Genomic DNA, 118,165 nt, shown 5'->3' with positions numbered 1-118,165 from the left:
GCAGTTTTAGTTTTAATTTTTAACTGATGTGCACTCCTTTTTCTTGATTACTACTTTTGTTGGTAACGCAGCAGTTATTAGTTTTAAGTTTTAACCACTGTGCACTCCTTTTTCTTGGTTACTACTTCTTCTTTATGTTCTTTCTTTGATTGTATAGTTTTTGTGTCTATATAATATGCCTTCTCATATAAATGATTTTCTTCTTTTTTGTTGCAGGCGAGTCACCATCTTCCTCTGCTTCAGACATTGATAATTTGAATAATCATGTAATGTCAGATAAGACTATTTCACTAAAGAGAGTTGGTTCCCCTCAAAGACCAAGCAGCCTTGTGATAAGTGCCCGCAATAGGCGTAGCTTTGACTGGCTACTCAACTTTGTAAGTTGCATCTTGTAGGTTATTTGTCCCAACTCCCATGATGGATAATATTATTATCACTTTTGTGGTTCTCTTTTGTTACTGTAAGTTTTACCTGTAGAAGATCCTAAGCATGACCTTTTCATACGAACAGATGTACAACGCTACTTATCACCTTTTTGGTAGCAGGGACATTCATCTTTTCTTTTTTACGCTGTTTTCTTTTTTCTGAACATTACTTCCTGTCCTCTGGAGTAACTTCGAGTTGATTAGGTTGACAACCATGAAAAGCAGTCTTTTGTGCTTCGTTGACTATTATTGCTTTCTTGAACCATCATCTCCACAATCTTCGTTTCTGAATTGCCTGCCCAAAAAAAAAAAATTATAAGCTGTTTTTGCAAAATCCATTGAATGCTGACTGAAAAGAACTTAATCTTTTGACTGGGTGGTGCAATCAGTGATGCACCCTTAACTTGTTTAATAGCTCCTGATGAAGTTGAATTATTATTGTCATCATCTCATCTTCACTAATGTCGTCTTCATTTTGGAGAAATCATTTCATTTTAAGGCTGGCCATTTTTTTTCTTGGATGACTTTATCTAGAAAACCCTTTTTTTCATGTATCTGCAACCTCTCTCTCTCTCTTTCTCCCCTCCACACACAGCACAGATTGATTCAGATGCTTTTGTGTTCTCTTATCTGAAGCTTCTCACTATTCAATGATATATTGACATATTGAGGTTCGCTTTGATTTGGTAACTGAAGCTTGTATTCTGGTAAAAAATTGGCAACACAAAGTTTCTCGTGAAGAGATGTATAGCTTGAACATAAACATCATAAGTGAATATTTAGTTGGTGAAGATGTTGTTAGCCCCAACAACAAGTTCCAGTAACTTCAACATTCTGTCTTTGTACCTAGTAGCTTTATACATAAAAGCTAGTGGAGTACTACCCATGCAGAGGCAATAAATGCAACGTTGTTAGAAAGGTGTTGTTCTCTTACGTACTAACAGTATTGCTCTTACATTGGACGAAAGCATGTTACTCCTTTTGAGTGAACCGTTCATTCTTATAAGAGAGCCATGAATTTAATAAAAAAAAAAATTCTTACCATGTGTTTCAGTTTTCTCCAGCTTTGTAAAAATCAGCTTGAATTGGTTAGTTTAATCAAATTGGTGGCAATCAGGTCACCATATGTCATAGTTTGTTCATTTTTATTAGATTTGAATATTTTGAAGTATTTCTTATTTCAAGGATGCTTATATGTTCCATTAATTTTTTAAACAAGCACAATAATGTTTTTGTCTGATTCATAACCAAGGCGAATTGAATTGCTGAATCAGCCAATTCACTGAACTGGATGGGAGATTTCTGGCAATTCATTTCAACTTCTGATTTTTAGGACACTGAATTTGCTCCCTAGAATCAATTAATCTTCATATGGTTAACTAATGTAGTCTCAAGTCATTGTTTGATTGGTATTTGATGAAAATGAACTTCCTTATGTTTTTATTTCTCATGGATGTATAGTTTGGTAGTCTAAGAGCTGCTGTAACAGTATTATTTGTTGTCCATATTGTAATATGCCCCCTTTATTTTGTAGGCAAATGATGTACACTTGGCAATGGATGCCTTGAGGAGATCACACAATGCATTATCAATTGCTAATGGAAGTTCAGGATTTGCTCGGTGTGGTCCTGAGGGCATCTCTTCTGCAAGAAAAGTTGTTGATTTTAACTTCCATGATGTGGAGGGGTTCCTGAATTTAGTACGTCATGCAATGGAAGAAATTAGTTGCTAAATGCTGGTGGCACTCATGAATGAATTATTTTGCTGGCTTATTCATCAGATGGGCAAAATTTTGTGAGCACGTGAAGGTCCTTCCACTTGGTTGTTAAATTCATTACCCAGCCTAAATTTTTGCAACTTCTCCCACCTGTATAGCTGTTTGCTGGTTGCGATGAGTTCTTGCAATGTTGATATGGTTTCATGTTGAGAAAATGCACTGGTGAAATTTGGCCAAGTAGAGTTGGGAGCTCTAAGAGGCAGATTGAGGAATACATGCAACACGCAGGAAATATAAAAGTTATTTGAAAGATTTGGGCCATATCTGGTGAAATAGCGTGTTGCCAAAATTTGGAAGTTTGAAAATGAAGCGCAGACTTAGCTGGAAAGTATATACATGATGCAACACTCAAAAGGCACAAAACCTGGTTCGAATTAGTCCAGTGCTGAACCTTTTAAAGATCTAAAAATCTGGAAGTTTTTTCTTTTTCCCACTAGTTATGGTAAAACATTTGGGAAAAGTAATTAGTTCAGAAACTTGCCTGTTCAGGAACATGTACATAAGATCAGATGCATGTTGGACTGGATTTGGTGCATCATTTTGCAAAGTTGGTTCTTGGTTTTACATTTATTAAGACCAGGAATGATGGTTCATCAGAGTAATGCAGGTTTCTGTATGAGATGACATGGTCTGTCTTTCATAAAGAAAACTTCTGTACCCTATATAGGTGGTCTCTCATGTCTTCCTGTTATTAACCTGAGTTTTGCTGTGTTAACTGGTGCAATTTGAGGTTCAGAGGATCAGACGGTTACTGGAGAACGAATATTGTTCATTTACCAAACATGGTACGTGGCTCTTGCTAGTTTTCTTCAGTATGACATATATTTGTGATAAGTTCTGGAGGAGTTGATCTGCTTTTTGAGTTTCAGGACCTGGCTTGTTTATTTGTGTACACTACCAATTGTAGTAGACATGGGACTGCCGTGGGTTGGGTCTTTCCGTATCAAAAAAGATTTCTGCAGGAATGAAAGATCCAACAGGTAAAACTTTTTTTGTTGGATCTGCTTGCAAAGGTACAACAATATATTTAGTTTCCATACAACACAATAAATAATTAAATGTATCAATGTGGCCATGAGTCATATATTTATGTCATACTTGCATAGTGATGGAGGACAGCAAATAAAAGTTGTTATTTTTTTCAGGTCAGACAGCAGGTTTTGGAGGTGACCAATTTCTTGCACATGGCCATTCACCATAATCGAATGTCTGTTGTAGAGAACACCCTAGTATGGAGAATTGACAGCTAATTGTATCATAAAACAACATTTCATTCTTTTCTCAATAAAATTCTTTGCATTGTCCAGTGCCAGTGAATTTGATTCAGTACATTGTAGTTTTTTCATTATGATCTTTTATACAAAGAAAATTCATATTTAGTTGATAGTTGTCTCTTTGGAGACATCCGATAAAATTGGAATGACCCATTTAGTTAATGGTTGTGATGTCCTCTTTGAGTCACGTCAACTGAAATCGAGCTAAGAAAAAATGCATCATTATCAGATCTCCATCTTTCCAAGTTCAAATTCAGTTCAATTCCTTAAAGTTAGTTCAATTCAGTTTTAATTGACTTCCGTTCCAGATCTCTAGCTCGAGCTGCAAATGAACACCATTGCTTGGAGTGAACTAACTTCAAACTGGAGGTGGATCAGACATCAAGTCACGTCAACTCAAATTGAGCTAAGAAAAAATCCATCATTGTCAGATCTACATCTTTTCAAGTTCAAATTCCGTTCAATTTGCTTAAAATTGGTTCAATTCAATTATAATTGACTTCCGTTCCATATCTCTAGCTCGAACTGCAAACGAACTCCATTGAATTGGGGAGAACTAAGTTCAAACTAGAGGTGGATCAAACATCAAGTCACGTCAACTCAAATTGATCTAAGAAAAAATGCATCATTATCAGATCTACATCTTTTTAAGTTCAAATTCAGTTCAATTTCCTTAAAATTTGTTAAATTCAGTTCTAATTGACTTCCGTTCCATATCTCTAGCTCGAACTGCAAATAAACTCCACTGAATTGGAGTGAACAAAGTTCAAACTAGAAGTGGATCAGACATCTTTCCATGTTCAAATTCAATTCAATTCTCTTAAAATTGGTTCAATTCAGTTTTAATTGACTTCCGTTCCAGATCTCTAGCTCGAACTGCAAATGAATTCCATTGAATTGGAGTGAACTAAGTTCAAACTAGAGGTAGATTAGACATCAAGTCAGGTCAACTCAGATTGAGCTAAGAAAAAATGCATCATTATCAGATCTCCATCTTTCCAAGTTCAAATTAAGTTCAATTCTCTTAAAATTGGTTCAATTCAGTTTTAATTGACTTCCGTTCCAAATCTCTAGCTCGAACTGCAAATGAACTCCATTGAATTGGAGTGAACTAAGTTCAAACTAGAGGTAGATCAGACATCAAGTCACGTCAACTCAAATTGAGCTAAGAAAAAATGCATCATTATCAGATCTACATTTTCCAAGTTCAAATTCAGTTCAATTGGCTTAAAATTGGTTCAATTTAGTTCTAATTGACTTTTGTTCCATAACTGCAAATGAACTCCATTGAATTGAGGAGAACTAAGTTCAAACTAGAGGTGGATCAGACATCAAGTTACGTCAACTCAAATTGAGCTAAGAAAAAATGCATCATTATCAGGTCTACATCTTTTCAAGTTCAAATTCAGTTCAATTTTCTTAAAGTTGGTTAAATTCAGTTCTAATTGACTTCCGTTCCATATCTCTAGCTCGAACTACAAATGAACTCCACTGAATTGGAGTGAACTAAGTTCAAACTAGAAGTGAATCAGACATCAAGTCACGTCAACTCAAATTGAGTTAAGAAAAAATGCATCATTATCAGATCGAGAGTTCAATCCGCTTAAAATTGGTTCTATTCAGTTCTAATTGACTTCCATTCCAGATCTCTAGCTCGAACTGCAAATGAACTCCATTGAATTGGAGTGAACTAAGTTCAAACTACAGGTGGATCAGACATGTTTAACTCTACTTTCCTTTAGTAGGGTCTCAGTTCATTTACTTGAGTCCAAGTTGCTTCAGTTCACTGGTATTTCAAACTGCTTCAAATTGGAGCTTCAAAACCTTTTCCTTTTGAACTGATTTGAACTTAAAATCTTGGCATCTAAACCAAGAAATCATGTCCATATTGAACTTGATCACATCTCGGTAATTTTGGATTGCATAAATCATATGTTTGATCAAACCTTTCATCTTTTACCCTCCCATGCATTGCCCTTTAGCAGGAGTAAAATGGCAAATAAACTTAGGTGATATGCCATAAACACTTAAGATCCAAACCATGTTTACCTTGAATATTAACTGGTTGGATCTAGATCCTATGAATTTGGGTACAAGATTTTGGATCTGGATCATATAAACTAAAGGTCAATTTGAATCTTGGGTCTTGATATTAGTGTTCAGATCCTAGATGAGCAGCAATCATGGTCACACTTAATCTCTTGAGCTTGGAATATTGGATATCATACTTAGATTTGGATATCAAAATTACATCTTAATATTGGATCGATGAATTGAGAACATGGATTCATGAAAATCTGGATGTTAAAACCCTAGAAGATATTTGGAAGTAAATCTTTATTTGAACTCAACCTGAATGTTGGATTTGAAAACTAATTTTGGATGAAAATCGTTTTGAATATGACCATATCCAAAACCCTGAACCTTAGAAACCAAGTCTAGATCACATATGCCTCTAGTTACACGCATAATATAGGATAGGTTCACATTTACGTGGACATGTGATGAGCAAAGGAGTAGAACAATTAGTCTATATGAGTTCTCTTGTTTTGTGAACCCTCACATTTACATAGGCTTTAAGTTGAAAACTTTACAAAATCTAGGGCACAATTGCTTTGTTAAATTTAGGATTTAAATGACACTCAAACACTTCGTCTAGTCCTTGGTTTGGTTACCCTTAATAAAAGTGCCAAGAATGGTTAGACCTCCTACCAATAAGACGAGTCTTTTATGTCTAGATGTGATAGTGATTCAATGGAGTTAAATCATTTTCTTCCCATCGTTTATACGTAAGATCCAAGAGATTTTACATCTAAAGAATCGATCATCCTACCTTATATCGAGTCTACTTTCTATTGTGCAGTCCAAATAACGTAGACTCTGTCAATCACAATTCATAATTTTTTCCATCGATAAGACACACGGTCACCCTTAGAAAATGCAAAACATGACTAAGTTAATGGAGTTGCATAGGAAGACTAAATAAACGTATATGTTCTTCGCATGCGTCCGCCAATACCAAGACTGAAATCCGATATATCAAATATGAATGTAATAAAAAAAAATTTATAAGGTAAGGGACTCTTTGGAAATAAGTTAACAGAGGCACCATTTTGTAATTTCTTATACTGGGAAGGCGTAAGACGTAAATTTGTGCATATTCCAGTGTTGTCAGTGTCTGCCGTGTTTCTTTCCCATGGTCGTCTTATTGACCGCAAACCAAAAAAGGTGCTGGCATTTGGTTCACAACTTTTTTTTGTTTTATTAAATGGTTTAAATATTTATTAATTTAATTTTAAAAATGTATAATAACCCGAGACGTATCGATTAGTGGGCGAACCGACACGAACCAAGGCCAGCAACTTATTTATGACAAAGTTTTTGGAAAATATGTCAACCGATGTGAAATATTAAGTTTTGCATGCGGTTAAGTAAACAAATGTGAAATCTAATAACCTCAGATGTAAATATTAGCATAAAGAACATTAAGAATTCGTCTCAAAATTTAGTTCCTTATAAAATTCGTCATCTTATTAAAAAAAATGTTAAGTCTATACATTCCAGTATGTCATTTTAGCTCTCCAAATTAAGAACACCATTTTGCCTTTTAAAATAATAATGTGCCTACTTTAAGGAAAACTAAATTATGTGCTTCAAATAACGTGACTGTTTAATTTAGCGGTATAGATGAATTCAATAGTGATAAACCAAAGTTTGAATAATAATTTTTAAAAATTAAGTTACGATTTCTTGGCTTGTCGATATTAATGCATTGTAAGAAAAGAAAGGGCATCGCTGAATTGGGCACTTTATTTTTCCAACTTTATTAAGAAAAGGCAAGGAAAGGAGAAAAAAAAAAGAAAAAAAAAGGGGCTGAAGCCAAACCATGCCAGCCGACGTTTCGTTTGAGTTCGATAAAAAAAGACAGTGAAACTTATTTTTACATATTCACCCAAGTACTCACTTTTAAATTTCAACTCTGCATTTTTTTTTTGTTCTTTTCTTTTCTTCTTTATACTTTGTATTTTTTTTTTAAAGAACTTTTAACGCATCGTTAGAGGCTTTTAAAGTATTAAAAAATATATTAAGAGTTTCAAAGAAAAGTGCATATCGAACCGTATGTCCGATAAGATGACGGTCGAACCGTAACTTGTTATCAGGAAACCGGGCTTCGACTGCCAATAAGGTCTCTCCGAACCTGTCCCTGTCTGCGGCTCGGCCGGGCATAACCCTTGCCATCTCTTTTGGGTCGTATATCAAGAACCGGTTTGAGCGTCCAGGTGTTCTCTCTCTCTCTCTCTCTCTCTCTCTCTCTCTCCCTCCGGTCGTGGTGTCGTCGTCTTCCTCGCCCAGCTGCATCTCTGCTTCGCGCGCTCTCTTTGGTAGGATTCCTTCTGTTGTCTCTAGCGCCCAAGCCCTTTGGTTTTCTCTTTTATATTCCTTTTTTTGGGATTTCCCCTCTTTTGCGCTGGTTATTGATCTCTTCGTAGTCGTCGGTCTAATCGTTTCATTCGTGTTGGTGAATCCAATCTAGCGTTCACGTTTTCATTCACGGGGTTCGAATATCGAGCTTCGAGGTTTAATTTGCTTGTTTTCTGTGCTAATTTTCTGGCGTTTTTTGTAGCTAGGGTTTTGTGAGGTTGGTGCCAATGTTGGACATTGCCCTCGTGTCATGGTTACGGTTAGGTTTAGGGTTTTGGGCCTCTTTGGTTTTTATTTTTTCCTGAATTTTATACTCAATTTTGTAGTTCAAGGTTGTTGAGTGCGTGTTCTTCTTAAGCAGCAACCACAGTTCTTTTATCAGCTTAAATCATGGCATTCGTCTCTGTGGTTATGGGTGTCTGGTATTTAACTCGTTCTCCTTTTATCCGTTCAAAGCTGGTGTTGTCGTGTTGAAGCCGTGACGAGCAAGAACCTCGCAGTTCGGACTCCGTAATAAATTTGATTAGTGATTTATCATCTAATCCTTGTATGTTGATTAATAATCTAGTCCCTTTTGTTGCTATGGAATTTGATTTTGGTTCATCCTAGGGTCGTGACAGCATGGCGATAAACGAGCGCAAGGTAATCGATCTTGAACATGGATGGGAGTACATGCAGAAAGGGATCACCAAGTTGAGGAATATTTTGGAAGGTCTTCCGGAACCGCAGTTCAGTTCCGAAGACTATATGATGCTTTATACGTATGATCCTCTTTTCTTCTTAAAATTTTCCTTCTCTTGTTTATGGATGCGATGAATTTGCCTTGGTCTTGATGGCTCCAATTTTTGGTACAGTACGATCTACAATATGTGCACCCAGAAACCTCCTCACGACTATTCTCAACAGCTCTACGACAGATACAAGGAGGCTTTTGAAGAATACATTACTTCAAAGGTACACAGGTTCCTGCTGTTTTGAATGTCATCATACCAATGAATTCTTGCTGTGACGTTGTAGTGACAGATTCTAGTACTCTATTTTCATTTAGTCAACCGATGATACGCTTTTCTTTAATCTAGTTCTGTCTCTGTATGTGTTGGCTGTTTTTTCTTCCTTTATCTACAGTTTTACACCGCCTTTCTATATAGACCGTAACGCTGTTTCTCAGCATTCAGCTTAGCAATTTATGTGACGAATGTGGTCAAGCAGGTAATAATAAGTTAATAACACAACTATCGTTATTTCCACTCAGTGTGTGAAAAAACTAAAACTTCCAGCATATGTTAAATGGTAGCCAAGGGAACGAGCTGCAATTGACCTATGTGTTATTCCACAATTATGATTGTTAATAATTTACTATATTTCAGGCATTCTAAATTATCATTCAGAAATCAGAATGTTAAATATTGCCAGTTTCTGTGGAGGTAGCATGTTTGCATTTTCTGAATTTCATCATGCTAATGAATTCGTGCTGTGATTTTGTGATGGTATATTGCTCTAGAATTCAATTGCGTCAGGGATTCAGTTTTGCTATATTTCAGTCTCTCAGAATGTTCATAGCTGTCAGTTTTCTTGGAGGTAGCACACACACACACTCTCTCTCTCTCTCTCTCTTCAATTTTTTATACTCTGTATTTCCATATATTTTATATCCTGTATATTATCCTTCTATCTCTCTCTCAAATGCAAAACTTTATATACTCTACTGTGATCTTAAACATGAAGCTGTAAGCCTGTATACATTAGGTCTATCCACTTATTAGTTTAATCAGTTGATTTGGACTGACTCAAACGAATTAGTCTCAACTAGTCTTTGCATGCCCTTGACCAACCAGAGTCCGACTTGCAACTTTGACAGCTAGGACTACATTCACGTGTGTTGTACGTATGATAATAGTATGCACATAGATGGTTATGCAACCATAAATAATTTATTGTCACAAGGTTTTTGGATTCTTTGAATGCTTTATAATTTAGTCTTGCTGTGCTTCACAATTTGTTGTGAGGCTGGTAAAACAGTCATGGACTGCAGAAAATAAAGCTTCCATTTCCATTGATTGATATCATGTGTATAGAAATTAGAATCTATACCTGTTGTGTGTATTTCTAAGAGTACTTTGCCTTCTAGGAAGAAGAATGACATTTTCTTATGTATAGTCTGTTTTCTAATAAATTGTAGTAGGATATAGTTGGTAACCCTCAAGGAATCCATGATCATTCTTAATTCCTGACATCCCTTGGTATTTGTTGGCCTGTCTTCTTTGGCAAGGTGATGCCATCCCTAAGGGAGAAACATGATGAGTTCATGCTGAGGGAGCTGGTAAAAAGATGGTCAAACCACAAAGTCATGGTCCGATGGCTTTCCAGATTCTTTCATTATCTTGATAGATACTTCATTGCACGAAGGTCACTTCCACCACTTAATGAAGTTGGTCTAACTTGTTTCCGTGAGCTGGTAATTATAGAGCTGAATCTCCTTCTTTGGTTTGCTTGCGAGTTAGATTTTGGTTTTCTGTTACTCTTGCTAGCCAATGGGTTGTTTGTTTTCTGAATTTGCTTGCCTGCATTATGCTCTTGATTGATATCATTTTTTTGCTAGCTTGTCAAGGTTCAGGCATAGCCTGATATGTATATGTGTGTGTGCGCACTTTTAGGGCCTTTAGATTGTGTCAACTAATCCTCAACTATTAGACAGGATGTGGTTGTGATGTCTTCAACTAAAAAAGAAATTATTTTTCTAAAGTAATTTTTGTCCTTAATAAATGTATTTCACGGTTTCACCTGTTGACCTTTTCTTTTCCTAGGGGCATTTGTGGCCTCACATCTATCCCTTTTCACTGGCATGGGGCTGGTTATCACAGTTTAATAGTATCAACTGTGTCAATCAACTCTCAACTGTTAGATAGAATGTGGCTGAGATGTCTTTAATGAAAAAAAATCATCCTTTTATTGTAGTATTGTTGCAAGCATATAAATTATTAGTTTTTTATTTTTTTTATTTTTTGGCTAGGGGCATCTTGGTAATACCTCTTTCTGTCTTTGTGTCTACTGGCTTAGGGACAATTGTCACAGCTGACACTATTAAATGTTAGGTATATACACACAGATATATATATATATATATATATATATATATGTGTGTGTGTGTGTGTGTGTGTTAGTAAAATCCACAAACATACATAGAGTTGCAAACATCTGTGTCCACAAAACACAAAGTATAAGTATTGTTAACCCGATAGTCTGACTTCTTGAGTGATTTGTTGTCAACTGTTATGACATGCTTGACATGTACTTCCATGACTTCTGTCTCTGGTTGGCATTGTTTATCCTTCATTTCTTTAACCTACTCTTTTGGGAGGCCTCTAATTTTGTTAGTAGAGAAAATGCATCTGTTTCCTCTTCTATCTGTTTATGCACATGGCTAGCTATGCAGATTTTGATTTAGTTAGTCTGTTGTCAGGTCTACAAAGAGATGAACACCAAAGTCAGAGATGCAGTAATTGCTTTGGTATGTTTATGTAATACAGTGCACATATGAAACATCATCATGCTTGTGCATGTCCTGAAGCAAATTTTGTTTTTCATGCTTTGGTTTTTCAGATAGACCAAGAGCGTGAAGGAGAACAAATTGATAGGGCCTTGTTGAAAAATGTTCTGGACATTTTCGTGGAAATTGGAATGGGTAGTATGGATTGCTACGTGGCTGATTTCGAAGATGCAATGCTTGCTGATTCTGCTGCCTACTATTCTCGCAAGGCTTCCAACTGGATTCTGGAAGATTCTTGTCCAGATTACATGTTAAAGGTGTTATTTTTATGGGCGTAGACACCTCAGGATGTGTTATTTGAATAGTCAGTTTGGTTATTATCTGTTGAATTTGCAGGCTGAGGAATGCTTGAAAAGAGAAAAAGATAGAGTAGCACATTACTTACATGCAAGCAGTGAGCAGAAGTTGTTGGAGGTATGCTTCCTTGCTTATGGGTGCTTATTCTGGTCATGTTTGTTTCCCAATGCAAGTTCTTCAAGTGCATTTTTAGATCATTGATGCTTTTATCATATTCTCTGGCTTAAACTTCTGGAAGAATTTTGCATGAATATGCTTGTATTGGTTGTTTACGATGCATGCTTGTTGTGTAGATACTTAAACCATCATGGTTAGGTTGATGCCCATTGTATTTGATTTGTTGATAACTTGATACAAAGTTACAAGCCAACTAGTATTAACTTCCCTGTTGGCACGTCTCTTTTGTTTTTGTTAGATTGGTGTCATGCCATGGATTTTGGTTTTGATGGAAGCTGTTTATTCCAGCTTATTGTGTGAATTGAGCCCGAGTTTTTGGGTTCAGTTCCTTGAATTATTAGTTACTTGTTGTCAATAGATGATTTGTATCACCTGATGAAGCGTTTTTTTTTTTTTTGGTTGGGGGTGTGGGGTTTGGTTGCATCAGAAAGTGCAACATGAGCTTTTGTTCGTGTATGCGAATCAGCTTCTCGAGAAGGAGCATTCTGGATGTCATGCTTTGCTGAGAGATGACAAGGTAAACTGAGGTGCCAAATGTATCTAGGTTTCAATTACTTCCTGCTCTGTAGGAAGTGCTGAATTTATTTTAATTTTCATTTCAGAGAGAAGATCTTTCAAGAATGTTTAGGCTTTTTAGCAGAATAAACAAGGGCTTAGACCCAGTCTCTCTGATTTTTAAACAGGTGAGTGTCTCTCCTCTTTCATTTTTGTTAATATATTTGTTTGTTATTGTTTTTTTTAAGATTTTATTGGTATCATTCAGCATGTTACAGCTGAGGGAATGACCTTAGTAAAGCAAGCTGAGGATGCTGCAAGCACCAAGAAGGTATGACATTGAAATTTGAAAGTGCTCCTACTAGATTGTTTACTGGTTTCACATTGACATGGAATAGTAGTTGCTTCTTATATGGTTGATTCTTTTTTTCTTGATATTCCGTTGCCATGCTTCTGTACGTGAAGGGTAGCATCTATCTTTTAAGAAATTACTTTAAATTACTCTTTGTTTAGAAAACCTGTTACTAGCGAGCAGGAAACATAGAGAAGCATGTTTGCTTATGCAATAAAAAGGGCATGCCTAGGTGCTGCACTCCCACATTTTGAATTAGGGCGAGCTATCCATACAACCGAGTTAGTTTGTACATTTCTTTTTGTTCTTCTTTGTTCTTCTTATTCTTCTTCTACTTTTATGTATCTTTCTTTTTTCCTTTTTTCCCCCATTTTTCTTTGTGTTTTTCTTCCTCTTCCTCCCAACTTTTTCTTTCATGGACTGTTTTTGGCTTGCTTAGGCCCTTGCTTCGGCGTCATATAGGCCCTTGCCTTGGTGTTGCCTAGGCTTTTTTGAAGATCCATCGCGTAGGCCCACCTAGCATATATGACCATATAGGTGTTTGCAAGAACCTAACAGAGACACCCCTGTTTTGGGTGGTCATGGCCCAGACATGGTGCTGACCATGTTGGGTGCTGTCAATGCTCCTAGGCCAGTGTCCATTCTTTTTTGAATTCTGTCAAAATTGACCAAGTCCAATTTTGTTTTAAAAATTGGGCTTTTTCTTTTTTTATTCTGTTGTGTTTATACCTATGCCACTGTGGTACATGGAGGAGTCCTGCATACCCATATCGGTACGCCAAAACAGGTATGCAGATACATGGTGGTACGGTTGATCCAAACTGTATTCATTTTTTTTCAACTTACCCGCCCAACGTCTTCCTCTTCCGCCATTTCCTCTTCGACTTCAATGTTCTTCCCTGTTCTTCATCAAGTCCACAGATGGTCGGAAATGGAGAACTTCAGAGGCTGGCGGCAGCCTTCAGCGTTGCCGGCAGCATAATCTTCTTTTCATCTAGCTTGTTTTTAGCGTTTCTGCAATTTCTCCCCCTTTTCTATTTTTCATATGCTCTTTTCCCCTTATTTTTTATCTAATTTTTGTTTTTCGTATGTAGTTTCCTCCTTTCTTTATGTGACATAGGTTTGTACATATGACTGTTGTTTTGCTTATATTTTTTTTGAATTCATAGATATATTAACTTATTAAGTTTATAACAAGGTTCTGCATACAGCCACGTATGCTGAACCTTCTTTGTTACATGAGTTGTGCTGATTCCCCATCATCATCCTATCATTCTATTTCATATTTTGTTCATTAGTTTCTTCTTCGTAATTTATAAGTTATGAATCAATAAAAGTATTGTTTTGTTTGTTTACAAAATTTCTTATATATATATATATATGTATGTATGTATGTATATGTACAGCGGTGTCCCCATGCACATGTTTTTTGAAAATGCTCTGCACTCGTACCTGTACTTATGTGACAGGCTAGAACTTTCTTGCTAAGCAGATAGTTCCTTCTGTTCCTCAATTCTCAAGACTTTAGTATGTGCACTCACTGCATTCTTAAGTAACGTGTCATAACTTTCGATTTTTAAGTGTATGTTATTTGTTCCTGTTCGCGTTTGCTCTTACTTGATGATACAGAGCCATCCTGTTTGTATCTTGCTGTACAATTTTAGAACCCTTGGCACTGTTTCTTTTGGATACTGTCCTGCAACAATATTCCCTGGCATTTTCATGCGTGTATCACGAAACTCTCAGTCCTCATTGAAGTAGTAATCTGAACGGTCTGCCATTGTGAATTTGTCATCTGCATTAATATATTTGAAGAGTCAGCCCTTGTTGCTATGTTCATTTCCTTATTTTCACAGGATATCTTTGGGAGGTACTTGTTATTCTTTGTTAGATAAGGTGGTCTGCCATATCATTGTTTTAGATTGCATTCATCCATTTGTATTTGGAAGAGTCTCAGGTTTGCTTTCGTATTATGTGGTCATAACTGTGAGTTGGTTTGTTGCTTGATATATACAACTGCAGGCAGGGATCTCAGGAATATTTGAAAAATTTTGCGATTTGATTTTGAGATAATGAGAAAAGGATGCAAAAGATAATGTGAGATATTGGAACCAAAGTAAATTTAAACAATTTGCAATAGTACCTCAATAATGTCATGATATTATTCTCAATAATTCAATATTTGCATGATGTATAGTTTTTCGTTATTTTTGTTATTTCTAGATTTTTATTTTCTGAAATTTATTATGTAACTGCTAGTATCATGATATTTATCTTGCTGGTCTATACGCAAGGCTAATGTGTCTGATTTTGTACAAAATTGAATTTTTTGCACACTGATGTTAGTGTTTGTATCTTAAAATGCATTTCTGTCTAGGTATGTTGTATTTTCTTTTCTAGTCCACTTCTAATGGTTGCCATTCCCCTCAGGCTGAAAAGAGAGATGCTGTTGGTTTTCAAGAGCAGGTACTTGTATTTGCCAATGCATGTTTCGTACCATGACTGCTTTTATTTCAGAGGCTGAAGTTTTGCTATCATCTCTAGGTTTTTGTTAGAAAAGTTATTGAGCTTCATGACAAGTACTTGGACTATGTCAACAACTGCTTTCAGAACCACAATCTTTTCCATAAGGTTGGTTTAGTCACTAATTTTTACTTGTGTATTATCAAATCTTCTATCCATTTGTAAACGTTTCTCTTGCTGCCACAGGCACTCAAAGAGGCTTTTGAAATCTTCTGCAACAAGGGTGTTGCAGGCAGCTCTAGTGCAGAGTTACTGGCAAACTTCTGCGACAATATACTCAAGAAAGGAGGCAGTGAGAAACTAAGTGATGAAGCCATCGAAGAGACACTAGAGAAGGTTTGAGTTCTGTGCTACTTTCAAGCTAATTGCATATTCAATTACTTGCTTCCGACCATTTCCTAATTTCTTTGTTTGAAAACTTTAGGTGGTGAAGCTACTTGCATACATCAGCGACAAGGACCTTTTCGCTGAGTTCTACAGGTAAAGTTGGGTGGTCCTTGGTGCAGCTGCCTTGGCTTTGTTGTTCAGCTGTCTGTTTGTTTGGATTATTCTTTGATTATTTTGGCATTATTGTAATTCTTATTTCTGTCCAATATTAGGAAAAAGCTGGCAAGGAGGCTTCTGTTTGATAAAAGTGCAAATGATGATCATGAGAGGAGCATTTTGACAAAGTTAAAGCAGCAGTGTGGTGGGCAGTTCACCTCAAAAATGGAGGGAATGGTACAGAGTCCGTCTTTGGGCTTGTCCTCACTGAGTTCTCTATCTATGGTTTGTTTATTCTCTTCTTCATACAGGTTACAGATTTGACTGTGGCGAGGGACCATCAAAGTCACTTTGAGGAGTATATTAATAACAATCCGCAGGCAAATCCTGGGATAGACCTGACTGTCACTGTGCTTACAACTGGATATTGGCCAAGTTACAAATCCTTTGACCTGAATCTCCCTGCCGAGATGGTAAATAATTTTCTAGTGATGGATTTTGATTGTTTAGCAGGTTGTGCAGATTGCTAACCGGTTGTCCTTCTGCAGATAAAATGTGTTGAGGTTTTCAAAGAGTTTTACCAAACAAAAACAAAGCATAGGAAGCTTACATGGATATACTCATTGGGAACCTGTAATATCAATGGAAAGTTTGAACCAAAGACCATGGAGCTTATTGTCACAACATATCAGGTGATTTGTGAAATTTTTGTCATCAGTATTAAGTCCAGCCGTTGCCTTTGTATTTGGCTGACTCTTAAAATTTCTTTTTCCTGCTGTTATAGGCATCTGCACTGTTGCTTTTCAATACATCAGACAGATTGACCTACCCTGAGATCATGTCTCAGTTGAACCTAACAGACGAGGACGTAGTTAGATTACTTCATTCACTGTCATGTGCAAAGTACAAGATTCTCAACAAGGAGCCAAATACCAGAAGTGTTGCTCAAACAGACACCTTTGAGTTTAATTCAAAGTTCACTGACAAGTTGAAGAGGATAAAGGTTTGGATTGTTTTTTCTCTTTTCTGGATGGCACTTCCGTCGTTTTTTTAAACCTCATTGGGGTGACGTTTTGTTTTTTCAACATAGATTCCTTTACCTCCTGTTGACGAGAAGAAGAAGGTCATTGAGGATGTTGATAAAGATCGGCGTTATGCCATTGATGCATCAATTGTTCGAATAATGAAAAGTCGTAAAGTTCTTGGCCATCAACAGCTAGTTATGGAATGCGTCGAGCAGCTTGGGCGTATGTTCAAGGTATTGTCATGTGACTTTGCCCCATTCTCGTGGATGAGGTTGTTGATAATTTGTAGAGGCCATCATCTGCCAGTCTAAATCTTCTAAGCTGATTTTTTGGTCACTTTCTTCATTTTTCGTCACTATTGAATTGTTAATAGCTTGAGATTCCTTTTACATGTTTACACTGCAACACCAGGTCTACTTGAGCACGATAATCTCTGACCCGAGACTTGTTTTTGTATGAACAGCCTGATTTTAAAGCAATTAAGAAAAGGATTGAAGATTTGATCACCAGAGACTATTTGGAAAGAGACAAGGAGAATCCCAACATGTTCAGATATCTGGCCTGAGCCTGCACGTTGATTGTCTTTCTCATGGAAGAGGGTTATGCTGCGTTTCCTCTTGGGGGCAAGAAACCAGCAGGGCTGCAAATCTGATGGGAGAGGTTGTGGAGGTCCTGTAGATCTGGTAGTGCTTGCAGCCTCAGTCACCCTAGTCCTTGGCGAGTTGGCATAAATGGCATATGTTTTGGCCCACTTTGAGCCACGCCCCCCTAGAGTCCTAAAGTTGATGGTGGTGGGTATTCCCCATGATGTAAAGTATTCTCGTGTGAGTTTATCCGGCCCGCCTCTTTGTCATTTCTTTATCCAGTCTCCTTCGTACCGTTGTCTTGTTGGTCTTGAATGTTTTTAATCCTTCTTTCGTCCTGTATCTATTGTTAGTCTCTCTCTCTGTTGGTTTTGTGGGCCCCGGTTGTGGGGGGAGGGGGTGGTGCTCTATGCGTGCTTCAAACGATTATTTCATCTGCATGATGGATAACGATAAGTTATTTTTTCCTTTGCCTGCTTTTTCTGGTTGGGGGAAGGGAGTTGAGTAGTCCTGGTCTCTAATGTGGTCGCACATTCCTTCAATACTACGGGCTTGAGGGTGTAAAATTTATGATATTGAGGACGAGGTATACTTTTAGTGCCAAGGTGGTCTTCATCTCTGTAAGATCGATCAATCTAAGCATGAAATTGTAGATATATATATTTTTTATTTTAACTATAGATTACTGATGGAATGGTTATTAGTCTTATGTTTGCATTTCGTTTCTCTCTAGTGTGTTGGTACTTGGTATAGGTTGCTCCGTGATGTATCATGGGTTTGCGAGGCTTGGTTAGCTCTGCAAAAATTTCAGTTTGATGTCGAGAGCAGAGGTGCCAACGCATTTCGTTGCCTGTCTAGCTTTTGTTGCTGCGAGGGTGTTGGCCGCGGAGTACTCAAATGGTGCAAAATTTAGTGTTTCAGGATCTTCTTGCTTCTTTCACGGCAAGGGTGTGTAAATTTGCCCAAAAAATTAGACGTTTATTTTCCGCTGCAAAAATGGTGATCACGATTGACGAGGCTATTTGGGGAACTTGTTTACTGTTGTGCCCTAGAAATTTACTTTGGACACAAGGGGGTACGGCCGTCAAGTTTGTTGAGAAAAAGAAGCGTTCGCTGTTCAATAGTCGCAATGCTCAACTTCGCTTTATATGCATGTAAAAGGAGGGAAGAGCATAGAAATAAGGAGTAGAAGCAAGTAAGAAAAGCATTTCCCGCAAACTTTAAATAACCGGTGGAACATATGCAAGGTTCGAGTGAAAATCCATCACCGTTGGATGACCGAGTACGATTGTGGGTGTTGATTGTTGTCGTCGGAGACAAGCCGGACTCGGTTTGGTTCCCGGAAGCTATAGTGGAACATGGCAACGGGGGCCCCCAAGTGCTGATAAATCTTAAGGCGTATGAAGAAAGGAAATCCCCATTCAGATATGCAGCCATCGCTGGTCTGTTTGGGAGAAGTCCCGAGCCAGGGGCGGATTTCTGATTCATTCTCAAGTTGCTGAGATGCGAGTGGGCGGTTCATGGTGAGGGTTTGCTCTAAAGCAGAGCTGGAGACGGCCTAGCGATCCCACAAGGGATAATATACGAATCCAAAAGTCACCTACTGTAGTCGCTGTGGGGCTCTTATGGAAGCCAACTGCAAATTTAAGAGGCCCAGAATGGAGGGATAAAGCAAAATCTCGTTGACTTCGTGTGAAGGATACGGTAACACGCGCTACTTTCAGTCAATAGCTAAGACATGAGAATAGAGTAAGGAAAAAAAAAAAAGATTGAGAAGCCCACGGTTGATGGTACGATGGTGGAGGGTGAGGAGAATGTCAAGGAGGCAACTACCTTTTGTTTTGACAAAATGATGCTGCTAACGGTGATCTTCTTGAGTTTTGGTGCAGGGCAATGTCAAAGAACCAACCCTAGAAGCCCCGGTGACCAAGGTGGACTGGAAATCAACGAGGCTGTCCTTATCCTAGATAGAGATAGTGTTGTGGGACGGGATGTTCTTCAACTACTTCTTTCAAGACATATGGGCAGAACTGGCCCCCCTTATATCTCGACCTCCCTCACTGAAGAAACGTATAGAGGGCTGACGACAAATCTTGCGAGCTGGAACCCGAACTTTATCTCATACAGCCTACTCCTACGCCTACGCCTTATAAAACACAATCTCCTACGCCTTATAAAACATAATCTCAATTATCTCTCTGTCTTCTCGATGGAGTCAAGTCGTCGACCCAAAGCAATCATTGGACAGACGCAAACTAGCTTGTCCCGATTCCTATGGGTACAAAGTGCACACTGATAAGCGACGGCTTAGTTGGAGTGGACCTTAAGCGATTGGAGGAAATGAATGTTTCTATGACTAACCATGGGTTGGATCATGCTTGTGGTAGAGCCCACCACTAAGGTTAAAGAGATCAAACATATAATGCAGAAAGGTCTACAAATCTGGAGAGTGAAATAGTCAGAAAAAGAAGCTGGTGGAGCGCTGTGTTAGCTATGGCTGGGAAGAAGAAGAAGAAGAAGAAGAGAGGTCGGATGCATTGTATATCGTCAGCTTGAAGAGACAGCAGCATACCACAGTTTTCTCGCCAACAAAGTTTCCCTCCACTTCCATCGCGTGGCAAAGGGTTCACACGCGCAATTCCAATCCTGCTGGCTACATCTTCGGGTTGACCAGCGAGCTCCACAGGCAGGCTTGACCCCTCGGATGCCTACACTTCAAGCCAAAGCAATCTTGTATGCATCCAAATTAGTGCCTTATTGTGTTTTGTATTCTTTTTCTGAAATTGGTATTGTTTTATTCTTTCTAATGATCAAAGGCTGGGGGTACACATAGTCCGTGTCGTTTGAATACTATCCAAGCAATTTAAACGAATCGGCGAGCTTCCCAATGCAATATGGTAAGACATCGGATTTCATTGAACGCCAAGTTCCACCTAATTTGTTTGTTAAGATTGTAACACACACACATATGCATATATATATATATATATATATGCGTGAGAGGAAAATAAAAAGATATTTTTGTTATTTGACATTATTTCGTATCATTTTTTTGTATTTTTTTCGTAATCATCATAGTTGGTGGCCGGTGGGTGACTCTAAAAAGATTCCATACAGATTGACTGATTAAAGACTCCAACATGATAGTCATCATTCATTAGCTTTTTATATCATATCATGGCTGACTATTAGATACTGTCGAAATTAAAACTATTATAAACATAAACCCCCGTTAGATAACAGCTTCAAATTTTGGGGGCTAATTTTGATAGTTGATTGACTCAGCAAGTTGGTTCCAAAATCCCTCCACTTACCTCATATCACTAAAAAAAACCGACCACAAGTTAAAGTTGACCTCGTTCGAATCAAGTTATTTTAAAACTCAACCGAGTTTGCAAGAAAACTCACAGAATGGATGAATCAACTCACTCATTCAACATCTGCAAGTTCTAGTCACGAGTTTACCAACTATGTTAGTTTTAATTATATATATATATATATACTAAGGGGCTGTTATTAGGAGACGTCAAAAGCTCCATGTCTTCAACCGCGCCCATGCCCCGCAGTAGCACAGGTGAAGAAGAAAACGATTTGGTCACGCTGTAACAAACTCACCTCCCACACCGTCGGTCAAGGCTGTGGGGAGAGAGAACCAGAGATGAGATCAACACCGACGGCTTGGAGTCGGACCCACATGGCAAGTGGATTCGAACAGCGCGCCGAAACCTGACGTGTACAAAGGGACGTCACTGGAACTCTATTGACGAAATTACCCCTGATTCTGGTTTCCTTCTTCTGAGTGGCGAAATTGTCTCTTCCTTTGGGTGAGATAGAACCCGATCCGATCCCCTGCAGTCGCCTTCGGAACAATCGCAGCTGGGGTTTGGGTGGTTTGGTTTCCAATCCAACCCAAACCCGAAGAGGGCAAAAACGGCAAGCTTGTGAAGAAGACTTTGGCCAAGACTCTCGTGCCGAGGAGTAGACCCGTGCGTTTCCACTAAAAGAAAGATAGTCGTGGAAGCGCCCGAAGGCACCTGGCACTAACCTCCAGATGGCGGTTGGCGAGCAAGGAAGTAATAGGGCTTGTATTTCAAAGGATTCACACGCTTTCTTGCGTTATATAAGGACGAGTATCGAGCTTCCCGTTCTAGTGTTCACTCGCTCTTTCTTCGGCCCTTCTTCTTCTTAGAGGTCCTTTGATCTTCTTCCGGTTTTCCCTTCAGGAAATGCCTGGGAACGCGGTGGTGGAGGCGGGGGAAGAGACGGGGCATGGCCACGAGCTGCGGGGAAAGATGGATTCCTGGGGGAAGCTGAGGAGGTTGGACTCCTTGGCCCTTGAGTCCGGGAAGATTCCCGGACGGAGCGGCCATGCACGCAAGGTGAGGAACTCTCCTTTGGAAAGGAAGCTGAAGAGACTTCGATCTAGGTTTCGCTCTTCTAATTCCATGTTGATTTTCCTCAGCATGTTGCCGTTACATTGCGATAGTTTCCTATTCGATCGTCTCATGGAGTGCTTCTTCCTTTGAATTCCGGTCCATTACGCGACTTCGTTTCAGGTTTATGCGATTCACGTAGTTATTAAGTTTAGTCGATTGAAATTACTTGCATAATTTCTTTGATAAAAAAAAAAATCTTCTTTTTCTTAAATTTTTTTCATGGACTGCTTTTTCCTTCAAGAATTCAACATCCGAGAAGTCAATTAGGCTTTCTCATTAATCAAAGATTTTTGTTATTTTTCTTTTCCTGTCTTCCGCAAAGCAGCTGCTGGAATATTCTTGTCCTGCTGGAGTGCATCGACATTATTATTTTCTGTTAGGTTTTTTTGGCGGTTCTTTTGGAAAGACAAAAGGCCGGGAAACGAAGCCTAACTTGTCTTCTGAAAATTCATCAAAGAATTTTTGTTTTATTTTTTCTAACCGAACAACGGAAAGGTTTCTATTCTTCTACATACCTTTTCTTGTGCAGTTCACCGAGAGAATGATCGTTTTCTAAATTTCTTCTGCAAAGCTCCGCCTAAGAATTTGAAAATATCGTGTCCTTCGCTCCCTTACAATTTTTCTTGTCCAACTGTTGTTTTGCACTATCAGTCCATTGCAATCGTCATATTCAATATATATACATGACTAGGGCTTTGCCCCTCTCTCTTTTAAACAGTTTGCACTAACATAAAAAATCTTGTTCTCAGGAAACTTTTGACAGTCTAAAATATTGTCGTTTTCCTAAAATGTCTGGAACATCAAATATACAAAATAAATCACATATGAAACTATGAAGAAAAGAAAACTCAGAGTATTGCCTTTTATCAGTAAATATCCAGATAGTTGAGTTTTATTTTTTACCTGGCCTATCTGTGGAGATGTGAATGGTCCAAAAGTATTTGAATATTCTATTTGAATCCAAATATAGATAACTGTATTTGATAGGAAAATTCCCGCCTGATTGGCAATCTGATGTAGTTAATGTATAGGTTTTTTTCTCCATAGACATTTGTATTTTATAGACATCCAAATCGAATATCACATACAAAAATTCGAATGTGGTTTTGTATTTTTCAAACCTATCAGTTTCTATCCTTTTCTGGTCGAAGTCAAATGCTTAGTCTATATATGCAGTGTGTGTGCGTTTTAAATTTGAAAGCAAGGAGACAAGACCCCAATTGATATTGTTTAAAGCAAAAGAAATTTTCTTGATTGCTCGATTTTTTGTATGAGACTACTACGATTTTATTTTTTTACTACCCTTCAATTTTAAGATGACTTTCTCATAGGCACCATCTAATGGACTGATCAAAATGATTTTTGCAGGACCCGAGCTGGGAGACGATCCTTAAACTGGCCTTCCAGACCATCGGCGTGGTGTACGGAGACATAGGGACATCGCCACTGTACGTGTACTCAAGCACTTTCACGAACGGGATCAAGGACACCGACGACATCTTGGGAGTTCTTTCCCTCATCATCTATACCTTCACACTTATTACTGTCTGCAAATACGTGTTCATCGTCCTCTGGGCCAACGACAACGGCGATGGTCTGCTCTCTCTCTCTCTCTCTCTCCCGCCCCCTGTGGACGTCATCTTCGTTGAAGAAAGAGTGTCAAACTTCTATAGGCTGATCTTGAATTCTCCCTTTACCATATTCTAACCGCATGGTTATTTGAAAAGTAAATCCTATAACGCACTCTCGTTTATTTTCGAAGAAGATGCGTCCTCAGTCCTTACCCACAAAAACTACGTTTCGTCGTCGACTGCGGGACATAAGAACTTGAAGTTCGTGGGAGGTCAAATCCTCACCGTTTGTCGTCTCTCACGTCATTTGTCTTCTTTTTCGAAAACAGTAAGGTTCTTTCCTGGAAATTGTGTTCTTCGTGGCCAAATGAAAAAAAATTCCACATTCCCTTTGTCTTTCCTTTTGCCAACTCATCCACCTAAAATTTGACACCTCCGACACAAGATAGATCGAATGTTCCCGGTTGAAAGGGTCATATGTGGTGACCTAAAAGCATAGGTCAAAAAAAAAAAGAAGATTGAGATATTTTCAAAAACTTATATGTATAAATGTTTAACGGTCCTTACATACTCTATGCATGGACGAGGTGTGCACATAACCCATTTTCAACGGGTTATAGCTTATGTGCGGGTTATATATGGGCTCGTGATAGAGGGCTTACGTGCACACGATTGTGCATGAAAAATTACGTATAGAGGCATACAATGGCTAAACAAATTTAAACAAAAAAAAAACATTTGAGATGGACAGAAAGAGGTAATAAAAAATTCAAAAGTTTAAAATGAACAATAATTTTTTGAAAGTGGCTCCATCCTCTGTTTGTTTTTTTCCCTCTATGCACAACCCTTTATAGGCAACTCAATCTCTAAGCCGTTTCTCATGCTTAAACCCCCTTATGACACTGGCCAGGCCCTCCAAGTGAGACCAAGAGAGCCATGTGACATGTGTCAATAGGGGGTCTATTTGATTCTGCCTGTGAGAATACACGTAAACATTAAAAATTCTTCAAGACAACAGACAATTTTGATGCCCAGTTCCTATCAAATTAGAAGTGATTATCCGTTTGTAAGATTAAATCTTAACAAGCGAGACAGAAGGGTCCAGCTTTCAACGATCGACTCACTTTTTGAATGGCTGCAAACTTAGGTTTTCTTCTCTTTTCATATTTCTTTTAGGCGGCACGTTTGCGCTGTACTCGTTGATCTGTCGTTACGCGAAGGTGGGGTTCATTCCCACGGAGCAAGCCGAGGACAAGGACGTCTCCAACTTTCGCCTCGAGCTGCCGAGCACGCGGATGAAGAGGGCCTCGAAGCTAAGGTCGAAGCTCGAGGGCAGCACATTCGCCAAATATGCCCTGCTCCTCATCACCATGCTCGGCACCAGCATGGTCATTGGTGACGGCGTCCTCACGCCCTGCATTTCAGGTATATAATATCTCAGAGAGAGAAAACAAGCTCAAGTTAGCACCCAAGTCATATGTAGGAGCTATTCGATTAAGTGTAGCCGTCTGCAGTTCGTTTAACGGTTAGGTTTTCTGTAGTGATTGCTAAACTTGCATCAGATGGTAGAGGATTAACATATTTATAAATATGTTAATTTTCTTGGCAAATGACAAATAGCCTATATGTTCTGAAAGCCTTTGACTATTCTGTCTGATTGAATAAACTGGTGCAGTGCTGTCAGCTGTCGGAGGAATTCAGCAAAAGGCTCCATCCTTGACTCAAGGTGATTGTCTTATGATCTTCTTTAGAACTGAAAGTGCGAGGATTCGAGCTCCATTTCCCTTTTCTTTCTTTTCGTGTGACGATGTTATACGAAAGTATAATAAGAGCTTGTTTAATAGTGCTCAAGACGGCTGTCCGTAGAACGCCATAGTCCCCGTGCTCGACGAAAACGGCATGGACGATATTGGACTTTCTATTCTAGCCCGTTACTCCATTCCGCAGGAACGGGGGACAGGATGCCGTTCTAAGGGTCCACTGGACCACTTCCAGTTGAGCAACTCCAGCCGACTCAATTCAAAAATCAACCAAGTCAAGATGAATCTATCTATCCAAGCTCTTTTCTTAAATGAGTCAAGCCCAGACAACTTCCTCTGAAGTTACTTGTAGGCTTGAATAGGCTCGGATGACTGTAGCATGTGCATGAATTGAACTATGCTATTGCATCCCCCGTATAGGGTTCTAGCGACTACCCACTCTGCTGTTTTGCTCACACTTTTTGAAAAAACGTCGAAATCTTTAGGTAAATCTTGTACTGCTGAATCTCTCTTATGGTTTTGTAGTAGAAACCGCGACCGTTTAACATTTTTGTAACTGATTTCCATGCTTTCCTTGCTTTCTTCGTATCTTGGAATTTCTTTTGCCCACGTTAGAACAAAAGTAATTATTTAGCTGGTGTTATAATTAGAATATCGACTGTTCAATAGTGAGTGACATTTTATTTTAATTGATTTTGCAGAGAAGATAGCATGGATCTCGGCAGTGATTTTAATTATTCTTTTCCTAGTACAAAGGTTTGGAACAGATCGGGTCGGTTATACTTTTGCTCCCATAATCTTTATCTGGTTTCTCTTCATCGGATTGATCGGAATATACAATTTCGTAAAGTTTGACCCGTTGGTCATCAAGGCCGTCAATCCCAAATACATAATAGATTACTTTAGGAGGAACAAGAAGGACGCGTGGATCTCTCTTGGTGGGGTTGTCCTTTGTATTACGGGTAAACGACTCTCTCTCTCGTGTCTAATATATTATTTGATGCCTCCGTTTTATTTTGTTGCTGATCTCGTAGCGATAGTCTCTGTTGATCACCAGGTTCTCTTATGGGCGGTTGGTTCTCTTTGTTTGTTTCTGTTACGGCCCGGTTTTTCCTGACATAGTGGTTGACTTGTATCCCTCCAACAGAGTGTTGGAGGAGTTTTTTTCGTCTTGCAATGTTGAAATGATCATTCTCATCCATCGGGGGTTTTATGTATATCTTTAGTTCGTGAAGGAAGTCGAACTGATATTCTGGTTTGAAAATTCCTTCATTAGTCTTGTGCATCTCTGCGTCTTTTCTGTTTTGAGAAGGTTTTTTCACTTACACACGTAGATACAGCGTATGCACAAAGGGAGGTGAAGTGGGCAAACCTTGAGAGGGTAGTAGTTGCTATCAGATTTATAATTGAAGATTAAATCACATCGCCAATTTCCAAATAGCACGTATTCTGATAATGATGGTAACTGTTATGCAGGCACGGAAGCTATGTTTGCTGATCTCGGTCATTTCACAGTCCGTTCAATACAAATAAGCATGTGTTCTATTGTTTTCCCCTCATTAATGTGTGCGTATACTGGCCAAGCGTCCTACCTACGCAAACATCCATTGGATGTTGCCACGACTTTCTACAAAGCAATACCAGGTTGCTAGATCTTTGTCACTTTCTATTGTATTTCTATAGCTCATTCGTTCTATGCAAACCTTACTATCATCTGCTTGTTTATTCAGGTCCTTTGTACTGGCCAATGTTCATCGTGGCCGTTGCGGCAGCCGTTATTGCCAGCCAAGCAATGATCTCTGGCACTTTCTCTATCATTCAGCAATCAGTCTCACTTGGTTGTTTCCCACGAGTGAAGATCGTGCACACATCCACCAAGTATGAAGGACAGGTGTACATTCCTGAGGTCAACTTCTTACTCATGGTTGCATGTGTGGCCGTCACCTTGGGCTTCAAAAATACCGTCAAGATAGGAAATGCTTATGGTATGCTTCTTGAATCTTTAAAATGCCAGTATAGTGCCTGCTTTTAAATGTGATTAGTGGAATTTCTACATCAATTAGCATGAATCACATTAAAACAGCCGTTTAAATCTGAACGGTGATAGGTTTCATATGTTCCGTAACGTCAGTGGCATTTCTTTTGGATCATGCTATCCAGTTTTTTCAACCTGTTTGACCATAGAACGCGAGATATTCTTCCTAAGTAGATTGATGAACATATTTGCAGAATTGTTTTCAAGTCCATGCAACGCAAACTCTAATGTCAATGTTTTCTGCTGCAAATTTGTCCTTAAATTGGTTATCAAGGATGAAGCATTGTTTATGATCTTATAAGTGTGTGCGTGCATATGCATGCTTTGCTTAACAAGGTAAATGAACTAACATAAGTTTTTGGTCAGGCATTGCTGTGGTGTTCGTGATGCTTCTCACTTCTCTTTTCTTGGTTCTAATAATGATAATGATATGGAAGACAAATATTATTTTGGTCGTCGCCTACATCACAGTATTCGTTTCTGTTGAATTGTTCTACTTGAGTTCGGTACTCTATAAGTTCGACCAAGGTGGTTATCTCCCCTTAGCCTTTGCCGCTGTACTAATGTTTATCATGTACATCTGGAACTCCGTGTATCGTAAAAAGTACCTATACGAGTTTGAGAACAAGGTCGCACCAGAAAAGATTCACGAGGTTGCCGCGGAACCGGGTTTTCGTCGACTTCCCGGCTTAGGCCTCTTTTGTTCAGAGCTAGTTCATGGCATTCCTCCCATCTTTACTCAGTACATCTCCAATGTGCCTGCACTGCACTCAGTTCTCGTTTTCGTATCAATAAAATCCCTTCCCATAAGCAAGGTGTCTGCGGAAGAGAGGTTCCTTTTTCGGCGGATTGGGCAGCGAGAGCTGGCTGTGTTTCGCTGTGTTGTGAGATATGGCTACACTGACTTAAGGGGAGAGCATGGCTCGTTCGAGAAGATGTTGGTGGAGAAGTTGATAGAGTTCATAAAGGATGAAGCTACGTTCTCTGCGAAGGCCAATGGAAGAAGTGCTTCGATGCAGGGCAGCAATAGTGTCGGAGATGAAGGAGAAGTTGCTGAAGACAAGATAGAAGAGGAAGTCGAGAAAGAGCTGCAGCTGGTTCACAACGCATATAGAAGTGGTGTTGTGTACTTACTGGGAGAGAGTGAGGTGGTAGCTGCCAAAGGATCTTCATTAGGAAAGAGGGTGGTGATTGACTATGCATACAACATCTTGAGGAGGAACTTAAGGCAAGGTGCAGGGGTTTTGTCTGTGCCGCATCGACGACTTTTGAAGGTGGGGATGACATACGAGATATAACTTCTTAAACAAGTGGGAGCGATGGTGAAACTCTGGTGGAGCACATCAGTATGAGTTTGTCGTCTTATTCTTTTCCAAATTTTCAGTATTTTCGAGCTTTGAAACTCTTGTGGAGCAGTCTATCGGTTCAAGACATGCAAGCCGTATAACATAAGCTATTTGTAATAATGTTTTCAGTACAAGCATGCTAGCATTGTCAACATTTGAACCGACATAGATGCGCTGGTTTAGTTAAGTTGCTGTACCGACAATTGTCTCCTCGCAATGTAAGCATTTGAGGTAAATGCCCCTTCTGCGGCCTTGATCCCGAGGGACTAAGCTGGGACTGTTGTATAGCCAGAGAACAATCTCCCTAAGCCTGTCAAACGGGACCTGTTCCATGGCTAGCTACTTTTAGTAAGGAAATATTTCCATTAATGGCTTTTCATGGTTGATCGATTAGGCATTTGACTGATGTTGTCACTCAATCATGAACCTCCAATTTACGCTCTAGCAAATGGAAGAGGCAATGCTCAATTTCACGTTATAGCGTGGTAAAATTTGTCCCACGCCCAAAGGTTGGGAAAAAACTACTTTCAAACACCACAAAATTACAGATCAAAGGACAACTTGTCCAAAATAAGTTTCACGCATGACAAGTTATTCAAGATAAACTGTCATCGTAGCACCTATCCCTAGAATCAAAGACTCTCTTATTGCACATGTTCCATATGTTATTCTTATAAAAGAACAAGCACCTTTTTCCCCTTCTCATATGCGCAAATGCATTCTTCGTTCTCCGGTTATTTTCACAGCACACATTATGTAGAGTTTCAGCATGGACATATATTGCCGACCTAAAAGTTGAACTCAGGAGAATAAAAATAACAACCAGGAACATATTTAATTTTTTCATCCTTATTTTCTTTAGCAAGAGTCAAACTGTTAAAAGATAATGCTTAGAGCTTGATTTATCCTTCTAACAACAGATTTTTTCTAATTTAATAAGTCACCAAAGGAAAAATATTTGGAATCTAACAACCTTCGGGACCAACTTGTGGCAAAGGTACAAGCTTTTAGAAAGTGGAGCAGGTGAAACTAGTCAGCACAGAGCTTGCGTTTGTGCTTATTTACAAGACAAGTAAACGAAACTCCTCCTTTGATATGGTTGTACAATCTAGCGTCTTCAAGAAGAGACATTTGCATCGCACAAAGATTACATTCAAAGAATAGCTTAAAAAATATCTAAATTAAATTTTCGCCTCCAAAGGACCAATCACATAGCTTTCAGTAAAGCTGAAAAAGAATTGAAATACTATATGCCATTCCTAATTTCTAACTCATGCTTAATTAGGGCCATATATTCTCTCTTTCTTTCCCATCAGGAAAACTGAAAACTTGTTTTGCTGAGCTAAAAAAGGTTCATTTCATGCTAACCATAGATAGAAAAACTGTTAATCGAAGCAGCGAGAGCCATTTATTCAGTAGGGAAATATAGAATTCCTTTCCTTCCCTCTGAAATTTAAAGGGAAGTTTCTGATTTGAACGCTCATGGGAATATAGTACCCCTGCCCTGAGGTCCTCTTTGACAAAGAAGATATACTACTGTGGCTTGCGAGAGGGAAAGTGACAGTGATATGCACTTGGCCATGACTGCTTGCCGGAAGGCCATGGCTGCTCCACTATACCACCTCTATCCGTGACTTTCTTCAGTCATTAATTACTGTAGGGCACCAAAATCAAAATTTGTACATTGCCGAAAAGCATGTTATCCAGACAAAAACAAAACGCAATGGCTGTCATTAGCAATGAACTAAATCTAAGGCTGTGCACTGACACGAGAACTCAAGGAAAAAATCGCTGAAAAAATGAGGAAGGAGTTGGGTGGATTCTATTATATGGCTTGTGAAAAGGTTGAGAAAATTTTTCTTTAACTGATTCTTTCCCAAGCATGATTCCTTCACTGAGCAACATTTGCCATGGATGGTGCATGCCACTTGAAATTGATCAGTTCCATGGCTAGAGCCTGAAGGAAGAACGTATATCATGGGAGACTATCATCAACACATGAAGGCAATGAAGGAAGGGTTGTATCTAGCGATGGTGGATTAAGGTTAGGTCATCATCTATTTGTGTCATGCAACAACTGAATCATACATCTGGTCTTAACTCTCAAGTTACTAGTATGCCAATAAGATTCCCTGACAACTCGTCCGGTTGAACAATAGTAAGGTGAAATGGGCAATCTGAAAATACTCAGACATCATATTGTCCTGATTGGCTAAATGCATCATCGTTCCTAATCGACCGGATTTACATAGTTGGGATACCGTCCTCTTTTCAAGGCGATTCACCCCCACATTGACATGAGGCACGTTGGACTCCATCCTTTACATATGATATTATACTGTCATATCTCTGTTAAATGAACCCCAGACAAAATACAAGATCCCAATAGCCAATACCAGAAAATAGTTGACCTTCCATATCATATGTATCAAAGGTATGAAGGATACTTGGAGGACGTGAGCAGATGCCAACAGCAGATGTTCAAGGGGAAAGGCAAACTAAGCATGCATTGAAGCAGACAGACAGCAATAGTTAGAGAATCATACCAAGGAGCGAAGGGAGTCGCCATACACACAGACACAACTTCTCATAAGGCGCCTTTGATCCAAACCAAACCTCGCTCAATACGCGAACTACAGGTGAAGAGAGAGAGAGAGAGAGAGAGAGAGAGAGACTCTGTAACGGCTAGAGTTATCTATTTCAGAGGGGTTTTGGTCTTGCAGGATAGGGAAGGCAAGTATTTTACATTCATCTGCAGACATTGAGTCATAAATTAATGGCTGCAAAAGAGGGAGTGAGAGAGAGACATCAGAAAAAGAGAGATCTTACTGGTCGGGCATTTCTTTACCAATTTAAGGGCCGATCTTTATTGCGGTGGAGCGAGGTCACACATGCACCAAACCCCAGAAATGGCTACTTTTGTTTTAAGCCACTGCTGCACACCTTCCCGCCTGTATCCCATGCCCTCTCTCACCGTCTAGTGGTCGACACGTTTGTCCGTACCAATCCACGTGCAATCATGGAGGAAGAATCTTGGGGAAGCAGGTTTGAACCCTCAGAAACCTCAGACAAGTTGCCTCTTTTTGGGCAGCACCTCCCAAGGCCATTCCCAACTGAAATTGGGCCGATTCCCCACCAACCCCAAGAACTCGCCCTTCTTTTTAGATTTTTAACAGTGGTTGAGAGGAAAAAAAATGGGGGGAGGGAAGGGATACCATAAAGGCTCTCGATATGATCTCCTAGATATGGTCATTCCGAAGTATGAGGGAGCCACATGAGCAGTAACAGCAGCAGCAGCAACTCCTGCTTCTGCCTTTTCTGTTGGATGTACTCAAATTGGAAGGATTGATCACGGGTTCTGTTTTGCATACCTTTGCCATCTTTGGAAACTATGAGATGTTGGAAGTTAAGAAGAGAAGCAAGGAATATGAGAATGGAGCATGGTGTGCATTTTATTTCTTGGGTTTTGCTCTTTCAAGTCTTGAATGCAACGTTAACTGTGATTTGTGCTGTAGGGTTTGGCTCCTCTCAAGCTTTGGAAACAACTATGAGCCTAGGGAGTTCAGAATGATGATTTTGGTTCTTCTACTCTCACGCCTTGGAGACCCCAGGGATCTTCCATGCCATGATTTTGGGTCTTGCTCCTATTTAAGCCGTGGAGACTGGCATGCAGAGTGAGGTTAAATGATATATACCTCAAGCAGTTCTGTTTGTGTTAGAAGGTCCCTAATCTTGCTAGGAGGTTATGGAAACAAATTAAAGAAACTCCCTAATCAGATGCAGTACCTCAAGCATAACAAAAAACAAGCAAAAATTAAACTCCCAGATCAGATATGTTTTATCTCAAAGAAAAAGATCATCAATTTTCAGTGCAAATCTTCTGTCGCACACAACCGAGTAATCATACAACTGTGTCTCCCCATGATAGAGAAATCTTGAAACATCAATAGACAAAGTCTAGTTATGAGATCCCCCAACCCCCGAACGAAAACTTTGCACTCCCGAGGGTGCAAATCATGCTATAAATAATCATACAAGCATCACAATGAACAATCACCACTAGCAATAAAGCATGTTAGCAGAAGACATTAATCTTGGAGATATCATATACCTTGGATTAACCACTGTCAGTAGAAGTTGCTGTTTCTCTTAGCCATGTGAGGATTTGAAGGCTGGCCTTCAAATTGGATGCTTTTGCTTCTTGGTGATCCGTCCTTGCTGCTGCTGCCCTTCTGGTTGCCATACCCAGGAGCAGTACTATTAGATTTCTCACCTTCTGTCTCTCTATACCTCTGCAAGTACCGGCGTACCGGCTCAACGTAGTCGTCGAAGCCGAGCGTCCCCATTGCCCAACACAAGTCGTCGCCGTTGATCGTCTTGCGCTTCTCCTTGCGGCACTTTTCTGACGCCTCGCCGGTGACAAAGCTGATAAACTCCGAGACGCATTCCTGCATGGTTTCCTTCGCTTCTTTGGAGACTTTGGCATTCGGAGGCAAGATTTGCTTCATAATTCGGCCGACGTTTGCGATCGGAAGCAGGCGATCTTGCTCCCTGATGCAGCCATCGTCGCCGACTGCCTCTGCGTTGCCGCCAGCAGCCTGAAGGTTGTAATCATCAGAGTCATGGCTACGTCCTAGTGAGTGAGCCATCTCTTAGTGGGCAGTGCTGGAGCTTCCCTGGCCTGTCTTGCTCAGGCATGTTGCTCCCTCATCCCCACTTGCTTATATGTGAAGAGGGGAAGTGTGCTTATGTCTTTCCTTTTCTTTTTCCTTTTCCTTTTTTAATGCATCAAAGTCTCTTCACGAGGAGAGATGAAGCAGAAAATCAAAACATTGAAACGGTCTTCAGATTCTGAAGTCAACAAGGTCAATATTTACTCCTGGTTTTGCTAGGACAGCCTTTTCAAAAATGCTTGGAAATTATTGTTCCAACTTAAATTTTTGTGCTGAACTCTAGCTAGGGTGGACCTGATACTACGATCGCAGGCATATTTGAACTGCATCAAGCTGTTTAGTAGTTCCAGATTAGCACTTGGATCTAGTGGCAGCCTGGGCACAGTTTTATATATATATATATATATATATATATATATATATATATATATATATATATATATATATATATATATATATATATATATATATATATATATATATAGAGAGAGAGAGAGAGAGAGAGAGAGAGAGAGAGAGAGATGTGTGTGTGCAATGCAAATATGCATGTGCACGCCCGTGTGCGAGCACATGTGTGTGTGTGTGCTTTTGAATGCATTTGTCTGCACGGGTCTATCCATGTGAGCAACGCCTTCACTGTGTTTGAGAGAGAGAGCGTGAGAAAGGGTGCGGAGGAGGAGGGGGTTGCTCATTGGTGGAAAGAGAGGTTATATAAAGAAGTCGGATTCCCATTTTCATGCACGAGTGGTCCTGATTCCATAAACTAATGCATCTCCTCGGAGACAGTATTTGCTTGAATGTGATGAGACCAAGGGAAGCCATTGAAGCTTAAAATGGCTCCCTCTATACCAACACCATTGACTGTAGTGACTTTAAGCATTGTTCCTACCGAAACATAAGCACCCACCAACAGTCTATAAGAAACACCACCATATCCAATCGCATAAACAAATCTCTCTCTCTCTCTCTCTCTTTCCCAGAAAATTAGATCCTGACCGCTACCAACATAACAACTCTGACTATGAGAGAAAAGATAAATTGAGAAGTAAGTGTTCTTGGCAGGACTGTAATTGGTAGCCTCGATTTAATGTTATATATATCTATGACAACAGACACACGCATTACCATCCTTATGTAACATATATTCATAATTTATTTGCTTTAGGACAGACAGAAACCATTTCTTTTATGAAACTGTACTGAGTGCTTCAGGACTGACTGTTTACAAAAGATTTTGAACAACTGATTTTTATCCAAACATTTAAGGAGATTTGCTTATACATTAAAAGAGTGCGGCCTAAGCATGGAGTGTTACAAAATCAATCGTGTAATGAAGGACATCCATAGAATTATTTTAGGAAAAAAAAATTAGAAAATGCAACTGTGTGTGGTCTGCAAGCAACCAAACTGCAACACGGGTGAACCAACAGCCAGTTCATCATATGAGAAGCTTTGCTTATGTTCTTTCCACTGCTATTATTTTTTATGCATACAAATCTTAACTGAAGTGCAACAACATTTAGTTTGAGGATTCAGCATGTGGTTGATGAAACGAGCACCGGTCGCAGGCATCACCAAAAGCTGTTGCAGAGACGCCATTGGCCAATAATCAAGAACATATAAGACTTTGTTTAGTCCCTGAACCAGATGACTGGCACACAGTACTGTAACAGGCCCCGGATCCCTTTCAAGTTATTAATTATTAATATGACATACTAGGCCCGAACTTGGCATTTCTCAGTTTTTGGGAGTGATTAAGCTTTCGATTCGCTTTCATATAATGGAAGCTGGATTAAATTATTCGCCATATTATATTCTTCACTGTAATATATTATTCTTCCATCTAAGCATGATTAGCCCTCTTGTGTTTCAACATGTCTATTTAAAGTATCTAAGCCCATCCTTTAGGCTCAAGAATCCATTCCCGTGGTCCCAATTAATCCTTAGTTAAAATTTTTCAAGTCCCCACATGCATACGGCAGAAGAAAAATATGGGTGTTTTTGAACTGTAATGAAATTCTATTGGCAGTTAAAAAGAGGACAGGTTTTTTCTTGTCAGTGGCCGAGGCACGTATGGGCTGGTGGGGGCAATTGCCCACACCAGCCCACAAATAAAAGCCTTATTTACACTTTGTTATCTCATTGTCTTTTTATTTTTTTGTATATAGAGTGCCCCTTAAAAGTTAAGATCTACAAAATAGTGCCTCCTATCCAGAATTTTCAGGCTCCGCATGTTTTTTTTTTTTTTTGTTTAGTTGTATTGGGAGGCATTGGAACCTTCTTTAGTGGGCGACTGTGCCTTTGATTCCATCTTATTTATCCTTTAATCAATGTGCCAAGTGGGTTCATCACTAAGTTAAGTAAATGAAAGTGATTAAGAAGTTGGTTTAAGAAATCCAGCATATTCTTTCTCAAAGAAAGAAAAAGGCCTGGAAACGACCATTGGAGTTGATTTTTCTTATCAAAAATCCCTTTGCATGACAGGGGAAGATTCCAGTTTGGAATTAAGCCCATTCCTGCCCAAATCCTTCAGTATTACTTTTACCACTTCAGACCATATTTTCTAAAAGGACTATAATAAGATCTAACACTTATGTGCAATTGGGATGGTGTATCTTTAACAGGTATTGAACTCAGACTCAGATTCAGTACCATTAAACTGCATATTGATCTGAATCGGAGTAGTAATTAGAACTGAATCTTTTTTTTTTTTCACTCAATTTGGAACTAAACTAATTTATGATGGGATCAAGAATCGGATATATCATAACCATTTACATCCGGGGCTTTGATAGTCTTGCAGGTTCACTATGTTCGTCTTAATGTTATCCATGCACACGCACATAGGCAGGCGAGGCTGCCATAGTGACCGCAATCAAGAAGAAAATGAAAATTTTTATATGTTTTGCACTTCTAGATCCTGCAACAAGCGCAGATTGTTCTGAGCTGTAAATAAAGTACAGGCAAAAGAACCGACAAATATTAAAAGAGTAGTCTAGAGAACATGTAAGAATCAATGTCAAAAACTAGTTCTTGTCTTAGTATTAAAAATGGAGCAGTTTGAAGGTACAATTTTCTCCTATGCTTTTTATAGAACATTCTTCTTTTTCTAACTGGCATTTGTAAAGTTAAGTGACAGATTTAATTGCAGTATACCGTCTACTTGCAGGGGCATGTTAGTAGGTTCTAGGACTAACATGTGCACTATTTAGGTGTCACGGACCCTTTTCTTTAATTTTCTTTCCCCTTCTTTAATTAATTTGATCATTCTAGTTAGGCTTGCTTGAGTTCGCTTCTCACTTTTGCCCACCGAACATATTCTAATGATTTTTCTTATATACCATATACCATATGAATTATATATTGCCAGCATATATATATAAATATATATCTTATTTGATAGTCCCCACACGGCTGATATCTTGATAAATTTACATTTAAAAGTAAATAGTTTGGCATGGATCCGTAGATGTCTTGAACTCTTACTAGTTTCTTACAAATCATGTTTTGGTTTGATTGATATTATCATTTTCTGCAATGATTTTTTTTATATATAATATGTCATTCATTTTGTTGCCTTCTTGCTTAGAAAACACATGTAAGTACAGTGGCAATTAGAATTGGCAAACAACCAGTCCAGTGGGACTGATCCTCAAACCTGTCCAAACATGCAGCTCATTTTTGCATGACTATTTCTAATACCTTTTAAACATAAAGCCTTATCAGGCTAGTTTCACTTCAAATTCGTAATTTTTGCACTCTGTATATATCGCATTTATTTTTATGATTAGGTTATTTACAGAAAAATCATTTAAAACTCGTCCAGGAAAGACTCTGTGCGTGTGTGTGTGTGTGTGTGTGTTTATATACACATGATTCCCTGCACATCTGGAAGCCTTAGATTAAAGGCAATATGCTAATCAAGTTATGCCGTTGTGCATTTTCATCAACCGTGTCTTGATTTCAATGTATTTTTCATTTTTTTTTTTAAAATGGAGACTTTGACCGCACATTTTTCGGCACCGTGTGAGCTGTCACCTTTTTTCTTGTCGTCATGAAAAGCAAATCTAAGGTGGCATAGTATGTGCTCTCTAAATCATTAGAGCACATCATTTGGTTTAAGTAAGTAAAATAATAGAGCTAACTTAAGGTCTCACAATTTGCCTGGTTTCCAACCCGAGCTCCAAGTATATGGTGTGGTAGTCCCTAACTACTTCCCACTTACTTTTGCAGTGCCTTGTTACCAGGGATCTGCTTGTACTGTCTTGGCTTTCATGTCCCCCCTCGGCTCCCGATTTGGTTATACTCCCACTTCCATCGCCGGAAAGATTCTGTGTTAACCGTTCCATCGCCGGAAATATTCTGTGTTAACCCAAAATGATATTTCTTTAGGGGGCTGTTGAAAATATGGAATTGGAAAGAAGTTTAATTGAAGAAATGGAAACAAAATCCAGATTTTTAAAACCTTTTTGTGTTTGCTGGAATTGGGTTTATATTCCAAGAAGTAAATTTCTCAGTTTGATAGGAATGAAAGATGAAAAAGAGAATCATTGGAGATTAAAAACTGCTGTGGAGCCAATAGTGTTTTTTTTTTTTTTTTGTCCTGGAATTTTTTTTCCACTCCTTAGGGTGGGATAAACTTTTTGGAAAGAAGTTTAGGAAAACATACCAAACGGTAAGTTTTTTCATCCCACGTTTGATGGGCAGAAAAAAATTTTAAAAATTTGAATTTTATTTCTATTGTTACAAATATTTTCTGCCCATCAAACGGGCCCTAGAGGAAATGAACAATAGCTGGGGATGTCAATGGATTGGATACCCACAGAATTTCTTCAAAAAATTCTGATATGAAAAGAAAATTTAGCATTCGATTAAGAAGTTTGTTCAGTTTTGTATTTAAGCTGAAAGACTTTCAATGAGATTTTAAAATTGGTTTTAGATAAATACCCAATTGGATTTGGGCTTAGATTGGGATTCAGTTTTAAATAATTTTCATTATCTCATGTAGTTGTATATTTGAAAGTCGGATTCAAATTCGGATGTGAAATTAAGAGCCGGATCCAGATTGCAGATTCAAAAATCAGATTTGAATGTGGTTGACTATTGTTCATTTGTGTTTGAATCCAAATTTGTCCCTAGATATGTGAACATCCGATAAATTTCGCTCGCAAAGGGTACTACATCAATCAAATCCGATCATTTGACATCCATAACTGTGTTAGTTCTTACTTAATGTTTTTTCTGTGAATAGATCACGGAAACTGTTGAAATTTGCGAAACGTCTCTTGCTCATTCTCACTGGCGGTGTCGTTTTAGCTGGAAATATTCCCGGGGACCTTCTTAATTGGAAGAACTGCAAGTTGACTAATTCTTTTGCTCTCCTTTTCTTACTCTTCCTTCTTGTTGCAGGCAAAAGAAGGTCTTTACTTCCGAGCCGCTTGTCAAGTGGGTGGAGCCTTTTTCAGCAAATAATTGGCCAATTTGCCGGCGATCAAGCCGTGTTCTTTGCTTGTTCAGAAAAAGGAACGAAAGGAAGAAGAAACTGCAAGCAATTTCACTGTCTGATTCTGCACGAGTGACGGCGCTCTTGCTGAGCAGGTAGCATGGCATTTGCAAATGGTCAAATCATGTTACTTGTTTTTCTGAAGAAGAAAATAGAAGAAAGAACTTCTAAGCAATTGCTCACTTGTTCATTTCTTTCCTGATCATGGCCTTCACCAGATTGAGATTATATATCAGTCGCTCTTTTGATGGTGCCAAATTGTTTTAATTGAAAAGAAGAAGTAGAGGAAAGAAAATTCTAGCAGAACCATCCTTTTTCAGTTTTCTGTTTATCACTGAAACATGGAAGGGGTCGAAGTTTCGCCTCGTCAAGAAAATGATCCTTCATTTAAATTGATAAACCAAATCAGCTCCACAGGTTGAACTGTCAGATAAAAAACTTTTTAAATGTTCGGAGTACTTTCAATACAAAGATTGGTTGTATAACAGGTTAATAACAGCAAAATATATGATAGCAAGCTCAAATATATGAACTACCAAATGGGCCTATCATGCAACAAAAATTACTCAAGAGTTAAAAATCAATTTGGATCTGCTTCTATGATCACCTGTGTAATTGATAGTGATCCAGATCTGTGAACGAAAACCGAAAATTTTTCAGTACAATATCTATCTCCATCAACTTTCATCAGTCATAAGCGGAGCTAGGTGTGGCCTTTTGCGGAGGACCAGGCCTAGGAGCCATAGCTCGGTCTAAAGTAAAAAATATATTTTTTAATATAAAATAATACATAAAAATATAATTAATTGTAATAAAATATATATCATTATTAAAAAATAAATTAAATTAAAAAAAAAACATGTTGGGTCCCATCGGGCCAACCCGGGCAGGGCCGAGCCGTTATTGGGCCGGCTCGGTACATTTTTTTGGGGCCGGATGCCTAGCCTTAGTGCTGGCCAACCAACACCATCCCTTGAAAATATTTATTATGAGTGAGCTGGACCTGGTCCAACCAACCACATGTGGTGCCCAAGGTCAATGTTATGTAGGTGCCAAACCCACTAAGGTCCACTATCTTTAATAAAATTTTGAGGCTCCACCACAGCCCTTTAGTTGGTCTTAGTCTCGATCAATCTGAGGACTGACCGGTTCGCATCGCAGCAGAAACCTGGCAGAGGTTGAGCAGGCGAGGAACAGCCAAATCGAATCTAGAGTTGCTCTCTGGTCCGATATATGCAAATTCAGATTTGATGGCCCATCTATCATGGAACTTTTCCTCAAAGGATGTCTACTCCCTCTCATTTTCCTTCACGTATCAAATTCCTAAAGTTTGAGTGACATCTGAAATTGGATCTTGCATATAAAATAGAAACAGAACAACTGCTCTTGAAGGATAACTAAAAGCCTCTAAGGAAAAAAATTTGCTGAAGTAAGAATAGAGGTACAAAAAGAGAGAAGCCATGAGCATCATTCTTTACACAACCTTAAACAAATAAAGGCCTTTATAGGAAGGTATTGTCCTTGGACTTTTTAGATTATGAAGAGACACTCCCCACCCTTTCTGGTTGTGTCTTGAGAGAATCACATCCAAATCTCTTGACTCTTTCTCACCCTACGGCATAAAACCCCAAAACTACTGCATGTACGCTCAAAACCTATCTTTGCTTCGGCTCACGAGAAGGTTGATGTTCATAGAAATTAAACCAGCGACTAGCTTTACCATAACAACTACATTAAACCCCTTCTAGGAGCTTTGGTAGGTGGAACACTCTCTAAGTACACTCTCTAAGTGTTTCATGAATAGTGAAACACTAAAACTAGTGTTCCATGAATCTACCCTAGCCTACCTTTGGAGTAGATTCGAGCATTCTCACTGTCAAACAGCCCGGTAAAAGACATGACAAAGCCAATTAAGTATCGTGTTCCAAAACTAAATTTCTCATTGTAACAATCAAGTTCCCATTTGGGTCCCCATCACAGAATCTCTTCATGTAAATTGTTAGTCTATTCTTATCAATATGGTGATGTAGTGACGACCCAATATTGGCAAATGAAATGATCTGCTTTTTCTTGTTAAAAGCAAGAAAATATCTTACTAACACTTGATAGTTAATTGGCCCCCTCTGTCTTATTTGGGCGGTGATCAGTGGAGACACGGCGGCCTGACTTTTCAAAAAAGGTCGAGGAAGATGCCACACAATGACAGCCTCAGACTCTAACCCAGACAAGTGAAAAAGGTCTCATGACATTAATGCGATTGAAATCCTTGGGCAATTACAAGTATGTTCAATCTTTTAAAAAATATGGAAAAGCTGTAAAAAGGAAAACCTTGGGCAATTATAAGTACGTACAGCTTTTGAAAATACAAGGGAAAGCGGTGAAACCAAGCAAGTAAATTAAAATTCCAAGACGCGAGAATTTAAACTCCTTTTCTTTTCAATATCTCGCAAGGTTTTAACTTCGACGAAATTTTTATGAAATCGCGCGATTTTGAATCTCAATCTTGCCAAGTTTGGTGAACATTGAAATTGAGAATTTGCATACGCCCATGCAGTCGAACTATTTCTTCATGCTTTGAATGGCCATTGGTAACATGGCAATGGATGCATGTTACAGAGCACATACAGTAGACCTCTCAAAAAAAACCAACATATTAGAAATGGACATCCATACTTATTGTAAGTTGAAATTGACAAAGCGCAATACATTACACGAACACATTTCTGCCAACAAGAGTGGAGTTCCCATCACTTTCTAGCAGGATTACAACATGACAATTTTCTCTGCATGTTGCGGGTCAGTGTCACAGGAGTTCCCATCAAGCATTGAAGCAGGGAACAGGCAAAGTAAAGGCAACCAGAAAAAAGAAAAAGAGAGGGTAAAGAAATCGATCACACTGTTCTAGAAGGCTTTTCTAGCAATGCAGAAAGATAAACCTCTACCTTGGACTTAGTTGACACAACCCACTTGTGCTTCTTGTACCTGAATTGCAGAAACATGTACATGTAATCATCAAGATCTTTCCTACTGCAGAAGAACCTATCTATCCACAATAACCCTCCTGGCCTAAGAATCCGATCCCAGTCAAACAGCACGAAATCCATAAGCTGCAGATCGATCCAACCATCGAGGAAACCACTGGTATGAATCAGATCCATTGTGTTGTCGAAGAAAGGCAACCTCTGATTCACAGTTACATACAGAGGAATGAGGCCCCTAAGTGCGATCATCTCATTGAATGGAGCCCCAAGATTCAAAGCAGTGGTGACGATAGTGACATTGTGCTCCTTCATCCTTGCTGCAAAACTTCCGGTACCCACACCGATATCGAGCCCGATTCTTATTTCCCCAGGCTTAGTGTTCAGTATGTCCGTTATCAGAAAATCTACAGCCAGAGAGGTGTTGTGCACCCACTTCACCTTTTCCTTCTCCAAATTAAAACAGCCAGCACACTTAGGCATCCCTTTAGGGTCCTTTCCTGCAAGGCAACTGAAGTTCTTGCACTGGTAAAAACTCCACCTGACGTTTTTATCATCTGGGAGCTGCCACAGAGACGCATTTATTGGTGATGGCCTGAGATACAATTTGGGAGCCCTTGTCAAGCATCTCCTTCGAGGCAATGGATCACACCCCTTGATCATGAGCCTCTGGCCTAGGTTCCAATCTTCTCTACAGTAGTTTCCTATGTCATAATTCATGTACTCTTCTAAATCTTTCCTCATCAAGACACATGCATGACCAATAGTGTTATAAACCCTCTTAATTCCATAGACATTCGTCTTCCCAGACCGAGTTTCCTTGGACGTAATGTACTTTCTTATCTCCTCAGTAGCAAAGAAATTTATTAGAGGGTCTTCTATCAACTCAGATTGCTCACTGCGCACCGGGATCCTGATTTGCCTAAGAGATACATGAGCACTGTAGACAGGTGGGAGTAATTCATCTTCCAATAACTTCTTCAACTCGGGAGATGACATATCCCTCTTCCCCATCTGCTGCACACTGCTTTCAAGCTTCGACTGCACACCAGCCAACTTCTCGAGAACATCCTCAATACGATCTGACAGTGCTTTCAAATCGAAACCTGAATATGAGTCTTTTCCACCGCAGAATTTGTGGCAAAGTTCATCATCACTCCAGAACAATCCAGAACGGTAAAATCTAAGCAGACTAGCCAGACTTACAATTACGACTAGACTTCCAAGAACAATCTGAAACATGCTCATTAAACTCCAAAGGCGGCATCTTGGTAGGCGAAATTTTGCCATATCTGGTTCGGGGGAGCCAGAAACAGGAACTCAACCTGTCATAGGTTCAAACAAGTCATCTTCTGTTATTCAAAGAACATTAGGTTGTTCTTGCAAGCATAGAGGTTTTAAAAGTCAACCTTCTGATCTGTAGCCAGATACACTGCCATTCCGCCACAGTCTCCCAGAACAACGTAATTTAAAAATAAAAAACAAAAACAAAACTTATAATAGAAGCCAATTGAATAAAAACTACCCACTAAAAATTCTCGAATGAAGACTTTTGATTGGAGACTTCCTAAACTATGTTATGTTTCTCTGCTTAGCTTTCCTATGTACCTCTGCATTTATTTCATTACTGTATTCTGCTCCATCTATTCTACTTTGGGAGCTCGAAGCATGTAATGGGCGAATAGTAAACTAAGAATACAAAAGCTATAAAGTAAAAGGCAAGGAAGATCATTTAAAACTGAGAACCTAGAAGCAAATACAGAACAAGGCCTCCGGTAGAGTCAGATGGCTGGAACAATAACAAAATATACAGGCGGCTAGAAAAGGGCGATGGAAATTAAGGATGACCACGAAGACACGCGCGAATAACATTGACCCACGGTACGCTTGGGTCATATTCAAACCATCCGATCAGAGGAAGAGACAGGCGAAGCGTATCAAAAGAGGAGATTCATGAAAACAAAAAAGTTCAAAAATTAGATGGATGACAAACTTACCCACAAGAAACTGAAGAAGGATGTGGGAAAGAAGTGGCTGCACAGCTTGAACGCCAGCCATAGGCTTAACGCAGGAGCAACCGCGAATCACATAAATGCCACCAGCTTCACGTTCTTTGCCTCAACAAAATTGTGCTACACGGACAAAAATTCAGGGAGGAGGCAAACACAAATCCTGAGAACATGTGCACAGAGAACGTCAACCTGCAATGAAAGAAAGCAAATATGAGAGGGAGAAAGAGATTCACGTAAAAGCAAATAAATGACGATCTTGATGATCATGGAGTCGCATAATCAATTGAACCCAAAAAGGAGAACTGCTCAATAAGGAAATTCATAAATAAGCAGGACATTAAAATCAATGGGAGTAGAAAAAACCAACTTGCGAAAGCTCGGGTTAGTAAGATCCAACACACCGTCACTTAAAGAACTAAGTTCTTTCTCCGAACTAAACAGACAAATCCAAGCAACAAAAAACGGCGATCCTGGATGTAAAAGATCTTGGCTAAAATTATACCCGCCAGAAGAGAGAGAACGAGCTCTCTGGCGTCCCGCCGGAACAAATCTCTCCGTCTCTCTCTCTCTCTGAGCTCGGTAGGTCGACGACCTAAAACCTCGAGGCCCAAAAAGCAAGGGAAAATGGGGGATACAAAAACAGACGGCCGATTGCCGACCTCTCTGACCACTCGCATTCGGCAGTACCTGCACGAGCCCTCACCCGCCCTCGGCGAAAGTTCCACTGTGTTCCTTTCACCTCGCCGATTTAACGCCCCGGAGGGCCGCCCGCTCCCCAGTGGGGTGGGGGCTTCCGACGCGGGAATCCGGCTAGGCAGCGTTCTTATTAAGAAAAGAACGGCGACATCTCAAACTATCGTCAACTCATTGCCATACAATACGTCAGATCTATATGCCGCGCGCAAACCAAATTGTGGGAAACTTTTTTCTAAAATTGAATTTGAAAAAAAGAAGGAACCAAATATTGTTCGCGTAATGACAACTGAAATTTTGATTCTTTGTGTAAATTAGTTTTTGTTTGATTTATAATAACCATAATTTCAAATTAAACTTAAGGCCAGCCAGATTTCCAAGATACGTTGTCTCCGCAAGCAAACATGCCTTCAAGGTTGTAAGACAATAAAAGATTTTAAAATTTTTCCTAGTGTGTTTGACTTAGGGATTGGCATCCCTAGCGCCCTATAACAAACTTTTGTTTGGCCAGAGGCACTCAAAGGACAACACATTGCGGCCTTTACGAAAAAAGAGTCAAACGCTCCATATGATAATTATCACCTTTTCATGGCAAGTATAAATAAACCCACAAACCATGCTAACGATACAATACAATACATATAGTTCATCAACATTTTTTTTTTTTTCTTTTCTCTTTTTTGGTTTTAATCCCTAAATTTAGCCAACACTTTCCACTTGAAAGTCGTAAGCTCCAACTACCAAACATAATTGGCCAAAGAAATCATGATTTTCAATCTTTCAACTTGTAATCAGACAAATTTAATGAAAAGTAATTTGAACTCTTTAAAGGGTGTTTGATAAGAAGTACATTATTGTTCTTAAACAACATCGTTTTATTAAACATAATCTAAGAACATTATTTTCTCATGCTAAAAAAGCATAACGTACTTATCAATGTTATTTCTATATATGTCAATACTATCTTTGATATAGCTATATGTTACATTCTGTTTGTCAACCGTGTGTTGCAAGAATATGTTCGCAAACACTCTCCTGGATATGGTATTAAAGGTGTCAAGGGGTTTACCAGCAGTACCCTAGACCCGGATCCATTTAATTGGATTCCTTAGACGAAACGAGAGTTGAATATTCTTGCATGGTTTAAGCGACTGAATCCGACGCTGAGCGTGGGATCCAATAATCGGATGTGGAATCAATTTTAAGAGCTCGGATCTGAGTTTTGACCCTAAATCCAAATTCCATATAAAGAGACTCGTTTAAGTTGAATATGGCGAATGATGGTTTTGAACCCCACTTACACCGGGTAAAATTCAGTCGATTCCTCTGAGTGTTAAAAAGTTTTAAGTGTGACACTTCAGTTGACATGTATAGTGTAGGTCTGTCCGAATCTCTAAGCAAAGAACAGAAGTAAGAATGTTGATAGGTCTATAGGCCGAGGCGCTCGACCAAACCGGTGGTCGGTTCGGTTTTAGTGAGCCTTGATTGACCCCGTTGGGTTATTCATGCAAAGTTTGACCGAAGAGTCAGCAAATGCCCAATTGGTCGCCGCAATCTAAAAAACCACATTTTCTTACCGGCCCATTGGAAAAGATATGAGCCCTTCTAAGTCTTCAAAATAACCGTGCCTATCCTTATCGTGTTCCCAAACTCTTGTCTCTTATTTTAATTAGAACCTCCGCTTTCTTACATTATTCCGTTGGTTTAAAGCAACATATGCCGTCAGCTACTAATGCACATCTCTTCACGAAATGAATTAGAAATTTTAATTCGCAGTTTTGGTCCAGCTGCTGGTCGGAAATGGACAGCGGAGACTTCAAATTTCTTTCTAAATGTGATTCGGTTGTGTTGTGCGTTCCTATTGAAATTTTGGACAAATTAAATAAGGTGGTTGTTAATTAAAACAGTTGGAGGGTGCTTTCCATGTAATGCAAAAGACACGTTCCCACTTTTTATCAAAGGGGTGTTTGAGTAATTTTACAAATAAGAAGCAATTTCGAATTTTGTTGTTTTATAATAGGCAACAAACATGACATGCTACCATACCACCCTTTATCGGGAGGCATTTTAGTGATTTTCTAAATGAAAAAATCGATTTTCATTTTTGACCTTTATAAATTATAAATAAAGGGCAACGGCGATATTTTTATCATTTTCAGCCCATTACATATGGTGGTCATAAATTTGTAATATATAACTTGTCCATGTCTATATTTTGTGAAAATGAGGTTTTTTTGATCCACTAAGTCAAAGGTGGACCTGTAGGAAAATATTTCATTGGCTGATGAATACGCGTCATTTTTTTCTCGCGCCTTCTAGCCTTTGGGATTCATCCGGCTTTTGTTGAAATTGCTTTCCTGCTTTTCGTCAATACGATCATGTCAATAACACGTGGAGCGAAGAGAAATCTCGGCCTTCATTTACCCGCCAACCTCTCGATAACTTGCGAGAGTGTCTCTATTAAACCATTTTCGCACGGTATCACACAATGACAGAAGTACCCTTTTCCCTGCTTTAAAAAACGCATCACACAATGACAAAATTACCAAACTACTTTTCTCTTTCCTATCCTTTTTCTAGTGAGACTTGGATTAATAGGTTATGTGTTAGGTTATTAACAAGAGACTGCGTATCGGGGGCTGTAAATGACAAAACTACCCTTAAAAAACCCCTTTTAGAAAAAGGTGGAATTCCAAGACACACCTTCTAACAACTGGGGTTAACGCATGAAGGCTGTGAAATTAGGAAGCAAAAAAATCACACCTCCATTTAGTTTTTTTTTTCAAACTAGGGTTAAAGCGAGAAAATTGTGGGTCCCGCCTTTTGTAGCCTCATACTTTTATCCGTCCTCCTCAAGCGCGGTGTACCTTTTGGCATAGATAAGTCAATCCAGTGCTGTGAGATTGAATTTGTCAATATTTAATAATCTGAAATGCCATAACACTTAATTAGTGTTAACCGTCCAAAGTTTTCATATTAAACATTAAAAATAATTTTAAAAGGGCCAAAAATTTTAATTGTTTATAATTGTTTTATTTTTCTTTTTCTTTTAATGTGACTACTTTTAGTACTTCATACAGTTCCTTTTTTAAGAAAAAGAATCTTGCCTCCGTCTGTTCGCTCTTACCTAACTTTCCTAATACAAAAAGAATATACAGAAATACAAGCAAAATTCTTGAAAAAAATGATCATTGCTAGATAATAATTCAGTAATCTAAATTTAGACTAAAAAAATTAAGCCTTTTTAAAAACAATCGGAAAATAATAAAATAAAGAATTTAGTTTTAGGAACACATCGTAGAATATTAAATTAAGTAATTTAGTTTTGAAAATGCATCGTAACCTACTAGCCAACCCGCCTCACCTCCTTCTTTTTTCTTTTTCTTTTTTTGTTAAAATTGATTAAAGAGATTTTTCTTTTTTCTTTTTGTTAAAATTGATTAAAGCGATTTTTCTTTTTTTTTTTGTTAAAATTGATTAGAGCGATATCTCATTTTAAAGCTTAGCCCGTAGGGTAGCAGTTTTCTTAAATTTATGAAAATTTGAAGGCTGTTAACGGTTATCATCTGAGTGAGGTAAACCGCTAACCGCTACTGATAAACCTCAGAAACTTTGTTCTTCTGCAAGGGGTTGGCCGGAAAAGGTGGCCACTGAGTGAGTTGGGCTTAGTCTACAAAATCGAGCAAGGCAGAAACCATTTCGTAATTTGGCTCACAACTAATGGGTTATTTGTCAAAAATATTTACCATATCGAAGTAGCTCTCGCCGTTGGTTTCTTAACGTTATTTTCCGCATTGGGCGTCTATGAAACGAGGCGCAAACCGACAAAGCAAAATTGAAATTCCCGGTAGCTTCAAAGGCGAAGGCGATAAATTTGAGTTTGATTTTAACCACCTTTTGATATACAAGTAAAACATGGGCCGCTGCCTATAGGAGCCTCAACTGATCCAAATGTCTGAATCTAGTAAGCATCCAACTCTAGTTACATGTAAATAATTAGGCAATACTTGGATATGATAACGACTAATTTTGATCCAAATCCAAAATTTAGACTCTTGGTTGAAGGTAAACCTGGTAGGAATTGAATCATAGTTTCTCCAAAATCTAAATTAGACTTAAGAATTACAAAATCTGATATTACTTAAAAAGCACAATTACCATATGAAAATCTTATCCTACTACACTTTCAAAGAGTGAGTGCTTGCGAAACAAAAGGAGTCTTTTGTTTCAATTTGTTATTGTGCCGAAAAAGAACAGTTGGGTTGACAGACTCAGCACAATTTCTCATTGTAGGAAACTCCTAAGTCTGTTAGTGTTCAATGAATCTATTCTAAAAACCGAAGAACATTGTAAAACATTGGAATATATTCCAATGTTTCATGAATCTGCTTCAATTTTTAGAACAAAATTATGAAATATTAACAAAATGCCCTTTAAGAGTCATTGGGTCTTCCATTCCAAAGAACATTCTAAAAGTTGTAAGGTAGAACCTTCAATTTGCATTTGGAAACAACCATGAAATTTCCCCCTCTTGAGTATTAGTTTGGTTGTTTTGTTTGTCTTCAAAAATCAACGGCTTAAAACCTTTATTAATTTCAAGAAGTTATATTGAATCAAACATTAATACTTTTTCATATTAACGTGAATTGTTAGAGGATTGTTTGTCTTTTAGAGGTAAACCATCTAAAGGGCCAAGCCACCAAATCTGGCCTAAAATAATATTTTGAGATGAGCCCAAAACAGCATCTATTATTTCTTTTGTTGTGAGCTTGAAAATGAATTTTGATGAACTCGTTAGGATACCTGGTTGCATTAACAGCTAAGTAAGCAGCCAATCACTTACTTAATTTTTTCAGTCCTTTGTTAAAAGCTAACACATGTGGAGATCATGGAGACAGAAGAATAATGACCATCCATGGGGATTTGATTTGATGCCTCTGGCTAAATCAAATCATAACATGATTCCAGCCCAGTGGGAGAGGATTGTACACAAGTCGAGTCGAACTCGGTCAGCTTGTTGCGACTCGAGTCATACATTGCTCGGTCCAAGCTCAAGTTGTATATGCTCAGCTCGAGCTCAGTTCGATAGGCCGAGACTCATTTAAGTTTGTTTAAACTCTTCATTTGACTTAATCTTTTTGTTTAGTAATTAAAAAAAATTAAATAAACATTCTCAACTTTAAACTTGAGTAGAGCTTAACCTGAGCTCGAGTTAACTGGACTGGTTGCACAACCACCAGCGGACAAGCGCACCTATATGAGTTGGACCAAGCGGGACCCGCTTTTTGTCGAAAAGTTATTTCGGATCTTGGATAAAGATAGGGATGGGGATCGGGATCGGGGAATGATGGCACTCCCGTAATGATGCCCGAAATGAGGGGTAATCTTGACAAAGGGAAAGAAGAAGACGAGTCAGGAGGGAGAAGCCCTTTTGTACACTCCGTGGTCACATCGTCGTAACCGGGACGGTAAGATCCCCATCTAAATTACTGAAAACCCCTCTTCTGTCTCTTAATTCTTTCAACAGGCCTATATCTTTTCATGTTTTGCAGCACCCCCCTTCATGTCATGGACTCCTCCCTCCATCTCTCTCTCTCTCGCTCGCTATAAATGGTCTCTCTCCTCCCTTCCCACAAATTTCCATCTCCCTCCTTAACCACTCCTCTTAAACAAGGTATGTCTCGCTCTCCCTCTCTCCCTCTCTCGTTCTGATGCCCCGCGTCGGCGTTGTTTTGTTGTTACTCTTTGGACTCGGGAATTGGTAAAGAAGGTCAATCACTACATGTTGGTTTTATTATTGCAGCGCCTTTGATTCCTTCGTGTCCCCGACGCACCCTTCTTTTGATTTGTTCCATTTCTTTACGTTGTCCTGGACGTGAGAGTTCTGTTCATGGAGGTACAACCATTAAGTTCCTTTCTTCTCTGTGATTTGTTTGTTCGTCTTTTGTTGTGCTGTACATGTATATAGAACATCCGGTTGCTAGCTTCCTCATGATTTTGCAGGTTTACAGTAAGCTGGGCAGTGGAATGCTTGTGGATCTTATGTGAATTCGCCCGCCAAGTTGTGTGAGTTCTTCTGCGTACCACGAAATAATAGATGCTCTCTTTCTTGTGTGGTTTGGTCGAAGATTCGTGAGGAAGGCGGAGCGTGTAATCGTTTTATTGGCCTGCGATGATTAAGCGTATTATGATCCCGTTTTTGTTCCCTTAATGCTGGTGGTGGTTGTTCTTAGCTTAAATTTTGCGTTGCCAGATGCTATGTTGCGTTTCTTGCACACCCGGTCGTTGGTACTGTCTTTGCATAAGAAAAAAAGAAACCTTGATTTGTTGTTTTTTCAACCTCGGTACGATCTTCTGCCAAGAATTGCGAGTTCATTTTCGGGGTTGCCCTGTTTGAATTGCACAGAAGCTATGAAATGTGGATGCTGGGGGTAATAATAGACTTTTTGTTGAAAAGAAGCATTTGTTTTATTATTGGAGTCTTCAATTGGTCTTGGCAATTTCCTTTTGAGCCATGGCTCTGTTGTTGGTGTTAGGTGTACTTGTCATCATTCATGACCGAGAAACATCAGGTTTTAACTGTATGAAAGAGCTTGAGTCCACATATAATCTTGTCCCTTTCTAACCTGCAGATCAAATCGGATGCTTGAATACGTTTACTAGGTAAATGTAGTCATTTATGGGCCAACAATCTTCTTCAGCAATTCTGTGCAGGTTTATCGATTGTTTCAGGTTCTGGTCATGCTGTTGCTGTTTGATCCGACTGTCAATTGTTTTTCACTATTTGAGGTTCCAAATTTCAGAGCAAATAAATTTGGCATAATAGTTATTATTCTAGTGCCACAGATAAAGGCCTTCATATTTCTGAAAGCAACATTTTTGTTGCAATCTATGTGGTCGGATATGGAGATCATGCATCAAAATGGTTACCCTTCTATCCTGAGCTTGGTCGGATAAAAAGATGATTAAATATATAGTTCCTATATGCCATGACACGTTTGGCTCGTTACTATACAATATCTATCCTCAGAATTTATAATTTTGCTTTATTGACATTCATATGATTTACACTTCTCTTGAATTGATTTCCTGAGTGATGAACAATTCAGTAGTTGCATGAAACAAAAATTTCCCCATCTCATTGCTAGCACATAAAAAACATTATTTACCAGTTATATTAAGGTCTAACCCAGTCTTTGGAATGTCTTGGAGCATAAATGTGCCTCTTCCATTTAAATGAATCTTGTATTATTTCAGTAACATGAGTACAGAAGATCTGTTTGATGCCAACCTTTGACCGAAGCATCTGTAACATGGATTAATATCGCAAGCCATATACGTTATACTTTTGTTATATGCCTTCACAATTGCTTTGAGAATTGAGAAAGAGGTGCTTCTACAATCTTCGCAATTTTCACAGGTTGATGAAATTTCTAAACGCTATATATGAACATCAAAGATCTATTCAGATTTTTTCTCCTTCAGAAAATTTTTCCATTTTCAAATATTTACTGGTTTAGTGATGATTTTGTTCTTTGCAGATGCAGATGGCTTCATTAGATCATAATGAACGCTCTGTTGAATGTACATCAACTGAGCCGGAGCAGGTGCTTTGTACTGATTCACTTAATCTGGATGATGCCTATGGTACACCGGAAGTGCCTTCTCGAATAGGAGAGCAATACCAAGCAGATATTCCTGCAATTGTGACAGAGGGAGATTATGTTCTGACAACACAGACTTGGAATGACATAGACTGCAGAGATGATATTGATGGATTTCCATGCATGCAGCCAGCAGTTCCACTAGTCTGGGTTCATTGCAAAACTGACAATGTCAAGCATGAAACACTAACAAGTTCAGCTACACTGGAATCATTGTACTTTGGTGATGCAGGTGAATGCAAAGATGATATAAAAAATGTTGCAGGAAGCAGTGAACGCTACCATGTCAGGCATCTGAAGACGTGTTCATCTCAATCTATTCCAGAACTACATGATAATCCACCTGTGAAAACTGAAAGTCTGGTGAATGCTCCATATGATTGTAACAAAGAGAATCTGCCTACCAATCTGCCTACCCATGGGTCTCACTCACTAGAAATGGAGAGTAACTCATTCATGCCATGCCAGAAAAATTCCTCATTTGGCCAGACATCAGAAAGCGGAAACCAGAATAGCAATCCATTTTTAGAAGGACAAGGAAAAGGACTAGTTGATTTGAGGAATTGGCATCTAGTGCCTGGTGATTTAGGCGGGTCCTGGAATGACATTGAATATGAGGCTTTTCTTCTTGGTCTCTATATTTTCGGAAAAAATTTTGTCCAAGTAAAAAAGTTTGTGGGGACTAAAAGTATGGGTGATATTTTGTCTTTTTATTATGGAAATTTTTTAAGACTGATGCCCATCGAAGATGGTCCGAGTGTCAGAAAATCAGAAGCAAACGGTCTATTCATGGGCATCGGCTTTTTCATGGTTTAAGACAACAGGAATTACTTTCCCGCTTGAATCCTCATGCATCAGAGAACTCCAAGAAAATATTACTAGAGGTAATTTACTCCTTAAACATCTGGGGAGTTAATGTTTCGTATGGTATTTTAGCAGATGGAAAAGCTTCACTTATATTTCCCAGCTATTAAAACTTCTACTATCGTGCATTATTCTGCATATGCTTGAGTGCATTGTAGCCTGGTACTGCACGCTTGGAATTTCATTATTTTTCCTCAAAATTTTTATAGAATGATTAGATTGTCTAAGAAGTGTTGTACATGTTCCATGTTCAACTATTAGTTTTTATTAGCTACAATTATAGGTCATACTTCAGTGCTCGACCTAAGTATGTAGCATGGCAATTTGGAATTCCAGGAAAATTTGCCTGGGAACTCATTATGTTCACTTATCCTGTAGCTTAACAAAAAAGGAAGCAACTGGAATTCTGCTCACAGAACTTCAAACTTACTGTGAGTGCATTTGGTTGCTGATTTTTTTGTCAAATTTCATAGAGAGCTTCCATGTTTCAATTGTTTCAAATTCATGGAACATGGCCTATGCTGGGAGTGCAATAGACAGGTGTCAAGCAGAACAACTTACATTTGCCCGAACTTTGTTGTATGTGAGGTACTGATGCAGGCCGATTTCCTGTATGGAGATGTGAAGATATCTTCTAGAAAAAATTCTATAGTGCTATAATACTATTACTAAATGCTTGGTTCCTGTTTTGTGTGGTCCTGTGATCTGCTTTCACTTACTGCCAGTTCCATGCTAGCAACAAATGCTTGTTTCTGTTGCAGTGAGTTTTAATTTTCAACATGAGATTTCCCTATCCATGTGATCCTAAGTCACATTGATACTTCAGTAAGGCCCCCCTATGTGTGTTGCCATTACCGATATGGCAAAGTGAGTATTTGGACACACCTAGGTCTCTCTCCAAAATAATGACATTCACATAACTATAGGCAGAGCCAAAGCGAAGCGAGTTTTTTGAATCAAAACTGATCCAAACTGCTTACTTTTATTTGATTTAACTTGTCTCTAGCTTAGTTTTTGTTCTGTTTTTGCAAGTTATTTGACACTAATGTGCACTGTTTTCATTTGTATTGCTTGTTTATTTAAATGTTGCTTTCATTTTAATTTAGTGGTATTTTTCATATATACATATATATGCCCTGCTGTAACCATACTCATATTATCTTAAATTGCCATGCCCGTACCTTTATCTCTATATGCATACCCGAACCCATACTTGCATCCATGTGACTTGGATGTGATTTCTTCTTCTGGTAGTCCTACTTATGTCACTCTTTTACCTTGACATTCTATTCATAAACTGATTTTAACTCTTCATTTCTTTTTATTTTTTATTTCACTTTCTGTATTTTTGTTGCACTTTCTGTATTTCTATTGTTGGTGCTGGTTGCTTCAGTCTCCTGAGTCTACAATTGTGTGTGAGCTTTCTGAGCTCAGCTGTTTTCCATTATGCCCATTGTCACTTAAGGAACCACAACGAGGCTGTTTAGTGATGATATTTTTGGGCAATGATTTAGAGTGCTCCAAACTATAAAAGGGATCAAGTATGTCAAATTACTCATGGTACTCACAAAATTTAGCCTCTTCTGCAGGCAGACAAAGATACCTTCTTTAGTACCTTAACATGTATTCCTACGTTCTGAACCTATTGTCTCAGTGCTAACTTCTTACTGTCCTCCATTGACAGCATTGGTTCCATGTTCTAACTAATCACCTCCTGTAAAATCAAGGGAGGGAAAAGTCAGTGTATCCGTATCGCACGATGCAAGCACATATCGTATAGGTTTGAAAAAACTATATGATACGCCTACAATACACGATGCACTTGTGTATCGTAGCGTATCACTCATATCGTGCGATACAGGGGCCGTATCGTACGATGCAGTCGATACACCCATGTACCGTATGATGTGGGGATAAAATGAATTTTTGTATTTTGTTATAAAAGAACCTCTCGCTTCATCTTTCTAAACATGTCTAAAAAGTTGTGAGAGGGGGAAGTTTTACTAGTTTTTCTACAAAAGTTGCCCATTTATGTGATAAATGATTGATTTAGGGGAAAACTTGCTGGTGGAGAAGAAAGTTTACCCATGGCCCCATGGGGACGATGAGACTTTGAGTCATGATATATTATATGCTAATGTAATCTAAAACACTTTAAAGTTTAAAGATTAAAGTTGTGATAGATGTTTATTATGTTCTTACGAATTTCTTATTTCTATTTCTGAATGTGTTGTTAATATATTATGGATTGTGATTGATGTGATGAGTTTTTTTATATAGAACACATTTTTTCCAAAACTTTCTTTGTTTTTCTGATTTTACCGTTTTTTCTCTATTTTTTAAAATTTTTTATGAATTAAACAATTAATTTACGATACGTCGATACACAACGCTACGTTTATGATACATTACAATACAGTGTATAGGTCGGCCCGACTTATACACATTATGATACACCTTTAACAACATCAAAAGTAGCAGGAAGAAACATGGGTGCAAAATAGTGTTTACCCGTTACTTCTGCTCCATTGTCTTTTTATTGTTTCAAGCCTATAGAAGAAATGTTTGAGCATGTCTAGCTATCTAGTTCTCTGACTCTGATAATGATGTATCGCTAAAACCAAATGGTGTTAGTTTGCTTTTGTGCCATAACCTTTTACTGATTTATATTTGAGATTATTTGCTTCTTATCTTCACTGTGGAAATATTCAAAGCCTCAGAAATAATCAAATTTTGTCAACAGACTTCTGAAGCATACAATGTGGGAAAAGTTTCACTTGAGGAATATGTTGCTACACTGAAGATGATAGTTGGATTGGCGACACTAGTAGAGGCTGTTGGGATTGGGAAAGGGAAGCAAGACCTCACAGGCATCACAGCAGAACCTGCAAAGGTCATCCAGCGAAGTGCTATTCATTCTGAAATTCCAACTGGTAAAGCATGCTCCTCCTTGACATCTGAAGAAATCATCAAATTTCTGACGGGAGGTTTTAGGCTAAGCAAAGCTCGGTCAAGTGATCTATTTTGGGAAGCTGTTTGGCCCCGTCTGCTGGCAAGAGGGTGGCACTCAGAGCAGCCTAAAGCATCTGGTTCTCTTGGCTCCAAGAATTCATTAGTTTTCCTTGTTCCCAGCATAAAGAAATTCTCAAGGAGGCATGTCAAGGGCACCCATTACTTTGATTCTATTACTGATGTCCTCAATAAAGTAGCTCTTGACCCAAGTCTTCTCAAGATTGAGACTGATGAGGCTAAAGACAATGGGGTCAATGAAGATGTATGGGGTTCAGATGCTCAGTTTGGTCAAGATCGCCATTGCTGTCTCCGACCAAGGCAGTCAAGTAGCAATTCTGAGTTTGTCAAGTTTACCGTTGTAGATACCAGCATGGTTTATGAGGAACCACATAAGGTACGAGAAATGAGAACTTTACCGATGGACACTGATAGCCAGTCCAGCATTTCATCAGGTACAAGTGACAGTGGTTATAAGGAGCAGTCTCAGGCGCCTAATTCAGTAGTCAAAAGCCTGATTTGCTCAGGATCTTCTTCCACCAAGTCTAGTGATTATTCAGAAAGGAGCTTGAATAAGGGAGTGCAATCCGAGCATCCAGAAGGGCAGTCTCTCACTTCTGAGCAGATATCAAAAAAAGATGAAAAGGTGGCAAGTGGGCCCACTTGTGTTCAAAAGAGAGAACTTTTTGCACTGGAATCCAAGAAAGAATGTCATGAATCCAGCCTTACCGTTGGGGGCTGCAGAGAAAAATGCAGAGAAAAATATTTATCTCCTGTCTCAAAGCGCCCGAGGATTAACCCCAATCTTGGAGATAATAATCAAGAAGCCAATGCGCTGACCAGTGCACTTGACAAAAAAGAAGGTGAACTCCATTCCCATTCAAAGTCATTCAATGATAGTCATCTTGGAAATCCCACAAGTAATCATTCTCAGGCAACACTAGTTTCCAGTGCAAGCAATATTGGTCGAAGATGTGAAACTACAGGAGATGTCGACTTGGGCACTGATGATCTCAAAGAGACGGACAAAAGTTTTCGACGAGGTTTCATTGATCTGAACTTACCACATTATCCCTCAGATTATGAAATGGATGAAGAATTTGAAACACATGAAATACCTTATAAAGATAATGTCAATGCTGGCTTAAGTGGAGATTCATTTCCATGGGAAACAGATCTGCAGAGCAAAAGTACCCCATCATTTGAACCCTCAGATGGCTTGGGTAGTGCCAAGGAATCCATGATGCAAGCTCGGAGGCAGAGCACCCGAAACCGTCCTTTGTCAACAAGGGCCTTGGAAGCACTTGCATGTGGCTTGCTGGTTCCAAACCGTAGGACAAGGGGCACAAAATCTGGAGCAGCAGAGAACTTAATGTCTAGGTCAAGTCGAAGGAGGACGAAGTGCATGGGAGTGCCAAGACGAACTAGTCCTCTTGCTTCGGGTAATTGTGCCGATTCTGTCATGGACAAGAAAAAAGAGTTGATGAGCGAGGTGGTGCTAGGGAAATCAGAAGTTTAATCTGATCCAACACGGTACTGACTTGGAAGGATTATATCAATCTAAAATTGTAGCTTGGAAACATGATCGGTCTTGCTAGCAAGGCTCTTGCTTTCTCTTGGTGAGAAAAAGATGCAAGTCCCTGAATGGTCTGCAAGTGAAGACATTCTTCATGCAGTCCAAGGAACTGGCACTGCTATGAATTGCAATTCGATTCCTTGGTTTGCGATAACACACGTCCCACAGTTTCTTCTCTTTAATAGCCACACATTTTTTAAGTACCATGCCCCAAATGTATGAAAAATCATGCTACCAGGCAATAAATAGTGCAAGGAAAGCTTCAGGTTTCTATGTTCTTTGTGGGTATTAGTGAACAAGTCTAGCCAAGTGCTGGTCCATTTGAGATGTATGGCTCAATTGCAACAATGGAATTCACCTGCATGCTGGTGTATCTTCAGTTTTCTATGATTTATTTTTTCTGTTTAGGACCAATGAAATTTCCCATCTGCAACTACTAGGCATTAGCCATATGTTGGTAATTAAAGCTACATCCGGTAAAATATATCTGTTGAGGTCTCGCCTGCTCATCAGGAGCTACAGGCTGAAATGCTTGAAGGTACACTTGAAACTTGTGATCTCCGTTTAACTTGGGTACTTTTACCTATCACTTAGCCCTTATCAAGCCATGTCAATCCGTCGTTAATTTTTATATGCGCTATGATGAAACAAAAGAAAAAACGAATCGTGTAAATGAAAAATGATGATACTACATTATACGTTTAATAGGAAATCCTAAAAATTAAATGGTTCACGACTTGCTTAAAAAGCCACTTGTACTACAATTTTCCTTACTTGATTATTAATGGTCCGCTCTAGTTAGAGTATTAAAATGATCCTCTTCCGAGTATACCATTAAATGATTTTTTCAATATTAAGGAATTTTCAAACGAGTAATTTCAAATACGTCATTTTTTTTTTGTCTCTCTTGTTTTCCTTTAGCACTCGGGCCTGGGAAGCTGCCCTTGCTGGATGGTCAACAACGCTGCTAACAATATATGAAATCCTAAAAGGCTGCAGGCCCGATATACGAGAGGTTTCTGACTGTAAACCATGTAGTATCCACTCTAAGTATAACGGCAAAAATGACAACTCAGAGAATTAATGGCAGGCGTGAAATTCATTTTTCACCGAAGTAACCGACTAGAAGACGACATGCAAATGGAAAGAAAAAACACTAATGAAAAGGCAAATAATTGAGAGCAAAAGGTAAGATGAAAAAACATGTGATTCAGAGAGAGAGAGAGACGTTTGAAATGAAATGACAAAATGGTTTTCATATCGCAAAACCTATAAGCTTTATGTGACAACTTTGCCCGGTTTGAGATCTCCAATTCTGTTCATGACCACTTTTAATTTCTAGCTTAAAAAATTGAGAGTAAGTAGCAACCCTTATCCACCAAATCTTATACAAACAACATCATCAGAAAGTTCGGCAACAATGACAGAGTTGAAATCTGATTGAGGATTTTCACCTTGGTCGATTTTTGTAGACAAGGAGGCTGAAGTTCTTAGGCGGGACCAATTCTGGGTGGTCTTAAATCATCTCGATAATCAGGGCATTTCCATAAATGAAGGATGGATCTCTCTCTCTCTCTCTCTCTCTCTCTCTCATGAGCCAATATAAAGACGCACCTGCATGGTCTTCAGCACAGGAACACTTTCGCCAACTCTCTTCTCTCCTTCTTCCTCTTCTTCATTAGGAGCTGAAAGGACTATTGATGAGAGAAGAGGATGACGACCTCCAGATTAGAGTCGTCACGTACTCCCTCTTCTTGATTGTTGTCGTCCTGTTCCTCCTTTTATCTTCTCACTGTTCCTCCTCTGTATGTGTTTCTGGAAGAAGATGGGGATGTCCAACTCTGTACAAGAAGCAGAAGGGGGAAGTCCTCCTTCAGTCATTAGCAAGGAAGGAGTGGTTTCAGCTCAACAGGACATGGTTAACCCTGCGACAGTACCCGGCAATGTCACTGGCTCACAGAGTTCAGCACCAACCGCAGCCAGGAAGAGGAAACTCCGCAGAACTCTAGGCATGCATAATTTCCAATGGTTTATATCTTTAGTTTTTTCTACTTTATTGTTTAATTATTGTATTATGGCGAAAGCCACATCCATGAATCGGCGACCTAACAATACTAGTTTGACCTGTGACCAGTGTCCTGGTTAAAAGAAATTGTTTTTGAAATGGGTGATTGAGTTGCCTGTTGGGTATGAAAGTATTCGTGTTTACATGGCTCCTTATTGCATGGCTTTGTCTTTTTCAGTACCTTTACTATTTTTATCCGCCTAACTCTTGGTTTCCGTTTCTTCTGAGAAACGATATAGTTTATGGCTTAACAGTCTCGGATTATACTGCTTCTGTTGTTCTTTTTCTTTGTGGATCAATCTCTCTCAAAAGTACTGTGACTACATATCTCCAAGTTTATGCAGTAAAAAGAAAAAGAACTATAGTAATTAGTTGTGCTGATTGGCAGATCCACTTACAGCCGAGATCATTGAATTACCACCCTCTGCCCTCTTGGCATCACACAACTTCGTCTGCAGGGTTTGTAGCAAGAGCTTCCAAAGAGAGCAGAATCTGCAGCTCCACATGAGGGGCCACAAGCTTCCCTGGAAATTGAAGATGAGAACCATCACAGAAGATAGGCAAAGGATATATATCTGCCCTGAGGCCACCTGTCGACGCCACAATCCGGCATTTGGACTCGGGGACTTCCCCGGGATTCGGAAGCACTTCTGCAGGAAGCATGGAGAAAGGAAATGGAAATGTGGCAAGTGCCCCAAGGCATATGCAGTTCATTGTGATTTGAAAGCTCATACCAAAATTTGTGGCCAAAAAAAGTATAGATGTGACTGTGGTTCATCCTACGCTAGGTTTGTGTGAGTCTTATCTGCAAACTTCACTGTTGAACTTCATTCCATTATGTTACTAATTCTGTTGATTAAGCATCTTTTTAGTAGGGCTAGGAAATGAGACAAGCCGCATGTGGCCAGCCATAATTGTCTAGCAAAGAATTAGTTCGGATTGAATCAGCTCACATAAGCTCTTTAGATAGTTTTTTTGTGTCAATCTAGAGTAGGTCTTAAGGTGTTAACTTAGTTTGTAATCAATAAGTTTCAATCTCAATTTATGGCGCTTCTTAGTTTGTATACATGACAATTTATAATGGCGTAAAATTCCTTCAGTTTTGGCACTTAGAAAAACATATACAAAATCAATTATAAGTTCCTCTAACATAACTTGCATTAGCTACTATCTCTAACATAACTTGTATACATGTTATTTTGTTTGAGAATGATTTTATTAGTTGAGTTGATCAATTATTTCGTTTGAAAATGATTTTTTGTCGTCTTAACTTTCACTACAATATTAGAGTCATTTAATTGCAATTTGTCTAGTTAGTAAATTAGTTGCTCAGTTTGATTAATTAGTCCATTATCATTCTTGGTCTAATAGCTCTATGGCTCGTAGAAAATTATAAAATTCTCTTTCATTAATAGTTCATACTTGTCTGTGCTTAATTGGCCAAACCATTGGTTGTACAAAGTTGGACGTTATATATACCGTTTTTTTTTTAGGCGTCACATGCAACTTCTAATTAATTCATTAGTGTAACTGTCCTTTTTATATTATGAAAGATTGAAAATTCAAGGAAACTTTCCGAACTAACCAAATATTTTGTCTAGAGAAAGTTAACAATCAAACTGGCCTGCGGATCATTTGATCTAATTAACTAAAACTATTTATAATTTGTTGACATGACTTCGCAGGAAAGTCAGTTTCATGGCACATAAAAGATCCTGCAAAGGACCAATGAAAGAAGAAGATGAGGTAAAGCAACAAGAAGAATCCCCGGATGAAGGCAATGTTCAGCATACAGACGCTGCTGAAACCGGGGCGGGTGCAGGAGGAGGTGGATCCGGGTTTCAAACGCCTGATCTAAACCATGACACCGGATACGCAACAGGATCCAAATTCACGGTATTGGATTGGAACCGTCAAACTGGAAACCCACAAGTAGCCTTCTCAGACGATCACATGGCAATCTCCTGCATGAACATGGGAGGCACGTACTTGGCTAGCTCTGGCTCTTTGTTCGGGCAAACATCGTTCAATCCTTACTCGTTAGACCTTCATCTGGGCAGATATGGAATGACAAGCTTCAACTACATGAACTATGAAAATGGCAGCCTTAGCGGTAGCGGCGGTGGCAGCGGCGGCGGTGGCCTCTATAAATCGCAGTTGGCATGGATGCAGACAGCAGCACCAATGGATGCCATTTCCAACATCAACAGTGATTGCCCCGGAATGCTCCAAAAAAACTTTGTTTCAGATATGGCTCCTTCAGGTCCCAATCCTAGATGTAACAATTGGCCCTATGCAGGAAACAGCACTGAGCAGATTACTTCAACTGTCCAACTCACGCATCAAACCAGTCAAGAGCAATATCATCAAATTCCTCATCTTTTTGAAGTTGGCGATGAATATTATTCAACTCAGTTGCCACAAAACCAGATAGCAGGCTTTCCCTACCAATACTGTGACAATATTACGGCTATTGACGACTCGCTCTTGCCTTATGATCCTGGAATGCACTCATCCTCTGCTACACTATGGCTGCCCATGGACGGTGAGCATTGCTTCCCTGGGAAGATGGTATCTGAGAATACTGATGAATTGCAGAATCAGGATCTGAACATGGGGATTCAAGGAGTGCACCAGTTAGCTCATGCTGGAGCTTCCATGCCCGGGTTCACATGGGATGGCATTGGAACAACTAAGCCTGAGACAGGAGACGGAATTGGAATTGATTTTTCTAGAATCGGACCAGAACCATGGAAAGTCCATGAAGAATACCAACACCAGCAACTGCCAATGGAATTCGACCATGGAAGCCAAGAAGAACTGCAAAACGAGCAGCTGCCTCATTCTGATCCTTCCATTGAGAAAGCCCCATCGGATGCATGAAGATTCTCGCCGGTGACCGTCATGACAGTCAGGTTTTAGTTTCCATCTTGAAGACCATAGAGTCTAGTGAGAGCTCGCAGTCTCTCCATGGCCATGTCATGACCTGTTAGAGAACCTAGCATATCATGCCTGTGTTTGCAGGCGGTAGATACACCTTCATTTCCCTGTATGTTGAACAGTATTGGAACATTATCAAGATTTTCTGAAACCAAAGTGATCACTCGAAATTTGAATATGCTTGGATTCGGATTCTCATCAGATTTCGTAGTCAACTGACACTCAGGTTTAAGTTCGAACAAACATGGCATGTTGAATCCGGTTAGAATTCCAACCATAGTGAATTTCCGATTAATCTTAACAGGTGTCTTGGCCTCATCTTAGAAAAAATGGGTTCTCTTCCTATCCATTTATGGCATTATGAGAATTTTGCCATTGAGCGTAATTAGCATTAGCACCTCTTCTAACATTTTTGGCTGAGGGGCGCTATAAGTTTAAATTTCAAACTTTAAGAAACACTGGTATATAAAAAAACTAAAAATTAATGAAGTTTATACATGTTTTGGTGTGGTCAATTGACCACACCAAAACATGTATAGGTCAATTGGCCACACCAGCTGCTAATTTTTATCAAACAAGATAATTTTCACAACAAATAGAATGTTATTATTGTTAAAGATAATGCTGTGACTTATGAGGAAATGATACCTGTGGAAGTAAAAATGCGATAGAAAACTGATAATGTCATCGTTATCAACAACAAAGGTCATTGGCCTGGCATTATGAAAAAAAAAAGTTGAAATTTCCTTTGGACTTTCCATATACATTTGGAAAGTTGAAGGAAAGTTGGAAAATGAAAAGTATATATCTATCATTAACAAACAGAACCCTCTCAACAAAAGGAATCTTATTATTATTAAAGATAACGTTGAGGCCCATAAGGGAATGATATCTAATGCGCAAATAAAAATAATAATGGCATTGTTATCAACAAAGAGGGTTGTTGACTAAAGTAACAACAAAAAATTAGGAAAATTTTGTGAAGTTCAAAGTAAACCAAAAACTGTAAATATGTGTTCTCCATGACCATCAAAACATACTTTTTGATGAATATATGATCCGTTGACTTATATAGATAGAGTGAGGGAGAAAATATTATGAAAATGGTCGACTGGCTCCTCGAACTAGTGCTGAATTGATTGTGAGTACAAAAAAAAAAACTTATTTTTTGAAATATATAATATTAGCTATAAATAAAAAACTCGTATATCTAGCACTCTTAAATCAGTTTAAGCGGATCTGATTGCCACTAAATATCGTTTATATATCTCATTTAGTTGAGTTTTTTTTTTTATAGTAAAAGTTGGAATTGGAGTCGAATATGAATCTTTTTCCTTTACCAGATCCAACTAAATAGATGCAACATTGGGTCGGGAATTGGATCTTACCGATCTCAATATATCAAGGTATTGGTAGGGGAAAATGATGGTGTTGGGGAGTGAAGCCAAAGCTTATAGAGGGGTATATTCAAGGGGTCACAGTCAAGGAAGTGATTGCAGTTGAGGCTTTTTGAAGGGGGGAGACGGACAAGTGTTACTAATCGGGACTTGCAAATGTCTCGTCTAGCTCGAAAAGCATGACCACTGAATAATGGTGGGGTAATAAAGGGAGAGGGGTAGAATTTTTTTGCGGGAAATCGAATTATAGCTTCAAAATTTTGATAGAAGCCGAAATATCATTTTTTAAAATTTTTATATAAAATAAATATTTTTTTTAATCTACATGTAAAAGTTTAAAAAACTTTTTTTTTTAGGAGGGGCCAGTGCCCCTTGAAGGCCCTCCTCCTGGCTTCGCCCTTTGGGCAATCGCTTTTGACACCTGTGCTTTTAAAAAAAATGGCGGAGTGTTTGGCTGTTCCCTTCTCCTCGGTACTTCAAATGGAGGCAGGGGCCTCTCTTAGGGGTGGTGGAATGAACCACTGGAGAGGAAAATATATGGGTAGCCAATTCGGCTGGTAATCTAAAGTATGGAATGCTTTTCTTGCATGTTAAATAATGCTGGAACTATTTGCCCGTTTTTTCGTTAGTGGAGAGCACAGATATCAGAATTAGCGATTGCCTCACCATTTATTCAAATGTTATGCTTTTCTAGATATATGAGACATCTGAAAGTGGAGTTTATTAACACATTTACTTCAGAAAGCCTCAGCTGCAATCACTTCCTTGACTGTGACCCCTTGAATAGAACTCCTCTGTAAGCTTTGGCCTTACTCCCCAACACCATCCTTTTCCCTTCATACACTCATCCTGAAAGCAACACTGATCTTAAAGCCTAAGCATTTGCAGTTCTTAAGCTTCATAAACTCATACACCATCACTCATTCCCCCTATGGGAATGCGGCTGCTGACGACTCACTAACGTTGGATGTGGACCCTAGGCATAGCGTCTATAATTATCTCATACCCATAGTGTCTGAAATAATATGGAACATTATGAGATAATGATTGAGATATGAGATAATAACAGATGTATTAGACAACGGTAAACTGATGTATGATGTACGAGATGATGCTAAAAAAAAGATGTTTTTTTTCTTCTCATAGTGTATCGATCATAATGATATGCACATAGGGACTGACAAGTGTTATCTTTATTGAATCTAAAAATCTTCTTTTTATAGTTTCCTGTTTTTTGTCCCCACAAAAAGTTTCTTTTTGTTTTTGAATTAATCATGGATATTTTTGTCATTATTAAAATAGCACATGAAAATTCATACGCTGGATGGTGTTGGTGTGTATAACTAGCTTCGGTCAGCTGCTAAAGAACAACAAGAGTGAGTCGTCAGCAGCCGCATTGCCACAGCATTGGTAGGAAACCAGGATCCACCTCTTTCTGCACCTGCCCAAGTTTCAGAGTCCCTGCTGAATATTGCTGGTTTACCTCATTTTGCTCTTTCACTGCAGGTTCCTTGCAGGGCTTTTTATGTGCCATCAAATTGATTCTCCTGCATAGTTTATTAGGAGAGTTATAAGTAGTTCAAGAAATAGGACATCTATTGAAATCAAAGATATCTAGTTCAGGAAATTATAATTAGTTTTAGTTAATTAGATCAAATGATCACCCGCAATGCCAATTTGTTTGTTAACTTTATCTAGACAAAATATTGGGTTCGCTGGCTGCCTTGAATTTTTATACCAGTAAAAGAGGAAGTTGCATAGACGGATTACCCAGAAATTGCGTGGCGCAAAGGGAATTAAAACAAGTATGAACTTTAGTGAAAGGGAATTTTGTAATTTCTAGGAGACATAGAACCATTAGGCTTAAGAATTATAATAGACTAATTAATCAAGATGATTGTACAAGCTTCGCACTTGTAAGGAGCAGTTCTTAAAATACAATTTTGTTATTGGTGATAAAGATTTAAGTGTAAAAATAAAACAACAAAAACAACTAGCTAGATAAAAGTTGCAATCAAATGACTATAATATTCATATAAAAACAAAGTTATTCTCAAACAAAGTATTTTAAGTGTGGCATGGACATGCTTTTTGTGCTTACTTTTTTTGTGGTTTAATAGGGACGAAAATATAATCTTTCAAAATCCTTATCTAGGATAAATATATATTTTTTTTAAATTTACACATTAAAAAAAATATCTTACTTGAGGAAAAAAAAAACAAGTACCTCTCCTAAGAAAGACAAAAACCAGGAAAAAGGTGGGAAAGAAGCGAGAGAATTATGGGCCTGGAAAATGCTTTTCTCACTCTGTTTTGCCAAAAAAGGAACCCTTGTATACGAATCAAACGCTTAGTTGGCACGTTTTGAAAAAATAAAGACACCAGAACAAAGCTCAGTTATTAATCAAACAAAGTCAACCGATTCAAAGTTTTTCCCATCGGTCCTCCCGGCTATCCATCTTCTAAACAGTAAAATTTATAAAAATCATATATACGAAGTTCTAATATGCTGTGATCTTGAATTTACTTTGTGATTTTTATGTGTTATTATTCATAAATTGACAGCACATTTTAAAAAAAAAATGATATTTCACTCCTCCTATCATTGATTTGATCAACAATGAACTCCTCTTCATACAATATCCACATTTCTTATATTAGGATTTTCAGAAAACTGCCGCACAGAAGTTTTTTCAACACACAAGAACAAGTTTTCAGCAGAGAGTGGTAAAAAGTTTGGTGGTTAATTGGCCAACCAACCATTACCTAGCCAGGTGACCTTCGAAATCAGGTCAGATTGAGCACTTACATATCAAATTTTTTAGTTTATAAGAGGCTAAAATAGAGATAATTTTTGTATGTATTTGTATTATTCTTTACAAATACATATAAAATTATCTCTATTTTTCCCTCTTACAAAATTAAAAAAAAAATGATATGTAAGAGCTAATTTTGAAGACCACCTGGTTAGGTAATGGTTTGGTTGGCCAAAAACCAGCAACCAAACTTCTTACCACACTGCTGGAAACTTGTTCTTTTGTGTTAAAAAAACTTTTTTTGGGCAATTTTCCCTCACGTAACTTCTTTTTTGCCAAAAAGCGAGTAACTCCCGATAAAACCCCGAGAATTGCTTTTTAGATCTCACTCTGCTTTGGCTTTACCGCTCTGCTGAAAACTTGTTCTTCTGTATTAAAACCAGAGCAGAGTAAGATCTAAAAGAATTTCTCACCTTCACGGGAGGGTTTATCTGAAAATCGAATTACCTGGATCCAAAAGCAAGACCATGAGTCCAGGACCCAAACTATCAACTCCATGTCAAAGTTTCGAAATCTAAAATCAAGACAGATTTGGAATCAAAAAATCCAAAACTAGAAAGAATAAAATAAACATATAAGAACAAAAGAAAAATACGTATGTACTTAAGAGGGACAAGGATAGGAAGGCTGGCCAAGCATCGGCCAACGACCAGCAACTATTGCAAAATCTTTTCAAAATTTAGCAAACGTTAATATGAAAAATTCTTTAATTCATCCTCAAATCGTTCTAATACAATCGTGATGGGGTCTAAGGTTCCCTTCCTTTTATTAAGAAAAGAACCGTCCTCAAATCCATCAAAGTTCCAGATAAAAGCCCCATCTTGAAATTCTATTTTTCAAATTCAAGGTTCAAGAATTGAATTCACAATCTAGACATGAAACGAATCTGGTTAAAAAGAAAAATATATTTGGGTGAAAGCTTGATGCATGGAAAAATATATCTGGGCAGTCCCAAATGGGAACTCACTATTTTGTTGGTATGCATAGAATTCAAAGGAACGTATAACAGATATGGGCGAATTCTTCCATACAAATAAATTCTTACAAATTCTTTTCTCAGCTTAAAAGTGTTCAGATCATTCCCTTCATGTTCTTGAAGGACGTTTAAAGAAAGTGCCAACCAAACATCTACGTCAAGCCTACGCAGTTATAAAAAAGCCAGTGAATTTTAGTGGTCTACAATACAAAGGTAAGCAGCGAACATCCTCAAGTCCAACTCCAGCAAAGCAAAGACATAGCCTCAGGTGAAGAACGAGATCACAATAATTACAAGACTCATGAATCTTGGGAACACATAAACGGGGGATACTTTGCCCTCTTAAGCCTCTGCCTGTCGCTCCCCTTCTAAAAACAAACAAAAATAAAGCTTGAACCAAGAGAAATGGTGATCAGCTCTATTGTTTCTGAACTACCAATTACATGAACATGAACGAGTCGAACATGAGAGACAAATCTCGTTTTTCCCAAATTACGTCATACATTGGTTGCTGGCAGAGGCCAAGGATTTTATTTTAATTTACCAACAAAATTTTGAACAGGCCAGAATTTTCCGGCCAGAGGTGCACCTGTCCCATGTCCTATTTCAGTAAACATTATGTAAGCACCCTCTCCATGCCCACCAGGACGGTGAGTCCCCACTGCAATAGTTACAAAAGAAATGAAGACGACCAAAATAAACACTCACCCTAAGTGCCGCTGGAACCATTAGTTTCATCATGAACACAGGGAATAGGGTTTCCTAGATTAAGTTGTATACTAACACGAGCAATGTTGGGAACCGCTTTCAGAATCTCTTCTTCAGCTTCTTTAGCAATTCTCATGGCTTCCCTGTAGTAATCAAGCCAAAAATCATAATCTGAGAAATGACGAGAAAGAAACAGAAATAACATGGACCGTATTAGGCCTAAGGTGCTCACGTGATGAGGATATTTGGTGGCATGGAGACCTGAACCTGAACTAAAATCCTCCCTTGCAATGAGTGGTATGTAATGTGCTCCACAGTCATCCTCTGGATTCAAAGGAGACAATGATTTGGAGTAAATGATATCACACAACATACAAAAGGTATGCATCTGTACCGTACAAATTACATTCAAGTACTTGTCAACAATCTACTATTTAACATGATAATCAGAAAAAAGAAAACACAGCTTTGTATTGCACCATCATTATGTGGAACTTGTCTCTTGGATGTCTGCTAGTTGGAACAGTAGCTAAATTGTACACAAGTTCTAGACAAGATGTTAACCTAACAGGCTATTAAAAGTTATGCATATATGGCCACTAAGTGTGGAGAAAGAAAAGAGGACGTAATTTAGATCATACATGGTTAGAAGAAAAGATGCTGTGTGGCTTTGAAATTGTTAATGAGAAAAAGATGGACGGTGACAACATTTGCTAGAAAAATACAGTGCCATGATGTGCATTTCTGTTAACAAAAGAAACCATCAAAGAGGAATGCTTGCAGACGCATGTGCAACTGTGGTTTCCCTCCATCCCACAGCCCGTAAGTCTCCCCAGTGCTCCGGCCCTTCTGCACATTGCCAAGTTGTATAACTCTTCACACACTTCAATTTTTAAGGGCTTAAAAGCTAGCCACCTGTAACCCTTTTGAAAAGGCTTCTCCTATCAAATTGCATTCCGAACCAAGGTTTAAGTTAAACCTCAGTCTAGCAGATTTAAGCACATTAGGGCTCATTCATTTCACCATGGATTAGAGTACAAAATTGTGCAATTGTTGAATTGTTGTGCATTGGCCAACTTAAAAGAAGGTTAAGAACTTCACTAAAACCATATGGAACACCAACAAAATGGAATTAACTGGGCAATATAAGACCTCCATCACAGTCCACATGCATACAAATATCTCCAGGTGACAAATATTTCAGGTGTATCATACCAAAGAATATTTTTCTGAAAGGACATCAGCTACGACCTCCACTTTGGCCTGTTCATTTGAAGAGGGAATTTGATTATGTCCTTCCTTCACATCCTGTTGCAAGCTTGAGATGGCATGAGAAACTTGTGAAACTGCAGGATCTGTTAAGATCAGAAAGATATTCAAAAGAGAAATTATTGGGCACGTGGGTTAACATGATAACAACTTAATTTTACAGACAATCTGCGGTTCCTACTTAACCTGTCTAAAGCGGGATGCCAGGATATAACGGTGATAGTGATACATTCTTCTAACAGGAACTCAAGAAAAGTTATACAGTTTGGTCTAGCAAAGATATATTTTACATTCCCAAAACATATGACTCATAAAAAGATATTCTCCAGAATTCTAAGCAACAAAATACCCAATATCCTATTCCAGACTCTGGGCATTACCAAGTTATAAAGGGAATCGTTACACAAAAAATTTGCTTTATGGGTGTCAGGAACCATGAATACATGGAACTGCAATATGCTGTTTGAAAATATCATTTTGTTTTCAGAATAGGAACAAAGAATTTTACCACTACAGGAAGCTAAAAAGTGGAGAAACAGGAGACAATACATTAAACTAGTTCTAAATAAACTGGAAATAAAGCTCAATTAAGGTCTGAGACTCTGTATTCAAAGCAATGGACTAATGAGTCAATTTTAATTACTTACAACTTTTGTCAACTGCACCAAACATAGCAACTGCACCAAACATATTTCTGCTTCCTCATTCATTCTTTGATAAAACATGCCTATGAAGAGACTCGCAACACAGAAGACCACCATAAAAGCAAAATTTTTTTAAGGAATAGAAGCACACACTAGAGTACTACTCTCCAAGACAGACGTATCTTTACAAACACAAACCTAGTTGCCATGGACAAGAAAATTAAGGAAACATGAAAGCCTACCTATGTGAATAAAGACTTCTGCAACCTCTCTATGGGATTTCTGAAGTTGATGGCGGACAAGTTCACCAATATTATGGGCAGCACTGACACTTAAAAATGGATCAACCTGCAGCACTCCACAAGCATCAAATAAACAATAAGCACCAATTTAATGCATAAACCTATCCAAAATCTCATGAAAGATTTATCCAATCCCAACAGCTCCAATAATAGTAATGTCTTAAGTTAAACTTATTTATGCACAGGTACTTGAAAATGCAAAAAAAGGCAAAGACTCTTCTAAGTTTTCAACAGAAATGGAAATTTCCTTTTACCATAAATTGTTACTGCAGGTCATTGCCATAACTATCAGAGTACAAGCAACAAAGGATGCAAGAATGACGAAAATGTGCTTGCAGCTTTGTCTTTGTATGTGGTACTATGCAGTCTAATCATATACTATCCCCTCACTATATGCATCATCCATTGCCTCTGCTATACATATCTGACATATGCCTCTGATGATTTTGTTTATGATATGATACTCGCACAGCAAAAATTCAAGAGCAGTGCACAGAAATATATTTCTATGGTCATGAAGTCAATAGCACCAATTTCCACCATTAATTCATCCCCCATGCTCATTTACATCAGGTGGGTTATCACTTATCAGCAAACCATAAAAGAACTCACTAGGCCTATGATTATTATCTTGATGCATTTTTCAAAAGCTACTGCACCCTGAGAATCAAGCTTCAGCATATCTAGTCAAACAAATCTAGAATTTATGGATTTATTCTGGCATGTCTGCAATTAATACACATGCATAATTAACAAATCACATGTCATGCTGTTTTTAGGCTTTTAGCACAACCAAGCAGTCCCTTTACTGCATTAAGACAAGCATCAGGTGCCATCTACACCATGTCACATAAAAGGGATGAATGGTTTACTGATTAGATGCTTTTAATTGAACATATAACAGGGAAAATGTCAAATTTCTTCTTCAGCTTCCTTTTATTTGCATCAATTTGGTAGTCCCTGTTCAAACATATTTCTCCAATAAAGAATGGTAATCCAGATCTATACTATTATTCTGATTTGCTTAAAAACCTGAGAAGTGGCTGAAATATCAATTCGTGTAACCTCCCATGTGTCAACTTTAGAACCATCTCTTTATTGAAGCCAAAAATTAGTTTTTCAATATTAAAAAGAAATGTAATTACAGAAAAGTACTGCTTTTCATTAGTCAATTAGTAAATATTTCCAAAGTCTATTTAATAAACAATCAGATTGTTCCATGCCATAAGGTCCAAGGTCACATGTCAAAATTACTCCACAAAGAAAACAAAACTCACACCTCTATGTGCACATCAAGATAAAGAGAAGAACCAGCTCTCCTTCCTCTCAAATGGTGGCATCCCTGCAACCAATAGAAAGAATGAATATTGCAGAAAGTAGAAACATCTATGAACCACGGACACGTGCGAACGAACATTCAGGTCAGACCCAAAAGACCAAGCTAGACCTGGATTCACGTCAACTCAGATCCATTCAATCAATCCTGTCAGGCCAAAACTTGAAAATTTTGTCCATTAACCCGATAACAGGCACAATTTGGATTGAACTGGATAAGATCCAAGCTGGGAACATGCACCGACCATGCGACTGCTTGGCTACATAATTAACCATCAAAAGATAAAGTGCACTTTTGTGTAGTTAACAAACCAAATGAACCCAGAATAAGATCATTATGGTTGAAAGCTCCTAATACTGAAATTTGATGCATGTAAACATGATGCAGGAGAGAGATTTACCCTAACACCTTCAACCTGTAATATTGTAGTCCTTATAGGAGCCAAAACATGTTGAGGGACCCCAGCATCCACAAGTTCCATGATACTGTTACCAAGAAAAAGGGTGTCAAACAAAGGCCTCTGAAGTTTAAAGGTGAAGATGTGCTAATAAGTTATCAAAGCATTTGATTGTCTTCACATCAATTTGTCTGCAAAAGCTATCGTTCAGCTACGTTACTTTTTCTTCTCATTGCAATATTCATAAATACACATCCACCATTCATGCATTTCATGTGCATAATCTTCTGAATCTTGTTTTACTTTGATGACAACATGGCTTCAACCTTGATTAAAGATGCAAACGAAGATTCATAAAAGAAGGAAAAGTTGTTACATTTACCTATGGTATCCGGATTCAACTCCAGCTTTCATTATCATTCCAGAGACCACAAGACCAGCAAGAGGATCCAAAACATGCATTCCTAAAATAGAGCCACCTGTGCCCATTGGGGGAAAATGTAGGGTAAGTGCAACAGTGAAACACAGGCAGCATGAGAACTCCAAAACTTTCATTATATCCTTTCACCTTTTATGCCTTTATGACGGGTAAATCCAAGGCAGCATATACTGCACAAATGGTATATGTACCACTAACACCCATGAAACTCTTAGGTGCCCTAGGACGACATATGACAAGCCTTGCCTCCTTCCCGCTTTTCAAGCAGAAGCAAACAAACTGACTTAGATAATGGCTACTACAACACTTCCACCATTTCTAAGAGGCTGTCCAAAACGAGAAGGTACCATGTGCTCATTTCAAATATATACCTATAAAATTGTGTACAATGTGAAGAGATTTACTAAATTATCCCATAATTATTAAATCATAAAAACGAGGTTAGAGGTGGCAATCATGCTACTTAAAATATATTGTTTTCCTTATTCCTTTACATAACTAAAATTACCTACAGGCTTCACATTCACTCATTTTGCTTGTTCTCCATGTGCTGTTGTTTTGGTTAAAAAAGATGAAGTGTTCATCAGTCATCAATACGTGCATGCTGATTGAACTGCCGAATTGTGGGCCAACACAACTAGGAATTTCAGTTTCCAGACACAGACAACATTATGGTCTTCACACTCCTATTATTAGTGCCTTTCCTTCCCCAGTAAGACGATGTACCTCATGTGGGTTTAATCGAGTGTACCTTTTAATAGAAACAAACCTTTTTCAGTTTTTTGACAGTGCAAAGATCATCTGATCTTTGGTTAAGGATCATAGCTGATTTCATCTTCTCATTTTCCTATGATTTCTTCCAACAAGTTCATGCTTCTTTCACCATGAAACAAGTATATTTAGCTTCCAAGGCTGAACAAGCATTGTCCTTACAATAAATACACGCATTATTGATACTCATACTTGTTTTCAGCATGGCATTGCGTTCGGCCACCACAAGCCACGGTTGGTTATCATCCATAATTATGAAGCCATGTAACGGCGTTCAAGTAAGAACAACTATCGCATAGAATGCTTTTTTATGAAGTAGTGTACATTTTTTGTGCCACTGTATGCTAATGATCTTTAAAAGAAGATCTTCAATATCAAATAAAATGATTGGGCATGTTAAAAACCATGTAAAAAAATCCAATTGACTTGCAAAAATATTGAATGCCAGCATGGAGCAACAATTACCTACACCAACAAGTGCAATTACTGATGATATAGCATCTGCACGGTGATGCCATGCATTCGCCTTCATAAGTCCACTCCCATCTCTGTCCCCTGCCCTTTTTGTAATCCAATAAAGCCTGTCAGAGTCTGAAAAAATCTTAGTATCAGAAGAACCATATCATTCTCCACAGGAAGTAAATACCATGATATGTTGAAAATAACTATGAGATGCCAGCATATTGCATTGAAATAACTTGGTTAAGCATGCAGAAAAGTGCAAAACTGCATACTCATCATATAGAAGTTAAGATTGTAGCATTTGGTATTGCATCCAAACATGTAAGTAAGGAACCATACCCTTCTTTAACAGCAATGGAAATGATTGTCATATTTAGTGCCAGTATGGGGTGATCCATGTCAATTCCATGATGATGTCCTCCTTGATCATGGTTGTCCACGAGTCCTTGTGGCATCACATGGCTGCTTATATATGAACCAGATGTCAGCACTTCCTGAAAATGAACATTTATACCATAAATTAATGCACAAAGAAGTTGATCCTACAAGAACAGAAGATTTCAGATTTCTACACGACCCAAAAACAAGATGCTCATAGAGACCATATTTCTCAAATCAACTGCTTCAACATCTGGTGCATAAGCAGAAGGAAATCTTACACAGCATCCCGAATTCCACATACAACAGTAACTGCCTTCTCGGCATCATACAGATGGGAAAAAAAAAAAACTCCCATCACCTGCATAACATCCACAGCATGCCACGCAATACCACCAGCAGTTGCCAAAAGCATGCCAGAAATTCCAAGTGCACCTAATGTCTCGAACTTGCCATGTCCTGAAGAAGACAAAGATAAGTACTAGCGCTATATTAGCTGGGCATAACAGAGGAAAATTAAACTTGAACCATGCACCTGCAGTACATCTTACAATGATGTGATGGCTTACTTGGAGAGGAAATTTCATCTTTCATCTATGACTAGGTTCCTATTGAAGGTATTGCATGTTAGGTCACAGTAGCAAGTCAATTTTTGTGTCCTTACTACCAAACATGCCTTTATTTTTTTTGCTGCTACCATCTGTCTTGGCTATGACAAACAAGGCCAACTTCTTCCTAAATTCATTTGTTGCCAAGATTTTATAAGCATCTTCATATAAAACCATTCAAAGTCATCTCTTTCCAAGATTTTATAAGCATCATCATATAAAACCATCCAAAATCACAAAACGTTTTCATGATTTCATCCCCTTGTAGCAAAAAGATGTCTTCTCACTAATCCAATGAGGACCTTTCCAGCCCATTTTTATATGGTGTAAACACATTTCCTCTCCTTTTTTACTCACTTGAATAATTCAAATCTGCATTTTTCTGTGACGAGCACCTCAGCATATGACATTGACAAAAAAACTTCTGTTAATGGAAGTCACCTTGTATTTTGCATAGCTAGTAACAATGATATTTTCTGCTTTGTTAACAACAGAAAGCGCATGCTTCCATCAAGCCAAGAAGAATAGAGTACAGTTAATGGTGCACTGGTGCTTGATAGCCTTGGATCTCAAACCTGAGGTTGATCTAAAATCTATGAGAAGTGCGATCCACTGTTTAAACAAACAAAAGCATGGAACTAAGGTGGGCCGGTAAGGGGGGTTTCAGATCTGTGGCTATCAAAACTTATTGCATTATCCTGGAAATAAATCTGCTTGTGTTCCTGGATATCTTGCTTGTACATTACTGAAAAGGAATAAATGATATAGCAATAGATCTTACACAAACCATAAAATATGACAGACCATATGGATGCTCTTTGTCCTTGGGAGCTCTTCCCACCCGAAATGATAACCATGCAAGTCCACTGAGGACCTGAAAACAACATTAAACCAATAAATGCACAAGGCAGTCTTGCAGAAATAACTAAGTCTTGCAGAAATAACTAAGTATACCAAAAACAGCTATAAGTTATTGAAAGCATTAAACGCAAAATTATCTAATTTACTTTAGGGAATGTGTAAATGGGGCACGTAGGTCCTAATGCTATGGCACAACCGTCGATATCAAACTTGAAAAAATCCATTACATCAACTTTTCCTCTATGCAGCATACCTTTTATATGTTCCCAAAATTGAAAATTTTTCTTACGCAAGATCTTCTTTGCATTTATACTCATTTTCGACCAGAACTGCAATTGGTAAGCGCACCTAAAGGCTCTCAACTCAGCAAAATGATGCAATTTAAATTAGTGGCCTGTTAACTAACCGAGTGCTGGATTATGTCATGGGTATGGGCACCCATGACAAAAACTAAGGTAGATAATGACATACAAAAATGACAACAATATAAAATATCAATATTAGATGAACAGTCTGCAAATGAAGGTACATTTATTCATTTATAGATCAGTAAACAAAATTCGCCTAGATTGTTCAAATATTCACCAAAAAACACTGAAATTAAACTCAGATTCGAGGAAGATCATGATTGATGCAGTTCATTCATCACAGTAACGTGATCATGGATTGATAGGAATGTACAAATAAAAATGGACACCCCAATTTATCATAATGGTTCGGAAGACGCCTGTCATTTGCAATAGCAGACACGGTTACAGGGGACTGATACTTCCAGAGGACCAACCTACGAATTCAACACCTTCCATCGGGAAGAAGAAACCAAGAAGCTAAAAAATGGAGTTGAGCAAAGAAATTGTATCCATCCCAAAGCTCATCGAACATCCAACCACAAAACGAACCCAAGACCCAAGATAAAACGCAAAAACCGGAAGTACGGTAAGGAAAGCCGATTAGGGTCACCACTCACAATGTCGGAAACCGAGTGCGCGGCGTCGGCGATGATCGCCGTGCTGCCGGAAAGGTATCCAGTGATGGCCTTCCCAGCAGCGAGGCCGACGTCCGCGGCGAGGCCCAATTTGAAGACGCCCTCGCTGTCGCCTGGACCATGGGAGTGGGAGTGACCGACGTGCCACCTCCGGCTGCTCTTCAAATGGTGATGGTGGTCATCATACGGCGGTGGTGGTGGCAGCGGCGGGAAGATGCCGGGGTGGTGGTGGAGGCCGCCGAAGCGGTCGGGAGAGACGTAGGCTCGCCGGCAGATGGAGAGAGATCGGCGGCTGATGGGACCCAGCAGGATTGAGCCCATGAGAGTGTCGGACAGGGGTCCTTCCGGCTCCCTCGCATCGCGGGAAGTCGGTTGCTTCCCGGAAAAGCCATTTATAGGACCAGGAATTTCCCGTTGCCCCGGTTGTCTTTTCCTTCTCCAGTCTCCACCTACCCTTGAAGCCCTGCGGTGGGGCCGTTGCCTTTTTCCCTGGTAATTTTGATAAACGCCTCTCTTTTCCGGCTATTAACAAATAGTGATCAATATTTGTCAAATTGCGACCATCCGGAACTTCAACTCCGGAATTGCTGCTAGGCCTCCTGAGCCTTCACGAAGGAATCGAGCGTCTCGTTCTTCATCATACATTGACTGGAGGTGAAAAAATTTATATTATTATTTTTTAACGAAAATCTGTAGCCATATGTCTGAAAAATGCAAAGATTAGACTATAAATTTGCAAACCTTGTGTCCGACACATTCATGAATCTCATCTTTAAAATTTATTAAGAAAAAACCGTTATTACATTCACATTGGCGGCAGCTGTTTATAGTATTGGGACAGTTTTTGGTGGTTTTAGGAACAATTTATAGTTATTTTGAATGATCTATTGTGTCTCCCTAAGTCTTATGCTAAAAATGGTTTCCCCTAAATAAACGTTAAAATGCGCAAGCCTAGTTAATCAACAAAGCTGAAACTTAAATCGGAAAACTAAATAACTCACGGGCCTCTTCTCGTCGTTATGACGAATATGAATTGCTTGGTTTTGAAATTGAAGAAGAATAAATTAAACGTAATTAGTGACGTCAAAAAATATTCCGTGATTGAGCCGGCGTATAAAGTTCCACTGTTTTCGAGCTCAGCGTAACATGCAAAAAGGTCCTCAGAAGACCAATTGGCGTGAAAACATGAGTGGCGATCGGGACTTAACCCGACAGAATCAAACACTGTACATATTGACCGACGGACAATCTATTCTTTCTATTTATTTCACATTTTTCGTTATTATAAAACTAGGAAGCTGTGCAAAAGTATTTTTAAAAAGCATAAGGAAACGAGAGGCCGACCTTTAGGTCGTAAATGAGTGAATTTAGTCTGTACTTGCACAGAAAGCCCCACGAATAACAGTGCATGCTGAGTTTAGTTGGTAGTTTTTAACTATTTTTTGTGAAGTAAACAATGTTTTTATGTTAAAAAAAATTGGGGGCAAGTTCTGCAATTTTTAAAATGTCGTTTTATTTAAACTGAATTTTTCATTAAAATTTTGACTGTCACCATAAAACATCCTTCGTATTCTAAATAATAACAAGAAAAACAAGGTTCATGATTTACTTGTCATGCCTTGCTTTGACATGACTTTGTTTTACATCCAAACATAATGCTAATTGATTTAGTTGTCCATGGGTTGTCTCATATCAACTTCTAATTTTCCAGACATGAAGATGTATTTTCTCAAGCTGTTCTTTTTTTCTTTTCCTCGAATCGTTTTCCTAGGAAAATGTTTTACCAATTCCAGGCGTGGCCTAAATACGACCACGCCACGAAGAGGCGAGAGTTCTCAAGCGGCCACAAGCGCCACGCCCTAGAGTTGTCCCTCCCCCAACATGTCGAAGTGAGTCGAACCAGTCACCAAGTGTTGCCGTACGCGTTCATCCGACGCCTTAACACGACAAGTTCCCGACATGATTCGAGGCATTTTCCGGCACCGGAATACCTAGATAATGGGCCAAGCGCTGCGCAGAGCAATCGGAAAGGGTCGGCCTCCGAGCCTCGACCCGTCTAGGAAGACCGAGCGGCCGAGAGTTGTCGTCGCGAGCAAGCCGGAATTGCCCAAAAGAGAAGAAGTACGATTTGGTGCCGCTGCAGATGCTGGTGTGTGAAATTCCTGTTTGCATTTCTCACCTGCTACCTTTGTGGCTCTTTGATCCTTTTCTCTATTGAAATTTCTTGATCTTTTGCGGGTCTCTGTGATCGTCCTCACTGAGTTTGGGCGTTTGCTTTAATCCCAGATTCCGGTGTCAACTATGGTTTAGTTCTACTTCACTAATGATCATCAATGTCCAAGTGGCCATGAACACAGCCACAAGAAGTCAAAGTGGGTTCAGCAATAATGGTTGTCCTTCCTATATACTGCAACTTCGTTGCTTCTCTTAGAACCAAAAAGTGGTAGTTGAACATAGTATAATTCAAACGACTGCTACCGCCGTCACATGATCACCACAATGCAGACTGATGATCGCGGTCGTCTTTTTTATTCAATGAGCATTTGAAAGTTGGGTTTGAGTAGAATTATTCTGAATTTTGCGAAATCGTCTAAATCTGGTTTTTATTTCATAGGAAAATGATTGCAGTCACTTGTTCTTTAGTTCGATTAGTTCTTTAGCTTTTTTTTTTCCGCCTCTCCATTGTTGGTCGCAACCTCATTACTTTGCCGCATACGGGATCGACGTATAGAAAAAGCTGTTACGAATGTGAGTCCAAGGTATGGATATTGCGCTTCACGATTGCTAGAAGTCTTTTTTTTATTTCATCTAAAGAATCTATATTTCGAGCTTGGAAGTGATGGAACTACGTAATATTGTGCTAATTTTCTTGCGTTCTCCTCAGAAGCTTCCTTCTGGAGGAGATATTGGACTCACAGGTTTGGTGGTTCGTCTATTTTATGACTCTTTAATTGAATCATTCAGACGTGCAATGTTTTATGCTACTTCATTGAATTCAACTTCCAGAAATTTAAGTTTTGTTAAACGAGAACTTATTCCGTTGCCTTTTCTGCTTCCTATACGTACATAGCTATATGATGGATGACCATTGAGTTTTTGTATGATATATGAAGTTTTGTCGATACCAATCAATTAAAGAATTGGCTGATGTTTAGAGGAATTAGACAACGTGTATTGTAGGTTTAAAACTTTAAACCTATTGATATTGACAATTTGACACATTAAAGCTTATAATTGCCATACTAATTCTGATCCTGACTTGAGACACATCGATACTTTCATCTTGTTCGCAGAGTCCTTATCAAAGAATAGAAGTGAATCTTCTGTACTGGAAGAAAGAGATCCAGAATATGATGCAATGCTGAGACAAATGGTGGGAAGGATCAGTTCAAAGCCTGGTGGCAAACCGGAAATGGGAGAGGTGAGGTTTTAGAAGTCTGTAACCTGTTGTTTCCCTTTACTTATATACATTTGTCTGTGTGTTGCTTGATGATGTTCATCTACTCTAAAAATTTAGATTGTTATATATTTATTCGTTGATGCCTTACTTGATGTTGTTCATGTACCCTAAAAAATGAAGGACTGCATAAAAAGTTGAAAACTTTATTCCATGCTTCGAACTAGTCGGCCTGTCGGCCAGCAAGTGTGTGTGGTTTCATGGAGTTGACCAGTGTTATGTCATTGTGTCTGATTTGAGAGAGACTTGGCTGGTTTCATTACGTGCATGCAACGTCACACGGGTATGTGGGTTTTGCTCACATACCCGTACCGGTATGATGGTATGGCGGTGCGCCTTGGTACGGTTCGGATCGGTTTTGAGTTAGAACTGATCCAAACCACTTTAAATGAACCCATTTTTGCCTGACGCCTCTTCCTCCTTCTTCCTTACCTTCATACAACATATCTCCAGCAAACATGGCATCTGTTTCTTATATTTATGTTACTTTTTTTTGCTGATTTCATGTATATAATTAATTAAAAATATATAACTATCGCTGTACCACCGTACCAAGATTGATGAAAATGTCGTACCCGTACCCACTTCCCTGTACCCGTACTTGTACCTATGTGACATAGCGCGTGCGTGTGAATGTGGCATTGGGGCCAGTTTTATGTGTATTGGCCCGTGAGAGATGACCGTTTGATGCCTGTGCTTGACGACCTTCATACATGCACCAGCCAAGTGGGAGGAGATCCGTTCTATATATTTGGAATTCATAGTCCCAGAGTTAAGCACATTTTACCACTTGTAGAACTGAAAGCATGAGAGTCTGAACTTGTGATGATGAATGTGGTGCTTGATTACTTGACTCTATTTTATTCTCTGTATAACACTGTGCCATCTATGACTGAGGGGAAGGCCATATTCAGATGCATATGTGGTACCATCTCACCTTATTTTGGATTTGAGTTCCAGCACTTTGTCTTCTACTCACTTTGTTACTCTAAGCAATCAAACAAAATTTTGTGCATGTATCCATAGTTGGACTGTAAATTGACTAGTGTTGCTGACCTTCTGAAGATGAGGGATGATATCCCGTTATTCATATGGCATTGGTGCCTCTTGTTAATATTTCAAGCTGATTGGGGAATGAGAGTAACATACTATGAATTATCTGGTTTGTATATTTCAAAAAGCCTTTTATCTTGTATGCTGTGCTACATGGGGGTCGCAAATTGGCTGCCACACTGGGGTTGGGGGCGCAACAGGTGTGCTTTTGGTTCGGCTGTTAAAATTGATTATTACTATACTTACACTCTAATTCAAATGCATATATTTCCTTTATATATGTGTGTGTGTGTGTATGTGTGTGTGTGTGTGTGTATATATATATATATATATATATTTTATACGCACACACGTGCACATATATAAAACACCTTGCCACACCAGCATCTGCTTTTGTTTGCAGCCAACAGTTGCTCTTATCTGATATTGTTGCAGAGCTCTTCTTGAACCTTGGACTGTTCAATGAAGACCATGTTAGTGGCTTCACTAGCCTAGCCATCTGTATATATTTACTTTCTGAAGGGTAGAAGAAGATGCAGGATATCTGAAATTCATCCCATGATCTATCCTTCAGTTTATTTCATGCTGTTTGCTATTGCTTGCTAATTCTTTCTGCAGAAAGCTTGAGCATCCGGAGGATATGTCCTCACTTCCATCATTTCTTTTTATTTCCTTTTTTTTTTCTTGATTTATTTTTGTTACAACATCATACCCTTAAAGCCCTTGCACTTCTTTTCACTAAAAAGCTGTATCTTTCGTATGCCTGTGGCAGAAGAAGAAAGCTTAAGTTCTAGGATGTGAAGCCTAAAATATTGTTTCAAATATAGCAATAGATGTTCTTTTTGGGAGGACATGAGCTCTCAAACATATCTGTCCACCTCTGCACATGTGTATCTGGTATGAGGATGTAAGTGGTCCTTGGGCACGGTCATGTTTCTCTTGGTTGTTCGAGGATGCTGCAAGATTTATTCCTGAAAGTGTGTCAGTTGTTGGCAACAAGGTGTCAGTCTCTCTCTCTCTCTTCTCTGTTTTCTTTGGTCATTCTTTTTCTATCTGTTGTCTCCAATGTCTTCACTTCTCCTGAATTTTTTTGAAAACTCCATACATGTCCTCTTTCATAGAAATGTGCTGTACTGTAAACTGCCTCCCCAACTGGGACATGGATACTGTCACTCGTCAGATTTGGATGACCTGTGGCTGTTCCAAATTGGAGAAAACTGTACGGTTTTTAATCGTTTTACCCCTTTGTTCTTGATTTCGACAAGATTTCTCCTAGAAAAACAAAATAACTTGCTGAAACCGATGATGTTCTATGAACTTTTCTCATATTAGTTGGACCATTAGTGTTTTGCTTTCAGGTGTGAAATCTGTTTGTATGTGGATGCCTTCTACAAATTGATACGGTTTGGCAAGCTTTGTGACTGCTATGATCAGTGTCTTCAACGGGTCCTATTCTTGGATTAGTAATCAGCTTGTCCTTTCTGCAGGCATCAGTTGTACAGAGATATAATAGACCTATGCCAAAACTACGGGATACAAAGCCTGGAGCTGGCTATGATGAACAAAAAGCTGTCCCCCCAGGGACGCTTAACATTGCTAAGCTGCGCCAGGTCTTCCTTTTCCACGAAGGCAAAGCAGATGGTCAAAGTAGACCTATGGATGCAAAAGCTATTGCTGAGACATTAAAAATTGACGTGGTTCATGTTCAGAGAGTTCTGCAGCATCTCTCTCTCCCTCCTGAAGGTTCCAGTGAAGGCAGCACGGACGAGAGCAGGTAGAGAGAGATTTCCTGTGAGATTCTTTTCCAAGTTTTTCTCTATAACAGCTTTCAATTTTGTATCAGCACCTCGGGAGGGACATCCAGTTTAGATTACTTGCTAGTGAGCTAACTGAGAGTGGAGATTTTTCGGTATAATAAAAATGGGATGTGAAGTCCTCTACAAAACTCCTACTGGCTCCTCGTTTGTGACTACTTGTATGTTTGTTGTTTTCTTATGCTTCTTGTGTAGAAATGCTGTGCCCCTGGATATATAATGTTGGCAGTTTGTTTCAGGGTTGAGCTGGTAGTTTATATGTTGCCAAAATTTGATCCACGGGATGAACAGGCAGTTATACTGTGGCCTGCATGCTGGTGTGACTTCTGCGTCATTATCATAGCATACCAGCCAATGTATGTCGTCAACGAACCAATACATAGCCAATACCAAGACTAATAACAATATAATGCCTTCGACTTCTGTGGTGGAAGATCTAAACCAAGGTTAGTTCATTGGTTTTCATAGCATCCAAATCAAGTCACCACCTGTCTGTATGATCTAACAGCTTGGACCACACGTTTCTATGTACATAATGAGAATACATCGATAATCATACCAAGAATTTTTGTTGCTGAGCTGTGTTAATAAGGTGAAGGTGGCAACCGTTACATCTATCATTCATAAAGGGGACAGGGCTGGTTCCAGTGCAGCTTAGATGCCGCAGCAGTTTATCCTTGAGCCCCTCGACAATATTCTCTAAGCAGAGTAGGCACTACATGGAATCATCACTTAAAGCAGATGAAAACTTAATTGGACAAAGCCTAGTTGAAAGACCTGAAAGCCTAGTTGAAGGACCTGAAAGCCTAGTTGAAGGACCTGAAAGGTCGCCCATCCATGGGGTACCCAATCAACCAAGGGAGTCATATTTTGTCCATGCAAAATGGCTACGGCGCCTGCAAATTACTTTCTATTCGGTATCGCTTTTTCCTCGGAGTAGGATTTGTAGACGTCGTCTTCCACGCTCTTCTCTTCGCTGTCTGCTTCTACACAAACAGTAAGTTGGATTCCAATTTTTGTTGGCTCCCATGCAAAGTTGAACCAATGCCTTCCTGTTTCTATTTATATGGCATTCATGATGTTCAGTGCTTGAAGGCGTCCTTTTATCATTGACAAATTACCCATGAACTTTTTTTTTTCCTTTGATGGAATACACAAAATTTTTGAACTCTACTGTAGTTGTTTGATTTCAACGCGCAAGAACTTTCCTGCAGAATAGCTGTTTGATTCCAATGTGTAGTTAGATGAGCTCGATAAAAGACAGACTTGACTTGGAAACTCCCATTCACAATTCAACCCTCTGCAGCCCTAAGCCCTAGGACTTGCTGTTCCGAAGAACGTTTGATATCCTGTTCCGTGACGCGAGGAACATGGCGTCCCGCTCCTGGCACCCCAAAAGCATGTAACCAAATAGTTGCTCCAAGATAATGTTGAGCGTTCATTCTGTCTGTTGGTTGCCTCCATTAGAGAACCGAATCATAACGTCTTCTCATATCCCACCGGCGGTTCCTTTGGTCTTATGGTAACAGGAAATCTTGTTCAGTGGAGGCGTGAGAGAAATGAGAATATCAATTTTTATGTTTTCTTCAACATTAATCTTCTTGGAGTTTTTATGATAAAATAATTTTTTAAAATTTATTTAAGACAATTTCATACAGAAGTTGAGATATTTATTTTTGAAAAAACACCCTTCAGTTGAGAGTGGCCCTTCAAAAAGCCAAACGTTTGACTCGTTTCATGCTCAGGAATGTGAATGTCCCTCAGTTTCTCCATGCTTATGTCTTCTGTCAAACCCAAGGGATGAACAAGCACTCCATGAACAACTTTTTCTGCCGAATTTTTCCACCCAAAGCTATTTCTGCTTCCATGTCACAATGACAAATCTACTTTCTGAAATTTTCTGTCTAAGGCGAATGACGAAATGTTGAAAAACAAAAAACAGAAGACTAACAAAACCTTCTGGGAGAATAAACTAAAATAAAATTTTGGAATGTTTCAAAAATATAGCACTTCGAATCCGAAGTCTGTTATCTGTATAGGCTGAAAACACAATCTTCAGAAATTTAAAACCTAAAACGCCTCTGAAACTGGTCGCCTTGAATCAACTCCACGGCAAACAGAAAAAAAATCACAGGCATTAGAAATCTAAAACACTGGACACCTGAACAGATCGATAAAAATACCACAAGCCTGGAACGCGAGGAGGAAAAGTATCGCATAGAAGGAAACAGAAAAGGAAATAAAACAAAAATGTTGATACCATCGATCAGATAATTGTAGTCTGATTTTCCGAACCAACATTTGCCATGGCATCCGGGGAAAAATATCATCACATCGATGGCCATACCAAAACGATCAAACAAACAAACATATAAAATAAATGAAGATAGAAAAAGAAGGAAGGCTCAGTAGGATCCATTGGTTTCTTTATCACTAGAGATGATTAACCAATCGCATCCCCTCAACAAATAGGTAGTTTTCGATCATCATCGCCCTCGCTTCGACGCGGAAGGAAAGTCACTTCGTAACAAACTCGTTCATTGGGAAAGAGAAAAACAGAAAGAAACCTCTGAAAACAAAACGTTGATTAGGAACAAGGAGGATGAGGAAGAAGAGTAAAAACGAAAAGCAGAAGAGGAGAGAACTTGGGCAGATTTTGCTTCCTTCTGGAGCGAATAGAGAATCGTAGGAATGGCGAGATGGGATTCGCGGTTTATAGATTGTAGACGGAGGCTGAGATGGGGAATTAGGGTTTTACCAATTCGCGGACGACGAAACTACCCGTGTAAATTTACGAAATATCGAAGCTATCCCCCTTCTCGGGACGGATAGCCTGGTGCATCCCATATTTCGGCGCCACTGTCGGCATTGGATACGGATTTGGAGTATGGTAGAATCCAATATCCCTGCATTTTAGAAGTCAATCTTAACATATGATCACACGTAGTTCGGATTGAGTAGATTTAGAAGCTAGATTTGGACTCATATGCACAAATAAATCCAGGTTTGGATTGTGAATTTTAAATCAAATTCAAGTAATGATGTACACCTTTATTGATTCATATTTGAACCTTGAATATATGAAGATCCAATAAATCAAACAAGGTAAAAGATGCATCATATTTGAATATGATATGATCTATTGACATCTCTGCCAATATGAACCGGGAAAAAAATGGTTTGACACAAAAAGTATCGTTTTGGACAACTCAACCATAGCTACTATAGTGCCGTGGTACCTAATTTTTTTCCCTTTGTTATATTAAATATATGTACAAAAGGCAAGAGAGATTAGATATGGCAATGCTGACTTGTATAGATCTTGACTTTCTTTTTTTATTGAAGTTTTACTTTTGAACGGTTAAATAATGTTAGAGATAAATGCAAATATATTGGCATCATATTCCTTTGGAGTAGGGATCCGCTTTTATTTTATATACAAAGAAAAGAAAGCAAAAATGGTGTTTACCAAGTTACGGCGTGCTAAACGCCGATATTTTTTACTTACTTTGATATAATGATAGAATTAGATTGCAGTGTAGTTTTCTTGTTGCAAAAAAACGTGTATTTGTCGTTTTTAATATTTTTTTAAGTTTTAAATAATAATTTATATTTTTTATAACAATGAGTTTTTTTTAATTTTAATCATCCCTAACAGGCATACAATCACAGTAACTCTTATGTGTACGGCAACAGTCAGGCCTTACCGTTTCGGCACCTCAAGCAAGTGAGACAGGTCCATTTGCATTTTTTTTTTTTGTGTTTTTCTTGTTTTTATATCTACAAATATCAATTAATTTAAGTTAATATTGGTTTGTCTAATTGATGTCTTAAATAAAAACACATGCAGATTGGCTATCAGAAATCGTATCGTTTTTTTTTTTAAAAAAAAAAAGCGATTCACCTATAATACCGATACTATTGCGCCGATCTCGTCAGAACCGCTTCGCAAGTTCTTTAGGAGAAAAGAGACCCATTTGTCTGCTTGGACCTGTTTTGGATCAGAACATGAACTGGATTTGGATTAGATATCAAATTCAAAACCATTGGCCATAGTATCTTGGGTCCGTGGAGAAATATTGGATTTGGTATCCAAATTAGTGTCCAGAGCTCGTCTAATGATATTACCGGGTCGGAAAAATGGGTTCAAAGCTCCACTTCGAGAACCGATTAAATCAAATCTAAATCTAAACGGAATCCGACCCGCTGCCCGGGCGTCGGTTTACTAGTTCGGACAACGAGAGCGGACGTTAACAAAAGCTTAAATCCGAACTATAAATATTTTCCACTTTCTTCAATATGGGAGAGTAAGAGGAGTTGCCGCGGTGAGATCTCCCTCCCTCCCCCGCTCTTCCTCTATCTCTCTCTCTTTCCTCCCGAGTTGCTGGTGGCTGCAAGAGAGGGAGGAAGCAATGGCGATGGCGAGGGCGAGCTCCGGCCTCGCATACCCTGAGAGGTTCTACGCGGCGGCCGCCTACGCAGGTTTCGGAGGAGGATCTCAGGGTTCCGCCAAGCCTGCTGCAATTTCTCGCTTCCGGAACGACGTTGCGCTCTTACTTTACGGACTCTACCAGCAGGCAAGAATTTCGATCGCTTTGTTCGTCTTCGATTGTTTTATCCGATGATCATGCGACGATCCGTGGCCTTCTTCGCTGAATCTGCGTAGGAACGACAGTTCTCTGTTGACTGCGTTAGATTTGCGGTGAATCAGTCTGGTCATTGGTGTTTGCGAACTATTTTACGGGTGCTTTTCGAGAGAATTGAGTGAGATCTTGATTATGTGAATTGGGTACTGCAAAGATCTGAGGGGAATGTGGAATCTGGTTTTGTTGAATTTTGTAGTTCTTAGTATTGGGTGCGCTCGCGGATTATCATATCTGGATCTCGTATGGTTTCAGTTCATCTGATTTAAGTTTCTAGCGTGCTTACAAACATGGAATGGATTCGACCTTTTTTTTTCCTGTAATTTTGCAGGCTACCGTGGGTCCATGCACAATCCCTAAGCCTAAGGGGTGGAGTCCTGTTGAGAGCAGCAAATGGACGAGGTTGGTAAATGAAACCGTACTTGTTTGGAATTTCGATCTTGGTGCTTATCGCCGTTTCTCATAATTGTTTGATGATTTTCCATTTGGGATCGAATCCGTTGGCAAAAATGCCCAGGAAATTGATAATATTCGGTTTTCTATTTCATCGACTTATTGTTGTTTTTTTTTTTCCATGGAGTATCATCAGTCGATAATGTAATGCATGATAAGTCACTAAACAGCAATTAACAACTGATCGAATTGATATCTTGCCAAGGGAAGGATATACGCACGAGGAAGTTCCGTCTGCTGTATGATGGAAAGTAGAGCGGTTGGATGCGAGAGGAAACATTGACATTCTTGGATTTTTAAGCATGGTTGCTGGATGCTTGGGAATCTTGCTTTTTAGGAAGTTTTTTCAGGAGGCAATGGCGTTAGTTCCCTTGTTCTGAGAAGCATTCTCCCAAGGGGCATCAGTTTTAACGTGAAACTGAAGAAACAAATTTTGGCTAAAAAATTTTCGCGCTTGTGTACCTAATAACGTGACTCCTGTAACAATTTCACCACAGTTGATATGCTTCGGTCAAAGACTCAAAATTTCATTTTAAATTGTAAATATATATTTTTATTATGTCAAAGTCAAGCGACTTCCTATTTTATCTCCTGATTTGGCTATCTTGCTGTGGACCATACTGCTAGGCGTCCATAAAGGGAATACTGTAGAGTTTGACTAGTTAGATTGGAATCTAATGCCGGTCCTTCGCAATGGGTGCCTTTTAAGCCCTTTCTTAATTGTTGTTGTGCATTGCAATCTGCACATGTACAAAAATGCCCCACATGTTGCATGTATATTTTCATATGCTGGTAGCTTAGTTATAGTTTTTGTTGCTTTCACTTGATTACTTATCAATAAATTACATTTTGTTTACAGCTGGCATGGACTTGGAAACATGGCACAAACTGAAGCCATGCGCCTCTTTGTAAAAATCCTAGAGGTGGTTGCAGTTAACAATCCAATAACTGTTACAGTTATTTTATTTGACTAATGCTGACAACGTAGTTTCTTCCTTCTATAGGAAGAAGAACCAGCATGGTATTCCAGGGTTCCTGAATTTGTTTCTGAGCCTGTTGTGGATGTGGAAATGAATGTGAGTATGGAAGATACGACAATTTTTGTTAATTGTTCCTCATCCTATATACTGTATTTGTCAAAGACTCAAAGCTGCCAGCCGGATACTGCATTGTTAGATTTCTATGCTTAGTTAACTGTGATGTGCTCCTTTCCATCATTATTGCATTACTTTCACCCGAAAGAGAGCATCTTATGCATTGATGTTGGCTTTCATCATCATCATCAAATCTCTTGGTTAAGTTGCTTCTTGCATTGCACTTAGTTCTTTGCAGTATGTAAAGAGAAAGTATGATTATGGTTTGGTACAGAAAGGGCATGTTTATTTTTTGGTAGGTTATGCTATTGATTACATGTATAAGAGGTTGTCATAGTCATGAGATGAGATCATCTCTCACTGCCTAGCTGTGTCACATAGGTACGGTCCGTATGGGTGTTGGTATGAGTATGGGTGTGGAGCACTTTAAAAAAATTTGGGACACTGTCACACACACACATGCACATACATATAACTAAAAGTAAGATTTTAAACAAACAAAACAATATAGAAAGTTATACTAAAGAAAACAAGTCACTGGAAAAATTATCTGCCGCCAGAAAATCATGTTGAATAGGTGTAGTTAGACAATAGATAACATGAACAGCCTTTTAGTTTTTGTCAAGGCTCTTCATTTCATTATATATACACGATTGTTTAATAAAACTTAATTATGGACCAAAAGGACTTGGCCAACTTTGCTGAGTCTAAAAAAAGGACTGATACGGCCATGGGTGCATTGACCGCACCCAACACATGTTTGACTGTGTCCAGGCAATGTCCATGGGCATACCTGTACCTGTGTCGACATGGGTACCTCACCCAAATAAAGGTACCCGTGTGACCGTGTCACATAGCTGCCTAGCTCATTTCTCTAATAATTCAAGGGCCATATGGTAAGGATTTATTTTATTGACCGTATGGCCCTTAGGTAACTCATTAACTTTCTCTTCATAGTATAATTAGTAGCTTTGGTATTAAGTACAGAAAAATGAGTTTGTTATATTAAATCTGTCTAATGTATTTTTTTGTTAACACAAGTTTCCATACATTGGTTGATCTCTTTTTTACTGGGAATTGTAGAATCCGGCAGAACAACCGGTTGTGTCAGATATGAACTCGTATGAAGAGCAAAAAACTATTCCTGCTGAAAACGGTGTGTTGGAGACAGAGGATAAAGGTGTTGTTTCTGAAGTATTGGGGTCAGTTGGTGTTTATGACAAATGGGTTGCACCCTCAGTTTCTGGTCAATGCCCAAAAGCTCGATATGAGGTCCAAACTCCAATCTACTGACATGGTCTAGTTTACAATGACATCTTTATTCGGTTATGTGGATTCATTTTTTCAGTAATTTCTATTCATTTCTTGCTTGTTTTCTTGTTCAGCATGGAGCTGCTATAATCCAAGACAAAATGTACATTTTTGGTGGAAACCACAATGGGCGTTATCTTAATGATCTTCAGGTATCCATTGCCAATTTGCCATAAATAGTCAGTAATGTGTGCATCAGAACTTGTTATGTGGCACTCTTGTATATTGTTTGTTCGGGATCTATGTTTGCAGGCTTTTTATAGTAACTTCAGGTACTTCCAGTTTGACCTTCAAATCGTAGAATATTAAAGACACTGTAGTAGAATATTAAAGACACTGTAGTGGAGCTTGGCGTCTGCTTTGCTTTCCTAGAAATTGTTAGAAATTTGTATCATGGTGGTTTTGATTACTTCCTTTTGGTTATTGCATCAACATTTAGTTTCCTTCTCATGTGCATTTTGTTTCCCAGAGGATATCACTATTGTTCTGTTTTCTGGCATTTATGAATATGGTGCTTATCTACTAAGTTTATATGGGCCGTTGACAGGTTCTGGACTTGAAAACATTTACATGGACCAAGCTTGACCTTAAAGTGGCGATGGAATCTGAATCTCCATCCTCGGTGCCCTTAGCCGCCTGTGCAGGTCACTCTCTGGTAAGTTTTTACAGGAATTCTGGAATCCTGTTCATTTTGTTCTCTTTACTGCTTTACCTATTTCTTTTATGTTCATAACAGTAATTTTTGGCTTGGAATTATAAATGTTATACCTTTTCCTCCCTGCAGATAGCATGGGACAATAAGCTTGTTTCCATAGCTGGGCATACTAAAGATCCTTCTGAATCTGTGACAGGTAAAAGTAAAGATTCTGGGTTTGTCTGTTTGCTTCAGTATGATTTGGGAACTTCAACTTGTGCTCATGTTGTTTTCTATTCTTTCATGGCAGTGAAGGAATTTGATTTGCAATCTTCTACCTGGTCGTTCTTGAAGACTTATGGGAAGCCTCCGGTGTGTAAGATGCTAGTTTTAATGTAATTAGGCAATTTTCATTTCATAAGCTAAATTGTTGAGGACTTTGTAAAGGACTTGGAGCTTATAGAAATTTGATGGTATTTGCATATTGATTTAGAAGATAAAGTGATGTACTGATTGTCAAAATAATGGCTTATGTGCTTGTTTCTCCTGTATATGGAAGGCTCATATATAAAACAGCTTAGCTGATAGTTTCAAATAGTTACATGCACGACAAGTTTTCCATGACCTGTTCTTTTACTTTTTCTCTATTCTCTGTCAATTTTCACTGGACAAGTGTGGCCACATTTACCTTGATAACCTACAAATCATTGACCATATTTCACATTTTTTAAAATGAAATTGTTTGATGTTCTTTTGTGTCCAACTACTTCAGTATACACTGTCATGATGCCATCTTCTAACTTTATCTGTCTTCTATCCAGGCTTCCCGTGGGGGTCAGTCTGTTACCCTTGTAGGATCAAGTTTGGTCATGTTTGGTGGTGAGGATCATAAGAGGTCTCTTCTTAATGATCTCCACATTCTCGATCTAGAAACTATGACCTGGGATGAAGTAGATGCCGTGTAAGTTGGTCCGCATAACTTATTTGGGTGCTAAATTGCTTTCAACTAATTTCCTGGAGATGTTTTACACATCTATTCGGTGTAATTTCAAATCCTATGTTTCTTTTGTGAGGGCGTACTTTTCATTTTGTGTATTTATTTTAAGCATTCATGTGGACTAATTTGAGACTCCATGATTATTGTGTAGGGGCATACCTCCTTCACCAAGGTCGGATCATGCTGCTGCAGTGCATGCAGAGCGTTACTTATTAATATTTGGTGGTGGATCACATGCTACATGCTTCAATGATTTGCATGTTCTTGACCTGCAGAGTGTATGAGGCATTCAACTATCGCTGCTAATACATATAACGAGACGTTTCCACGTAATACTTATCTTTGGTGATTTCGTTGCAGATGGAGTGGTCAAGACCGACAGTGCAAGGAACCATCCCAACACCTAGAGCTGGGCATGCAGGCATAACTGTTGGAGAAAACTGGTTTATAGTTGGTGGAGGAGATAACAAGAGTGGTTTGTTTTCAAACTTGACCTCTTTAGTCAATTCTCTTTGTTCTTAGCATGTATCTTCCGTTGACCAAATGGCCTGCACCTTTCTTCCCATGATGTATTTTTAAGAATTTATTTGGATAAAAGAAGCTTGGTGATCCTATGACCTATTGGTAACTTCAATACTTCTAGTCATTTAAAATGGTTTGACAAATTGGCAACCTCAAACTCTTTTTCCTGGGATAGCAAAGTGGAACTTCTTGTCAACGAAAGTTCCAAATAGTGTGTGTGTGTGGGGGGGGGGGGGGGGGAGGCGGAGAGAGAGAGTATTTGTACTGAAATGCCATATGGTAGCGCCAAATTTTGATTATGTAGCTCTAGCTACCAAATACTATATCTAATTCCTATATGTGAGCTTAGGTTCGTTATTTATTAGAGAGCTTTGTACTGAAATGCCATATGGTAGCCCAAAATCTTGAATATGTAGCTTTAGCTACCAAATACTATATCTAATTCCTATATGTGAGCTGAGGTTCGTTATGTATTAGAGAGCTTTGGACTGAAATGCCGTTTGGTAGCACAAAATTTTGATTATGTAGCTCTAGCTACCAAATACTATATCTAATTCCTATATGTGAGCTTAGTTTCATTATGTATTAGTTGGTTTAATTACCTTCACTACATGAACTTTTAAGAATGAAAATGAAAGGTCCTAACTCACAGTGGGTAATATTCAATCTTAATACATCGGAATGACAAATGAATGGTGCTATAATAAGATCCAACAATTGCCTTTTTTTCCCTCTTGAGACTTTATTTTTTTAGATTTGAGTGTACTTGCTGTGATGGTACTCATAAGAAGTTCTCTCTCCTCTCTCTAAAACTGGTGATCAACCTTTTATATGGTTATTTTTGCAGGTGTCTCGGAAACCGTTGTTTTAAATATGTCTACACTCACATGGTCCATTGTGACCACAGTCCAAGGACGTGTCCCGCTTGCGAGTGAGGTAAGATTTCTTCTTCATCAATGGATGCTTTCTACTGGTGTCAAAAGCTTTTCAACTTGTTGCAAGTTCTAACTGGCAAAATATTTCTTCACTTTCAAGAGATAAGTCTCATTACACACGTTCTAAGTCAAGGGCTTGCTATACTCGTAGTGCTGAATGAAGAGGTTAACTTTCAGGCAATTGTTGACCGTTAGCGTCAACCATGGCTGCCAATAACTGAAAACGATCTTGAACTTTCACCGTACACAACCTATGTGCCTGTGATTCATTCTGTGCAATTCATTGTTTTACTAGTTGTTCTTGATGGAAGTGACAGCTTTCCCCATTCATTTTGCTAATCACCTGTTGCCTGACACCAATTTTTGATGTTTTAGGGATTGAGCTTGGCTGTAAGCTCTTATAATGGGGAAGACATTCTTGTTTCTTTTGGTGGATATAATGGCCGTTACAGCAATGAGGTAGATTTGGTGTATTGTTTCTCCTCCAATAGAAAGGCCGATATGAAGAACCTTTTAATGTGTGTCCTGTTTGATTTGTTAGGTCCATGTTCTTAAGCCAAGCCATAAGTCTACGTTGCCATCAAAGATGGATGCATCTGCAACTGATAGCGTTGCGCCTCTGCTTCCTACTACTAATGCAACAAGAGATGTAGAATCCGAATTTGAAACCACACAAGATGGAAAAATAAGGGAGATTGTTGTGGATAATGCTGAATTAGACCCTCTGGTATGAAACGCTGTGTGGATCATTTTGGTACAGTGACCAATTTGACAATTTGATATGACCTGATGTTCCACTTTAACAGAATGCTGGCAATCAAGAAACTGGAGAGCGGCTGATTGCAACTCTCAAGGCTGAGAAGGGAAATCTCGAGGCAGCTCTTGGGAAGGAGCAATTGTTGACCCTCCAGTTAAAGCAAGATCTAACTGAAGCAGAGGCACGCAATGTAGATCTCACCAAGGCAAGTGTTTTTATTCTCCGGAACTGTATGAATTAAACATGTGACCGAACATAGGAATCTCCTTCTGATACTGGTCCTATGCAGGAACTCCAATCAGTTCGCAGTCAACTTGCTTCTGAACAGTCAAGATGCTTCAAACTTGAGGTTTGTGCTTACCGCATTTAGATCTGTTTTCCTAAATTGGTTTTGGTATAAGTAGAAGGATCCAGAGAAAATGGACAACTTATCAATAGCTAAGTTACAGTACTTGTGCCATGTAACTTACTGGATCAGTCATTGTTGTCACATATAGAAGAACTCCAGCAAACAAAATTGTTTCTCTATCTTAAAAGGATCTCCGATTCTCCAGAACTGAAAACGAATATATTAAAGAAAATTAAAAACTTTTGCATTTTAGTTCCTGTATTCAGTATTTCCTGGTTATTTGCACTTCAACCATCAATTTCATCTCTGACGCTTTCTGTGTCTAGTGTTTTATCATATATTCATCTGGCTTACTTGGAGTTTCTTGAAGTTTTACTGCCAGTTTGAGTTTACTAGTTTGTGTATAGTTACAGTTAGTAAATTTATGATACAAATTAGGATGTTACAGTTTGTTCTTCAGTATTGTCAAAGATGGAATTACTTAACGATCTTGCAGTAGTCCTTCAGTATTTTCAGGGAGAATCACCTATTTTTCTTATAGTGTAAACTTGGAAATATGTATTTGAGGTTGAAAGAGATAACCGATTGATCAAACTGCACATTCATCACTGAAGTAGTCTCGAGCGTAAATCTCATGTGGTTGTTTCCCTGATTGAAAGTAATCAGAAATATGTTTTATTAGGAAAAGGCAATATTGTCTTGGATCCCTCGTGTGTTCCATAGTGAGATCTTATAATGAATGACTCATGACCGGGCACCTGTGGATTCTTATGTGTGACCATTAGATTAAAGAAGACTGAAGTTGGTCATTATTGACTTCCTAGCTGATTTGTCTTAGCTTTGGTAAGTTGTGAAACTAGTCTGATTATGTGCAGTAACCTCTTAAAATGATGGACAATACCAGCCATTAGCTATGTCAGTTTGCCATGTGAAATTTCAGCGACAACATCCGACTTTTGTCTTCCTACTGAATGTTGGATTTGTAGCTCTCGGGTTGATGCATGTTTTTACACATGGAGAAATCAATCTGAATGTTGCTAACCTTTCTAATTGGCCTGAGCAGGTTGATGTTGCTGAGCTGCGACAGAAGCTACAATCGATGGAAACGTTACAGAAGGAAGTTGACTTACTACGACGGCAAAAGGTTGCTTCAGAACAGGCCGCGCTGAACGCGAAACAGAAGCAGAGCTCCGGTGGGGTATGGGGATGGCTAGCAGGAAGTCCTCCCGACCAAACGACAGATGCCTGACCAGATCATCTATCCGTCCAATATATAATATATAGATTCTCCTGTATCCATTTTAGTCGTATTTCTTTTTTTGCTTTAAAAGAAAATAAGAGCCAAGATTGGTTTTCCCTCGTTTTTGTCTTATAGAGAAATACCGTAAAGCTTTTGTTCTTCTGATTGATTGTACCTTCAGGTAAAGTAGATATTGGAAATATTTAATTTCTTCATTCTTTTCTTATGACGTGAACTAGCCAACTGATATTTTTAGTAAAATGAAGATATGATGCTCTCGTTGGCATAATTTGATATTTTTCCCTTCCATTCTCTCAAGAGTATTTGAACCGACACAACGGAAAGGAAACGATGGCCAAAATAATGGTTCTTATCTCCATATGAATAACAGAAACCTTCCGGTGATATCTCTGTGCCATTCACCTTTTCAAAGAAAATAAGAGTTTAGACCGGTCAATCAGGAATTGCAATCTAAAGGTAAAAATTCTCGCAATAGATTTATACTCATCTCTACCGTTTGCATCTCTTGAAAAATTGCCCAATAAAGGAATCAATAAAATTGATTGTTGTTACAATGAACTTGATAAAGTTTCAGACCAAGAGGAAATACGTTGTGGGATCAGGATAATGCAGATTCCAACCAATCAGATGTGTATTCATAAGCAACAAAAGTTACTGCACCTGCGGGTGCAGCTTTAATTATTGATGGGATGATGCCCTTGTAGAGACCCGCCCAGCCTTCGGCGCTCGCGATCCTACTCAGAGCGTCCCACATGTTCTTGTAGGCATGATGCTCAACTCTCGCCCCATATTTTGGATGTCTTTGCAGTCCTTCAATCTGCAGAAGGAAACTAAATTAAAAGCAAATACAGGCAAACATCAGAATGCTGCAGCATGACAGAGAAAACGAGGGTGATCCATGGCATTTTGGACCCATCATCCGCGCATCATCATTGCAACCTAAGCATCTAAAGATCATAAATAATTTCAGATAAAACAACCTGATAGAACGGGAAATTTGAGAAGGCATTTAGCTCAATCTTTGAAAAAAAAATAGTTAGGAACTAGGGATTATTTTTAACATTATATAAAACCAGGTGCTCTCTGGGATGACACCTGAACCAGAAATCCAACAGAACTAAAACAAAGCTGAGACTTGCACAAAAAGTAAAATCTCAAAACCGGCTGAGCCTTCACAGCATTTGTCAGCAATGAAGGCATCACGGTGTCGGACATGACACAACTTGGATCAGGCAAATGCCACGAACGTGCAAGCCTCTCCTGCTAACTGTGCAAGCAGTGGCCCCCATAGAGAATACTCGTATAACATGTTCCTAATGGTAGACTGGTAGTGGTCATGGAACCACACCCTATAATGCTTCTCCATCACATAAACTGAGTTCGAGCTTACAATTCAATCTCACTAGTTTTTATTCATCATTTACTGATGCAACAGGCCTTTGATTTATTGAAATATTCATTATTCACTTTAACCATTCAGACATGTCATATTCAAAAATTTTTAGGTCTCAAATAAAAGATGTACAACGAAACATGCATTTTTCATAGTTGATCTGATCTTAGAAAGAGGAAACCACATGTTCACGCCATGTTTTTTCATACCCTACACTCAAGTGAACATTGTCCAATTTTGACTGATTAACCTTCAGTCTCCCACTCAGACACGAAATTTCAGACATGCCTAGATGAGGGTATGCGTGCATATGCAACAGATATTTCATATATTAGAGAACAGCAAGATGAGAGAATATCTCCATTCATTTTCCAGTGCCAGGTATTTAAAAATATTGTAACATTGTGGTAATTACATCAAAGATGCTTTCAGGTTTGCTTTCAGTTTTTCCTATTTCTAGATTCAATGTGCTTTCCCTTTATGTTCCACTTACGGGAGGAAAAGAATGCCGATATTTCCAAAGAAGAAAAGTAACAAAAAATAATGCAAGTAATTTGCAATATATCCAAAATATCACGTCAAAAGCTTTTTCAACGATATGAAAATTTTAAAATGTCATGAACTTAATATGCTGTTGGCACTCTCAGGTACAAAATTAGCAATTTGATCATTATTCCCTTATTTCTTTAACTTTACTTTATTTATAAAACATTTAATTTTCGTTGTCCAGTTCTTCAAAAACATTTTCAAACTTTTCACACCTATACTTTCAACTTTTTCATAGACAGGAATTTCCCAAACATTATTTGGAAAAATAAATTATTTATTATTAATACATTGCAGGAGAAAACATTACGATCTTTTAAAATTTTCTTCTTAAAATATGATATAAATGTTCTTATAGGATCAGAAAACTTATGTATAGCAACCTATTAGTAAGATAAAAATAGTTAACCACTGACCTGAAACCTCTTCTTCACAACATCTAGAGGATGACAAACGGCTTTTGCACAGGTCCCAGCAGCTAACCCACATAGGAAGAGCTGGAAACTTGACAGGTTGTCATCCGTCCTGCTTGAATTTGGCTGCGTACACTGACGTTGATTCCATGTCTAAAGAGATAAAATAGAGAGATTAAAAGGCATCCCTAAAAAATGGTTCATGGATACATCTATCAAGACATTCTTTGAAGAGATCTGGATTACTCTTTACCTATCTCTCTCCCCAACATAGAACTTGAGAAGGCATCCCTGAAAAGAGTTTCAGAGATGCATCCATCAAGGCATTTTTGAAAATAAAACTCGTGTACTCTCTCTCTCTCATATGATGGCATTTTCAGAAAGAACTCGAATAACTACAGTTAGGAAAGGCATTTTATTAATCATGGTTTATGTACCATTTAACCATGTATGAGAAATCGGTGCAAACAACACATCTATACTCATCCTTTTCCTTATCTTTTCAAGCGCATACATGTCTTATTCCATAAAAAAAAGTTACACTGACAGATTTGAACTCAAGGCTAATCTGGAATGGAAAAGGTAGTGATGAATATTAAAAACCCAAACTAATATTACCAAATTGAGTACTTAGTTAAGTGAGACCAAGAAATAAGAGGAAACACTGAAAAGTTCTACAAAACAATACCTTGGTCCAGCGTTTGAACGTATCGTAGGTACCAAACTGGAGGCCAGCATAAGGAATAATTTCAACAAGTGTTGGTGACAATCCAGAATATAAACCTCGAAAACCACGTGCTCCAACAATGTCACCAAGAGCAGATCTCATGGTCGGATACACCTAGAAAAATTATCTTCTTGGACTCAGAATCCTTGAAAGCAATTAATAAAGATATTGCTACTGTGTGTTTGGTGACTGTAAATCAACAAACTTGCACTAAAAACTTTTCAGAGTTTACCTTTGGTTCACCTTGTGAGGCTAAAACTGTTCGTAAAAGATCAAATGGATAGGATCCAACAGTTGCCGCACACCCAGCCAAACCACCACTAACGTAAGACAAATATGGACTCAGACGACTATGGTCCTCTGTGGAGAAAGAACAGAAAGAAAACCTAATCAGAAAAATTACAGAGGCATAAAGACGTCAAGTTCTCATAGTATCGCTGCAGCGAAAGAAAGAAACTTAATTAACTTCTTTTAAGAAATGAAAGAGAAATTCGTTGTTCTACAAGTAGCGGTACAAGGAAAAAAGACAAAATTGTGATCAAAGGTAAAGTAGACTTCGTTAGAATGGGGACACTCCTGGGGTATTGAAACCCTGGACCTTCTTCAACTTGAAGATCTTAGGTCCAGTAACCTAAACAGGTGGATGAAACTCTTGTCTGCAACATTTTGAACACGTACTACCAGAAGAAAATTCACTAGTAACTGAAATTCAAATGCTAGCATCTAGAAGAACGTTAAGTATTTTACATTTAAATTTGAGCAAGTGAATCCCTTGCCAACTATTCTTGATGTCTATAAGTCCTGACCCTTGGATCAGGAGCTCTGCTTCTTAAGGTTATCCAAAGCAAAAGCTGTACATAGTCTCAGCCAAACTACAAATTTCTAGTAAATATTATTCCACGATTCCACTAAAAGTATCACCATTATCAAAGATAAAGTCCAGGTGTGGATACATCAAGAATGCAACCATGCTACAAATATCTCTGCTCTCTCTCCTTCCGTTTATCACATAGTCTGTAAGAGCACAGCAACATGGGAGCACTTTCATTTAGACGATCAAGATGGATCGTCATACAATAAGCAAACTAAACAAGATACTTGCAAGTTGCAACATGAGAAACCCTAATTCTAGGATAAAAAGTGTCCATTTTCTGCATGTTGTCACATGCAATGACACAAATGTAATTAAAAAAAAAGAAGACAGCTAGCTGCCTGTCTCCAGCAATCATATAACATAGCAAATGCTCAGGTTCTTGCATAATTTCTGATAACCTGATTTTGATGAACCAGCTGCAAAAGTCTTCAACATATGCAACACTGTAAACTGTATTGCCGTATAAGGCATGACCATAAGAAGTGCAGGCACATTGCCTCTCCAAAATCCCTGCATATCGACAAACAAAGGTTAACTGTGGGGAAGGCTAATTAAATGAACGGAAAAGGAGGGAAACAATCTTTCCAAGAAACAAACATCAAATAAAACTTTAACCAATTAAGCATCTCATCAAATGTAATACCAATTCAAGGAACAGTCTGTACCGGAAAACCTTCTTCCCTGAATATATCCTTTGTTGCTTGTAGAACTCCGGTGTACTTAGATGTTCCATATAATTCCTTATGAACAAAAGCCCATGAAGAAGTAGGCTCAAGTTGAACCTGTTCACCATTACATGTACCAGGAGACGCGTCTGTTAGTGGCCACTAGCCAATTAATGAAATTAAGAAGAATATGAGCACCACCCACATCAATCTTATCTCTCTGTAATGCACCATAAGTAAGAATTGAAGAATAAAGTTTCACTAATTTACACCAATCATACATGAGAAACAAATATGGTCGTCCTTGATAAAAAAGCTAAATTGTTGATACCATAGATCTAAACAGGACGCTCAACCTCTTAGGTGATACAGGTTACAAGAAACAACACAAGGTCCAGAAACTGTTTACATGTAACGAACTGGCATACAAAAATCAAGAATAAGTCATCACACAACATCTCACTAGGAAGAGAACTTCATTTTTCTGCTTTCACACAGCTTGTAAACTCTGGTCATAAAGATGATAAATTTTTCAGGCTAAAGGGCACAAAAAAGATATTCAAATGGCAATAGATGCACTCTAACTAAATTATAAATTCATTAGTGAGATACAAAACAGACTTTGGAATTTTCGAACACAACAGGCATGAAAATCCTGATATCTTACTGGACAGAGTTCTGAAAAGTTTGCATCCCTTTTTGGTTCAACAAAATCTAAATTAGGTGGTTGATCAGCCACAAATTCCTTCTAGCTGGCCATTTTATGCTTACGTGAAAATTGCATGCTTCCAGAAACAGAAGATTAACTACTATGACGTAACGATAGTTTACCCAACACAAATTAGCTTCACACAGATTTCACAAAAAATATGTTAGGGTACAAAAAATCACAGCACTGGTGTTTCCCAGTTTCATATTGGCTGCAAAAAGGTGAGGATTTCTAATTCAGATTGCACAAACTGAAAAAATGACATTTTTAACCAATCAATAACTATGTCATTCATTTTGATATTTTGACAGCATGGCCCTTATTATAATCGCCTGATGAAGTATGGTAACTAGAACCTTCTTATACCTGCTTCTATTTACAAATACAGTGCCTTATTTTCTCCAAAGACCTACAAATATTTATATAGGCCTTAAACCAGAACTTTTTCAGTGCTTTTTTGTATGATGGCACTAACTGAAGCTATCATATCATTAACAGAATAAAGTAGATATGAGTAAATGTGGTTATTCATCCACAAGCAACATCCAACATGAAGAGGATGGAACGAAAAACAGAATGAAGTGAGACCAAGATTGAGAAAATAACTAAATCATGAAAATGGAAACATAAACTATCAAGCAAACATGTGACAGTAACAACGAATAGACCGATCAGAATTCAGAAACTAGGGCACACCAAATATCAAATCCAAAATATCAAGGGTACAAAAAATGCAAATCCACAATTCAGAAAGCATGACAAAGGAAAATCGTTTTTGTTAAGACACACAAAGGATGGGAACATGTAATGGAGGTATTCTGAAGATAACTTTCTAAGGAGAATCCTGCAAAGGAATAAACCTATTGAATTGAACCAAAAAAACACACCTGAAACCTTATCTTTATGACGTCTAATGGTGATGTTACTGTTCTTGAGATGCCGCCTGCTATTGCCCCAGCTGTTGCATCTATTAGCGCACGCTTCCATTGCCCAGTGTCTTCCATTACCAAAATCTACTATCTAGTTCAAATGCCAAAACCAAGCACCTAATGAACCTCTTCAATAATCAAACAAAGAGAAAAAAAAAAAAACGAAAATGAAAAAATAACAAGAACAAGAACCACGAATGAGGAATTTCCTGATGAATCATGCTGGAATCATTCTACACATTACCAGTGGTTCCCTCAAGATTGAAGAAAGTTCCGAACAAGAACGGACCTAAGATAAGTGACAGGTACAATCTATCATTCTATCCTATCTCCACTTCGCGTCCCCTATATACTGTGTTTTTTAACAGAGAATTGCACAAGAATGATTAGTTGCGTCCTTCTAGCCGTGTCTACGCGAGCGACCTGATATTCAAAACGCAACACCGGAACCGCAAACAGGATAGACGACGATCCAGAATGCAGCGATTGTCTCCTTTTCAAAGGAAACTTAGCCGATGAACGAACAGACTCTCTCCTCTCAAAATCAAAAAACAGCAAGAAAAGCATCAACAATTTCACATAGATTTCTAAGTTTCCTATCAACACCGCAATTCTTCTGTTTTCTCCCAAACCTAGCCAAGAACAACCGGGCCCGCGTTCTTTCCTTTTGCAATTACAATGCTACTTCGTCGAGAATCAATCTTTAATGCGCTCCGATTGCCAGCACATAAAAGCCTACAAGCGAAGTAGTTAAGAAAAAACCTAACTCAGCTTTCATTCCGGTAAATGATCCAAACTTCTAATAATGTGACAATGGAGTCAAACTTAACTAAACACACATAATCCCCTATCCGACACAATCGAACGATAGAAAGAAAAGAGACCTAAAAAGAAACAGGAAAATAACTCTTTCCACCTAACCTGGATGCAATCTAAACCAAATCAGAGCACCTCAAAAACAGATTACACCTGAGAGAGAGAGAGAGGGAGAGAGAGATGGATAGAAAGAAAGAGAGAAAGATTAGGCGTCGACGCTCACCTGAATCGGCAGAGGAAGAAGCTAGCCATTGGTGAGCGTTTTCACGGGTTCAGCATTACAAAGAGAAAGAAAAGGCAATGGGAACTGAAGAAGAGGAAGCAAGAAGTCGACCAAATTTCTTCCCTCTTTCTGTCTCTCTCTCTCTCTCTGGCACAGAGAGGGGAAGGGAGGGGGCTAGCCCAACAAATACGACCAACGACCTCCCAACCCCAACCAAAACACGACCTCGGTCTCCCTTCTCCCTCTCTCTCTCTCTCTCTCTCTCTAATGAGGAGAATGTTGCGGGCAGCGAGTGCCACGCCACCGGCACAGCGGTGGACGGCAGAAGCGCACTTCTATTTGGAGTTTTCAATTTACCATATCACCCCCACTAAAATCAAAAAATTCCATTTCTGCCTCCTGAATTGGCCACTATAACCCGTAACCGTTACCGATCTGCCCACCTTAACGTCAAGTCCTTTAATTATTCAGCTGCCACCTCTTATCGTCCGTAAAACTCGTCTTATGGATACGAGGCGAGGGCGCGGCTTATTCTTGAAACTCACCAGAATGTCAAGAATAGTTCCCTTTTGCCCGTCGTCTCTTGGAAGGGGCATAGCATATTTTGCGTCCGGCGTCGGGTTTTCATGAAGCGCAACGCAACATCCGAACGTACCCGGAAGTTCCAGGACAAGTTGGGGGGCCCACCGCACCTTAAAGAGTCGGGTAAGAATTGGATCTGAGTACGTGTCCTGATCGGGTCCGAATTGAAAGGGCAAGAAAAGTACTTTCTTGGACATCAGTTGGATTACTGTTTATTTGTTTTTTTGTTTCAAAGATTACTGTACTTAAACGTGAATTGCGTACATTTTTGTCTTTATATTTATGTCTAGCTACACTTAAGATCCTCTTTTTTTTTTTTTCTCGTTTAGATCTCAAATTCACGGTTCTCAAATATGAGAATATGGTTTTAAACACAAAACCAAGTTTTATCTGCTTTAGATTGGTTTCAGACCCTTCCAATGGAAAACTTCAACTTTGGACTTTGAAAGAATAAAACTTTATAAAGTATTTGCGCTGCTTCCATTCTCAACTTATCTACTTTTTTTTTCTTTTTCTTTTGTTTTGGTCAAACCACCATTCTTTTCTTCTCTTCTACATGGCGAATCCAATTCAACCACGATGTCGAAATTCGAGGCAGCGTAGCTAGGTTCGGCCAGGTGCCTGAGTGAAAAAAAAAATATTATTAAAGAGAGTCGCAATATATTTTTTTTGTCGAAATTTTAAAAAGAGCCGCTATTATGTAACATAAAATGTGAAACGAATTCACAAATGACATCTTCAAATATGAAAATGCTCCACCACCGGATGACTTTTTGTAAGTTTTTTGAAAAATTAATTTGGTAGAAAGATAGTTGAGTTATGATCCAAATAATCACATACAAATTAGCTGTTCTTGTTGCTTGAAGGAAGGTTTTGTGTAAAATCCGTTCTTAAAATTTTAAAATGAAAATGCTAATAAACTGCTTTCAAAATAATCTAAAATTGGCCATTACTTTCTTCGGGTGGCTGGTGGTATGTGTGGAAAACAAGGTGCTACGCACTCATCAATGATTGAGAGAACGACAATATGTAGCTCATGAGATAAGGATCAAAAGCATGTCAACGCCCATCGCCAACTTTTCATGCTTACCCTTTCTAAAGAAAGAACAATAAAAACATACTGGATTTCAAATAATTATCGAGCAAGTTATGTGTCATTTATGGAAATGCACGTCCCAATGCTTTTTTTTCTTTAGGAGGAAGCTCACTTTATAATTCTCTATAACACCCCGTATATGATATAAGAGGCTCGCTTCGCATTGAGGTAAACTGTTGTTGTAAAATTTTATTGAATATTGTGAGAAATCTTGAAGGATTTATAAAAAAGACTGGTAAAGTAGTTGCTTGTTTTGTCCCTTCCTTCGCTTGAAACCAAAATTGTTAGGGTTTTATTTTTAAAATTAAAGCTTATTTTCATCATTTTATTGATTTTTTTTTTGTAAAATGTTCATTGTACAATGGCGGGTCCCACGGGTTCAGTGCCGTTAATCTTTTTGCGTCTCAACAAGCAGGCAGTTTGGATCCAAAGTTACCTTTTAAGTGCGGGGGACTCATTGATTTAAAAAGTAGAAAAACTGTGAATCAACGCATATGAACATAGTCATCGGGCAAATCAAGCGGAGATTTCACTTGCTCTGAGTAATAAATAGAAAAAGAAACATGTTTGAAATGATACTTTTATTTTGGGTACTGCCCAGTAAAATGAAGAATCATAATGATGTATATTGTGATATTTTTGAAACATGTGGAAAAGGAGAGTTATCTTAATTTATAGAATCGTGGTAATGTCAGTTAATTAACTAACTTGGTATTATTTTTTACGGAGTTATTTAACGTTAAATTCGATCTACATATTTTGACAAAAAATTCCCGTTTGATCATAATTCTTTTATATTTACTTGATATATATATATATATATTCATTAAATGTTCAACAGTGAATATTCATAGTAAGTAAATTGTTCAAGTTCAGACTGTACTTATAGTGTCTTTCATTTTTCACGAATTTAAACGTTGGTATGTGTTAAACAAGTTTCATTTGCTGCATGCTAGCTGTTGAATCCTGTTTTGTTCTTTTATAATGATAACATGAGTTTTAAGCAAAGGTTTAAGCATCTTCCATACTGATCCCGATCTTATATGCTGTTGACAGATTTCTCTCTTTCATAACAACGTTGACAAATTGCTCCCACCTTCGTTTATCATTCTTAACTTGGCGCTTTGAGGTCAGAGTTCATAAAAATTTGTATTTGAAAAAAAAATAAATGCATTCAGAAAAGAGGAGAAAAAACGATTTATGAGTACTCTTCGATCACACAAACCCGCTTTGACAGCCTAAAATTGGATTGTATTTGTCTTAAAGTGTGCATGACATTATTGATGGTTTATGGTGAAACAATCTTCCATAGTGCTTTTAGCAATAGTTTACTATGCTTTCAACACTAGTTTTTTATTTTTTCAGTCATCCAACAACATCCGGCATCTATATATATATATATATATATATATATATATATATATATATATAGAGAGAGAGAGAGAGAGAGAGAGAGGGAGAGAGAGAGACTTATTCACTCTCTTAGACTTTGAGGCCCACTCCTCTGTCAAGGACCCAAGATCACAAAAATTAATGACTTTATGTTAAAGATTTCAATTGGTGAGCACATGGCCCCTAAACATTTTAAATGTCCATAAAGTTGAACAATCCTTTATTTAATAACGCGTGGATATAGGAAGCACAACTTGCAACTGTGACGCAAACAGTTCAGATAAGAGAAATAGGCATTGGAATTTGGGCTGCAATTGGGTCCAGTATAGCAAACATGACAAATATTCATACGTCAATTGGACCCATTTGCAGTCCTTTGCAGGAGAGGACTGAATAAAGGTGCATTAGATAGAGCTTGGTGTTGGTACTAGCCAGAAGAAATTGCTGAAACTTAAACTATTACTTAACCATTAAATACTTTACTTTTGACTCCACGCTGATGTATTATTTAAAGTAACTTTCTTGAAAAAAGTTAGTTTATCAAAAAAAAATAGGTGCACATTGATCTATGAGGAAAAGAAAGAAGCAAAGAGGATTGAATCTCCACGTGGGTATCCGCACATCATGTAAGATTATATTCTGCCAAATCTCCTTTCAAGGAACTTACAATCTCGACCCTCAATTTTTGTTCTTTGGTGTGAAAAAAATATTTCATACTTCGTCAATTTGATTAGATTCCTTGGTGTGAAAGTTCTCTTCAAGTTGGCAGATGATAATTTTGAACCTTGGGATTCCCACTGCGTACCTTCACTGTGAAGTGTGAAAGTACCTTCCTTTCACGTTCTCACCTACTGAAGGCTCTTAGTATCTCATGTTTGATGACGAACAGATTTAGACACAAAGAAAGGAACAAGTTGCATACAATAACGTTGCTTCTATACATTTTACTTGAAATTGACCTTTTAAATGAGAACATTTTTATTTCGCACATTTAGAAGTATACTCCATGATTATCATAAGGAAGAAGTGAGAATCTGGCATAATTTGCCTGACTCCCAATTGTCTAAAGACTCTAAACCTGATCTTCCCTTTTTTCTCATTAACAACAAAAATCCTTCCTGTATTTTGACAATTTTGCAAAGGCGAAGAGTAACAATCGGAAGATGCTGACAACCACTTATCAATAATTTAGTATGCTTTCCTTTATTAAAAAAAAAAAACCAGTTTTGTAATTTTGAAATTTGGACCAGCCGTAGCAAAGCTCAACCTGCGTTTGCCACCTGAAATTCAAGGCAATAATTTGGGCTAGAAGTCCGGAGCTTTACACCTTTGCTGAAACATCAAACAGAAGGAAGGAGACACAAAATGGCCAAATGAGAGAGCAATTCTCTTTCAAAATATATGTCTAGTTATCATCATAGACAAATAACAGGAGATGAGTTTGCTGCTTCAATAAATAAGCTGCATCCAGGGTCCTTCATTGCTCTCCCTTTTATCATCAACGTCCTTAACTTCTCAGCATCATCCCATCTACCCAGCTCTGCATACAATCTAGACAGAACAGCGATATAAGCACCATTCCATGGCTCCAATTCCACCAGTCTCCTCGCAGCAACTTCACTAAGTTCCAGATCACCATTGACTCTGCAACCCCCCAATAGTGCTCCCCAGATGACGGCATTGGGCTCATAAGGCATGTTTTTTGCAGTTTCATAAGCTTCCTCAATGAAGCCAGCTCGACTAAGAAGATCAACCATGCAACCATAGTGCTTGATCCCCGGCAACACCCCATATTTTCTGGTCATCGTTTGGAAAATCCGGCAACCCTCTTGTACCATGCCCGCATGACTACAGGCACATAGAGCTCCAATTAGTGTCACTTCATCTGGTCTCACACCTGCTTCCTCCATTCTGTAAAACAAAGAAATGGCTCGCTTTCCAGAATCTGCCATGGCTAGCCCGTTAATGACAGCGTTCCACGTGAAGACATTCTTCTCCGGCATCGAGTTGAAAACCTTCATACCCATCTCGATTCTCCCACATTTGGCATACATATTGATTAAGGATGTCCCCAAGATCACATCCAACTTCATCTTCTGTTCTCTTATAAGCTTGTGGACCTGACAGCCTACCCATAATTCGCCTGACTGCGCGCATGCAGATAGTGCATTCACCATTGTTACAGCATTAGGAGTCACACCAGCAAGCTGCATCGTCTTGAAAAGAAAGACTGCATCGACGAACCTCTCATTCTTAGCGTAGCCGGAAATCAAGGTTGTCCAAGAAACAACATCTCGTTGAGGCATTTCATCAAATAACTTGCGTGCAGTTGCTACATCGCCACAAGAACAGTAAAAATCCGTTAGCGAATTCTGAATATAGAGATCTTTAGAATGGTGGCCGGTCTTAATAATGTTGGCATGCACGGAAACGCCATGAGAAACCAGTCTGAGGTCGGAACAAGCCTTGAGGACGAAGGGGAACGTAAAATTGTTCGCGGAAACACCATTTCTGAGCATATGAACGAATACCAACAAGGAATACTTGGGAGATGAACTGTGAGCGAAAGCTTGGATAAGGGTGTTGGAGATGAAGGTTTGGGGTTTGGGGATTTGGAGGAAAAATCTGAGAGCATCCTTCAGACATTTGAGCAACTCGCAGAGTCGAAAGAATTGGGAGGTGACTCTTGTATTGCCCTGGAGATTGCTGGTGATGATTCGGGCTTGGATTTGTTGAAGACTTCGAGCAGAGGGAGTGGCAACCAAGAGACGAAGAATCGTTCCTTCGATATCAGATACGTTGGTCTTCAAGAGCTTCCTTGTCTGAAGACGTGACGGCATGCTTCGCTATGCATCCATTTCCCTCCCTTTTTTAACCCGATTTAGTTGGGGAGATCCAAATTTCAAGGATTGTTATTGCTTTTATACTTCTAAAATACTCTTTCTTAATTTTGAAAGTTTTTTTTTTTTGTTCATAGGTAAGCAAAAAGAAATAATAGGATGGACTGATAAAAATTGTTCTTATACTTTTAAGATACTTTCTCAAGTTTTTTTTTTTATTCATAAGCAAGGAAAAAAAGGGGGCAAAAATAATTCTAAGATGGACATATCAACATTGCCAGTAGGGCACGTTGTTGTTTTTGATTGCGCATCCGGGGAATCGAACCCCGGTCAGTGCCGTGGGAGGGTACTATGATACCACTACACCAGATGCGCGCTCGAGTTAGGAGGGCAATGAGTTATATTTCTACTTGTTCATGTGCGGCTTGTAAACCCCTGAAGCTTTCATATGCTTTAATAAATTCCGGAAACATCAAAAGTTCTTGATGTCCTTCGATTGGACAGGGGATGCATCTCAAGACATTACACTCGGATAATAACATTAAAATCGAGGAGATCAAGAATCCAATATCCAAAGTGAACATGTTAGCATAGTTTAGCATGAAACTGCCTAACCCATCTTTGCTAGGCTTGGATTGGGCCACACATTCGTTTTCAAACCAATGAAATAGATCTCAGCAGTTTCTTCGGCCACTAGTTAGAAAAAAATCTGATCGGTCTGATCCAAACGAGCTGTTTAATTAGGAACTTATGTTCATCTATGTTTTAGACCAGCAAGGCATACTCTATGCGGCGAGTTTGTTGGCTCAACCTCTTCGAATTCATTGTTGATGGCTGGAGAGAGAACTTATGGGATTTTCATTTCCAGTGAGATGGATGGATGTGAGCATCATGGTTCGAGTCTCCTCTATTTTCCATTCTCATTTTTTTTGGAAAATAATTCGATAGGTAAACTAATAAATTGAGGTTAAGTTAATCGGGTAGGCAACAACCCGTTTAAGTGACCGCAAGAGTTCCTCTTTGGATCGATGTTCAAGTTTACACAGGGAATTCCTAATTTCTTAATTTTATATCTTGCTACCTTCATTTCTACTGTTATGGTTCTCTTTTGTTGAGTTTTGCGTTGGATTTTGGATTGATCTTGTTGAGATAAAAGTATTGGTCTTTCGTGGCATTGAATTCTTGTTTCTGTTTTTTGCTGAAACATTTGCATGCCCATTAGAACAGAGCATTATAGGGTTGTTCTTTTTAGTTTTCCCTTTCTATGCAGATGGTGTAAGAAGCTTGAGTAAATATTCATCATCGTTTTGCTCGGCGATGCTTTCGATCGAGAAGAAGCAGAAATAAGTCGTGTACCCGCTTCGACACGTCACACGGGACAGGACAGGATATGGCTTGGATCGGGTCTGAGTCAGGCCCGATCCAAACCGTTAAATCTACCTGACTTTTTAATGATCTTAATTTGACACGTAAGACACGAGATACAGCAGGATATGGCTTGGATTGGGTATAGGTAAGAAAGGAGAATGATCTCAACTTGTTTGCATAGAATGGCCGAAGTCGTATACACGGATTCCAATGCCGACCACCCAAAACATAAAATCCCAAAACATGATAGTTAGACCAATGAAAGGATACTCCCTTACAAGTAAACAAGCATAAGCAAAGACTCAACCCCAGGTTTTGGTTTAGAAACCAACAAACCAAAACCCATGTTCTGGTTGGGTTTTGATGTAGATATTGAGTAGTATAATATAAGACAAAGAAGAGTTTGACACTACTTGAGAAGAGGATGAACATACGCTCCCAAGAAACGTCGATAATCTCATGTAAGTAGATTTTGAGATCCTCCAATTCATTATGAGACACTTTCCCTGTAAATCAAATCAGATTTTAAGTAGGACTGTTTGTCATACAAAACTAAATCTGAATGAATGCTAAGTTAAAGCCTTAAGGTCTGACCTAAGATCTCGTGTTTGATAAACCTTGGCTGTTGGTTGTCTGCCCTGCCGCATGAGATCTAGAGATTTAAGATCCAAGACTGCCAAACACGGTCACGGTGATTCATTGAGTGCTTTACTTGTGCAAAGTTGTCCGTGGATGCAGAAAAACTTCATTTTTTCACAGCTGATTTTAGCATGCGGCTTTCAATTTTACATGTTGAATTACTTTCCACGGTAGATGTCTTGTAACTCCACGCACCATTTAGCAAGGCTAATAGGTGTCCATGCATACATGGACTGGGTATCGAGGAGGACGCCATGGCCACAAACTTTTCGCCCCAACCAGGTTGGGTCTGCTCTGAGTAGCAATTCTCTGAACATCTCATATGCTGGTACACCTTTTCCACCTCTTACACGTAGATTCTTTTTATGTCACATGGAGGCACAAGAATGGAGGAGATGGCCTTATGTCAAATTGAGAAACAATCACCACTCTGTTTAACAAGTGAAAAATAGAGACCAGGATATGTGTTCCATCATCACTCAAAAAAAGGACCTTGCTATTTCTTCTTCTTTATTGGCCAACCACAAAATTTAAAATGTGACTTTCAATATTCAATGAGAACCACCTTCATGGTGGCAGTACAGGAGCTACAACCCAAATTACTCCAACGAGAGTCACCATTATCAGAAACCTCAACAAAATGGTGGAGATCACCACCTCACTGTTAATTTGCTGGTTTTTCATCAACAAACTCACCCACCTGCTTCTGGGCTAAGGTGGAGGAAACCCTGTTAGAAATAAATGACCCCCACTGTACTCCCTTTTAGATGCTCATCGCTAAAATATTTCATCTGCCAGCTGCTCGAATGCACTTATTGGACTTCTGGTTATTTTCCAATTGAAAATTTGGAGCACCCAATGTTCCTATAATTAGGAAGTTGCGTAAACACAAACATAGAGGCTACTTTCTTTCTGGGAGCTTCTCAATCAACTCAGGTATCACCTGAAATAGGTCTGCTACAAGCCCGTAATCAGCTACCTGTGACCAACACAACAAATAATGACAAGTGAAACAAAGACATAAGAAATGAGGTAACGAAATGAAAATTCAACACACAGGGCATACACGAACCAATGGGGTTTAGGAACAAATGAGAGAAACAGGTCACACATAATAGAAATATTCGGAAAATGAAAGATGTATAACTACGTCTGCAGGTAGAATACCTAAATTTCATAATACTACTAGAATGGAGCAGCATCTCTCTAGCCTCCCCATAAATGTGCAAAAATGGTCTATAGCTCCAAAACGTCACAGATAAACAAAACCATTATGATTTGATAGATCAGTTCCTCATGCCTGGTGCATGATCATTCCTATGACCAGATGATGAACATTGTTCAGAAACTATTAGAGCTTATCCACAAGGCCAAGTGAAGTCGTTATCAAACCCTTGGAAGAGAAGAAACTACCAATTAATTCTTAAGAGTTTGCAGGCAACTAAAATAAAAAAAACTCAAACATCCCTGCAATACAAAATTAAGGGTCTAGGGATACTTGTGAATGAAAATATCACAGCAGCTCTTTCTGAAACAAAAGAGAACAGACAATTAGATTCCCTGTGATTGAAAACGTCCAAACAACACACTCTACATTACTTTTAACGCTTGCATTTTAATTACAGGCACCTGTGAGTCTACATGACCCTGAGACACTATTAACCATCCAAGAAAGAAAAATGATATTTTTGTTATAAGAAACTCAGACAAAAAATACATAATATATGGTATTTTAATACAGATGGAGTCACAACTAGTACACTCCCCATCCATCACTTTTTATGAAATCTATCACAGAATCATGAAAATGACAGAACAATAACTTTGTGACCACCTGAAATATAGGTGCGTCTGCATCTTTATTTACAGCAACTATAACCTTGGAATCCTTCATTCCTGCCAAATGTTGGATTGCACCTGAAACTCCAAATGCAAGATACAGTTCTGGAGCAACAATCTTTCCAGTTTGGCCAACCTAAGCATTTGAGTATAAAAATGTCATTAAAGATGACAATGAAAAGCGGGTTGTTTAAAGGGAAACCAAGATAGGACTACCTGTAACTCATTTGGAACAAATCCAGCATCAACGGCAGCTCTAGTTGCCCCAACTGTGCAACATCACAACTCTCAAATTAGAAAAGTTCTTCGAAGCAACAAGAAAATGAGGTCACACTAACTTGCACAGGATACACAGCAAGGAAAAGAAGTGGCATGCTCCAGTTTGCAGAAATAAATACTGTCGCTTGGACCACAATCACCAATTTGCATTTTCCCAATTGTTAAAAGCTTCATTACTTAAAATAGGTCGCTTACAGAAATGGCCAAAATTATCTTTATACTTAGTAAATGTAAAGTCCAGGGTTCAAAAGTTGAAATACTTAACAAGAATACAATAATTACACAATTGTCTTAAAAGTTAAAACCCATCTTTGATTATCAGGCCATGGACATGGAGGGAGGGGGTGGGGGAATGGTCATTTCAAACAAAAGGATACTAGATTCAGACTTGAATACATACAATGTTAGTTTGGTAAGTGAGGAAAAAAGGCTATCAAACTTGTAAGCACATGCACATCTCAAACACAGAGCACCCTTAAGGAGCATCGCATTTGTGCACCTAATAATACAAGTTTAGGGCTTTAAGCATCAGACAGCATCATATACAAAGAAGCAAATACAAAAGTCCCAGAACTCATACCAGCTGCACCTAGTTTGTCTGCCAGCTTTTCAATTAGTTTAAAATTCTCTGCATTTTTCAGACCCCTGCCTCCAGTGACCACAATATGTGCATTACCTAAATCTGGGCGTTCTGTCTCTTGAGATGTGTGGCCCAACCATTTTGATTTTGAATGATAATCTGTATAAGGAAATAAAATGTATTTTACTTCAATTTTGGAAACGTAACAGTAACTTCATCTACTAAATATGCCTTAGCAACAACCATAAATGGCAGACTTGCCCCACCATAAATGTAATATCAGATGCAAACAGCCGAACAAAAACATAAACATGAAGCAGATTTGAACTTGAGCCACGTCAAATATTGAAAGTGTTGCTAAACTTACCCTAAAAGAATTCAGGAACTGGCGAGGACAAATTGGATCGAGCAAAAAATAGCAGCAAGTTTAGGAGGAACTTGTGAAAAGCTCGATATCCAAAGAAAAAGTAGGGCTTCACATGCAAGCGAAAAAGTGGGTCCATCAAAGACTGAAGGAGTAAAAGATTACTGAAATGCAAATGGTAGTTTTCCAAAAAACTAGCATCATTGAAAGGAAAACTTAACAAATGCCCACAAGTTTCTCTATTGACTTCACGAACTTATTATATACAGAAAAGTGATTCCATCACTTGATGGTCAGGCATTCTTTACATTTGACATATTCACCAAAACATGTAAGTTAAAAAAAAAAAAAAAAAAATGTTACTCATGTTCAATTGGAGGTGACCAAGATTAAAACAAAGAGCAGTAGCACGAATCATGTGAAACAGAGCTCAATATCCATCTTAATGAATGAGCAAAGAGACTACCAGCAAAGACTGAAACATCAACATGGGAGACAGGGGCAGCATCTGGTCTTGGGTCGCAGCTAGACAGTGGAAATGATGTGGGTCTGACAGTCAGCATACACGGGTCTGAGCCAGTATAACAAACAGTGGAAAGAGCATTGCCAGCATAAATTGGCCTGCAAATAGAGTTCAGCAAAATACATAAACCACAGAAGCGACCAGCAAAACAAATGGAAGAAGGAGCATTATCAGCATAAATCAGACAAGCTGTGTCAGGTTCAGGGATACTAGGAAATCCACAAAAGATGCATATCACACTGTTGTGTGTGTCTGCATGCATCTGATAGACAGGAGACAAAAAAATCATGATCTTTTCTAGTAGATAGATCATAGAGATGGATGTAAAGTAACAGTTAAAACTCAAACTGTTGACAATCAACTTTCCTTAACAAAAAAAAGCTGCATATCCAGGAACATCTCAAGGAAACAGGATTAGGCATCCATGAAAGCATAGAACCACCTAGCCATCCACATCAGTTCTCTGCCATAATCATAAAAGAAAACATGCAAATAAACCAACAGAAGCTCAGGCATGATGTACATGAGATGACAGAACACCCAAATGCTGATACAGCAACTAAAAATATCAAAACATAACTTTGTACTGGATCAAACCTTACAAATAACCGAGATGCGCGTATTTCTATGATATCTGTAACAGGAGAAACATCTAAAAGTGCCGCAGCCCGTGGCAATATGTTCTTTCCAAATGAACTTGAAGCCATGACTATATGGGAATAGACATGCTTTTTTTGAACTGAATGGATCAGTTCTGCCCAAGGTTCAGCAAGAGGATGCATTAGCTTCTCCGTTTCAGCAACAAGCACCTGCACTTGAAAGCACAATTCATAATGAATAGGTCAGCAAAAGGAGCAGAAAATAAAGCAACATATCGGCAAAAAGACAAAAAAAGGATTCTTGTCAAACTACTGAACAATGAAAACACCTCAACTACTTTAAAAAAAAAAAAAAAGCGGATGAACTTGAAGAACAAAACATGACACACCGAATGCTTACAACAAAGAAGCGCCAATTGTATTCCCCTTGCGTGAAATGAAGGAGATAAATGATGTCGACATTGTCAAAGTTGCAGTGACACATGACATTACCCATTCAATCACCAATAACAAACATATGATATTTGCCATGAAATTAGAGCAACATTTGTTAGAAACCAATACCACCACACTGACAAATTTAGCCAATCATTTTCAGCTGGGGTATCGGCAAGAATTGAAACTCTCAAAAGCTTCAAATATATAGCAGATGTAATGTCCAGGCAAGCTTAGAAGAACTGAAAAAACTACCTGAGAGACTGAAGGATGGCATGTGGCAGCATGATTAGCAGCTGCTTCGACGGATGGACCAGAGCCAGCTAATAACAAGGAGATCGAATTTCCCTCGGCAATAGCCTCAGCAGCAGCCACCGCACTCAACGATGATGGTTTCACCGTTCCACCATCATGCTCGGCTATGACTAGAGTGCTTGCCTACACAAATTTGGAAAAAATTCGTAAAAAAGATGCAGTAGGAGACCCTCATCGGATCTTATTAGTTGACATTGAATGGGTCACCAAACTATAAGGATGTGTTTCCATTGTTCAAATACATCGATGAATCGAGGAGCTCCTCCTCTGCGGTTGTTGGATGCAGCAGCCAAATAATGCATTCTGAAAAATAAAATTTAATTTCCCAGTAGTGGGAGCACGGATGCATCCAAATACACCGCACCCACTTTCCATGTAAACGAATATCCTGAGGCTTCGTTTTTCTGGAACTGCATGCAATATCCAACTTATCCGGATAATCACGGCCTTCGTTTCAACTCTCGAACATCCCCCTTGCCACAAGCTTATTGGATAAACTGGGGTATCGTACTCAGAGTGATGCGATTACCCCGGTTTATCTCGCTTATCTAAACAACCGAACATCGAATTGACAATAAATAACGAATTTGAGACGGAAAATCATATCAGATACGGAAAAAGTCAGAATTCCACTTCATAACTTAAGACCGTCTTCTCCTGCGAACCCTCGTTGGACAGCTCTTCACACATCCCAACTTATCCTACTTTTTCCGGATAAAACGGAAGACTCAAGTACCTCTCCAACTAAAATTACCAGGTCCTGGGTATCGAAGGGATCGCCCCCCCAAAAAAAAAAAAGGATTATCCATTCACTCGATTCCCAGAAGGAAATTCAGAGTGAGGAATTCGCAGGAAGCCGACCATGCACAAAACCGATAGGCGATTCACATGGGCAGGGAGAAAATGAAGAAAAAAAACACATAAGGAAGACTTACATATCGATGGAGAAGGCAGAAAGACGGAGGCAAGACGGAAGAAGCGCGAGGTTTCCTGAAAATCCTACTTGCCAATGACGCTGCCATCTTCTCTCCTTTGGTTCCTCCTCTTCTTCTGCTGTCTTCTTCGACCGACTGGTAGGATTGTCCGTTTTCTTTCTTTTTCCCTTTCGAGTGTTTTGTAACTTTGTTATCTAGGAGAGCCGATCATATGACCCGTCGAGTCGTATCCTCAGAGGCAACCGAGCGTTCTACCCGGTTAATGGCCGCCAACGTTACTGGAGAGCCCTGATACATGCTCATCTTATGAACGGCGAGATGAGATCAACGAATGGGATTTAATAAGCGGACCCGGATCGAAGTCCGAACGTGGACTCCACCTAGTCCGATCGAATCGGGTCTTACCTTTATCTTATTTGGAGGAGTGAGAATTCGGATATGATTAATTTTACAACTTTAAATCCCTATCATGAAACATGACCTCAAATGAAATTTATCACTTTAAATTCTACCTTATTATGATCAAACATGACTTCAAAATGAAAGAAAACTGTAAAATTTTTCAAAAAAATTTATTATAGTAAATTTATCACGGTAAATTTTTCTTGTGCATCAAATGAATCCTAAAGTAAGATTGAAATTAATTGTTCAAAGTTTTTGAACTTGGATTATACTCAAATGGAGAACTGCATAAACCTTATCATTAAGATCTCTTTAACAAATTAAGTCTAGTTTTTTCTAAGAGGGTAATGTGGTACCTTGTTACTGATTCATACAATCATGGGAAATTTGAGATGTGCTTTTGACAATTTCGAAAAGTTATGTTGTATCTCTGTATCAAGTTTTAAGTGTTTAATAGAGCGATATAAGTAAATAGCTCGATGTAGTTGGAAAAGCATCATGCTTGTTGGGGAAAGCCAATAAGCTTGATATCGGGAGATTTTTTAAA

The 118,165-nt window shown here is 38.7% G+C and overlaps 13 protein-coding genes and 3 non-coding genes across 27 annotated transcripts in view; 7 read left to right on the top strand and 9 right to left on the bottom strand.

Moving 5' to 3' along the window:
• Nucleotides 1-3,581, top strand: part of LOC116261887 (cysteine-tryptophan domain-containing zinc finger protein 7-like) — a 20,204-nt gene extending 16,623 nt beyond the window's left edge. For 3 of the 4 annotated variants that reach the window (XM_031640816.2, XM_031640815.2, XM_031640814.2), the window contains 4 exons: nucleotides 217-377; nucleotides 1,960-2,987; nucleotides 3,072-3,182; nucleotides 3,348-3,581. In XM_031640816.2, the coding sequence (XP_031496676.1) occupies nucleotides 217-377; nucleotides 1,960-2,157 (359 nt within the window). In that variant the 3' untranslated portion in view covers nucleotides 2,158-2,987; nucleotides 3,072-3,182; nucleotides 3,348-3,581. Of the gene's footprint in view, nucleotides 1-216; nucleotides 378-1,959; nucleotides 2,988-3,071; nucleotides 3,216-3,347 lie in introns of all 4 variants that reach the window. The other variant, XM_050079925.1, reaches the window with a different exon arrangement.
• Nucleotides 3,582-7,699: 4,118 nt separating this feature from the next.
• LOC116262373 (cullin-1) lies at nucleotides 7,700-18,061 on the top strand. 4 transcript variants are annotated; one of them, XM_031641682.2, is made up of 21 exons: nucleotides 7,733-7,858; nucleotides 8,355-8,408; nucleotides 8,508-8,659; nucleotides 8,753-8,852; nucleotides 10,168-10,353; nucleotides 11,359-11,406; nucleotides 11,499-11,702; nucleotides 11,782-11,859; nucleotides 12,347-12,436; nucleotides 12,522-12,602; nucleotides 12,683-12,745; nucleotides 15,197-15,232; nucleotides 15,311-15,397; nucleotides 15,476-15,625; nucleotides 15,714-15,769; nucleotides 15,889-16,009; nucleotides 16,084-16,245; nucleotides 16,321-16,464; nucleotides 16,557-16,775; nucleotides 16,863-17,030; nucleotides 17,261-18,061. In XM_031641682.2, exons 3-21 carry the CDS (start codon nucleotides 8,520-8,522, stop codon nucleotides 17,360-17,362), a joined length of 2,235 nt encoding a protein of 744 aa, XP_031497542.1. In that variant the 5' UTR covers nucleotides 7,733-7,858; nucleotides 8,355-8,408; nucleotides 8,508-8,519; the 3' UTR covers nucleotides 17,363-18,061. The 4 variants fall into 4 exon arrangements, with proteins under 4 accessions (XP_031497539.1, XP_031497541.1, XP_031497542.1 ...); XM_031641679.2 differs by lacking the exon at nucleotides 8,355-8,408 and having other exon boundaries at nucleotides 7,700-7,858; XM_031641681.2 differs by lacking the exon at nucleotides 8,355-8,408 and having other exon boundaries at nucleotides 7,703-7,858; nucleotides 8,519-8,659.
• A 3,478-nt stretch (nucleotides 18,062-21,539) lies between these two features.
• On the top strand, nucleotides 21,540-28,902 carry LOC116263379 (potassium transporter 5-like). The gene is made up of 8 exons (XM_031643102.2): nucleotides 21,540-21,760; nucleotides 23,186-23,411; nucleotides 24,565-24,813; nucleotides 25,064-25,114; nucleotides 25,850-26,110; nucleotides 26,625-26,792; nucleotides 26,879-27,133; nucleotides 27,550-28,902. Exons 1-8 carry the CDS (start codon nucleotides 21,608-21,610, stop codon nucleotides 28,479-28,481), a joined length of 2,295 nt encoding a protein of 764 aa, XP_031498962.1. The 5' UTR covers nucleotides 21,540-21,607; the 3' UTR covers nucleotides 28,482-28,902.
• Nucleotides 28,903-30,116: 1,214 nt separating this feature from the next.
• Nucleotides 30,117-33,233, bottom strand: LOC116263002 (nuclear transcription factor Y subunit B-3-like). The gene is made up of 2 exons (XM_031642564.2): nucleotides 32,641-33,233; nucleotides 30,117-30,183 (listed from the first exon to the last, which is right to left on the bottom strand). Exon 1 carries the CDS (start codon nucleotides 33,176-33,178, stop codon nucleotides 32,657-32,659), a length of 522 nt encoding a protein of 173 aa, XP_031498424.1. The 5' UTR covers nucleotides 33,179-33,233; the 3' UTR covers nucleotides 30,117-30,183; nucleotides 32,641-32,656.
• Nucleotides 33,234-41,356: 8,123 nt separating this feature from the next.
• Nucleotides 41,357-44,542, bottom strand: LOC116263219 (probable methyltransferase At1g29790). Of its 4 annotated transcripts, none has more exons than XM_031642868.2 (3): nucleotides 44,198-44,542; nucleotides 43,681-43,884; nucleotides 41,357-43,008 (listed from the first exon to the last, which is right to left on the bottom strand). In XM_031642868.2, the coding sequence occupies exon 3, from the start codon at nucleotides 42,971-42,973 to the stop codon at nucleotides 41,597-41,599; it is 1,377 nt and encodes a 458-aa protein (XP_031498728.1). In that variant the 5' UTR covers nucleotides 42,974-43,008; nucleotides 43,681-43,884; nucleotides 44,198-44,542; the 3' UTR covers nucleotides 41,357-41,596. The 4 variants fall into 4 exon arrangements, with proteins under 4 accessions (XP_031498728.1, XP_049936251.1, XP_031498729.1 ...); XM_050080294.1 differs by having other exon boundaries at nucleotides 44,355-44,542; XM_031642869.2 differs by having other exon boundaries at nucleotides 44,383-44,540.
• A 5,426-nt stretch (nucleotides 44,543-49,968) lies between these two features.
• Nucleotides 49,969-57,888, top strand: LOC116262412 (uncharacterized). The gene is given in 7 exon segments (XM_031641756.1): nucleotides 49,969-50,062; nucleotides 50,192-50,284; nucleotides 50,392-50,454; nucleotides 51,646-51,808; nucleotides 51,930-52,770; nucleotides 52,773-52,936; nucleotides 55,660-57,888. Coding segments are annotated over 3 exon segments (2,790 nt in total). The 5' UTR covers nucleotides 49,969-50,062; nucleotides 50,192-50,284; nucleotides 50,392-50,454; nucleotides 51,646-51,808; the 3' UTR covers nucleotides 57,445-57,888.
• Nucleotides 57,889-59,326: 1,438 nt separating this feature from the next.
• LOC116262696 (protein indeterminate-domain 4, chloroplastic-like) lies at nucleotides 59,327-62,449 on the top strand. Its single transcript, XM_031642177.1, has 3 exons — nucleotides 59,327-59,510; nucleotides 59,955-60,354; nucleotides 61,252-62,449. Exons 1-3 carry the CDS (start codon nucleotides 59,327-59,329, stop codon nucleotides 62,447-62,449), a joined length of 1,782 nt encoding a protein of 593 aa, XP_031498037.1.
• Nucleotides 62,450-68,072: 5,623 nt separating this feature from the next.
• LOC116263289 (metal tolerance protein 2) lies at nucleotides 68,073-77,296 on the bottom strand. Of its 2 annotated transcripts, XM_031642974.2 has the most exons (13): nucleotides 76,838-77,296; nucleotides 75,814-75,883; nucleotides 74,763-74,860; nucleotides 74,363-74,517; nucleotides 74,027-74,142; nucleotides 72,734-72,830; nucleotides 72,355-72,439; nucleotides 71,898-71,960; nucleotides 70,559-70,664; nucleotides 69,619-69,758; nucleotides 68,636-68,727; nucleotides 68,404-68,546; nucleotides 68,073-68,296 (listed from the first exon to the last, which is right to left on the bottom strand). In XM_031642974.2, the coding sequence occupies exons 1-12, from the start codon at nucleotides 77,174-77,176 to the stop codon at nucleotides 68,405-68,407; spliced, it is 1,503 nt and encodes a 500-aa protein (XP_031498834.1). In that variant the 5' UTR covers nucleotides 77,177-77,296; the 3' UTR covers nucleotides 68,073-68,296; nucleotide 68,404. The 2 variants fall into 2 exon arrangements, with proteins under 2 accessions (XP_031498834.1, XP_031498835.1); XM_031642975.2 differs by having other exon boundaries at nucleotides 68,073-68,546; nucleotides 75,797-75,883; nucleotides 76,838-76,969.
• Nucleotides 77,297-78,685: 1,389 nt separating this feature from the next.
• LOC116261754 (uncharacterized) lies at nucleotides 78,686-83,417 on the top strand. The gene is made up of 3 exons (XM_031640601.2): nucleotides 78,686-79,004; nucleotides 80,149-80,276; nucleotides 82,853-83,417. The coding sequence occupies exons 1-3, from the start codon at nucleotides 78,854-78,856 to the stop codon at nucleotides 83,141-83,143; spliced, it is 570 nt and encodes a 189-aa protein (XP_031496461.1). The 5' UTR covers nucleotides 78,686-78,853; the 3' UTR covers nucleotides 83,144-83,417.
• A 2,022-nt stretch (nucleotides 83,418-85,439) lies between these two features.
• LOC116263468 (small nucleolar RNA Z155) lies at nucleotides 85,440-85,519 on the bottom strand. The gene has a single exon (XR_004174674.1). It is a non-coding gene; the product is annotated as a small nucleolar RNA Z155 (small nucleolar RNA).
• A 58-nt stretch (nucleotides 85,520-85,577) lies between these two features.
• LOC116263463 (small nucleolar RNA R41) lies at nucleotides 85,578-85,678 on the bottom strand. Its single transcript, XR_004174670.1, has one exon. It is a non-coding gene; the product is annotated as a small nucleolar RNA R41 (small nucleolar RNA).
• Nucleotides 85,679-87,476: 1,798 nt separating this feature from the next.
• On the top strand, nucleotides 87,477-96,329 carry LOC116263080 (acyl-CoA-binding domain-containing protein 4-like). Its single transcript, XM_031642672.2, has 18 exons — nucleotides 87,477-87,756; nucleotides 88,154-88,224; nucleotides 89,135-89,198; nucleotides 89,280-89,351; nucleotides 90,453-90,641; nucleotides 90,755-90,832; nucleotides 91,228-91,335; nucleotides 91,465-91,531; nucleotides 91,625-91,686; nucleotides 92,136-92,275; nucleotides 92,463-92,589; nucleotides 92,672-92,786; nucleotides 93,681-93,769; nucleotides 94,144-94,227; nucleotides 94,310-94,495; nucleotides 94,575-94,730; nucleotides 94,815-94,874; nucleotides 95,938-96,329. The coding sequence occupies exons 1-18, from the start codon at nucleotides 87,592-87,594 to the stop codon at nucleotides 96,121-96,123; spliced, it is 2,019 nt and encodes a 672-aa protein (XP_031498532.1). The 5' UTR covers nucleotides 87,477-87,591; the 3' UTR covers nucleotides 96,124-96,329.
• Nucleotides 96,330-96,586: 257 nt separating this feature from the next.
• On the bottom strand, nucleotides 96,587-103,749 carry LOC116263387 (mitochondrial thiamine diphosphate carrier 2-like). 2 transcript variants are annotated; one of them, XM_050079965.1, is made up of 9 exons: nucleotides 103,431-103,749; nucleotides 103,024-103,126; nucleotides 102,350-102,482; nucleotides 100,754-100,870; nucleotides 100,487-100,598; nucleotides 99,447-99,574; nucleotides 99,176-99,328; nucleotides 98,491-98,640; nucleotides 96,587-96,952 (listed from the first exon to the last, which is right to left on the bottom strand). In XM_050079965.1, the coding sequence occupies exons 3-9, from the start codon at nucleotides 102,464-102,466 to the stop codon at nucleotides 96,734-96,736; spliced, it is 996 nt and encodes a 331-aa protein (XP_049935922.1). In that variant the 5' UTR covers nucleotides 102,467-102,482; nucleotides 103,024-103,126; nucleotides 103,431-103,749; the 3' UTR covers nucleotides 96,587-96,733. The 2 variants fall into 2 exon arrangements, with proteins under 2 accessions (XP_049935922.1, XP_031498979.1); XM_031643119.2 differs by lacking the exon at nucleotides 103,024-103,126.
• Nucleotides 103,750-107,762: 4,013 nt separating this feature from the next.
• On the bottom strand, nucleotides 107,763-109,398 carry LOC116262919 (pentatricopeptide repeat-containing protein At5g66520-like). The gene has a single exon (XM_031642455.2). The coding sequence runs from the start codon at nucleotides 109,338-109,340 to the stop codon at nucleotides 107,916-107,918; it is 1,425 nt and encodes a 474-aa protein (XP_031498315.1). The 5' UTR covers nucleotides 109,341-109,398; the 3' UTR covers nucleotides 107,763-107,915.
• A 246-nt stretch (nucleotides 109,399-109,644) lies between these two features.
• Nucleotides 109,645-109,715, bottom strand: TRNAG-CCC (transfer RNA glycine (anticodon CCC)). Its single transcript has one exon. It is a non-coding gene; the product is annotated as a tRNA-Gly (tRNA).
• Nucleotides 109,716-111,835: 2,120 nt separating this feature from the next.
• On the bottom strand, nucleotides 111,836-117,508 carry LOC116263307 (electron transfer flavoprotein subunit alpha, mitochondrial). Its single transcript, XM_031642996.2, has 8 exons — nucleotides 117,217-117,508; nucleotides 116,222-116,404; nucleotides 115,530-115,741; nucleotides 114,876-115,030; nucleotides 114,046-114,204; nucleotides 113,403-113,455; nucleotides 113,182-113,322; nucleotides 111,836-112,326 (listed from the first exon to the last, which is right to left on the bottom strand). The coding sequence occupies exons 1-8, from the start codon at nucleotides 117,301-117,303 to the stop codon at nucleotides 112,249-112,251; spliced, it is 1,068 nt and encodes a 355-aa protein (XP_031498856.1). The 5' UTR covers nucleotides 117,304-117,508; the 3' UTR covers nucleotides 111,836-112,248.
• Between the last annotated feature and the right edge of the window lie 657 nt (nucleotides 117,509-118,165).

This window comes from Nymphaea colorata, chromosome 10 (assembly GCF_008831285.2).
Source record: "Nymphaea colorata isolate Beijing-Zhang1983 chromosome 10, ASM883128v2, whole genome shotgun sequence".
NCBI lineage: Eukaryota > Viridiplantae > Streptophyta > Magnoliopsida > Nymphaeales > Nymphaeaceae > Nymphaea > Nymphaea colorata.
This window is presented reverse-complemented; position numbering and strand designations above follow the sequence as displayed.

Excerpts from the sequence above, each read along its gene's own strand:
- LOC116263002 (XM_031642564.2), bottom strand. The coding sequence starts at position 33,178 with ATGGCTCACTCACTAGGACGTAGCCATGACTCTGATGATTACAACCTT.
- LOC116263387 (XM_050079965.1), bottom strand. The coding sequence starts at position 102,466 with ATGGAAGACACTGGGCAATGGAAGCGTGCGCTAATAGATGCAACAGCT. Across the intron at positions 100,871-102,349 it reads TCATAAAGATAAGGTTTCAG|GTTCAACTTGAGCCTACTTC; the intron begins GTGTGTTTTTTT and ends AATGGTGAACAG. Across the intron at positions 98,641-99,175 it reads CGTTCAAACGCTGGACCAAG|ACATGGAATCAACGTCAGTG; the intron begins GTATTGTTTTGT and ends TTATCTCTTTAG.
- LOC116263379 (XM_031643102.2), top strand. The coding sequence starts at position 21,608 with ATGCCTGGGAACGCGGTGGTGGAGGCGGGGGAAGAGACGGGGCATGGC. Across the intron at positions 21,761-23,185 it reads GGAGCGGCCATGCACGCAAG|GACCCGAGCTGGGAGACGAT; the intron begins GTGAGGAACTCT and ends TGATTTTTGCAG. Across the intron at positions 23,412-24,564 it reads GGCCAACGACAACGGCGATG|GCGGCACGTTTGCGCTGTAC; the intron begins GTCTGCTCTCTC and ends TATTTCTTTTAG.
- LOC116262373 (XM_031641679.2), top strand. The coding sequence starts at position 8,520 with ATGGCGATAAACGAGCGCAAGGTAATCGATCTTGAACATGGATGGGAG. Across the intron at positions 8,660-8,752 it reads GACTATATGATGCTTTATAC|TACGATCTACAATATGTGCA; the intron begins GTATGATCCTCT and ends TTTTTGGTACAG. Across the intron at positions 11,703-11,781 it reads GTCCAGATTACATGTTAAAG|GCTGAGGAATGCTTGAAAAG; the intron begins GTGTTATTTTTA and ends TTGAATTTGCAG.
- LOC116263080 (XM_031642672.2), top strand. The coding sequence starts at position 87,592 with ATGGCGATGGCGAGGGCGAGCTCCGGCCTCGCATACCCTGAGAGGTTC. Across the intron at positions 91,532-91,624 it reads TCCTTCTGAATCTGTGACAG|TGAAGGAATTTGATTTGCAA; the intron begins GTAAAAGTAAAG and ends CTTTCATGGCAG. Across the intron at positions 93,770-94,143 it reads GTGTCCCGCTTGCGAGTGAG|GGATTGAGCTTGGCTGTAAG; the intron begins GTAAGATTTCTT and ends TTGATGTTTTAG.
- LOC116263219 (XM_031642868.2), bottom strand. The coding sequence starts at position 42,973 with ATGGCAAAATTTCGCCTACCAAGATGCCGCCTTTGGAGTTTAATGAGC.
- LOC116263289 (XM_031642974.2), bottom strand. The coding sequence starts at position 77,176 with ATGGGCTCAATCCTGCTGGGTCCCATCAGCCGCCGATCTCTCTCCATC. Across the intron at positions 72,440-72,733 it reads GTTGAATCCGGATACCATAG|TATCATGGAACTTGTGGATG; the intron begins GTAAATGTAACA and ends TCTTGGTAACAG. Across the intron at positions 70,665-71,897 it reads ATCTTGATGTGCACATAGAG|GTTGATCCATTTTTAAGTGT; the intron begins GTGTGAGTTTTG and ends GGAGTGCTGCAG.
- LOC116262919 (XM_031642455.2), bottom strand. The coding sequence starts at position 109,340 with ATGCCGTCACGTCTTCAGACAAGGAAGCTCTTGAAGACCAACGTATCT.
- LOC116261754 (XM_031640601.2), top strand. The coding sequence starts at position 78,854 with ATGGGCCAAGCGCTGCGCAGAGCAATCGGAAAGGGTCGGCCTCCGAGC. Across the intron at positions 79,005-80,148 it reads TGGTGCCGCTGCAGATGCTG|AGTCCTTATCAAAGAATAGA; the intron begins GTGTGTGAAATT and ends TCTTGTTCGCAG. Across the intron at positions 80,277-82,852 it reads GCAAACCGGAAATGGGAGAG|GCATCAGTTGTACAGAGATA; the intron begins GTGAGGTTTTAG and ends TCCTTTCTGCAG.
- LOC116262696 (XM_031642177.1), top strand. The coding sequence starts at position 59,327 with ATGGGGATGTCCAACTCTGTACAAGAAGCAGAAGGGGGAAGTCCTCCT. Across the intron at positions 59,511-59,954 it reads GAAACTCCGCAGAACTCTAG|ATCCACTTACAGCCGAGATC; the intron begins GCATGCATAATT and ends GCTGATTGGCAG. Across the intron at positions 60,355-61,251 it reads TGTGGTTCATCCTACGCTAG|GAAAGTCAGTTTCATGGCAC; the intron begins GTTTGTGTGAGT and ends ATGACTTCGCAG.
- LOC116263307 (XM_031642996.2), bottom strand. The coding sequence starts at position 117,303 with ATGGCAGCGTCATTGGCAAGTAGGATTTTCAGGAAACCTCGCGCTTCT. Across the intron at positions 114,205-114,875 it reads TGATGTTTCAGTCTTTGCTG|ATTATCATTCAAAATCAAAA; the intron begins GTAGTCTCTTTG and ends TTCCTTATACAG. Across the intron at positions 112,327-113,181 it reads CAGACGCACCTATATTTCAG|GTAGCTGATTACGGGCTTGT; the intron begins GTGGTCACAAAG and ends TGTTGGTCACAG.